At 40.4% G+C, this 117,977-nt stretch overlaps 11 protein-coding genes, 1 non-coding gene and 1 pseudogene across 23 annotated transcripts; 6 read left to right on the top strand and 7 right to left on the bottom strand.

The window, feature by feature from the left end:
• On the bottom strand, positions 8,045-9,026 carry LOC109726879 (peroxiredoxin-2E-2, chloroplastic). Its single transcript, XM_020256713.1, has one exon. It carries the CDS (start codon positions 8,806-8,808, stop codon positions 8,185-8,187), a length of 624 nt encoding a protein of 207 aa, XP_020112302.1. The 5' UTR covers positions 8,809-9,026; the 3' UTR covers positions 8,045-8,184.
• LOC109726877 lies at positions 12,511-22,594 on the bottom strand. 2 transcript variants are annotated; one of them, XM_020256710.1, is made up of 2 exons: positions 21,128-22,594; positions 12,511-15,863 (listed from the first exon to the last, which is right to left on the bottom strand). In XM_020256710.1, the coding sequence occupies exon 2, from the start codon at positions 15,846-15,848 to the stop codon at positions 13,296-13,298; it is 2,553 nt and encodes an 850-aa protein (XP_020112299.1). In that variant the 5' UTR covers positions 15,849-15,863; positions 21,128-22,594; the 3' UTR covers positions 12,511-13,295. The 2 variants fall into 2 exon arrangements, 1 of the variants encoding a protein (XP_020112299.1); XR_002220649.1 differs by lacking the exon at positions 12,511-15,863 and adding an exon at positions 20,530-21,026 and having other exon boundaries at positions 21,128-22,582.
• TRNAL-UAA lies at positions 16,326-16,408 on the bottom strand. Its single transcript has one exon. It is a non-coding gene; the product is annotated as a tRNA-Leu (tRNA).
• LOC109726878 lies at positions 16,644-18,171 on the bottom strand. Its single transcript, XM_020256712.1, has 2 exons — positions 17,261-18,171; positions 16,644-17,147 (listed from the first exon to the last, which is right to left on the bottom strand). The coding sequence occupies exons 1-2, from the start codon at positions 17,736-17,738 to the stop codon at positions 16,897-16,899; spliced, it is 729 nt and encodes a 242-aa protein (XP_020112301.1). The 5' UTR covers positions 17,739-18,171; the 3' UTR covers positions 16,644-16,896.
• LOC109726876 (arogenate dehydratase/prephenate dehydratase 6, chloroplastic-like) lies at positions 29,101-31,461 on the top strand. The gene has a single exon (XM_020256709.1). It carries the CDS (start codon positions 29,246-29,248, stop codon positions 30,665-30,667), a length of 1,422 nt encoding a protein of 473 aa, XP_020112298.1. The 5' UTR covers positions 29,101-29,245; the 3' UTR covers positions 30,668-31,461.
• Positions 34,658-35,870, top strand: LOC109726389 (putative phytosulfokines 6). 4 transcript variants are annotated; one of them, XM_020255945.1, is made up of 4 exons: positions 34,658-34,856; positions 34,997-35,133; positions 35,239-35,315; positions 35,483-35,870. In XM_020255945.1, exons 1-4 carry the CDS (start codon positions 34,774-34,776, stop codon positions 35,594-35,596), a joined length of 411 nt encoding a protein of 136 aa, XP_020111534.1. In that variant the 5' UTR covers positions 34,658-34,773; the 3' UTR covers positions 35,597-35,870. The 4 variants fall into 4 exon arrangements, with proteins under 4 accessions (XP_020111534.1, XP_020111536.1, XP_020111532.1 ...); XM_020255947.1 differs by having other exon boundaries at positions 34,665-34,843; XM_020255943.1 differs by having other exon boundaries at positions 34,672-34,843; positions 34,928-35,133.
• LOC109726387 (serine/threonine-protein kinase CTR1) lies at positions 41,677-50,463 on the bottom strand. 3 transcript variants are annotated; one of them, XM_020255941.1, is made up of 15 exons: positions 49,573-50,462; positions 48,991-49,259; positions 48,765-48,909; positions 48,284-48,387; positions 47,742-47,950; positions 46,788-47,186; positions 46,574-46,614; positions 45,445-45,513; positions 44,542-44,642; positions 43,537-43,621; positions 43,268-43,366; positions 42,910-42,978; positions 42,671-42,802; positions 42,149-42,243; positions 41,677-42,059 (listed from the first exon to the last, which is right to left on the bottom strand). In XM_020255941.1, exons 1-15 carry the CDS (start codon positions 50,092-50,094, stop codon positions 41,963-41,965), a joined length of 2,436 nt encoding a protein of 811 aa, XP_020111530.1. In that variant the 5' UTR covers positions 50,095-50,462; the 3' UTR covers positions 41,677-41,962. The 3 variants fall into 3 exon arrangements, with proteins under 3 accessions (XP_020111530.1, XP_020111529.1, XP_020111531.1); XM_020255940.1 differs by having other exon boundaries at positions 48,991-49,289; positions 49,573-50,461; XM_020255942.1 differs by lacking the exon at positions 46,788-47,186 and having other exon boundaries at positions 48,991-49,289; positions 49,573-50,463.
• On the top strand, positions 55,398-64,520 carry LOC109726865 (PAN domain-containing protein At5g03700). 5 transcript variants are annotated; one of them, XM_020256689.1, is made up of 5 exons: positions 55,398-58,323; positions 60,248-60,340; positions 61,382-61,532; positions 62,322-62,379; positions 64,155-64,520. In XM_020256689.1, exon 1 carries the CDS (start codon positions 56,053-56,055, stop codon positions 57,586-57,588), a length of 1,536 nt encoding a protein of 511 aa, XP_020112278.1. In that variant the 5' UTR covers positions 55,398-56,052; the 3' UTR covers positions 57,589-58,323; positions 60,248-60,340; positions 61,382-61,532; positions 62,322-62,379; positions 64,155-64,520. The 5 variants fall into 5 exon arrangements, with proteins under 5 accessions (XP_020112278.1, XP_020112279.1, XP_020112277.1 ...); XM_020256690.1 differs by having other exon boundaries at positions 60,124-60,340; positions 64,158-64,520; XM_020256688.1 differs by having other exon boundaries at positions 60,124-60,340.
• Positions 64,870-66,744, top strand: LOC109726239 (annotated as a pseudogene).
• On the top strand, positions 69,734-72,902 carry LOC109726198 (fructose-bisphosphate aldolase 1, cytoplasmic-like). The gene is made up of 2 exons (XM_020255683.1): positions 69,734-69,879; positions 71,584-72,902. The coding sequence occupies exons 1-2, from the start codon at positions 69,852-69,854 to the stop codon at positions 72,627-72,629; spliced, it is 1,074 nt and encodes a 357-aa protein (XP_020111272.1). The 5' UTR covers positions 69,734-69,851; the 3' UTR covers positions 72,630-72,902.
• On the top strand, positions 78,808-81,255 carry LOC109726681 (cytochrome P450 77A4-like). The gene is made up of 3 exons (XM_020256437.1): positions 78,808-79,125; positions 79,247-79,825; positions 79,927-81,255. Exons 1-3 carry the CDS (start codon positions 78,934-78,936, stop codon positions 80,749-80,751), a joined length of 1,596 nt encoding a protein of 531 aa, XP_020112026.1. The 5' UTR covers positions 78,808-78,933; the 3' UTR covers positions 80,752-81,255.
• LOC109726682 (E3 ubiquitin-protein ligase ATL6-like) lies at positions 82,997-85,317 on the bottom strand. The gene is made up of 2 exons (XM_020256438.1): positions 85,195-85,317; positions 82,997-83,732 (listed from the first exon to the last, which is right to left on the bottom strand). Exons 1-2 carry the CDS (start codon positions 85,290-85,292, stop codon positions 83,315-83,317), a joined length of 516 nt encoding a protein of 171 aa, XP_020112027.1. The 5' UTR covers positions 85,293-85,317; the 3' UTR covers positions 82,997-83,314.
• Positions 89,541-100,181, bottom strand: LOC109726680 (1,4-alpha-glucan-branching enzyme 1, chloroplastic/amyloplastic). Of its 2 annotated transcripts, none has more exons than XM_020256435.1 (22): positions 99,885-100,180; positions 98,982-99,133; positions 98,520-98,728; positions 97,825-97,923; positions 97,142-97,184; positions 96,865-96,924; positions 96,384-96,464; positions 96,095-96,211; positions 95,846-95,929; positions 94,953-95,074; positions 94,077-94,196; positions 93,850-93,979; positions 93,641-93,751; positions 93,156-93,284; positions 92,936-93,039; positions 92,457-92,601; positions 91,929-92,076; positions 91,694-91,794; positions 91,055-91,132; positions 90,684-90,839; positions 90,052-90,126; positions 89,541-89,950 (listed from the first exon to the last, which is right to left on the bottom strand). In XM_020256435.1, exons 1-22 carry the CDS (start codon positions 100,024-100,026, stop codon positions 89,864-89,866), a joined length of 2,493 nt encoding a protein of 830 aa, XP_020112024.1. In that variant the 5' UTR covers positions 100,027-100,180; the 3' UTR covers positions 89,541-89,863. The 2 variants fall into 2 exon arrangements, with proteins under 2 accessions (XP_020112024.1, XP_020112025.1); XM_020256436.1 differs by having other exon boundaries at positions 89,616-89,950; positions 98,520-98,719; positions 99,885-100,181.

The raw sequence follows: 117,977 nt of genomic DNA, 5'->3' as shown, positions 1-117,977 counted from the left end.
ACTTGTTATGAGATAGCAAAGAGATGCTGGGCATCTGCTCAAACAAAACCATTGTAAACCGAGGCAGCAAGAAAGCCATACAACTACAGATAACTAATTCCAAGACCTTACTCCAATTCCAAGAACACAAGCATAATGATTGCTACAAAGCGGCAGTGGCAATGAATAACACTACATAGACAAAAATTAAAAGGAATGTACGCACATCAAGAAGACCAATCCCAATCTCGAGTGCTGAAACAAAAAGAGCTAACAACTACAGCAGAACTAATATAAGGCTACAATTTCCCAGGCGCTATAATGATACAATGACGAGATGAAAAATACAACATCTCTTAATCCAAATCTCTGAAAACATCATGGCAAAAATACTCGGCCAATAATTAGAACAGATCATACAATAACACAGCCCATGACATGTTTCAATTTAATTCTCCGTAGCAAATGCCGACACATTGTTCCAGCGCTTGTAAGCCGCATAGAGAGCGAAAATAATCAGGAAGGCAGTAAGGATGCAAGTGATGATAGTAGTAATACTGATTTGAGTCGGGCCCTTCTTCTTTTTGCTTTGTGCCAGCAAGGCTTGTGGCTTGATTCTTGCCATTCGATGCACCTGTCTCGGTAACCGTCAAAAAGCGTAAAGGATCAGTTGTTACAAGGTAGAGGTAGTAGTATCAATGATATCTAGTAAAGCTAGAAGTTGTAACTTAGTTACCCTTTAACGCAAGACGAATCTTCTACGCAACATGCTCAAAATTTCATACACATTATGTTTAATAGTTTCTATTTCCACTATCCAAATGCATAATGTTTCGCCAATACAGTATAGGGATGGTAAGAAATACGTAGGTTTATCCCTCAAGTTGAGAGGCTTTTTTCATGAGCCAAATCTAGCAGAGGGTAGCAGAGGGCAAAACTTTACAGCCACACTAAGCAACAACATTACAGAAGTGTGCAACAAGAGGGTTCCATGGTGACTATCTATCCGCTTCTCTTGGACAACAATGCTTAATAGCAGTTTCAAAAAAGATCAGATGATTTAGTTCTAATCCTATAATGCTTTGGGAATATATCAAGTTTTTACATCAGTTTTTCTACATTTTCAATGAAAAGAAAGTCAAACAGTGGACTCGTCACTTGCAAATCCTTTCTAGTTCCATTAACTGTAAATCATGCACCAAGAAGCTCTCGGTTAAAGATAATTCATTGTTAACCCAGAGAACAAAGAGTACTATAATATTATATACAGAAGTAAGCATCCCTCTTTACTGCTCCAATTCTTTATCCACTAGAATGCAAGGCTCTCTATGGCAAATTCAATTTGATGTATTTCAAAAGCTTGAAAATTAACCCTCGGTGCATTACATAAAGAAAGAAATGGATGTGCGCATGCCAACATGATTATTTCTTAAGTTTAGGTTTGCTAACAAGTAATGGTTTCTTGATTGACTACATGATATGGATATAGCCTTCAGATTGTTCTTTGAAAACTAAACAATTAGAATCTTTTAGATCATACAAACTATGAAGAAAATTGTTAAGATATTCAGACAAAATGAAGTGCGCACCTAAGAAAAAACATAGACAATGACTATGCCAAGATTTACTTTCATGACTTCTGAAAACAGTACTTTGTATATCTAAATTTGGGCAAAAATTCTCATTTATATTGCTTAGCCAACCAATAATTTCGTACTTTTACCTATTATCTTTTGCTCGAGATCAAGCCCAAACGGCAAAAGTCAGGCTGCTAGCATTCACAAAAGTTTGCAAAAATCAATAGATTGAACTTAATTTGTAAAAGCTGAGAGCATGTAGACAAGAGAAGGCTTCTTGGAGAAACTTGAAACATAAAAACGAGGAATTAGCCCGAAGCAAATGCACAAATGGAAGCAGGAGCTATAGGTGGTACTTCAACATTTTCGTTAACTTTCATAAAAGCAATAGAATCAAAAAACTTCATCTGCTCATATAACATATCTGCAAGTATCCATACTGATAATCATCCGTGCTTTTGTGTAATAAACCCTCTCCTTTTCACCGGACCTTTCTTGATTTCATAGGTTAAATATTTCTCCAGGTCAATTTTCATCGCCAGGAAGTAGATGCTAAGTTACTATAATATCAAGGCATCTGTTGGGAACGCAAAGTGATTCTAGTACAAATGCGCCCAAAGGGGAGGAGAAAGGCCATGACTTATCGAAAACAATAAAAAGTATATGAAACTATTGGTCTGCAAATTTCTATGGAAGTTCCACTTTGGCCCCTAATGCAAAAAAGGAAAAAAAAAAAAAAGAAAAGGAAAAAAGGAAAAGGAAAAGGATATGAGGCATAATGAACTTGTTATATTAGGCCCCTTTAGTCATCTTTTGTTAGCAGGAAAAGTGGCTTGGTGATTGGATGCCAAGTATGATCTATTGGCTGGAGAATTGGCACCAGGAACTCTCTCCAGTTGCTGGAAAATGTCCCGTACTTGTGTACTTGGGACGCATGGCGGTCATTCAGTAACTTGACGCGCCCAAGAGATTGACCGTATGTATACACTTTGGAAGCATGAAGGTCATTTTTAGGCATCAACAAAAAATGCTCGGCAGTATCATCAATTATTGAATGATATTTCTCTTCATACGACATCATCTAATAAAAGAAACCTACAGTAATAACATGGGCAATCTTCAACTACAATAGGTGGTGATACTACATAGTAAAAGAGGCAGGTTCGCGAGTTTTCTATCGCCCAACAATCTAACACCAGTACAACCATCCAGATCTGGAACTACTGGGACCATAAAAAGGATAGTACGCATCGAATCAACCGATTTGCAAAAATTTTGGTTCGTGAGTAAGATAATAATAATAATAATAATGAAAAAATTGCTGATTAAATTGAAAATCAGGATTCAAAGGTGGCCTCGAGTTATTTGTTGCCTTCAATAATATGAGCGCGTTCTAACAAACGTTTACTTGTTATTGCTAAATCAAACTAGATCTAAAGGGTTAGAAACGAATCCTACGAGCTGGAGGGAAGGAAAAGATATATCATATATGCATGCAATTAAGCATCAGCTGACACCACACTCGGGTATTTCCGAGAATTAAGAACAATCGAAACAGCAAAATGAGTTGCGGAGTAGAAAGAGAGAGGGTCTTACGAGAAAGAAGAGGAAGGCCGGGGAAGATTGATGCTGGCGAGGGCGGTCACTTTGATTGACTCCTGACGATCAGATCCGCCGCCCCCTTTTGCCGAGAAGGAAGGGAAGAAGAGAGTAATATTTTAGAGTAAGGGAACAAAGGAAACTGATTTTTTGTTAAAAAAAAAAAAGAAAAAAAATCCCTATTATTATGTATATTATATTATATATATATGTTAAATACCTCTTCTTTGCTTAATGCTCGGGTCTCGTCGCGAAATGCTTGGCCCTTTTTGCAGCGTAGTCCATTAGGTCCCGTTTGGTTGGGGGAATAAGCGGGGATAACGAAAATTATCCCCACTATTCCGTCAAACGGGATGAAAATTGGCCGGAATATTTTATTCCGGTCAAATCTTGCTATTTCGGGTTATCCCGGGATAGCAAGGAATTTGTTATTCCACCATTTTGGTGGAATAGCACTATTCCAATGCTAAATTTCAAACTTAATTAAAATTATAAATTGAATTAAAACTAAACTATATAAATATAATATATTATATATTATAATACATTATTTTTATTATAAAATTATTAATTATACTATATTAATACATATTATTTATATTTAAATAATATAATAAAATTTATAATAAATTATATTTAAGTATTATAATAAATTCTTTTTATTAAATTTAAGTTTAAGTAGAANATTCCACTATTTTGATAGAATAGCACTATTCCAATGCTAAATTTCAAACTTAATTAAAATTATAAATTGAATTAAAACTAAACTATATAAATATAATATATTATATATTATAATACATTATTTTTATTATAAAATTATTAATTATACTATATTAATACATATTATTTATATTTAAATAATATAATAAAATTTATAATAAATTATATTTAAGTATTATAATAAATTCTTTTTATTAAATTTAAGTTTAAGTAGAATTTTTTAAAAAATCTATAAAATTATTATAATAAATTATTTTTATTAATTGTTCCCACCCTGATTCTTATTTTAAAAATTTAAAAATTAAAATTTTAAATTTTTAAATTTTATAATTTATAATCTCAAAATTAAAGTTTATAATTTTAAATTATAAATTATAAATTATAAATTTTAATTTTGATATTTTAATTTTGAAATTTAAAATTTGATATTTTATATTTATTAAATTTAAATTTGATCTTAAATTTAAAGTTTGAAATTTAAAAATTTAAATTTAAATATAATAAGAGGATAATATGATTATTTTTTATTTATAAAAATCTACTATTTTTTTTATTCTATCGTATCTAACCAAACGCTATTTTTTTTAATCCCAAGAATAAGCCAATTTTCATCCAAACGCAAATTGATCTAATCCCCGCGTATATCTCAATTTATACCTATCTCTGGAATAGGCACTTTTTGCTTATCCCCGAACCAAACGATACCTTAGTTTCTATTTTTTGCATTGTACCAAAAGTTAACTTACCAAAATACCCTCTTCTCTTGTTTTTTTTTATTTTTATTTCCTCCCCCCCTCAATGCTGCACCTCCCTCTGCTCGTCCTCCGTTACGGCCACGGGGAGAGAGAGAGAGAGAGAGTGAGAGAGATCAAATGTGAGAATTGGAATTAAGCAAATTAAAAAATTAAGTAGGTCTTATGTGCAAAAGGGGTTTCTTATTAATTTTTCGTATTGCGAGTTATTTATCTAAATTAAATTGAGATTCCAAAATACGGCACAGTATTCTCAGCTGAGAAGTGTTCAAAACAGCTAGATTCAACAAAATTATTACTTAATTTTTAATAAAATCTTTAGCCGCGGCCGAGCAGTGGCTGCAATCGATTACTACACCTAGTTGCCGATCGTGCATGACCGAAACTTTTTTTTAATGCCGATCTGATTATGGGATTATTTCTCTTCTCGTCGGCAGCAGAAACTGTTGCCCATCTCGAGTCGAATGCCTGCTTAATGCTTGGCCAGTTCGATCACACTTCTCACCCAACAGCAAGTGGATACTTGATGAAAGCTTTCCTTTCAGACGGCCTAAAAACATAAGCACCGATAATTTCAACTTCACAACAAAGAATCTTTTGTACAAAGATGAACTGATGAATTCCTTGTGCATTCAGTAAAGAGACACATCAAAGGGATGAGCTCTCAACAACTACAAAGGCGGTAGGTAGAGAGGCAACTGCAGAGACGAGCTCTCTCTGACTAACATGAGAAGATGAGGAGGAGAAGCATTTAGGTTTTCAACCTTCCTTCCTTAAAGTGACTCAACAGCAGAGAAACATCTAGTTTGCCTTTCCACAGGGCCAATCAGAAGAGTTAAACTAGACATGTTGTAAGTTTCTTCACTCCAACATATGAACTCCACATATTATACATTCCTTCGCTCTCAATATCTTATTTTTGGGCCAAAAAAAAAAGAAAAACATGAATTTATCCAAGCACACAAACTGAATACGAAAAATATAAATCAATGAACACACGTCTAGATATTCTATCCCAAAGAGAAGAAAAAAATCAAGGTTAACCAAGCAATGGAAAATCTGAAAACTGAATTTTGCAGCATCTATAACAGCATATTCGATAGCATATTCTCCATCTTATTCCGAGGGACACATTGGTGTGTGAAGAAATGGAGAAAACACCCATGAGCCCAACAAAAATCAGCCAAGATTGCTGTGATCACATCCAAATCAGCATTTCATCTTTAGGAAGAACTGAAGCTACCACTGCTTACTTTTATGGCATGTAATGCATGTTCCTGAGAAATGTCTTAGTCTAAGATCAACATAATACCATGGTTGTATATGCTAGCTCGAATCTGAACAAACCGGCAGTTATTCGGGAGCTGAACAAGAAAACTGAAGTAGAGGGGGCCACAAGAAAAGGACAACAGTTAAAGAATCTCCAACCCATTTTCCTTTTCTCCTCGGTCATCTCTTTTAGATTTCTATTATTAATATCACAATCAAAACGATGCTTCTATTTGGGCGGAATTTCCATCTTCCAAACGTAAAATGAGACAATTTATCTCAGTTTTTACGTTTGAGCAGTATTACCTCCTTTCAATATGCATTGTAAGCAAAACAATATTATCATCACATTAAAATTCGACAATGCCAACAGATAATATTTATGAAAATACCCCTTTCACAATGTCTGCCTAATTTTGCCTTTCAAAGCATCAGCTTCCACAATAAATATTCAGGGCCATAAGATTAACTAATCTCAAAACAATCTACTCATCACTTGTATTTATTTCTTCTGTATATTAATAGACCTTTCTCACAATAGACCTTTATCACTGCCTGATGCAGCAGAAAAAAACATTATTATGAATAATCCAAATAGTACATTTCCAAAACCTATTGCCTTCATTTACATCTCAATAACAGCCCATAAACTTCAAAAACAGACCTTCCTCTCTATTTTGTGTTCCTCTCTATTTTGTGTAGAAATTTGATGTGCATATATTATGCAATCAAAGAAAATTCCATTATGGAAAAAGACACTTTCAGATCCATCAACCAGTTCATCTACAACCTGTCGCGATCTGTCCACTGAAACAATTTTAATAATCTTAACGGTCAAGCTAGTAGGTCCGAATTCTTCAGTCTTCCACCTCCTTGTTCTCTTTGAAACCTTGCCAACTAAAACCATAATTCTGGATCCTAAATTTTATTTTTCCATTCATAATCTATTCCGGCAACTTACATTGAATCAAAATTTAGATCAACCTGCGAAATAGGAACAAAAGTTCTAGAAAATCATAAGCTCAGGTGGCATTATCATTTGTCATTCAAAATAAGCATGCTTAGTTAATTCCATTATCATATAAGGGCAACTCAGTGAGCGTTGCCCATTATCCAGTGCAACTTAACTATGTTCCAGAGAAACTAGTTTATCATAATTTGTTGCCTACCTAAATCAATTTCTCTTCCCCACTAACCAAATGTCCGATATTAAATGAAGAATTAGATTCCTTCTCTTCCTAACATTTGCAGTTTTGTGAAAGAAAATTGATTGTGTATCGACTTGCTTCAGTCACATCCCACTCAACCTCTGTGCCAACTTGATTTCGTATGTCGCATAAATTTGATTCAATGTCACATTTCCTCTCTTTATTAGTTAGGTTCCTGTTTCCAGAATCTATCTCATTTATCCATGCAATCCAAATAAATGTTTGAAAGTTTCTTTTCTTCCTTCTCTAGGTTCAAAATCCAACATCCTTTTTCCCTGTCTAACTCCCCCCATCTTATTTATCCAAACATCGAGAGTACCGTCTCTTTCATTCCTTTACAAAAGCCTATAAAAAAAAAATCCAAGTAGACTACTTTACCTTAATCTATCTAGTATTTGCAGCATCAAGTCTAACTCAAAGGCACATTGTCTGGTTCATGTCTAGAAAAATCTTTGCCTGCTACGATTCCCCGTCTCTTGATACCAGTATATCTAGTAATATTTCTATTCTACTATCTACGGTTGAAGAGAGTATGATTCCTTCAAGAGTCATTAATTTTCATGTGAATTAGTTCGACCATCAACTAAAGATAAAAACAATGTAAAGAAAGGATACCTTTCCTACAATTAATCCTCATAGAAAACAAAAACACATAGAGAAGAATTTGCCAATTCAGCCGGTCATGTCCGCAGCACCTATATATCTTCTGCTATATTCTGCCGGTCCTACATTGCAATTCTGCTGCAACTAATTAATAAGGGCCTCTAAATTCTTGTTTGGCATTTCAACAAACAGATGGTAAAATGAAGCAAAAAGGAGCTCTAATCCGCCACGAGAATGCCACCGTACTTGTCAATGATAAAAGCTCAGCTCAGATAAACTTTACCAAGACAGAAATGTAGTTCGAGTTCTACATTAGTTATCAAAAGCACCGGAATTATGAGAGAAAAAGAGCGAGTGATTTCCTGGAAAACATAAGCAAAAACACCACCACCAGCACCACCAACCTGAAGCAACGAAAAGGAGGAGGAGGAGGAGGACCAAAAAGGGTAAAGGGGAGCATCTATATATATAGGTCTAGAGGGCCTTGAGGATCTCCTCGGCGCTGCTGGTGGTGAAGGCGCCTCCGTCCTCGAGGTTGAGGACCTTGACGACGCCGTCGTCGACGAGCATGGCGTAGCGGCGGGAGCGGACGCCGAGGCCGACGGGCTTGTCGGTGAGGTCGAGCTCGACGCCGAGGGCGCGGGTGAAGTCGCCGTTGCCGTCGGAGAGGAGCAGGACCTGGTCGTCGGGGACGCTGAGGCTCTCCTTCCAGGCGCGCATGACGAAGGCGTCGTTGACGGAGACGCAGGCGATGGCGTCGACGCCGCGGGCGCGGAGCTCCGCGGCCTTCTCGACGAACCCGGGCAGGTGCTTCTGGGAGCAGGTCGGGGTGAAGGCGCCGGGCACGGCGAAGAGCACCGCCTTCTTGCCCTTCGTCAGCTCCCCCACGCTCACCGTCTGCAGCTCCCCGTCGGCGCCGAAGTAGGAGAGGGTCGCGTCAGGGAGCCGGTCGCCCACGGAGATCGTACGAAGCGGAGGGCGGGCGGAGGCGGAGACGGAGACGGAGAGGAGGCGAGCGGAGGGGGCGAGGGCGGAGGGGCGGAGGCGGAGGGACAGGGAGGCGGGGGAGAGGAGCTTCGCGGCGGCTGCGGCGGCCATGGTGAGTGCTCTTTCTCCGGATGCGGGGCGATTCACTCGCTCACTGGGTTACTATGGACTTAAGGGTCTAATGGAGGAGGAGGAAGAGAGAGGATTGGCCTGCCTAATACGTACGTTGTTGGCGATAACGGATGAAAGAAACTATGCCATATATTTTTGTGTGATATTTTAGCGGACGAGATACCCGGAAGGGGACGGAGACTCCGATGCGATTTTTTTCCCCTCTTTCTTTTTTTTACTTAAAAAAACTATTATATTATAGACGCAATGCAAATGCAACTCGGACAGGCAGATGGAGTAATAATTTGCCAGGTGGCGTTATACGGAGATATATGACAATTGCCTGCAGCAGGTGTATAAAGCTTTATTTATTACAGAGGCATTAATTAAATATAAAAAACCAAATTTTTTTGACTTAACGAGCAAAAAGCTATGAATCTGACGAAATATAAATTTGAGGAAGAGATTGAATATCCAATTGCTTTTAAGAGCCACGGGGGAAGTCTCGTATGGTGAGCCACTTAACCTGCCCAAACGCCTCTTGGTTTGTATCTACAGACAGGTCAACTACACACTTCTGGGTTATTTTATTATTCCAAAGTTTACTCTCCAAGCATCCTCCCATTGGATGGGGACTCTCCCTTCTTTTAATTATTATTTTTTTTTGAGAGAAGGGTAGCATGCTACCCGCTTCATTCAGTAAGAACATGAATTAAGCTACATGGGTGAGGCAACAAGGCCTCGAAAGGGGCGAGAGGGCAAAAAAAAAAAAAAAAAAAAAAAAAAAAAAAAAAAAAAAACTAAACTACAGTTGATTCAGTCCGGCGAAAGTTTCATCCACTGCTCCGACAACTGATTGATCTTGTAAATACCTACTGTAGGATCGTACTGAGCTGTCGTGAAGATCGCCCTGTTCCGTAGATCCCAGATGATCCACCAGGCTGCTATAAGTCTTATGAAACGACGTCCTGAGGTAGTTGAGTACCTATTTGTTTCGGCCCATCCGTCCCAAACGTCCCGCACATCATCTTCTAGGTCTCCCAGATGGAAGTTATCCTGTGTAACTGCTATAAGGTATCTTGAGATTAAACACTGAGAGAAAAGATGGTCGACGGTCTCTTCTTCCAGGCCACACAGCACACATTTCGTATTTCCAGACCAACCTCGCTTTACCAGGTTGTCAGTTGTGGGCAGCCTTTTTTTTAGGACGAGCCAGCAGAACACTTTCACTTTTAGGGGTATGCGTAATGACCAGATCTTACCCAAACGGGTGTCCCTCATGCCTCCATCACGCAGTGTTGAGTAGGTTGATTTCACGGTGAACCGTCCTTCAGAACTCCAACGCCACTGCACTCTGTCTTGCCCTTGGGTAGTAGTAGCATAGGATAGCCTGTCCTTGAGCCCTAAAACTTCCGGGTTCGCGCTGGGATTAACAGTCCTGTCGTCTCCCAGAATCATATCCCAGCGCCAGCCGCTACTACTCAGACATTCGGATATTCTCAAGTTTTTATGAGGAGAGAGGAAGAATAGCACAGGGAATGACGCGCGTAGCGTTGTTTCCCCACACCACCGATCCTCCCAAAAGTCGATAGTACTCCTGTTACCCGGCGTATAGAATGCTCCCCATTTATATATATCCTTGAGTCTAAGTACGTCCTTCCACCAGGAGGAAACTGGTCGGAAAGATCTTCCCTCCTTCAATGGCCTTCTTCGACGGTAAAACAGGTCGTGGAGAAGCTTGTTCCAATGCAACTGTGGTGCAGTCTGGAGCTTCCACCACCACTTAACCATTAGGGCCCAGTTCATCGTACGGATATCAAGAACACCTAGTCCGCCCTCCTTCTTGTTGCGGCAAACGCACTGCCAAGAAACTAGGCATCTAATTCCACGGCTATCTACTTCTCCGGTCCAGAAGAATCCTCTTCGTAACGTCTCAATACACTTGATTACCCATTTAGGAGCCATGAAGATTGAGAGGTAGTATATTGGAAGATTGGTTAGTACTGCATTAACAAGGATAAGTCTGCCCCCTCTCGAGAGCAGCTTTCCCTGCCACCCATCAATTCTACTTTGGATTTTACCGATAAGCACCCTCCAGTCGTCCTTGGAAGGAGGTCTAATTGACAAGGGCAAACCTAGATACTTGGTAGGTAAGCTACCCACTTTACATCCGAGTAAGTGCGCGATCCACCCTGCTCCATCCTCAGCTTGACCAGTGTAGTAAATTTCTGATTTCACTCTATTGATTCTCAGACCAGAAGCCCATTCGAAGAGTTTCAAAATAAATTTTAAATTTCTCAGACATCTCTTCTTGGCTTTACAGAAGAAAAAGGTATCATCGGCAAACTGTATAAGAGTGGTTCTGGATGCTTGTGTAGGGCCAATGCCAGATATAAGGTTATTAATGACAGCCTCATTAGTAAGTCTGGCAAGGCATTCTGCCACAAGTAAGAAAAGGTAGGGGGATAGCGGATCCCCCTGCCTAATACCTCTTCTCATCTTAATCCAGTCGGTAACTTCATCATTAACCAGAACAGCAATCTTGGCATTGCAAACGCATAGTTTGATCCAATTGCACCATTTATCGTCGAAGCCCCACCAGTGTAGACAGCGATAAAGGAAAGGCCAAAAAATTTTATCGTAAGCTTTTTCGAAATCCACCTTAACGCCGACTCCCTCGGCCCCCGACCTGCTTGCCCAAACTAGAGTCTCCCGGGCGCTTACGAAGGCATCAGTGATATTTCTCCCTTTCAGGAAGGCAGATTGTGAATGGGATACAAGATCGCTCATAACAGTCTCCAATCGGTTGGCTAAGACCTTAGATATGATCTTCTGGATCCCATTGAGAAGGCTTATGGGTCTAAATTCGCTCACACGTTTAGCTCCCTCCTTCTTAGGGATGAGACGGATGTAGGCGTAGTCAATAGGATCGGTGGATAACGTACCCTCAAACAAATCGTGGAAGAGGTTCAGTAAGTCGACGTGGATCGTGTCCCAAAAGGTTTGATAGAAACTCATTGGGAAACCGTCGGGCCCCGGTGCCTTATCTCTTCCCAATTGGAAGACAGCTATTTTAATTTCCTCAACACTGAACGTCCCCGATAAACGAGCTAGGGAGTTAGTGTCAATATGCCTTGATCTGAAAAGCTCGCTCCAGTCCCCAAAAGAGGTTGGGGCTAAAACTTCTGGCGTGAAAAGCTTCTTGAACATTCGGTGTAAGTGTCGCTTCTTGTCCTTTTCAGAGTGGTACGCTGTTTCTCCCTCTTCCAACGTATCAATCCTATTAGTTCTCCGTCTGCCATTCGCTATAGCGTGGAAGAATTTCGAATTGCTATCTCCTTCTTTAAGCCAGTGTTGTTTGGCTCTCGTTCTCCACAATTCTTCTTCATCTTTGAGCACCCCTAGTAGCGTAGCTTTCAGTTCTTCTCTACGCTCAAAAGCTTCCCTCGTTAAGTCGCCCTTCTCCTCCTCGTTATCAAACTCCAGTATTTCCTCCATAATCTTGGATTTATGGCCCTTGATACTATAAAACTCCTTTTTACACCACTCTTTAATTCTTATTCTACAATGCCTCAGTTTAGCTGTGAAGGTCAGTACTGCCGACTGTTTCTCCGCCCCCTCTCGCCACCAGGCAGGCACTTTGGTTAAAAAATCATCATGGAGTAGCCATGCAGCTTCGAACCTAAAAGTCTTCTTCACTCTGGGGCTGTCTCTGTCAATTGAGAGTAGAATGGGGCAGTGGTCCGAAGTCACTCTTGGGAGAGCGCTGACCTTCGACAGGGGAAAATCCTGGTCCCAATCTGTCGAGACAAGAAAGCGGTCCAGTTTAGCAAGCGACGGGCTTCGTTGCATATTGGACCAAGTAAAATTTTGGTTAGACATAGGGAGGTCAAGGAGTTCCAGGTCCCTAATTAGTGTGTTGAATAACTCAGTTGCTCGCGCACTCCATGTCTTCCCTTGTCGCTCTTCTTGGCCTCGCGTGCTATTAAAATCCCCACATAGCAGCCACTTCCCTTTACAACTACCTTTCAAGTGCAACAATTCCGAGTAAAATTCCTCCTTTCCATCCCAGGTGGCCGGTCCATAAACATTAGTCACGAAGAGTCTAGCACCGTTACTAAGCAGAGTTAAAAGGACAGTAATGGAATAGCGGCGAACAATAACTTCCTGGCAGGAGAAAATGCGGGAGCTCCAGCAAGTAATCAAACCCCCCGAGGCCCCGTTGGCTTCGATATAGACACGTTTGTCAAGAAAAGATCCGGCGAAGCTACGAAGGAAAGACCCAGAAACGTGGTTAACTTTCGATTCTTGGAGACACACAATAACATTACGAACCTTCGAAATTACATCCCTAACCACAAAACGTTTAGAAGGGTCATTAAGCCCTCTAACATTCCAACATAAAACCCTTAACATCACAAACAAGAGACACCAACCCCCAAAAAAGACCCAAAAGGTGTCCACTCCCTACACACCACGCGGCCCACTTAGGCACAATCTTTCATGAACTGGGCAAGGTGAGCTGCCTCAGTTCCATCCAAAATCACTCCGCACAGCCGACTTTTCTGAATTATCTTCCTAGGAGATAGCTCGTCCACGAAAATAGCGCCACCACCCCTCAGTCTTGCCTTCCTGGAAATAGCTTTGGAAAGAATGGACCCCTTCTCCCTTGTCGCGAGGCGTGCGCTGGTACGCGGGCCGTCCCCGATCCCACAATTGCTACCGATCCCTCTATCGAGTTTACCCGCCACCACAACATCACGCGACCATACCGGCGGATCCTCAACAGTGGCATCGTTGGGATAGGAAAGACTGTGCGTCGTACCATCCCTCTCCATCAACAGGGCATCCTCGAGATCTTCAGAAAACCTGTTGCTTACACCACTCATAGCTTCCTGAAATAAAACCCCACCCGCGTCAATTGTGTCGGACAGGCCTGTCCGCTGGGTTAATCGACTCCCAGTAGATCCCACCGTGGCTCGCAGCGACAGGCCACCAGAAAGGTGGAGAGAGGACACGACGCCCGCAACCGGCCCCAAAAGTGAAGCCCAGAATGGATTCGGTAGTTGGGCCCTGAAGGTCGGTCCAAAAAGAGCTACAGGGCTTCCCCCCAACTTGAGTAGCATCACGTGAGACCCTGACCACCAAAAGAAAAGCAATATGGGTTTGGTAATCCCCGAGAGTTGACCAAACCCAATAAATGCCTTGCCGCCATCCTGTCTCGACGCCATCATTGATTTTCTGCACGAGGCTCGAGGCGGGTCCGAGATCAATTGCGCAGGGAAGGAGATCTTGGGGAAGGGGACAAGGTGGCGCCGCGCCGCCTGCTCCAACAGCGGGGCAGCGACCTTCCCAGAGCGAGTCTTGGGTTTCGGAGCAACGGCCTCGCGAGTCTCGGGTTTCGGAGCAGCGGCCTCGCGCACTGTGCCGAGACGCTCCACCCAACGGACCGCTCCCCCTCCGTCCTCGGGCGTGCTCCGGTGAGATCTGCTCCGGTGAGATCCGTACGCCGTCCAAGGTAACGTGCTGCCCGATATTCGCGGAAGCGACGAAGCCGACAGGACCCTGTTAACAGAATTCACCGAACCGGCGTCGACGAGTTCCCCGGCCCCTTCTCCCATTTCCTCGTCCGCCCGAACTTGGCCGTTGTTACCCTGGGCGCGACCCCTCCTGTCACCAGGACCAGGGTCCTGGTTCCCCATCTCAGCCCCGTCTCTTGGAGGTGCCGGCGGTTCGCCTCCATTGCCAGCCGCGACCCGCTCCCAACTCTCCAGATGCACCATCACTGAGAAGATCTCCTCTCCCAGCACAATAGATAAATTCTGAGGGATTTCCCGGAGAGAATCAAGGTTGATCTGGCACCGAAACGCGCGGAGGTCGGTCATCGCCTTGGTTGTATCGTCAGCTTTGATGAACCGACCGAACCCTCCCACTAGAGCGGCGACACGAGCGACCGTCCAACACTCGAACGGTAAATTGATGAGCCGGATCCAAGCCTTAAAGCAGACTCTGTGTGGTCTCGCAGTCCGGTACTGTCCCCACTCATAGCATCTGATCCAGAACCCATCAAGGGTGAGGACCTCCCTTCGAGCCAGCACTTCCGCAGAAACCCATTCCGGAAGGAAGATAGCGTAGTCTCGATCACGATATCGAGCGACAGCGAAGTCCTGCGTGTATCCGCCGAAACGACGAGCCAAAGCGCTCGCAATGGTTTGTAGGGGGTCCGAACCCAAGTTGGCCGGTGGGATGACATCCGCAAGCACCGCGTTCCGGCGATACTCTCTCCTTCTTAGATACTCCTCCGTATACGGAACGTACACCTTCGGAACTCGCTCACGCTGGCGAAAGGCCCTATTCATACTGACCTTACTTCGAGAGTCTGGCTCCCTGCAGTCGAAAGCCCGATGGCCGGTTTTGCGACACCGAAGGCACTTAACCGGGTCGCGACACTCCCCGATGAGGTGGTCCGAAGCCAAGCACCTGAAACACCTTCTGGAGTTGCTGCTACGTTCGAAACGTTGCTTACTTCGCCGATCCCCGGAGAGCCAAGGGGTGGGTGGGGTCTTGGGTGGTAGAGTGCTGATGTCCCTGAGCAGAGCCTCCTTATAAGAGCGACCCACAGTAAATGCAGAGCTACCGCTGTCACCCGCAACCCTGCCTCTACCTTTCTTATCGAATCCCTGGAAAGATATGCCTATCTTCTCTCTCAAAGTCTTGACATTAACTTCTCTCCCCAGTTCTCGAACCCTGCCCTTCCCTACCCCAGTTGGTGTCAGCTCGGACTCCTCTTGGAACTCCCGGATCGATAATAAAGTTCCACCTACTTCATCCGCCCAAGCTACCCTTTTTACGACCCTCTTCCCCCGCCTGTCAATCTTTGGTTTGTCGATGCTAGGAGTACCGTTGTTAGCACCCAGTCTCGCAGCAGCCACGTCTTCAATGCACCCAAGCTTGTACCCATTCAGTTGTGGGGAGGAGCACGTTGAGGTCCATCTCCAGCTCCCTCTCCTTCTCCCTGACCATCTCCAGCTCCCTCTCATTCTAAAATAAAAACCCTGTTGAAGCAAATAATTAACCAGCAGATAAAGGGGAGATTCGTCGTGGTTCCCCTACAACTGTGGAACGACCTTTTCAAATTCACTGTGCATATATAACTTCTTTTAATTATTATTATTATTGAAGATTTGTTGATTGTCAAAATCACTTGAAATTCTTGCACGTACTAATCTCTTATGATTTTACAATTCAATAAAAATGAACCAATGGTCCAATGGAACCTACTAGTATGATAGAGAAAAATGACAACGACGGACGATTAAAAGTTTAAAAAAAAAAAATATTGAATGTCAAATTATTGGAATTTTCTTTTCAAAATATTTGATACACTTTTACATAATTGACTAACAAGTTTACAATCCATTCAAAATATGAACCAATGGAACCAACCAAAATGACAGACAAAAAAAGAAAGACAACGACAGTTTAAAAATTAAAAACAATTACATATCACACTTGTGTGCTGGCTATGGGGTTCGAACCCATGCGCACTTATGTGCAGAAGATCTTAAGTCTTCCCCCTTAACCTCTCGGGCAAACCAGCTGTTTGATCTCTCAGGCTCACAATTAATATAAATTTAATAAATCATAGGGGCATCTCCAATTTGTAGTTCACAACGCATAATTATAAAAGGAAACACGGATTAAACTACAATGCATAATTATTATAAAAGGAAACGCGGATTAATCAGTTATTTAATGAACATATACTCTAGCCATCTCACTGGCGTATTGAGAGATTCACAGTATCTGCACGAGGCAGGGAATAAGCTACTCCGTTATTTCGCAATCAGCTCAGAGCTTATTATTGATTCGACTCTAGTACACCCAACCGGCGAATATATATGTACAAAAGACGTTTATGCATAACACAGCGACAACTACAATCTAGCTACATCCTAACCAGACAATGATCCCTTCTGCGTGGTATGGAAGGCTCCATGTATACTTCGCGTCAAGACCTCGCAAATAAGTATGCCAAGTGCGATAGCTAATCATGTATAGAAGATACAAACAAGAAGATCAATTAGCCTACAATGAGAAATCTATGAACTTAAGCCAAGTCATGCCAATCTTAGAAGCCTTCTCTGAAGCTTCCCTTGAGCATGAAGAGGAAGAAGATGAAGATGACGACGAGGATGATAGCGATGAAGCGAAAGAAGATGAAGCAGAGGAGAAAGCGCCTGCAGCAGCAGCATCTGATGAAGCTGCAGGGGCGGAGTTGGGGCAGAGGAAGAAGTTCCTGGAGCCCAACTCTATCAATTTCTCCTTTGGATCCAAACCTAAAATATGCAGTACAAATTTAAGCTTAATTAGGAGAAAATAAATTAAAAGTATTATTTATTATATTGGGTCGGAATGTTAGCGACGTTAGAATTGAGGCTGCAGGGCATACGTTCCAGGCTAAACTGGGAGTAGTGGAGGCTGAAGGCAGAGGGCGCCGTCGTGGGCGGCGGCGGCTGCCTGCCTTCTTTAACGTAGAGCTGCATGGCCGCCGCCACTAAATCCGCAACGCTCCACTCCATCGACGCCATCACCTGCACCGGCCCGGGACTCCGCAGCACGGTCACGTTCACCAGCACCTTCGCCGGCACTCTCCTCATGGCCTCAGAATATATACTACCGTCGATGACTCTACCGCAGACCCCCTCCCCAGAAGATGCGCCCCTTCTCCGTCTCTCGAGCAGGTCCCGGTGGGTCTTGGGCTGTCGAACGTGGCCGCAGAGCTCCGTCCCCCGGCTGTGGAAGGACGCCGGCCTCTGTTGCTGGAATTTACTATTAGCCAAGCACTTCTCTTCTTGTCCTCGGCGGAGGCTTTTCATTTTCGACTGACTGGTGGTGGTAGTGGCCCTGGTGGAGTTCGCCGGAGCCATAATCGGCTCAGAATTTACTACTACCCAAGCAGCTCTGTGTGTGTGTGTGTGTGTGTGGCTCTGGCATAAACATAAGCAGCAAAGTGGAGTAGGCAAAGGAAGGTGTTTAGAAGCGAGAAGCCTCGTGGAGTGGGGACTTGGGCTGTGGGGAATGACTAAATAATATTATAGATCTGATTGAGATTGGACATTTGGGAGTGTATCCAATGCTATATCATATATGCATGGAGGAGTAGGAAAGTCGGGGGTTGGCGAAGAAAAGAATGCGACGCAACGCAAGACCCATAGACCGCTGATTAAACACTAGTTGGTTGCTCCGATCGGGTTCGGGTGACACGCCACGGCATCTTATAAGCCACACAGGGGTGGGTGTGGATTGTGGAAGGGAGGTGGCGCGAGAGGGCTTACAAATTCTAGAGTTTTTGGTATAACGCAGCCAATTTTGCTGAGCCAATTCTGCCGAGAGGCCCGAGACCCACCCACCTCTACCTCTGATCGAGGCATTCACAAGACTCACAGTCCGCCCGAATCACAGCACATCGGACCAAATCTTAATAAAAGCACGCCGTCCGAATCTCGAGGCATGATGAACGACGGATTCAAAGAGATTTTTAACAGCATCTAGCCATTGAGCGACGCGTTGCGAGGAGTTATCGTGCGAAGGACAACCACATGTGTGCCCAACAAGTAAGTTATTCCTCCTGAGAACCTGCGCTGTCCCTCTTTTAATCATCACTCTGCAATAATTTGCAGACCTTTTTCACCGTTACGAGCTTTGTTCCTTTTCTTTTTTCTTTCTTTTTTTTCTTTTAATTTTTTTAATTTTTTCCCCATGAAATGAGAGGGAGGATGCGCGCCCTTACTCAGAGGAATTCTACACTATCACACTTGCACCACGTGATCAGTAACAAGCCAATTATATTTCTTCTTTTCAAACAAAAGTACAATAAAAATACTTTTTTATAATCATGATGGAATATATATTTCTAAAAAAAAAATTTTCATTGATTTGTTACGCCGTATCACCAATATACCAGTTGCATTCTAGAATTTTTTCCTTACTCATCACATTTCGTAACGCGCAAGTAGTAACGTGGCCATCTGATCATCGGCTCCTTTAGGTGATGGATGGAGTGATTGCTTTGGGGGTATCCGAAGAGTGTGGTTTAGTCAAAGTTTCGACCCAGGCAGGAGACGGGGCACTTGGATTGAGTTGGCGCAAACAATGCAGGCAAATTTTGTTCGCATATATAACGCAGCTAACACGAGCAAGTTCCTTACTCCATGCGTTTAGAATGAATTAAAAAAAAACAAAATACAGCTCCATTCTTTTTTTTTATAAATAAATTTAGTTAAAAATGTAAAACAACTGAATTTTGAATTTTGAAATCTTATATGCCAACCAACCATCGGACTCTTTGTTGCGTATGATGGACGTGGAAAGCAGCGTAAGATATGAGGAAGGTTTGATGTGCATCAACGTCTACCCACCCTTCCTTTTCGACGGGCGCCATGTGGCCAAACTTAATGCAAGGAAAATGATAGTTAGACTAGTAACATACACTCTTTGAGAGGACTTGTCGTGTTGTCTATAACTTGGTGTTCTAGATTCTTCTGAATAAAACGTGAATTTGTCATCAATCAACAAGTTTAGGGACGCCCGGGATCTTTTTTGCTAGTGTCTTTTTTTTTTTTTTTTTTTTCGGCCCAGTTGGATCTGCTTGTAGCTCAGTTTATTCTCTTAATAAATGAAGCGGTAGCATGCTATCTTCTTTTCAAAAAAAAAAGAAAGAAAATTCAACAAGTTATACCTAAACTGCGCTAAGAGTCGACCAATCTAACGATTTGGATGCATCCCACAGAGTTTTGCCTTTTTGCACAGAAAATTTGTGCCCAATAAGCAGACGAAATCTCCGCTCTTAGGAATCATTGTCCGCAGAGATGAAGATGTAGAACAACAGAAACTTGAGCCCACAGATCTGGATTAAATCCTATCTCAACAAGGCCCACTATCGAAGAGAGGAGTTGGGTTGAGCCTTGTGTCGCTGTAGTTCCAGTCTCTCTTTTCTCCGCCGATAGCCTAAACAAAACAACATAAGCCCATGTCTAATTGGGCCAACAGACTTATGAAGCCCTGGGGCCCAGGGAAACTCCGAATTTGAGGCCTTCTTAAGATTCTAGCGAGCTTAGTCATCATGATTTCAGCTGGTATCGCAGATGACGTGCACGTGAAAGGAAGAGTGCATAGTTACCTAATTGTGCAGATTAGACAAGTTGTTCAACCCCTGGATGCTTGCTTTGTATTGGGTGAATTAACTAGAACCCAAGTAGTAAGCCCGAATTGTCTCATTCCATCCACAAGAGGGACAAATGATATCAAGAAGTCACTATTTATATGTTGAGAATCCAAGGTTTAGCCAAACTTCATGTCCCATCAACTAGATATTAGACTTGATACTATTATGCTTACGCATTCTGCTACCGTTAGCAAGCCACGAACAACACAGACCAGAAAAATGATACCTATACCCGAGACCAAGTAATCTCAATACGGTAGATTTTGATTAAGGACCCGTTTGGCCTAGCTTCTGAAAAAGTAATTTCTGCAAAAGTGATTTTAGTTTGGAAAAGTGATTTCTGTTAAAAGCTGTAGAGCGTTTGGCTGAGTCTAATAGAAAAGTGATTGTGCTGAAGTGATTTTAGAAAACCATTTGGTAAATTTTTTTGCTGAAGTGATTTTGTAATGCTATTTAACATTAATAGATGTTATTATTATATGCAAAAGAAGCTATTTGCTCTAAATATTCCTCTTTTCCATAAGCAGGATACATATATTACAAGTACTACAAAAATCCACCAAGTCACATTTGCTAATCCGACGTTAAATAATCAAAATTTATTAACCATATTTTACTCTTAATCATTTCCCTCATAAACCTCCAGGTGCTAAAATAATACAAGAGGCCGATTCTCTTCTTCAATCACTACACGCCAGAATTGTAACATCCCCTTACACATTTGGAGGGACAATCATCTCTACTTAAGTGCCCATAGTGTGATATTTTTCAATGCATAAGTAATTGGCTCTTTATGTCCTTAGGTAGTAATGGACTCCTTGTACACAGGGAACTCGAGAAGAGTTCATCTCTGCATCATTTCGACTAATTTCGGCGAAGCCGGAGCTCGTCGGCGCGGATCCGGCCAAGCCGGCGGGATCCGTCTTTGCCGGATCACGCCGGAGCTGATCTGGGGCCAGATCTGGTGCCGGGCGCGGATCTGGGGCCGGATCTAGTGCCGGGGGCGGATTAAAGAGAGAAATCAAGAGAGGGAGGGAGATAAATCTGTATGAAAAAAAAAAACATTCTCCTTGAAAAAAAAAAATGGAGTACCTTGGAGGTTCGTCGGAAAAAAATTCGTCGGAGACTCGCCGGAGAAAAAACTCGCTGGCAGAAAAAGACGTCGCCGGAGAGGATAAGGGGAGAGAGATGAAGAAGAGAGGAGAGAAAAGTGATTAGATGAAGAAGAGAGGAGAGGAGTGTTTTTTTTTTTTTTTTTTTTGAGAGTAGATGGCTGTGAGTAATGGGAAAGAGTAATGGGAGAGATAGTATTATAATTATAAAAGGACATGAAAGAATTGTGTTGATTGTTTAAGGATAATTCCGGTATTTTCATAAAAAAATTTAAGTGGGTTTCAGCTTGTACGAGAGTCTGTTTTGAAAAGCAGGTTTTTTTAGCTTTTGCTTTTGGGAGTTGAAGAATCAGTTTTCAACTTGTAGAAAGCAGAATCAGATTTTTAAAATACCTTTACCAAACACTCTATTGGACCTAAAAGTGATTTTCAGCTAAAAATCACTTTTAAATAGCTTGGCCAAACAGGGCCTAATAGTCGGGGCCCTTGTTATGATAAATATTACACTTCATTCACAGAGGCCATTGGGCCTAGGCCTACTATAGGAAGAGAATTCCAGGTGTGTAAAAAATATACATCGTATACTCCACACCTCTAAAAATGTGTGATAAAAGTTTTAAAATTGAAATCTAACTTATCAAATGTGTTCTATATAAAATCTAGAAGTGGACATGGGTTTCTTACAAAACAAATCAATAGATTTTCCTTAAAACTTCTGTATCCAATTTTATGATTGTTCTCTTATCTCCTAAAATAATCCTTTTCAAAACAACAATGGAGTGATAAAAGCTGACCACTTTTATGCTATTCCTAGAAAATCTAAAACTTGACCCCTAAACCTGAGCTGAACCCATGCAACACAGAGTATCAGCCGACAAATTGAAAAGCCGTAATCTGTGCCAAATAAGGTTTAAATTCGTACCATGAAATGCAGAGTCAACGGGGAAGAAGGTAGTAAGAGTACCAATTTTGGTCCATCACGGCGGCTGCACGCAGGAATTGTGCTCCACGACATGACACCATTCAAAGTGTTATTTACGATTGATCTCGGCAGGGCCGCTGATCTCCGTGGTTGGCGCACTGTTGAACCCGGACCCAGTACATTTTCAACGAATAGACCGTGATTTTGGTCTCAAAAAACACATAAAATGGAACATTAAGATACATAAGTAAAATAGTATCCTTTTGGGGAGAAGCAAATGCACACCTGAGAATTGAAGAAGCATAAAGGTGAAGTTTTGAAATTTAATAGATACTAACCAAGTTTATGGGCCTTTTCCAGAAAAAAAAGGTAATTGATTACTCTTGAAATTAAAATGTTCAGATACAGTATGTTTTTTAAAAAAAGATGTGCTAAATTTTGTCTCTGGAACCTCCCAATGTCTTCCTTTCTTCCCCTCTTCGGCCCCTTTTTCGGCAGCCACGGCGAGCGTAGAAAGGGACGTTCTACCTCCTCCTCTGTCCCTTTTGTTCTTTTACCACATCCTTTCTGTTAGCATTCGGTTAAATCGAATCGGGTGCGCCCATAATCGGGCTCGATTCGACGGTTATTATGTTATCTAATTAGATTAAAATTAATCTCGCTTTTAAATTAGAAAGCTATTTAGAGATAAAATCTAATCATATTGGGATAACAATTAATAACCGATTTGGCTTTTTTTCTTACGCTATTAGAATTTTGAAATCCCTTATAAATATATGGGCGATCCCACATATAATGATGAACGTAAAAAAAAGAAAATAAGAAAACAAAAGAGAAAAAGCACATCCTCCATTAACCTATTATTCTAAAAGGTTTTGAACGGTGGGTTTGCGATCGTGCTCGTTTGTAGTTCGATCCACCGCGGATTCGGAGCGTTAGAAGACCTTCAAAGACGATCCAATGACACGTGAATCAACCTCTACGATCCGGATTCATCGTGTTGTAGCGTGAATCGCTTCCGCAAAAAAGTACGAACGAATACTTCCGCTGCGTTCTACACTTTCTACTCTATTGCCGGCCTTTTTTGTCACGTATCGACCTTACGGAATCAGTGAACCGAGGTGAATTTGGTATGTCTATACCTTTTGTGCCATTTCTTATGGTGCTTTCCTTTCGATGAAGCTCCATGACCCCTGCTGACCTCTCTGCGCAGCTAGTGGCTCTTCCTTTCCGCAAGACCTCCCCTATAGTATTGTCATCGCAGTAGAGGTTAGCCACGAAGTTTGGAATGGATTGGTGTGATTCCTCTACGCATTGAACAACAACAAGGTCGACTCAATATGGATTTGGCATGAATTAAACATCATTTTTAATGTATGCGTTATAGTACAAATTGTCGGATCGTTGGCGCAAACCATTAATTTCAAAAACTCGAGCTGTTAGAAATATACAATTAATTCACTTAAAACATATAAATACAACGTTCACGAATCTTGATTGTGATTCGGCTTCTCCAGTCTTATACAATTTCGAACATAACTCGCCTCAATCCAACCTCGCGCCATTTCGAATCCAGCCTCGCGCCATTTCGAATGTGATTCGGCCCACTTAACGTCTAGTCACAGGGCAGGATGTTGACCCATTTAAGCCAATACAAATAAATACAAAATAATCTGTTAGTTTAAATGAACCAGTATCCTGCTCTGTGGCTGAAGGCCATGTGGGCCGAGTCATGTTCGAAATGGCGTGACGCTGGGTTGGACCGAGTCATGTTTGAAGTAGCGTGAAGCTGGTTGGACCGAATCATAATTGAAACCTGTAGATATTGTATCTGTATGCTTTAATTGAATTGGTTGCATATTTTTAACAGTAATAGCTATACTTACCAATACAAAAAATGAATCGTATTTCAATTTATTGAAATTATATGAAATTTTGAGAACATTGTTTGGGTTGTATTACATTAGCTCAAGGTATTGAACTAGTTTATTCCATTTGTTCATTCATGCCTATTCAAAAGCTTTATTATTTTTGGGATTCGGATCCATTATTCAACCATTTTATTTTACCAAATTCAAAGGTTAGTCAACATTGATATGTTTTGAAGCAGCTCTAGAATTGTTTGTAGTAGCATAATTCTCCTGTCAATTGGTCGGTTAGCTACTAGACTGTTGGCTTTCCTTCCTAAATATCTAGCTCAATTAATCGTGTTTTCATTAGTCTTGGCTGCGTATCTTTCTTAAATATCTAGTTCAATTGCTTTTTGTAAACAACTTACTTTCGTCTTTCTATACTTTTCTACTTTGTATCCCGACATACTGATAAATGAATAAAACTTTATAACGTTTCTCTCTTAGAATATTATATATATTGAGAGAGAGAGAGAGAGAGATCGACCGAAATATTTTTAATAGCATAAAGTACTTGATACTATTAAGGTTTTTATTATTAAGTCTATACTTTTGCTAATTTCACTGCTTAGATCATGTTATTCTATCAACCACCTATTAAAAAATTATAAATTTAATAGTAAAGTAATCTAAATACTATTAAAAAAATTCTAAGAGCAATTATATGTAGAGAGAGAGAGAGAGAGTTGGGTTAGAATACTATTGATACCAAAAGACCTTTTTTGCTATCAAATTTTTAGCTATTGAATTAATTACTTTCATCATTTCTAATCATTGGATTAAATATTATAACCCAGTGGGAACCACTCAACCCTAAGATGACCACTCAACCATAAAAAAACTATTATCATTCTAACCCTATAATTTTTCATCAAAGAGTTAAAAATTTGATAACAAAACAAACTTTTTACTATCAATAATATTCCAGCCCAACTCTCTCTCTCTATATATAGAATTCAACTATTATTCTTTTAGAAGGATGAATGTTTTTATTCTCTTAAATCATTTAAATGATAAAAATTTCGAATCGATGATCGAAATCATTAAAATAAATATAGAGTATTTAAAATATTTAGAAACTAAATTTTATAAATTTTAAAAATTATTTACATAGTGATCGAAAGATCACAAAATCGACAACTTTTTATAATCTATATGAGCCGTTTACTTGTTTAATAATATAAAACAATCCAAACTGCTTAAATTTTTGATAAATTTTTTTTTAATATATTTAAATAACGTTTGACAACTATAATCATAAATTGAAAAAATCTAACATCTATTTTCATAAGTTTATTCTTTTTTAACCGTTTGTTTTTTAACTCTTCAATGAATTTGATAACAAATTTTAAAATATATAAAATTTATTTTTTAGACATTATAAATATTTTAAATCAACTTAAACTGTTTCAATGATCAATTTCTGTAATCTAAAACAGCTTACAAGGAGAGAAAACTCTATCCTCCTAAAATAATAGCTGACTCTCTCTCTCTCTCTCTCTCTCTCTCTCTCTCTCTCTCTCTCTCTCTCTCTCTCTATATATATATATATATATAAAGTTGAACTAGAATACTCTCAAAAGCACCAAGAAGTTAGTCTTTTTGAGTTTTTAACCTTTGATGGAGAAATGTAAGGTTGGGATGATAGTGGTAGGTGGTAGCAGGTGGTGGTAAGTGAAATAGTGTTTGATCCAAGAGTTATTAGTAATCAATAAGTAGATTTAAGGACTAGAAATCTAGAAGTACCAAAGAGATGATACTTCTAAAAATATTCTAACTCAATTACAAGCACGGGGCCTCCCGTACTTTCAAAAGAATAGGAGCCTAGTTCGCTCTCTCTCTCTCTCTCTCTCTCTCTCTCTCTCTCTCTCTCTCTCTCTATATATATATATATATATATAGAGAGAGAGAGTCCAGCTGCTATACTATCGATAGCACGGGGCCTCCCGTGCTACCGAGTTGTTTTTGATGATGCGGCTTCCAAATCGACGATCGGCTCCGTTAGACTTGATCTGCACTATTAAAATTATTTAAAAACTAAATTTCAAAATTTTTCGATATCATTTACCTATCAAACAAATAGTCTAAAATTGAACGGCTGAAAATAAAAATCTCATTAAAAAAGATGATAAAAGATTTAAATTCAAGATCAGATATACTGATCTTACTCTAAATAGTGAAAAAAAATTTCTATAAATTTTCATCCGATTTGGATTGTTTTACACCGTTAAACTCACAAACACACCACATCGGCCATTAAAATTATCAATTTTGAAATCTTTTGATCACTAGTCAAATGATGTCGAAAAATTATGAAATTTAGGGCTTGTTTGGTTCAAGGGTGGAATTGGAATGTGATAATGGAATGGGAATGAATTGAAATGGTAATTGGATTGGCTCACTCCCCCCAAAACGTTTGGGTCATTTGTGGATTGAAAATTAGAATGAATTATTCACATTCCATTGTTTGGTTCGTATAAACTAAAAAATTATAGAATACCATAATACTAATTCTACTCTCAAATATAAATTCATATTATTTAAAATTTATGAAAAATATAATACTATTCTCTAATAAGTTTTTCAAAAAAAATATCAAATTTATTTTTAAAATTTTTTATTGATGTGTGTTAGGGATAAAGTTTTGAGAGAGGATAGGGGTTTTTTTTTTTGATGAGAGAGGGGTGAAGAGATTGTATACAGAAGAGGAGGGTGAGATGGTTGCATGGGCCTTGGTAGCTTAGTGGACTTCGGAAATAAAATCTTAATCCGGGCTAGAAGACCGAAATCAAGTTGAAGGCTAATGGGACATTCCCATTCCAGTTCGGAATAGGAATCCCAAACCGATTCCTGTGAACCAAACAAAATTAACCGGATTTGATTAAACCAATTCCCATTTCATATCCAAAATAGATGAACCAAACAAGCCCTTAATTTCCAAATACTTTTAATAGTATATATCAAGTCTAACGGAGCCGATCGTCGATTTGGAAGCCGCATCATCAAAAACAACTTGGTAGCTCGGGAGGTCCCGTGCTACCGACAGTATAGTAGCCGGACTCTATATATATATTAATTAATTACTATATATATATTAATTAGGGCTACTATAACTATCTATAGTACGGGAGCTCCCGTACTATAGTGTTGTTTTCGATCTTAAGGCATTCAAATCAACGATCTACACCATTAAATATGATCTAGGGTATATGAAGTTCTTATGAATAAAATTTTAGTTTTTTCAATACGTTTACTTAGTAAATAAATTATGTCAATGGACGGTGGGAATTGAATACTCTTTAAAATTTGAGTATAGAGACTTTTAAATTCAAGATCAAGAAATGTAACCTTAATCTATATTAGTTTAAAGAATTTTCTATCAAAATTTGAAGAAATTTAAATTCTTCTACACTGTTAAACTCCAAACTCGTCATAATAGCCGTTGAAAATTGACAATTTTGAAATATTTTGATCATAAAGTAAACCTATGTCGAAAAAAATTATAAATTTTATTTCTAAAAACTTTAATACCCTAGATCAGTTTTTAACGGTGTGGATCGTGATTTAAACGCCGAAGATCGGAAACAACACTATAGTACTGGAGCTCCCCGTACTAAGATAATATAGCATCCGGACTCTATTATATAGTAATATAATATATAGAGTTGATCTAGGATACTTTTACAAGTATCATCCCCATATTGCTATCACCTTTTTAGCCATATGGATCTACTTTTTGATTACAAATGCCTTGGATTAACATTATTCCAACCTACCACCACCTACCACCACTACCCCCATCATTCAACTCACATCTCTCTCCAAGGGCTAAAAACACACAAGTATCACTTGGGTGATACTTTAAAAGTTATTCTAGCCTACTCTTATATATATATATTATATATATATATATATTATTATATATATTATAATATATATATAATATGATGCGCAACATAAACTTACCATTCTCGGATCAAGTGTCGTATTGTGCACCAAAACACAGATCGGCGCGGATAGAAATGACACGTTGCATACTATGGTGAACGAAAGCGAGGCACAAGAGACGTGCCACGTTTCGACGTTATGACCACGGTCTCTAACCATTGTTCGTTCGGCCGCCCCAAAACAAGAGAAAGAAGGCGTCGATGTGAAAGAACTGACAACATTGCAACTCGCAGATTCCATCATGTGTTAGATAGTTGAATAAAATAATAGAAATTGCCTCAGCATGGAGGATTATATAAATTCTAATAAAGTTTGATCTGATTAAGTACATATCAGTGGAACTCTTGTTTCATGTGTAGGTGGAAATACGGTATATTTAAATGAAGCCTTAGTTTACTTTTCTCCTAATTAAAGTACTGATCTTCGAATACATAAAGATGGAAAGCTCGAACAGTCCAAAAAGGAAGCAGGAAGGGTAAAATGTATAGTAGCATAAAAATAAACAAAAATATACTGAAACTTCTTAACACAAGCCATTTTTTTAAAAAAAAAAAAAAAAACATTACTGCATGTACATTCAAAAATAGTGATAAATTTTACACTCTTTTCATTTAAAATTTTATTGTTTTACACTATTCTTATCATCTTTATTTTTTAATACTAAAGATTCAAAAAAAGTTATGTAAACTCTTAGATGAATTTAGTATAAAATTTACAGCAACTTTCTAGTGTGCAAATGACTTTATTTTTTTTTAAGTAGGCCATGAACTTTCTTTGTTTCTTATAGGTGGCTCATTAATTTGTAATTCTTCAGTTAGATCTTTGGCAGTTCTATTATTAGTTATTAATTACTGCATTCATATGTTTTAACCAAAAAAAAAAAAGATATACTGCAACTATTCAATTAATTATAACAATTAATGAATTTATTAAGAAAATTTTTAATTTTTTGTACTAAAATAAGACTAAAAAAATAGTTTAAAAGATAAAATTATTTATTAGAGAACGGTGTTTGGGATTGTGCGGGGAATTTTGCTGGAGAAGGATCATAGTGTGGATGGTGGAGCGCGTCGTCGCTGCAACTCGCAGGTGGTGGGTAGGTGGCGACTTATTTGACCACACCAAACACCAAACTCGCTTTTCACCCCTTTTACCCTTTTCCCCGTCCCTATCCCTCTCCCCTCCCCTTCCGAAGCTCTCTCTACTAATTCTGCCCCAAAGCTACCAACCAAACCAAACCAAACCAAAATCGGAGAAGAAGAAGAAAAAAAGGAAGTTTTGGTTGTACCACCGGATCGGATCGGAATCGGAGATCCCCATGGCGACGGCGACGGCGACGGCGAGCATCCAACCATCCCTCGGCCGTCACAAGCTGCTCTACGGAATCGCCCCCCGATCCGACCCTAATTTCCCACCCCGAGCTCTCCTCATCCGAGCCATCCACCGCCCCGACGCCTCCTCCGCCTCCGCGCACTTCCTCCACAGCAGCCGCGCCGAGTGGCAGAGCTCCTGCGCCATCCTCTCCAGCAAGGTCGCCGCGCTCTCCCCCACCAACGAAGACAAGCCCCCCTCCGCCTCCGCCTCCGCCGCGGGCGGGGGCGGGGGAGGGGGAGGGAGCGAGGAGACGAAGCTCGCGGTGAACGGGCACATTGGGTCGGGGTCGTCGGGGTCGTCGTACCTGGTGCCGGTGGAGAACCTGCCCCGGCCGCTGTCGATCGCGGACCTGTCGCCGGCGCCGATGCACGGGTCGCAGCTGCGCGTGGCGTACCAGGGGGTGCCGGGCGCGTACAGCGAGGCGGCGGCGGGGAAGGCGTACCCGAACTGCGAGGCGATCCCGTGCGACCAGTTCGAGGTGGCGTTCCAGGCGGTGGAGCTGTGGATCGCGGACCGCGCGGTGCTGCCGGTGGAGAACTCGCTGGGGGGCAGCATCCACCGCAACTACGACCTGCTGCTGCGGCACCGGCTGCACATCGTGGGGGAGGTGCAGCTGCCCGTGCACCACTGCCTGCTGGCCCTGCCCGGGGTGCGCAAGGAGTGCCTGACGCGCGTGATCAGCCACCCGCAGGCGCTGGCCCAGTGCGAGCTGACGCTGACGGCGCTGGGCCTGAACGTGGCCCGCGAGGCCTTCGACGACACGGCGGGGGCCGCCGAGTACGTGGCCGCCAACGGCCTGCGCGACACGGCGGCCATCGCGTCGGCCCGCGCCGCCGAGCTGTACGGGATGCAGGTGCTGGCCGACGGCATCCAGGACGACGCCGGCAACGTCACGCGCTTCGTGATGCTGGCGCGCGAGCCCATCATCCCCCGCACCGACCGCCCCTTCAAGACCAGCATCGTCTTCGCCCACGACCGCGAGGGCACCTCCGTCCTCTTCAAGGTGCTCTCCGCCTTCGCCTTCCGCAACATCAGCCTCACCAAGATCGAGAGCCGCCCCCACCGCCACCGCCCCATCCGCCTCGTCGACGACGCCAACGTCGGCACCGCCAAGCACTTCGAGTACATGTTCTACGTCGACTTCGAGGCCTCCATGGCCGAGCCCAGGGCCCAGAACGCCCTCGCCGAGATCCAGGAGTTCACCTCCTTCCTCCGCGTCCTCGGGAGCTACCCCATGGACATGACCCCCTGGAGCGGCGGAGGAGGAGGAGGCGCATCGCCCTCCTCTTCCTCCTCTTCCTCTTCGTCCTCCTCCTCTTCCTCTTCCTCTTCCTCTTCCTCCTCCCCGGCGGGCTCGTCGTCGTGAAAGCAACGCCACAACCTTCGCCCGTCCCCTCCGGCGTTGAATTGTTGAAGGCCTAATTACATTACCACTTCTTTTTATTAAAAAAAAAAGAAAAAAGAAAAAAGAAAAAGAATTTTCCTTTGTAATTTTGTTTCTATGATGATGATGATTATTATATTATTATCCTTAGTGGTAGTATTATTATTTTTCTTTCTTTGGGGTGGGTTTGGTGGGTATACCTTACCTATTTTTAAATCCCGATCCCGATTATTATTGTTATTGTTATTGATTGATTATTGATCTGTGGGTGGGCTCAGCAGCTGATGATCATCAGAACATGAAGTTGCGGGTCTGACTGGTGGGCCATCGTCTCCCACTAATAGCGAAAGAAGACGAACAGTCCCCAGTCGTCGGCAGCCCTTTGATAAGATGTGAGAGAGTTATTAGAGAGAATTATTATGGTAGATGATTACCCGAGCTACTTAATTATTATTTGGTTTATTTGTTAAATACTGGTCCTACGAAGCATCTCTCTTTCATTATTTTTATTTTTCTTTTTTCACATGTAAGCTCCTCAACACTTTTCATTTATACGTATTCTGGGGTAGGTTGCCGTCATTAACTTCAATATTAGTTGGGTAGTCGTTTATATTGACTTGTCTTCGGAAGTGGGCCTCAGAACTTTTGTTCCTACTTGCGGAGCACCTACAATAGGCGCTCTCGATCCAGAGAACCCTTGCTCAAGGGCTCCATCCCAAGGGTGTATTTATTTTACTCAAAGCAAAGAGGAATATAATACTTTTCAATTTTAAATATTCACTCTCGTCGTTTAGCGCACCATTACTTTATTTTCGGTCAAAATTTAAAATCTTTTAAAATATTATAATTGAATTAGGTTCATTCCGGACCCAAGTTAATTGCCAAAACAGTAGTAAAATATTTTAAAAAAATTTATATTACTCACTTATTATCAAATAAACAGTCGAATTAGAAGAAAAAAAAAAAAACTTCAATTCTGCAACTATAGAATCAAGTAGCCAAAAAAATATAATTTCAATCTAAATTCTAATTCATCCGAAATTTAGGTCGACTTGACTTCACCTTCTGTACAACTAACAGAACCCCAGCCGAGGGATTCGGACATTGGTCCAGTGGGACTAATAAAAGAACAAGCATTGCTTGGGACTGCAAAATGCAACGCTTGCCTGCAGCTGACAAAACTCAGCTTCAGGTTATAAAAGAAAATTAGCTTGTGCGAAGAATTCGAGTTCCCACAAAACGTTTAGTAACCTAATGCTGCTGCTGAGAGTTTAAGCAGGCCAGTTTCCAAAGCATGACACTGAAACATGATCCCCCTGTGATTTGATCCATCATGAAATACCCCGAGTGATGGGTTGCACTACGCGTACATGGGTAACATATAACCAGCTCTCTGAGATCTGAACTGATTTTAGTTGTAATTAATAATTAACTGTAATATCCATATCCACTTTCAAACTTTTATTATTGTGGAAAACTGTACCCTTTCCAGAACCATAAATACCTGGAGATAATCCATTCGACAAAGAGAAGTTCTCAGCTCCAAAGAAAATTAGTAAACCTATACATTAATCCAACTGATGTGTCTTAAAATTGCAAAGTGGCCTCCATTCCCGGCCTGGTCCTCTCTGACGAAAGCCCTTTCCTTTGGGCTCTGGCCCACACCAGGCTCTTCGGCAACCCAACAGAAATCCTTTCTGTTGGGGGGGGGGGGGATAAATTGCAGGCTTGATCCTCAAAATTTTATTTGTTGTGATTTTCAATTCGAACTTTTTAAATTGTTACAATCAGGTTCTATAACCTAATTTAATTGACCAACTATAAAGAGAGTGAAATTTTGGTTCTCAAATCTTAATTTATTATAATTTTTATTTTAAACTTTCAAAATTACTACAGTCAAATTCTATAACCCAAGTAATAGTGTTGTAATCGATGATGCATCAAAAATTAAGACAGCACATCTCTTTTACATTAATAATGCAACAATATTTAATTAATTATATTAGATTCTGAAACATAACATGAATAATTTTAAAATTTTAAGTTCAAAATTATAAGAAATTAGAGTTTGAAGGGACGTCACTCGACTCAGAGTTTGAGGACCATACGTGCAACTTACCCTTTTTTTTTTAATATATATATATATATATATATATAGTATGGGACCATAGTGAGACAAACAAAGGCAACTTAAAAGTCCGTGATAACCGTCCAATTACCTTGTTTTTTCCTTTAAATAAAAGCATTTACATTATCATTACGTTAGACAGATGCGAAGCAGACAATGTCGAGAGAATATTCCACCTATTAGCCAACCTTGTTTTTCCAATTAAATGGCCGACTTCAAAGTTGGATGCAACTGCTATGTATTTGATTTTATTGTAAGTTATATCTTAGGCTAATGTCCAGACGTATCTTCTATGCAACTACGGCCGTCCTTAGAGCAAGTGGCAAAAAGTTAATGTTAGCGATCCGAGGTCTCAGTTTGAATCTTAGTTGATTCATATTTTCAGCTTCATTTATTTAAAAAAAAAAAAACGAACACGAATAGCATGTCATCTCTCTCTCTCTCTCTCTCTCTCTCTCCTCTCTCTCTATATATATATATATATATATATATATATATATATAAAAGTTAAGATGAAAGCCTTACCCATGGCTAAGTGAATCGATCCTTCTTAGTGAATTTTGATACGCAGAATAAAATACTAAGCAGCATATCCCCTCGTACATATATGCTCAGCCCACTTGAGCATCAATTGTTCCTTCCTCCCCAGAGTACAACATATATAATTCTCTCATGATCTTACTTTAGAAGATTATCTTTATTACGCAATCCTCGTTATCCAAAACAAAAAAACGTAATACACATTTAAGACTGGTTGCCTACGCGTGGAAAAAAGATAAGATGAATATATTATCATGAGCTAGAGATCAAGCCGAATCACTAATGGCTTCTCGGTGAAGGAGAGGATAATCAATACCAATTGGAAGATTGATAAGGTAAAGGCTTAACGAAACAAAGCTGCTAATGATGGTGCTGAATATCTTTATAGGCATAATCGTCGCAGTCAGAAATCTTGCATGATCTGGTTAGATGCTTCTTTGATATATTACTTTCGTTAACGCAACAAAGACACGCGATAGTTAAAACAAAACCTGCAAAAAGATGTATACAGTCACGTCGACTCTACATAATTTTTCTAAGACGACTTTGAGATCTACAAGATTCTTTAGTAGGTAAAGATTAATCTCCTTCCAGTGTGATCAGGAAAAGATTTCTGTGGCTTTTTCTGTCTCCGGACGCATGCATCCTAAAATGTTTGGTGATGTAATTTCTTTCTTTTTTCTTCACCTATTTTTGTGAAGCGTGCGAACAAGTCATTAGCTGTTTAGGCAGCTGACATTACAGTCCGGCCGTTGACTTGCTAGCATTTATGTCCAAAACCCAAAAGAAAACAAAATCTCTTTCTCCGTTACCCTCCCCGGACCATCGCTCTATCATAGAGCTCAAAACGACAACCAAAACTCTGCCACCTAACATTATCATCACTTCCATCTGCCGGGACCTGGGACCCACACCAACTATAACCTATTGTCTACACCAGTGTATCCGTGCGCCCCCTACATTCACCCTTCTAAGTCCCTATATTTGAGACTAGCTAGGTGATCGATACCTGCGCGATAGATTTTTTAAAGCTTATGATTGTTTTACTCGGATACTTTAAATGTTGTAAATTATATTTATACAACTAAATTTTTATTTGAAAAATGACCGCGAATATGATGTGTGCCGCTTGAGACATACGGATACACCAGGTGCACGTAATAACTTCTGTACTGTTTGCCGTCCTATTCACACTGAATGTGAAACTCCTCCCTCTCTCTCTCTCTCTCCGCGGCATGGTTAATATATGTGTGTGTGTGTGTGTGCATGTTCATGTAGATCGTGTTCGCAATGGGGTTAATTTGGGTGTGGTGGGGTGGGGGTTAAGCTAGGAAACATATAAAGCTAGCTAGATGAGCATGCATGTGGGAAGGTTATTAGCAGTGAGTGGAAAGTGGTCCCCACAGTACAGAGCACACAGATGGAGCAGAGAAGGGGTGCAGGTAACCGCTTGTGCCGTGTGCAATGCTTTGGGCTTCTCATCATCTCATGTGAGCTCCTCAAGTGCGCATGCCTTTTATTTTTCTATATATATATATATATATATATTTCTAATATCTTCCCACCTTCTACAGCACTCATCTCCACTTAGTTTGCTCCCCCACCCCCTACCTTAATGCACGCTCCTCCTTTTCTCCCTGTAGCTGGAACGCAACCATGAAGCATCATAGTTCTGATCACTCGCTCTGGGTCCTTAGAACTCTTCTTCTCCTAGTAATTACCTTCCTCTTCCTCCGCACTTCAACGGCCTCTCGTCTCCTCCCACCAACGCCACCTGCAGGTGATAGTCTAAAAGTCCTTCTAAAACTACAACTTATCAGCTTCTGCATTATGCCCCACAAGCTTATTGCTAATCTAGCTCGCTTATGCTTTCTCTTGCTCTCAGGGAGAGACTCTGATAAAGTCGCCGGCTTCTTGCAAGCGAGTCAAGTCGGAGAGGAGGAAAGAGAGGATACTTGGGATGTAAGTAGGGATTCAAAAGATTTCTTCTGACTCATGTTACCAGCATATACTGTTGCACAACCGTATTATAAACTAGACTAGTTCATCTTTCTCCTCATTATTAAGCTTCCAAGGTCTTCAATGAAGTTTTTTTTTTTTTTTTTTTTCGTTCTCCTTTTTCTTCGTAGCAGCTGATGGGAATGGAGGTGTGCGAGGATGGAAATGAGGAATGCCTGAAGAGGAGGGTGATCTCGGAGGCCCATCTCGACTACATCTACACTCAACGCCACCACAAGCCGTAGGGAGAAAAACGATACCAATTAGGGGATCCAATCACCCTAAATGATCTTTATCAAGTGTATCTCACCTAACTATGTAATAGTTTAAGTCGCCAAACTCTGTAATAGTTTTAAGTAACTAAATAGCAGTAGCTATAGTTGTTGGGTGGCTAAGTGTGAACTGAGTAGTTTATGAGGGGTGGTGTTACGAAGCAGTGTCAGAAGATCGTCAGTAGCCAAGATGTAATTAAAGAAACACCATCAGAGTCATCATAGTATGGGAAGTATTATTTTCCTCCATGCATGTCCATATGTTTGCATCTAACTTTGAGCCGACATTTGAATCACTTGGCTCCACTATACATACTTTTTACCCACTGAGTGGCCCAAAAAGATGTGCACGAGGGAAAGTCAGGCAACCATTGTTGGCCATAGTACTTCACGTAGCACTAGCACCCTTTTACTACCTAAGAACATATAAGCAACCCAGTCACATATAAGCAACCCAGTCCCACCCCCCCCTCTAAAAACTAAATCTATCTAATAGAAAACAACTGGTTATATTCTTATCAACAAGCATAAAACAAAATCCGACTAATAGCGGTTTGAGGCGCTATGTAGAGATTTTTTCTAGAATGGAGGAACCAACCCACCAGAAAAGGAATGTTTGATAGTACAGAAGAATGTCTGTAGGAGCTTGAAAGAGGGAGGACTTGGCATCTTGGATGTAGCTACGATGAGCCAAGCTCTCCTAACCAAATGGCGGTGAAAATTCCATACCGTGCCCCAGCTCCAGTGGAACAAAATCATCCATGTCTTATATTATAGCAGAAGAAAACCTTTAAAGAAGGGATGATTCTTTAGACCTTCCTCATTTTGGTGGAAGGGAGTTTTAAGCCAAAACAAAATTTTCAAATGGGAAACTTACTATAAGCTGGGCAATGGGAGTACCATCGACTTCTAGTCAGATCGCTGGTGTGGGAAACCACACTGTAATCGTCATTTCCCCAGATGTTTCTTACAAAGATTCACAAAAATCTAAGAATCAACAATTGTCTGAAGAGCAACGATTGGAATTGGAGCAAGATATTACGTGGTGACAACAATCTTCGTTACGGATTGATTTCAAACTATCCAGCACTTTGGGCAAAGATCTTCAAACTTGAGCAAAGACGAGACAGTGGGTACTGGCGATAGAGGCCCAGCAGACGCTTTACAGTCAAATCGGCCTATTCAGCACTGAATGACGGGAGGACGAGGGACGCCCGAGCTAGCATAATTTGGAGACTTCGAATTCCCTTTAAAGTGAAAGTATTCTACTGGCTTCTCCTTAAGAAAAGGCATCTTACAGCAGATAACCTATTAAAGAGAGGTCGGACCGGCAAATGGCCTATGTATTGTGTGGGACCGAAGAGCAAACTATCGATCACATGTTCACTTAGTATGTTTTTTCGAGATTTGATAACATTGGAGAGTGTCCGATCTGAAGATTTGGGTGACGATGTGAACTTCATCTGGGATAGGTGGATAGCTAGAAATGGATCGCGGTCTATGAGTACTAAGCTAACCGGCCTAGTAGTCTGCTGGTGGGCCATGTGGGAGGTCAGAAACGTTGCAAATTTTAGGAATACCCACCCGGACCCACTCCTAGCAGTTTACAAGATTAAATAGTTGACGAACCTTTGGGAGCATTTTCTCTCAACAAATCAGCACAACTGTAATCAGTAGTGTAGGATTTTTTTTTTTTTTTTNTCTAATGAATGAAGCGGGTAACATGCTATCATTTCCTAAAAAAAAAAAAAAAAGAGCATAAAACAGGATTATTATATCTTTGGTCCTTGAAGGGCTCAATCCACACATTATTGTTCTAATTAGGGTCTGTTTGAATTTGCTGTAAGGTGTAGTATTATTTAATGCAGAATCGTTTAAGCAATATTATTAGTTTGTAAAAAAAGTATCTCTAATGGCTTTTTTCTGCCTTAGAATTACAAGTACCCAACTAAAACTTCTATTTTCGAGGCTCATAATCTGACAATTTTCACTTCTTATTATAACTGAAGCTTCAAACTTACTACCATTTCTAAATGCACTATTAGAAACAAGGACCGAAAGTATAAGCAGAAATAAAGCAAAACAACTCGTTAAATGAAATTTTTAAAAGAGGCCTATCGCCCCGAAAGGTTTACGCCATGACAACTATATATATGGGAAGTACGGAAGTAGGGTAGGCAGTTTCCACAGGTCAAAATTGGCCTTTTTACCAGCCTAGGAAGCCTCACTCGGCATGCATGTCTCACATCCAACTGACCTAAAGCTAAAGCTCATCCAACAAAAAAAGCCTATTTCATGATTTTCTCCTGGAGTCAAAGCTGCCAACTTCCTCCCACAATTACCTACCCCACATTAATTCATTCCGAGACCTCACGGGTAAACACTGATAACAGAAGCTACGAGAACTAACAATTAGAGATATGAAATATTAGCTCGTAACGATGATTAGACCAAGATTAACCTAACTCTCTAAGAATAGAAAGAGTAGCAAACCATCAATTTCTCTAGCTCTTCCTGGGAAAGAAATCTCGGAGAAATGAAAGAGAAGCAAACTAGGATTATTACGCTGAAGAAGAACAGAAGCTAATCACCACACGAAAGGCGACAAACAAAATGCACGGCCAATTCTTTATCATGAGACCCTGCTGTCTTAAGCTGTAGTCCAATTAATTCATTTTTCTAATGATACAGCTAGTAGAAGGTTTTCCTTCCAAAAATTCTCCCAAAAGAAAATAAAATAAAAGGAACAAACAAATATGCACGGCCCAAAGGCTCTTCCTCCTTCAAAGCGCCTTTAGATTCCAAATTTCCTATAACCATGTGCATGTTTACTTTTAACACTGCTGGAGCTACTGCACTCATAATGCTAAATTCCTAACTTAAAAGAGGATTCAAATGGGACCCAACCATTTGTAAGCCACTTGCGGTCGCTAGTGAGGCCAATAATTGTGCCATCTACTAGGACGATTGTGTTCTCTTTATACTACCAAAAGCATCTAAAAGTCAAAGGTACACATATGCAGTGACTCCCACAGTCCCACATGTGCGTACGGGTCAACGGGCTGTGCAGGGCCAGGCCAACCCAGGTTCCATCCCAACTGCAGCTGAGAACCTTATGCGCAAGCTCAGACTAGTCCGAACCAAGTTGCGCCAAACTAGACCCTGAACAAGCTCGAACCTGTATTTTAAGTTCAGGAGGGAGAATAGCGGGCAGAAAAAACAGGCACTTTACTAACTAGAACTAAATAAGAACAATTAAAATTCGAGGGATGATGAATGGCATAATTAACAAGTGTAGAAAAATGAAAAGGGCATGATCTGAAAAGCAGTCGCACAAATATGATAGGCAAAGATTGAAAAGGAAAGATACCAAACACATCTCAAAGCAAAAGCTTACCTCTCTAAGCATTGATGAAATGACAAATCTGGTGAAGCTCCAATTAGAAGTCATGCCCTTAGTTCCTGTTCTCTTTTATGGTAGAAGCTGTAGATTGTGCCAAAGCATTAAGAAAGCAAAATAGGTAAAAAGGCAAAATAGATAGTGGGTGTCACCAAGAATCGCCCACACCTGACACTGGGAACAGGGAAGAAATCATCATTAAAACTAAGAGCAGTGACACAAATCAGCAACAAGCTTTGCAATTTTTATTTCGAACACTTGTGATCAGGAATATGAATCCTCCGACGAATGATTGGTTCCTCCTGTTTTATGGACAAGAAAACTTCGTCTAAGGCATTGCATGTTGCATGATTCTGCAGCAAACCACAATCAATGATATCTGATTCAGAGAAGGCATCTGCCTTCTAAGACAGACTACAGCACTGTAAAAACCTAGCAAAAAGAATTTCCTTTTTTTAGTATCAACTAGTCATCTGATCATGCAAAACAAAAAAGACAAGCAAAGACGTTAAAACTGTTATTCTATTAGGTGCTTGCACAGGAATATTTAGAAAAGTATCAAGCTACTTACAAGCACTAATGACAAAGAATGTAACTATTTTAGAGTTGGATTTAAAAACTTGAACCACTAGAGTAGCTTCAAAATTCTATTTGTTAATTGTTAAATTAACAAAAAAAAAGGACTGATAAGGAAGTAAATCAACTCGCACTTTGCTGTGGTTCAGCTTTCACTTCTCCTTTTAATGCCAAAGTCATGTGTCTTACTCTTAAAGCAAACCAATTCACTGTACATGACAGCGTCCTAATTCTCAATTGTTCCTCTCCTGTTACACTTTGCGCGCGCTATTCGACTCACTTCGACAGCTCTGCTATATACACTCCCACCATCACCATCCCTATCCAGATGGTTCAGGCAAATAAAATACTTGAACAGGGTTTACCCCTGTAATCTCTTCACCTTTGTAAAATAGGGTTTACCCCTGTTTAATCAAAAAAAAAATACTTGAACAGGGTAGAGACTTGAGAAGAAACAAAATAGGAAGGATTAAAAAAGGCTGAGCTGAGCCTACCCTCTATTCCATGCAAACAAAGGAAAAGACAGATAGAGAATAAGCAGTAGTCAGATAGCAGATATTAGACATTTGTATGCAACACTTTTCATTTTTTAATGGGATATCTATATTCTACATGGAACACAATAATGCGGCATTCAGCAAGAATTAAAACATAAAAAAAAAAAAAACCCTCTAATTGCAGCACAATCATATTTATGCTACAGACATAACTGATTGCCATCATCATTGACATTCGTTCACTGGAAAATCAATAGAGATGGAAAACCATTAAGGCACAACATCCAAACTATGCAATTAAAATTCTATTCCAATAACATTCCGAACCATAGATCAAACTTAGGAACTCAAATTTAAAGTGGCAACTGCTTAACTAGCAACTAGAATAAAAGAATACAACATCACGTGCAACAATTATTTTATTCCCTTCCGCTTTGTTGTGGATCGTGAATCTCTTCACAAAACAACATCCTGAAGCACAATGGTCGAAATCAGATAAGAGGAAGATGAGTCACCTCACGTGGAGAAATGTCACCGTATACGGTGGTTGCGGCAATCGCATCGGCGAAGAACAGCGCATTATCGCCGGCGTTGATGGCGGGCATAGTGATGACGAGCTTCGAATTGAAAGCGAGCTCAGTAAACTACATTTTCATGGAGTCCTCGTCCTCAACGCTCGCCACCAATGGATCGATCGATGGTGGCGAAGTAAAAGAAGGTGATCGCTCGCTCGCTCGCTCTCTCTCTCTCTATTTCAAAATTAAGATACGATGAACGCTAGCGAAATTCGAACTCCCTTGAGGTCGAGGACGATGGAGGGAAGAGAAATTTGGGAACAAGGATTTGGGGCGGGAATGAAATAGCCGCAGCGCCTGGAGCAAACCGAGCAAGTCCAGGTGGATTAAGTGGGCCGGGCAAGTAATGAAATACGTAATTAGGCCTCGGGCCCAATTTTGGCTACCGCTCCTTGTTCGAAAGTCGAGCCTTTTCCGCATTATGTATCGGGTTCCGAAGCTGTAGCCTGTAGGATGGATGAGAGGGGGAGCAAAATGGTGGGGAAGATGTTTTTTGGACCAGGCTTGATTAGACTCTCAACCCTACGGTTTTTTGCTCACCCCTACTCCAATGCACAAAAGGCCCTGCATGCGACACGATGAGGACTGGCCATGCTGTGAAGTTTTACGTCTCTTTCATGGCTTACAGCATGCTTAGAACGAGAACCTACAGACACTTACAACCATTGATTTAGCATAAAACTGCTCTTCTTTCATTGATCAAGAACAATCTAAGTCGGTCCGCTCTTCTTTTCGCTGATGCAAACATCGTTCATGTATAGCACTTCACTACCCTATGGAACAGACCATTAAAGATTACTGACGACCTAGTGTTAAAATGCTACATCTTCCTCCGAATTAATCACAGCACAACCGTGCCTGTTACTGTAGCTTTACATCAGACGCTGAATGCTCTTTGACTTAATGTTCGGATGATGATTCCTTATGCAGCTTGCATCAGCATCCGCGTGTAAATCCCTGGATTCCCAACCAGCAGGAGGGGTATGAGTGCCAATAGACCCAATATAAAATGAAACGCACGCATTTTTGGATCAAAAGTAATATGTTAGTAACATCACTGTATGTACACGTGACATGCTATTTCCACTTCTTATGGTGATTCTCCAGGAAAATTTGTCACTGGACAGACAGACACTAACATAAAGTGAACTTTCTAGATTGGACTAGTCAACAATATAACCAGCCGTTATTCATTGCCATTTGTCATATAGGACTCCGGATGGCAAGAAGCCACCTTTGTAACCCTGCGCCTTCAAATTAGTTTGGCAAGAGGGAGCCAAATGAATAACTGCTAACTTTCTGCCTGAGCCGGGTAAGAGGTTGAAGTCTTGATTAGCGGCTTCAGCGATTTCATGATACTGGAAAAAGAAGGCCGTTTCCATGGCTCACTGGAGGATAAATTTTCGACCATAAGAAAACATGATAGAATAGACAGCACAAGAGAATTACAATAAGTAGCGAATTTTTTTGTACATACTTGGCCCAACAAGACTGAATTATTGCAGCCACCTGTGGATCTACATCGCTTGGAATATCAAGCCTTCTCCCCTTAAAACCAACAGCTGCTACCACCTGTACGAGGAAACATCATCAAGCTACATTAACAGGCGAGAAGGTTTAGTGTATGAGAATATTAATACATTCTTCCAGCTTCCTTTCAGTACTAAAATAAATCTTTTTAGTAACTCATATAAGAAACACCGTGTAATTTCCTCATTGAAGAAACACCTTGTACTTTAGCATCATGTAGTATGTAGAAGAGATTTCATACTAAACTAACCGCTATCCTGATTTCATCAGTTGCCCAACTGACGCAACAGATTTCAATCATTTCATGTAACTACTTTTGTTATACTACATGTGGTATCAAGATTTGTTTTTTAACATAAGGGCCCCATATTATTTGCATGATGAGGCAAGGCATGACATGAGCTTAGTTGAAGACTCATTGAAGAGAGAGAGAGAGAGAGAGAGAGAGAGAGAGAGAGAGAGTGCAAACCTGAGCAGGATTTAAATTACTCCAGGGCTGCTGTAAGGTCATAAGCTCCCACAGGATAACACTGAAGCTGTAGACATCAGACTTCTCGTTTGATGGTTCATCACGTAGAACTTCTGGTGCCATCCACTCGGGCTAGAAACGTTAGCAAGTCACAGCATGAAACCAAAGTATTATCGTTAATGTACTAAGTAACGAAGCAATAACACTTACAAAATGGACAACTAGAGTACAGTACTTACAGTCCCTGCTGCAGTCTTGGAAGATAAAAATGTGTTTGCCTTCAACCTGGAGAGGCCAAAGTCGCAAACCTAGCACAAAGCATTCTAGCTTAGATGCAAGTCACGAATGTAAAAGTGAAAAAGCCAGTCCAGTCATGTTGGAAACTGAATAAAGAAGGTCTAATAAAAAGATTTAGAAGGTTGGTAAGTATAAAGTAACTACCAATACACTAAAATTTAGTTGTCTAAACCATTGCCGATGCAAATGCATAGAAAAAAACTGGTGAAAATTGACGTAAATTTAGTAGCTGCTAAGAAAGTGGTGGCAACAGAGGCTAGTAATATAAACTGATATATCCAGACGATGGTAGTATCTTACTTTCACAGTATATTTTTTGTCGACCAACAAATTTGGAGATTTTAAGTCTCGATGAACAATTGGAGGATTTCGCTTATGAAGATAATTCATTCCCTTTGCCTGTATAAAACAAACATGGTCAGTCAGAAAATTGACGAGAATTTGTCACCCTTAAAGAACCCATTCAATATCAATTGAAACTACTAATTTTTGGCACGATCTCAGACCAACCTTTCCACACTATTAAAAGAACTATATTAGAGGGAGGAAAATATAGTTAAGAGGTATACCACATCAAAAGCCATACTTAAACGGCGCTTCTCATCTAGAGTTTCTTTTGCCCCAGGCCTATGTAGTAGCCTATATAAGCTTCCTCTGCAATTAAAACAGTAAAACAGTAAAGGGTTAACGGTAAACCTATGTTAGTTAATTCGCGAATTATTCGCGAATTTTTGAAAAAACGAATTAATCGGCCGAATTCGTACTTTTCCGAAAAATTCGGAAAAAAACGCGTATTTTTGGTTAAAAATACTTATTTGCGAATAATTCGCGAGTCGCGAATTATTCGGCGAAAAATTTGGCGCTTGCGGCTTGCGCGGTCCTCCCGCTCCCGCTTGCGGCTTGCGCTCCCTCGCGCTCCAGGCTCGCGGCTCCCTCGCGCTCCCTCGCGCTCGCGGCCTCATGCTCGAGCTAGCGGGCCTCGTGGGCCTCCTGGCGCACCCAAAACACAGAAAAAAAAAAAAAAAAAAAAAAAAAAAAAAAAAAAAAAAAAAAAAAAAAAAAAAAAAAAAAACCCTTTCGCCTTCCCAAAAAAAAAATTTCACTCAATCAAAAAATTTAATCAATTATTAAGTATTTTAATCTCTTATTTACTTAATTATTTATTTATTTTGAGGTATAATATAATTTGTTATTTTTTTTACTTAATTAGCTTAATTTTGTAACTCTTTATTCTTATATTCTTAAAGAATATAAGTATTTATACCAATAGCGTAAATCTTGAGAGAAAAAAAAACTTAATTTAATAGCCGAATTTTTTATTCCGAATTTTAAATTGATGAACGTATAATATCCGTATAAATCACGTATCCGAATAATTGGTGAATCCGTTTTTTAGCCGTATTTTTCAACGAATCTAAAAATTAAAAGACGAATTTTATCCGAATTATACCCGTACCGAATTTTTGCTGAATCCGAATTAACTAACTATGCGGTAAACATCATCTAGATGATATACACAAAGAATAGTAAAAATAGGAAAAAAAAGAAAAAAAAAAAAGGAAAAAGGAAACTACCTGGATAAATATTCTGTAACAATGGAAAGGTTAGGAGGTTGAGTAACAGCACCCATCAGAAGAACAATATTTGGATGTCGCAAACTCTTCATTATTGCAACCTACCAAGGGCAGACAACACTTGACCAACTATAAAATCAATAAGAAAACACAAGAATCCAGTAAATGGTATGAAATATAAAACCATGGGACAAAACTACGTTGCAAAAAATTCACTAGTGTGCACTGTACGAAATTGACTAACTGGATCAATTATATAAAGGTAATAAAGGTATAAATAACCACCCTAACTATGTGCTACCACAGAAAGGGCGGGGCTGGCATAAGACATTCCCACAATGATTTTGGCATTGGAGGCAGAAGATAGCAGTGACAAAAGACAGATAATTCAATTTTAATTCTAAATATATGATGGCAGAAACAAAAAGACATAATTATATTAAAAGAATTAATCCTATGCGTCTACTATTGAAAAAAAGAAAAGACGAAAGAACTTATCTATAATGTTCACAGATTTTATCAATTAAAATGTGGCATTAATAGTAACAGTCCCATACCCCTCCCTAGTATGTAAAAGGTTATGGCGCAAGGCCACCTCCAAAAGGCATACTACATGATTAAAAAAAAATTCCAGTATCTATATAATATTTTAACATTCTTAACAATATAAGCCCATCAAGCAATTCCAAGAGGTTGATGACTGTTCTTCAATAACACGGAATCATGCATCAATAGGCTATTTAGAGAGCTCAGCCAAAAGATTAAATCAACTTATCATGTTGGCATGATGCCTGAGCACGGGTTTCTTTAAGGTTGTTAACACTAAATAGTATGAATTGGAAGATGATAATAAATTAATAATAGACAGCTAAACTTCTTTGAAGAAAGATTTGTCTGTCATACCTCTCTTAGAAACTCATTCAGGCGCTCTGGGTGGAAGTCTTGCTCCATGAGAATTTTGACAGCTACATCCTGATAGTCATGAATTGGCATTAAAAACAAAAAAAGAAACTCGTTCAAGTTTCACGCAATCTCAAATAAAGGTCGGCAATTTTGAAAGTTGTTCAACGAAAGAAGAAAATGTGGAAATTTCAAGGTTCATACAAGCACTTCAAGTGATTTTCAGGATCCAACTGGACACAGCTTGTGTTATTATAGTTTTCGGCAACACTAACCAAGAAATCGATAGTCCAAAAGTGATAGTCCAAAATTGATTCGCAACAAAGTATGAGGCAAGAAAAAGGAATGAGAAATTCAAGAAACTAATTTTGTCAAGAGTGTATTGGTCAGAATATTTTACAGCTGAACAACTGGTGGGAATTTTGACTACATAGTTTAGGATCATGTTCAAGTGAAAAAGGAACTCCGTTTTTAAAAGCTCATCTGGTTGTTTTATTTTTGTTTTTCTTGCATTGTTTTGACATAGAAATCCAGTTAGCTCTAATTGAACACGTTCCCCAAGTGACACTAAGGGCAAGTTTAGTTCACCTATTTTAGACTAAGGAATCGAAATGGAATTCATCGATTCCATTAGTTGTTGTTTGTTTTACAGGAATTGGATTCCGATTCCTATTCCGCTCTCGAATGAGAATGGTCAAATCCATTTATTGCTCAATCCAGCTTTGAATCCTGAATTGGCCCATTCCAAAGAAAGCTACTCAAAATCCTCTCTCACAAATACCTCCCCCTCCTCCCCCTTCATTACTCTCCTCTCTTAATCAAAACCCTTGCTCAAAATCCTAGATTCTCATTCCGATTTCCATTCCAATAATGAACCAATCATTTTTGGATGATTCACCATTCCATTTTCCATTCCTATTCCAATCATGAACCAAACATGCCCTCATAGTAGTATGAAAACACATGCGATTACTTTCAAATAGTAGCTATGAACCTAATATGTAAATAACCACAATAATCCTGATCATTCCAAGTTAAAAAGTGTGAGTCCATTTCAACTATCACATATCTGGGACAACTAAAATATTGTGAGCGGATGGAATAAAAGAGCAAGCATTAACATAAGACATACCGAGCCATTCCAATCAGCACGATGGACAGTTCCAAAGGAACCTGAAAGTTTCTTGGTTAGTACTTTGCACAGATATTTAATTTGAAAAGAAGTATCAAAAAGTATTCAGTATCATGCATGAGACATGAGTAACTTCTGATAGCTTCAAAAGCCTTGTTTGCTAAATGATAGGCAGAAACATTCAAAACATAACTAGATTTATGTAGACAGATACCTGCACCAATTTTTTCCTTTAAAACAAGTTCACTCCAGGGAATCATTAAATCATCCACAGCAAGAGATATATCATTAAGGGCACTGCACTGGCCGAAATGATTCTCCTCACGGACATCAAAATTGGTATTCTTATCAGCCTTGATATCCTTAAATGGCAGAATTGGTGAAACATTCATAACATCTGCATGGGGCTGATCCTGTGCTATCTGTTCTGAGCTAACAATATTCTGAGAAGAATTACACAATTTCTTGGGCTGCAAATCCCCATGTTGTCCATGGGGCTGAGCAATCCTCTGATTACGAGGATGAGTTGCTTCACTATCACTGTTGGTTGCATGTAGAAATGAGTTTGGATCAAGAAACGAGCACATAGTGTCTTCCTGATCAACAACTGCTGCTGCAATCATTAGATATGCAGTTCATGTTAATTTTAAGACACAGCTTTCATCATTCAGGTTGATTAGTCTCCCCAAAAAGAAAGTTGGTATAACAATCGACGGCTTGTATGTTAATGGCAATACTACCCGATAAATTAAGTTTCCCAAAATAGGAGGAAATATTTGCTGCAAGTCTTCTGAAAATAATATAATAGTGCTTATTAAAGCTAACAGAAACTACCTCACACAGACTTAAGGGAACATTAGAATACTTGTGCAAACATTGTCCCAAACAATTCAGCTAGCCCTACAAAAATAAAGATGAGCACTTATTAAAGTTGATTTTGGTGGGTGGCTAGAACAAAAAGACTAAATCCAAACTTGAACCAGATCAGCCAAGAAAAGTATAACCCATGCTTGCACACCCTTACCCCTCCTCCTCCCAAAAAAAATAAAAAAGTTTATAACATATCCATGTCAATTTCCATGTTCGTTATATCGAGAACATAAATTACACACTGAACTGTAAAAACATAATCAGATACCGAAGAGAATGAGATAGAAACAGAATTCACCTGCTGATGCATCACTAAACATAGCATTAAGTGATTGACAATCCAGGAAATATTGTGCGGCCAAAGATCTAAAGTTATCAGTAATGCCAACTGCTTTGTGTTTTGGAGGACGAAGAGGTGAAGAAATCAGAATGGAAGAGAGACCATTAAAGAGGGAGTCAGGTTCACACACGGATCCAGGATTCCCAATCAAATCAATCAAGTACTCCCTGAAAAAAAAATTTAGAAAAAAGTAAGGTATGTTTCTTGCTTTCCTTTATGGTAAATATCTATTATGTGCTTCAACATTCATGATCATGACATGGAAGCCTGGTTTCATTTTCTTGGTTTGATGAAGGGAACCCAAAGCTCTTATGCTGAAAGAGAAATGTCATTCAGTTAAGAATTAATAAAACACCATTTCATAGGTCAATTAGTTACTTTATAGAAAAGTGGGAGCATATCGCACATAAAGGTTCTAATTCTTTCTCAGTTGTTTGGGCTGCATTATTTACAATTATATACTATATATAGCAAATGCTCAATTCGTCCAAAAGACAAACCTTTCAAGGCCAAAGCGCACCAGACAAGAGGCGGCATCATCACTTTTGCAGTATCTGCAGCCCCTTGCGACTCGACATGGTAGATTTATCGAGTCTGCTAGAGTCTAAAATTAAATAAAGAAGAAAAAAAAAAAAGCCATGTAAACAATCTTGTAAATGTAAAGGTCATGTTTTCCATGAAAAGTATAATAGTTTATACAAGATTTGTAAGTAATTAAATTAAAAATTACCCTAATATTCATTGATGAAATCGAAAGGAAATTAAAAAGTTGTAAAATATACATGTATGACAAGTAACTCTTCCGAAACTTAAGATAGACAGAGGGGTACTTATGAAATCATGTAGGACTGTTTTAAATCTGTCTATTTAGTTATCTGTTAAAGCTAACTAACAACGGGCATTAAGTGCATTCTCTCACTACACTGTGCTTAGCATATGAAAACAAGTTAAGTACTTTCTACAAGAGCAGCATAAACTCACCTTGAATAGCAAGGCTCGGTGCCTACATAGACCGACAGATAACTTTCCAATAGGAAGCACAACAGAAGCTGAACTAGCCTTGAGAATCTCATTGGACTCTTTCCAGAGAGGGAGCAATTCGTGTTCTTCGCTAGAAGCTACACCCCTTTGTAATAAGCGGGATCAGTTACTGAAAGCAAAGGAGTTATTTTTATACAGTAAGTCATGAATATCTCAGGTAACTCACCCCAAGCGAGTGCATACAAGGCTGGCAAGCAGATCAACGTCGTCCTTTGACAAGGGCCGAGTAGACGAAATGTCAACTGCCATTTTTTGTAGCAGCTTCAAATCAAAGTCGCCCATTTTGTCAATCACAACCACTTCAATAGACGTGTCACCGGGCCGAATAGCTTTTAGCGACTCAATCGAAGGAATTCGATTCCCATCTTGCACGTCGTTGCATAAGGTCCATACAAATGGATCTATTCCTTGAATCAGGTAAAATCCATCCGGAACCTTATCATAGTACGACAAGCAGCCATTTACCTAGTAGAAACAACAAGGACAAAAATATATAATATACATATATACATATATATGCATACTAGTTTCAACCTATTTGTAAGAATTCCCCACCGAACAAGTACAACAATTTTTTAGGTTTCTCAGATACAGATATGCAGCAGTTTTTTACTAATGTAAGATCTCAGCACTACGCATCAAATTTGAAATAGAACAAGTGATACTAGAGCAAGTACAGTGATGTCCAAAATGGTAGAGTCATAATGATGGACAAATTTGAAAGCGAAGAAGAAGCGTCTAACCGTACCCAGAAGCGATGCGAGAGGGATTCAGCGGGAGCAAGCGGCTGCAACCCTACGATCTGATCGCCGGCGTCCAAGAAATTGGGATCCGTCGCGCAAGCCGCCTCCGAGCAGAGGCGGAGGGCCAGCGCGAGCTGGAGCTGGTACGTCTCCTCCGCCTGCTGCGCCCAGCTCTTGGGCGCCGCCGCCGCCGACGCCGCGGGCGCCGCCGCCGCCTCCCCCTCCTTCCCAGCTCGCTCGTCGCCGGCGACGACGGAGGATAGGGTGGGAGCGGGGTAGCAGTCGCCGGAGACGGAGCTCTCCTCGAAGCTGCTCCCGCTGGACTGCGGCTGGAGCCAGTCGATCGTGGAGCCGGCGGAGGGCGGCGGCGGCGGCGGAGGAAGCGGCGGAGGAGGAGGAAGAGGCGGCGGCGGCGCCGCCATCACCGCCCCCTTGGATCGGGTCCGCTCGAGAGGAGGCGGCGGCGGGGGGTCGTCGGGGAACTGGGAGAGGAGGGTGTAGCCCGATCGCCTCCCCGCCATTTCCATTGGCGAGGATTAGGGCGGGGCGGGAGAAAGAGGAAACAGAACACCGAAAAAGAGGTATTCCCCGTGAGGAAGCTCGGCCACGTGAGTGTGTGTGTGTTGTTGGGGGTTGGGTTGTGGAGAGCGAAGGAAGAAGCCGCTTCTGGAGGTCAACTGCTTCACCTTACAAGTACCCTCCTCCTCCTCCCCGACTCCCGAGTCTTTTGTTTTGGTTCTGTTAATTCCTAAATAAATAAATAAATAAATAAATAAATAATAGAGAGGTGTAGGTAAAAGAACTGATGCTTGCTTTGGGGTGGGCCGGTGGTGTGACTGGTGAGGAGTGGGAGAACAAACTGATCACGAGAGTCCGAGAAAAAGTGCGCGGCGATGAGAATCGAGTCGAAGTGCGCGTTTTTGTTTTTGTTTTTGTTTTTGTTTTTTTTTTTTGTTTTCTTTCGTCGGTGATTGGTGCGCCTTATCACAGGAAGGTGTGCTGCTTATTTATTATATATATTATATTTATTTTAAAAAAACTCCCAAAATAGTATTTTTATTATGTAGAAGTAATTTGTAATAATAATAATATTAAATAAATTTTAATTAATTTTATTCATAAATAGTTTGACAAAACGCAACCCCCCTTCAGAGATTAGAAGCACTCTTGAGTCTTGATAGATGTGGTGTGCCTTCTTAAATTGCCTGGGCGACTTGAAGGGCCTCTTTTCACCCAGATTCGACCTGCTTTTCAAAGTTAATTGGCCCGTCTCCTTTCAGTTGAGGGTCATACCAATCCTCCATTTGCGGCCCAACTTGGAGAAGAATATATAGGCCCACACCATCAAACTCTGCTTCTACTCTATTAGCTCGTTAATTTACAACTTGATGCCCCTTTAAGATCCAGGAGAACTTTGCTTAGGATTTGTTATGTTGGTTTGATAAGGGGATCTTAAGTCAAGGACTCTATCAGTCATATCACAAGTAATAATTTGACGACCATATATGTCCACAAAACTAATGCAACCCTTCATGTTGAGATAATAAAATAGCACATCTTTACATTATATGAAAATCCCTAGCTAGTTTAAGCAAACTATTGTTCTTATGATATTCCGATATATGCTACACGATTAATCTGTACGTAATAAATTAGCAGGTCAGCATATCATGAATAGCTTGTAGAAAGCAGCATCTTGGAATATTCATATATAGCAACACACTCGGCATTATTATAATTAATCACACTTATTAAAAAATAATCACAACTATCCCATCAGTACACTCTCATCTCTACATTTAAAAAAAAAAAATTTAATTACAGCTGGCTAATTGAGTTGTGGAGGCCACACACAATTCATTAGGGGGTCGAGCACGGCCATCGCCTTTTACCCTATAATTAAAGTTCCACTTCTCATTGTATAATTTTATTCATATACAAGTTCGAAGTAGTATATTATATTGAAAATAAACCGAGTCAACGGTGCCCTTTCGAAATCTTTGCCACGTCCAAGGGCCATTAATCCTCCCACGTACAGTTGACATACAGTTCGTGTTAATTGCGCTAATTAACTAATAGCTACAAAAAATAAATGTGTCTTTTACTCTTCGTTTTAGAGCTTTAATTAGCATAGCTCAACTCCGCGAGATCAACGCCTCAGAGTTGCACATGATTTTGACTTTATAACGATACAATTTATATAGAAACAACTAAAGTTTCCGATTCCGTATTGCATGCACATGTTGGGCACAATTACGTACCAAGGGGTCTTTAATGCAAGCCCATCACATCCCACCACCCTATTCTGCGTTTTCACCGAAAAATTCTAGAATGCAACGGGTATATTAGTGACGTGGCGTAACAAACCAATCAAATTAATCATGTTAAGAATATATGTCCCATCATGATTGTAAAAAAGTATTTTTATTGTACTTTTGTTTAAAAAGAAGGAATGTGATTGACTTGTTATTAATGACGTGGTGCAAGTGTGACAGTGTAGAATTCCTCGTTTTCACCTGTTTTCTTTTGCCATTGACTTTTCTTCCTTGCATTATTTATTTATTTATTTTTTTTATTTTCCATTAGATTTGGATCAAGTCAACTCGATCCAAATGGTGGATATATTTCTATGGATTAATTGCCCCGGTGAGCTTGGTCGCTCCTTCTAGATTGGATGGCGACAAAATAACTCCCCGAGAAAATCAAACTCGCCCGATTCGATCATTTGAAAACTAAATTAATACGTCGGTATCATCCGCTTGAGTTTTCACTTTAGCGACGGTAATTTTAAATTTCTTTATTAAACTATCATTTCATATACTTTGCTGAAGATAGCTTTCTGGATGACGACCAATTTAATTACTAAATGAGATAGCAAAACAAATTTAACGAGATTTAAGAAATCTTATTTATTTCAATAAACAATAATTTATTGATGAAAGACTTTCAGATTTTATACTGAATAAATACAATCAACGATCCAATTCATTCATACTAATTAAAAAGTTGGCTGCACTACATATTCTCTAATGAAGGATTCTTGGTAGGCGGAAGGTTTTCATTATTGCTTTATCAAAAATAAGATCCATTACTTAGAATCCAACTAGAACTTATAAAAGTGTCTTTTTCATAATAATTCCCCTCTTTTAAATATAAAGCTCTTTTTTGTGTGCGCATTTTCTTTAGTAAACTCAACTGAAAATAAAAAATAATTAGTGTTTGTATTTAGGATCTCGATTATTAACTATCGGTCTTTTGCCAAGTAGGTTAATTACAGATGAAATTATTAATTTATGGCTCCATCTTCTCGATGATTTTTATTATTTTCGTATTTTTATTGGATCATTATTGTTATTCAATAGAATAAGCTAGCAAAACTAATTAGGAAGAACCAAATAATCAAATAATAAAATATTCGAGTAAAATGTGAGGACTCTATGGCCTCCTCTAGAAGATTTGCTCGATCTTTTAAATGTTTTTATTTTTTATTTTTAAAAAGCAAAAGAGAGAGAGAGAGAGAGAGAGAGAGAGAGAGAGAGTGAGTGAAAAAGTCAAATGCGGCGGTCCCTCTCCTTCTCGCCGAACCCCACAACAAACTTTTGGCACTGTATTAGTGCAATATTATAAAATCAATATTTTTCAATAATTTAAAATACCATATATTATCATTAATTTGCTAGAAAAAAAAATTAAAAAAATCTTAATATTAATTCTTCTCAAGCGCATGTAATATATCTATATCAAGATAAAACTCGAGATCTTTCAAACTAAACAAAATTTCGATGTGACTCTAATATTATATTTTATCCAAATAACATATAATTAATTACTCATAGCACCTCCAAATTTTAAATGGCCTAGTGGGTTTGGCACGAGCTGCAACGCTCTAGTAAGTTAATTAATACGATGACAACCACGATGACGTATTAACCTAAAAATTTATATATATAATAATAATTTAATGGCTAGTCAAATTTCATTCATTGGTCCATCCTTAGCTTTCCTTTTCATGCGCAGTTGCGCAAAACAGTATGAGACATTCCCCCTTTCTCCGCATTTTGTATTGGACTCGTGCCGTAATTAATCAGACAACGTAGCTAATTAATTAGCATCTGTTTTTTAATTTTAATTATCATATATCCATCTAGTCGCTTTAGGATAATGTACATTTTCTCCCTTTCTTTTGATGAATAAAGAGCTAACAACACTAGATATACATAACTGGATAACTGTGGAAGAATAAATCAAAATTAATTGTGAACAAATACTTTCAATTAACCCTCTTGTGGTTTAGCTCGTATTAACTTTACGTGATTCAAAAAATTAAACTTAACTAATTTGTGACTTAGCTTATTTTCACTTTGCTATTATTTGGTTCAAAAATATAGATAAATTATAGAATAATTAAGTGTAATTTTTTAATTAAAAAGTGAAAAAGTAAAAATGGGATAATTAAATCACTGATTTTTTTTTTGTTTATCCAAAAAATCAAGTAGATAAGCCAAGCAATTTTCCAGATAATCAAGGTAGAATTTTTTATAGAATATATTTTTTTTTGAGAAAAAGATAGCGTGCTACTTATTTAATTTATTGAAAATATAAATTAGGTTACAGAGATAAAGCATTCAGGGCCTCCAACTGTGTGGTGGCAAAAAAAAAAAATATTGCAGCTCATGAAAGTGCTGATTAGTTAAAAATAATTATTCTTAATAATTCGATATTTGTTTAACCTTGCAAACTGTTATCCGGGGTCCAGCTGGAACATGTTATATATTTCTTTGAAGTAATAATTAGCAGGATACTGAAATGCAGGGAGTCCACTTGCTTTTTATTTTTTTGTCCTTTGGAGAAAGGGGTCCCCTTGGCCCTTGAATCTTCTTTTAGCATGCTAGCTTTGACTATGTAATGCGATTATTATATGCCTCTGCCCCACCTGTGATCAATGTCACCCGTGGTGGATTGATTGACATGAATTGAATTATTTTATCTAGTAGTGACATCTAAGATTGGAACTTAAAAAAAAAAAAAGAAAAAAAGATATGAACAATTATATTACTGATGTAGTAATATCTGAAACAAATATAACAATTTATATTATTATAAAAAATTATTTATTTTATTAATTTTTTATTATATAATATTTTTTAAAATATGATTAGCTAAATATAGATAATGTAATGTATTTTTTATACAGTAGACTTTCTCTGTTAGAATAGAGCAATTTATTGTTCAAAAAAGTTGATTTCATCTGAGGCTAGCAACATATTGACCATATATATTACTGTCTAGTATTTTTTTTAATCTTTACAAACTATTTAATATTAAATTATTATAATATTATTTATTTGATCTTTCTTAATAAGAAGTCCCGCATTATAATCAGCTTGTTACATGCATACACAAGAGACTCTTATATCAAAATTAATATTAAACTATTCCGGTAAGTTTAAGCTACACCAACTTAACTACTATTGGATCAAAACTTTGTGGTGACTTACTTACAGTGGGACAGCATTATCCTACTATTATAATCCTGCTATTGTAATCGATCCTATTGTTTAATAAAACTCGATCGTGTACTAATTCCCCGCGTCAACCAATTTTGAACGTTTTAGTGAAGTTAGGTTGACACGTGGGTCCCACATGGTGGGTTCTACATATCTCGGCACCGTAGAAGCGTGTGAAATATCTGTACTTTCATTGGCTTTTCCCGTGTAATTATTATTTATAGACAGCAAAATAAGATAACAAATTATGTAAGAAGATGATCTACGTACAGACCCCCGCACTGATCTGGGCCCACTTTCCTTTTCAGAAAAAATAAGAGGAAGTACAAAAAAGAAATACCACGTATACAACAAAAAAAAGTAGAAAAGAATGTACTGCTACATCAAATCAATCACAAAATTAAAGATAAATTTTTTAATATGAAAAAAAGAGGAATATCAGGAGACTGATGAAAGACAAAAGAAAAAAAAATTATAGACGGTGAGAGCGTAAAATTCACAGCTAGTGTTCCACCTGCCATGTCCGTCCGTGGAGGAGTGGACCACGATAATCTCAACAGCTACAAAGTTGAAGTTAACATATATATTTGGTAGAGTGGAGAGAGAGAGAGATGCGTTAGGGATCATGCTCGTATATCAAAATATTCTCTATACTGACCCCCATTTCTCTATTCCCGAACGACCAGTAGTCAATACATTCATTCATCTTTCGGCGCGGTACCTCCTATAATTATCTCCCATCCACACAACCTGATAATAATTTTATTATTATTATTATTATGTATCTTCCAATCCAAATCCAAATCCAAATGTGTTATGTATGTATATATGCCTCTCCCTAGCTCTATTAAGTCTGTCTATCAATAATATGATCTGAGGTAGCTCTAGATCTCTTATTCGATACTAGGCACTAGCTAGAGGAATCATCATCATCATCATCGATCATCATCATCAGTTCGATCGGTGTGGGTCGATATCATGACAAGCACGAAGGAGGCTATCTTGGGCGGCGTATTCATGTTATCAGCAGCTGTGGTAATTGGGGTGGGGAGCGGGGACTCGACGGTGGCGCAGGAGATGGAGAGAGGGTTCGCGGCGACCCACTCCCCGACGGACGCGCCGTTCCAGCCGATCCTGTCGGATGCGAGCGGCACCTTCTACCTGGGCTTCCTCCGCGTGGGCTCGTCCCTGCTCGACCTGGCGGTGATCCACCTGCCCTCGTCGTTCCCCGTCTGGCGCGCCACGCCGGCCCGGCCCGCCCTCTGGTCCTCCCCCGTCTCCCTCTCCTTCAACGGCTCCCTCCTGCTCGCCCACCCCCAGTCCGGCCGCCTCCTCTGGTCCTCCTCCTCCTCGGCCGTCGGCGGCGACCGCGTCGTCATCCTCGCTTCCTCCGACCTCCAAATCCGGAAGGACGGCGGCGGCGGCGACGTCGCCTGGCAGAGCTTCCGCTTTCCGGCCGACACCGTCGTGCAGAGCCAGAACTTCACGTCCGGCATGAGCCTGTTCTCGCCGGGCCGGCGGTTCACCATGCACCTGGGGACCAACTACTTCGGGCTGTACTTCGTCGGCGGCGCGACCACGATGTACTGGCGGCACACGGCGCTGGAGGCCAAGGCGCAGGTGCAGCCCGGGGGCGCGCCGCTGTACATGCGGGTGGACCCGGACGGGTTCTTGGGCATGTACCAGAACGGCTCCGACCCCGTGGACGTGATCGCGTTCAACACCTTCAGCCGCAACATGACGGGGCAGTTCCGGCGCCTGACGCTGGAGGACGACGCCAACCTGCACGCCTACTACTGGAGCGGGACGGGGTGGGTGGGCGAGTACACGGCCATCGCCGACGCCTGCGAGATCCCCACCACGTGCGGCGCCTACAGCGTGTGCAGGCCCGGGGCCGGGGCCGGGGCCCACCAGTGCACGTGCCTCGCGAACGGGACGGACGGGTGCCTGGCGACGCCCACGGGGGACTTCTGCGGGAGCGGCGGGGGAGGAACGGAGTTCACGGTGCTGAGGCGGAGCCGGGTGGACCTGGGGAACAAGGAGGTGATGAGCCCGCGCGCGGCGGCGTCGGTGGACGAGTGCGAGGGCTCCTGCGCGCGCAACTGCAGCTGCTGGGGCGCCATCTACAGCAACGCCACCAACACCTGCTACCAGGTGGACTACCCCGTGCAGCTGCTCCTGCAAGGGGACCAGTGGCACGTGGGCTACTTCAAGGTGAGGTCCAACGGCCGAGGCGGAGGGAGCAATGGGGATGAGGGTAGTAAGGAGGAGGAGGAGGAGGAGGAGGCGAGGAGGACGAGGGCGAAGGTCGCGCTTTTGGTGGTGGGGACCCTCATATTGGTGGCCGCGGCGGGCTTCGGCGCGTACAAGGTGTGGGGGAGGAGGAGGGCGATCGCAGTCGACCGGGAGGGGCTCGCGCCGGGGCCCTACAAGGATCTGGGCAAGGCCTCCTTCAAGTCCATCGAGATCGAGCTCGCCTCCTCCTCCTCCTCCTCCTCCCCCCCACATTCTTAAGAGTTACGATCTACGATCTACGAACAACACAGCAACAGCTACAACTCCGACTCCCCATTGGAGCCGCACTGGAGACGAACGAACGGGGCGAGCGAATCCTCTTTCCTTCTACTCTCTCTCTCTCTCTCTCTCTCTCTCTTGTTTTGGCGTGCGGAGCTGATGCGGTGGGGGTAATGTTACTGGAGCGGTGACCATACGCATCCTAGCTGGGTGACGTGGGCCTCATGGGTTGTCTTTTTTGATGGGGGCCCCAAGAAAACAGGCCTTGGACTGGGCTGCTACCGTGTTATACACGAGCTGTTCCTTTTGTAAAGATATATATGAGATAAAAACAAAATTTGATGATTGATATACTTTTATCTTCGTGTTTTTTATTGCACCTTTCTTTTATTTGAATTATTAATTCTCTTTCACTCTTCGTGAATTGTTCTATTCTAAGTGGGGTTTTTGTTTTCGTTTTTTTTTTTTTGGGGGCTTCGACCTTGTAATTGGACTTAATTTTGGTGGCCCACTCATCTGCGTCTTCGATGGGCCCTGGGGAGAAACGGATCGGTGGCGTAGATTCATTTGTTACGGTAACAATGCACGGTTGCAGAGATTAATAATCCGAGACCCTTTTATTTAAAAAAAATTTCTGAGGAGGGGGGAGTACGGTTTTTAAGTTAAGGTTCTATGATCTATCTATTCGCCCAACGTCGGGAACCACTTCGGGTGGAGAAAAACCCTGATTCGAAGGTGTATGATTTGCTTCTTTTTTTTTTTTTTTTTTTAAATACAATTAATGTTCTTGTTAGATTTAGGGGAGTAAGAGTACATTGAGCATAGGTGGTCGAAGTACAACAACCGGAGCATTTACATCACAGTGACCATTTATAACTTTTGTGCATTTTCAACTTCGGAATTTCTAAACCCAACATAAATTTAGTTTCATCTCGGGCTTGTTTCTTTTAATTTGTGATGTTGTACGAGTGTTTTAGGTAAAGCTGGGAAATTGACATTTTTAACAGAGCTCTTTTGCTATTCACAGAGCAGATATTGCTACGTAGATATCAGTTCATCTCTCATAGTTTATTGAGATTCATATGAAGTGCATTATCAATTTATCATAATGAAGTGCTCAATTAGATCTGCAGTGAAGATTAGTTCTATACTTGTATTTATTGAATCTATAGTCTATAGATGAACTTTTCGGTACTTAGCGCGCACTTCAATTGCCTATTCTGATACCGCATGATGGATTCTAATACTCTATGAAGAGTATGCATGCGTGCTCCGTTGCGAATTGGAGACCTATTTCCTATGCATGTGCACTTACGAGTACATGCTACATGCTACATATCACAAGAATTTTGCAATGGTTAAATAGTTGGTTGCAAAATGGAGTCGGAAAAGATTTCCTCATTTTTAGAGGATTGGAAAGAAGCAAGGGTGCTTGTCGGATGGCGGAAAATGCTGAAATTAGTTGTAATTTCATTTTTATTGCCATCTGTAATTTCGCTTGATATAGCAATGCACAGAGAATAATCGTGTTCTGAGTTTGTAATCTAATGAGATTGGAGAAGTGCCCGTTCTGTTCTCTAATTGTCTATTAAGGATTGGTATTCTATTCGTCCAAAATGATGCTAAGATGGTGTAAATTTCCTCGTGCTGTATTTGCTATTTTTTAACAACCTGCAGGTGTGCCACTTTAGATGTGGAACTGAGAATCAAGTTCTGATTTCACTGCATTCATGTGAAATTTCATATAAGGTCCATTAGGTTCCTTTTAGACAAGTCAATTTTGCATATTCATGTTGTTTTTACCAATTTTGCTTATGCATCATTGTTATAGCATAATGTAAAATGGTTTCCCTACACCCACGCTGCATCATCTTTATATCTTGTGGGTTGAGTGACTTGGACTTCAGCCTACCAACTAAATGTTGTTCTCAAATTATATGCAAATCATGTAAGTAGCTGCATAGATAGTCTTTAAGCCAAAGTCGCAATAAAAATTAAGTTGGGTAAGTGCACTTTCTTCTTGTTTATCATGTGTTTGTTTTCACTACGGTAAGTAGCATAAGTTTAATAGTTAGTCCCTATACTTTCGCGGGGCTACTAATATGGTCTTTATCATCAAGTCACACTAATTCTAGCATTTTACAACATCCATTCCTTCAGCTAAAACGAAAACTCTTTCCACGTTTTTGGTCTGTAAAGTAAATATATAAGAGGGGGCTAGCTAATGATTGATCTCTACGACATTACAATGTAATAGTTTTCAATTATTTCCCCTATTTATGACTTGCTGCTGTAGTTCTATACAATAGCTTTTAGTAGTAAAACATATCGTGTGGAGGAAAGGACCTAGTTTACTTGGGAGTTAGATACGGCAACAACAATGAAAGGAAAAGTTCTCCAGTGATTGCTTCAGCCGTGTGAATCATTTTTTCAGTTCCTCATAAGGGATGTGACTAGGCAAACAAGTTGCAATGGGTGCAAAACTACAAATACCCCTGTATGACTAATTATAGCGGCTTTTCCTCAACCGTTTAGGCTTCTTTGGACTGAAGACTAGGGGATCCTGTTCTAGTACTCCAACTCACAATTTCAAGATATGAATCAAGAACAAATGAATTTCCAACTACTAGATGAACAGTCTTACTCCTTGGTGATGCAGTTTATGTGTCATGCTTCAAGGTTTCACAGTGATAATCCTTGTTGGCACACCGAGCGATGCCTGCAAGACATACACCGCATAGTGTGGGAGATGGTAAGAACCTGAATAATGTGAGGTTTTCTTCTTACATATTCTTCTTACATTTTTGGCTAAATTGTGTCATTCAAAAATGTAATTCTGTAAATATCTTTCTTGGAGTACATAATTTTTGTACTAGTGCAGCATTGTCACTTGCTTGACAGGTGGTTGACTGACCAAACCCAGCATATCCAGCCTTGTTGGATCGTGTTTCAATTTTATCATTTAAAAAAAAAGCTCGATTAATGGGTTGTTTTGATTGATAGGCTATCCACTACTTTTTATGTCTGATGACATTTCTGCGACGTACATGTACAATTTTTATGTGATACATGCATGCAAAATTTGAGCATGACAGATGTATATTCAATTCGCTTTGTTCGCTTTGTTCTCTGCTATATAGTTTATCTCCACTAAGAGTGTATGTTTGGACCTTTTTTTTATTTATCCATCAAAAGATAGCTTCAGAAAACCAATCTACCTGGATTGAAGTGCGTGATGAAAATTGCAAAATTGTTTTTGCAGCTTAAATCCTAATTTACTTGACCCGTGCTACCCAAGCAGGCTATAGCCCTGTGGGAAAAAAACTTCTTTGATCAAGACGAGACATGTACTTTGGCAAGTTGAAATAATTCAAGAGTTGTCAACTTTTCATGGGCCTGTGATAGTGGTTACGCGGTTTAACTTTCTCCTACCAAAATGAGTTGCTTCAAACTCAAGTTACATGTCAAAATTCTCTAGTTAGATGGACCATAACTCAACTCTGGCCTCCTAGCCTATTTCAGGTTGGTTTGTGTAGGTTCACTTTATTGATACCTTATTTCCTTAGTAAGTAGGAACTAACAAAATGTGGTTCCTTGCTTATTGCTTATTGAGATGTTTACCAACCTTCAGAGACCTTGCATTGGCTTTCAGCCTGCTTTGGTCTTCACATAATTAATTGCTCAAGTTTGCTGGAGAAAAATGCAGTTAATTCTCTGCTTTTAAGTATTTATCTTCTCTCACTTTAGTAGCTTTGGCAGTTAATCATATACTTTGTCTGTTCTGTCTTACTAGGAGGAATTCAAGGTTATAGTTCTTCTGGTTGCTTGTCATTTTCTGAAAGTAGACTTGAAAACCGCATCACAATCATTCGCTAGGCATCAGATCGAGGAGAATAACGTGTCGCACAGCAAATGGCGCTCTCTCCTTTGGATTGCTTTAGCAGGTAGAACAAATTGACTATTGACTATAGCTTTTTTTAAGTTGTGGGTGTGGAATTGGTTGCAAGTAAATTATTGTTGTTTCTTTATTTAATCAGTTAAATTAGCGGGCCATGCTGGGAGTTAAATATATGATACTGCTCTTGAGCCTGTATAGTTTTCTCTTGAGGTCGTGATGGGTTGCACATGCATTTGGTTGTTGCAATGTAACTGATTAAGCTTTCTTAAATCAAAGATCTGGAATGAAGAATTATGGAAAGTGATGTCTGGTTGATCAGAAATTTAGCTATTGACACAACATCCAACCGTAAAACTATTCCTAGGCTGCTTCCTGTAAGTGGACCGTTTTGGTAATGTGGTATTAGAGCTAGTCCTAACTACTATGTTCCCTCAGTATGGTTCAATTTCTACATCCACATTTATGATGTAAATTCCTGCCAGTTGTCTCTTTGTAACCTTTTCTGAGAGTGCAGTGGCATGATTCATCCAATCTCCTTCATGCACCTGGGTGCAGCTTTTAAGGCTATTTCTTTACAATTTCCGATTCGATTGATCTTTTGAGCCACACTAGGATATCAGAAGGGGATCAACGTGGTTTGTTTGCTAGGATATGACTAGCTAGTAGCCAAATTTATTAGATTTTTCTTGTTACTCAATCGCTTTGGTGGAAGAAGAAGGAACAGATAAATGGGAGCAAGTGCAGTGTTAAATGTGTATCCTAGAAATACAAATATTGATTAAAAAAAAAAAGAATTGGCTTTGGCAACATCTAACTCTACCTAATTCTAGTGCAGGTTTGGGCTTTGGAAGGAGGAGAAAGAGAAAAAGTAGGAGCAGAGTGTAGGGCTTAAGGTACATATTGCTATTATAAAAGTCAAGCATTAGCTTGGCAACATTTAGCACAACATAATTCTAAGCATTAGCTTGGCAACATTTAGCACAACATAATTCTAGTACAGCTTTTCCCAATTATAAACTACTTAATTCATTTGGGAATTTCTATTTGAATACTAAATCAAAGGGTATGAACTGTGGTGTTAGGGTGCGGCACGTGAAGAGAAAGTTAAGCCTTTGAAAAATGAATTCTTGTGACACTAAAGAACTTATATTAGTAGAGTTTTTGCAACAAGGAGGCTATGAACATCATAACAAAAGAGATACATGTTACGTGAGAGTTCTTTAATCCTAACTAACCTCCTACAGTCCTACCATTAAATAAAGTTGATGCCTCCTCCTTGCCTTCATTTATTCTGAAAAAAAACTTTGGGAGTTAGCTCTTGAGATCAGATATATTAGGGTTTTTATTTTATATTCTGGTTGTGTTGAAGAAAATAGTGCTGCTCAACACGTTGAAAACAGTAAGTTGGTGTTGAATGACACATTCTTTTTGGTTTAAACCTTAAAAATCTTACTCACACTTTATGTTTCTAGTGTATGCTATGGTTTTTCACACTTTTCATTTTCTTCATGCTTTCAAAGAATTACTCGGAAATTTCACTTTTCTGTCTGACTGCTATTATATACATATTTATAATAACCGTTTAACAATCACGCATGATGATAGTCGGTGAAATCTCAGCAATTTGAACCATTTGATCCCTTGTAGGATTCAGAGTATGAAATCTTCAGATGCTACTAGTGCCTTTTGTTTTCCCTAATAACTTGTATAGAGGAAGAACTTCTATATGGAAAGAAGTTTTTATGTAGAGATACACTACCCGTACATCCAAAAAGTGGGTGTACATCTTACGCCCTCAATCAAAAGGTTTAAACAATCCTTTTGGACTCGTAATACTAAAAAAAGAGATTGATAAGACAAGTCTAAAATATTGGTTTAGATGAAAGGCTATAAGACTTACGCCCACTTTTTGGGTCCACAAGTTGCATCGCTCTGTTATGTGACAATAGAAAAGCAAAAAATGACAGTAAGAATGATCTCCTTTTCTGATGTTATTTTACAAAATGTGCCTATTAGTTAGTCAAAAGCTTGTTATGCTCGATGCTTCTGGGATCAAGTGCTTTATTTTTTAAGTTCCCTTTTTAAGTTTTGTGATTCCTTTTCCCGCACATTGTAACCTTTTTGTCTATAAATTATATACTTCTGTGTACGAACTCAGATGAGTAGGCTGCTTCATCTCCTGTGAGGAACTAAAAAATTTCTATACCATGTGGTAGCGGACGGGTCCCAACCCTACTGCTCAAAGTAGATGAGATTAAAATTTAAATTTGAATGATCATTTTTTGGGCGGTGTGCAGGGCCTAGCACTTTGTAATTTGTGCATTTATTTTTGATAATATAGCATTCAAATTTTATTTCTACCTACTCCAGAGAGTGGATATTTCATTAATCTGTACAATAACGGCCCCAGTAAGGACAGCGTAACCCCGGCCAATGGGCTGTGTTTCAATTACTCTGCATGTCGCATCTCTCAATAATTGCCCTGGCCTCGAAAACCATGTTGCCATCTTAAACGTCCCATTTAGGATTTCACTGTAGAGCTACAAAGACCAATGCACTTGGAAATTATATATTTCTTTTGGGTTGTTACGAAAAGTTTATTTCACCGAGCGGGGAAAAGTTTATTTAACAACAGAGAATCTCACTGTGCATTATTTGGGCTCTTAAGGAGAATGTGTTGAATATCCTTGCAATGCGGAGATGCAACGGTTGCAGCTTTTGAACTGGAAGAAGCTATATACCTCCAAATGCAGCCAAAGAATCTTCTGAGTGAACTACTTCTGTCATTAGTAAGAGAAACAACTGTATTTATGTGGAGCAGAGACTGAGCTGGTACCACTGCGAGTAATGTGACCCACACACTTTATTAGAAAGGTTCGTTATGGCATCTCTAGTCCTCTGAGTATGTCAAATTGTGCAAGTATCTATGCAAAATTTGTATTTATGTGTGGACTTTTGAAAAACTTTGTTTATTTGCATGTAATGGCCTGCCTCTAGGGCCAGTTTGGATGATTGAATAAGTTATCGTGTGATATGACTCGTGCTATTGTGCCTGAGATTTGTTTGTATTTTTATTTATTCTATTGTTGCGACGTATGAGTTTTGTTTCAGCTTGTCGAATCGTAATTTTCAAAATCATGATGCATTCTGCCGCCTTTGAGATAATAATGGTTGCATATACATATATACTAGACAAGAAGACATTCATGCATCAAAAACAAAAAAAAAAAAAAAAGAAAAGAAAGAAAAGCCATTAGTTGCTGCATAAATGCATCTAGTATGGCGTGCGCACACACGTACGCGCGCAAAAATAAGTAAGGATCGGAGTTGTTCTTGCAAATACCAAGTTTTTGGTGAGAGGGATATTATAATTTCTATTTTTGCAGTGCAGGGGATGTGTGGACAAAAGAAGCCTTTATTAAGCAGTGGAGATGGAGGTTCCGAAAAGCTTTCACATAATTCGTCTGCCCTTGTGCGTTGGGTTGTTGGGTGGGAGTTGGTGGGTCTGCTCCCGGTTTTTAATCTGTGGGGGCCCACCGACCCTCCCTCCCTCTCCCTCTCCCGATCCCCATCCCGCAGTACACTTCATTCACCCTCATCAGCTGACCAGCACTTAATTAGCTGCTCCTCCCTCCCAACTCCTCTTCTTCTTCTTCTCTTCTTCTTCTCCCTGCGCCCACAGCCCACTACACCTCCTAATAATAAATAATTAATTACTTATTGTGTGCAATTATTTTAGTACCCGACTCGCGTGCCTGCTTGTAAACAACGCATAACGCTTCCTCTTCTTTTTTTTCTTTTTTTTTTTTGTTCTTTTTTCTTTTTTTGGTCCAAAGAAGCCATTGGAGTAGTCAATAGTTACCTCTCTCGACTCTTCTTAATAAGGAGGTAGCGAGCGAGCGAGAGAGTGTTTCTGGGCTGGATAGTGGATACCACCAATTAATTAAGGGCGGCCTCTTCTTTAGGTGCCAACAGAGTTGGCGTTGAAGAGGGGAATGAAGAGAGGAGCGAGGCAACCGATCATCCCCAGCTAAGACAATTAATTATGTGTGCGGGTGTTGGGGTGGGGTAACTGGTAATTGTTGATAATGATGATGACGAGAGCAGGCAAAATGGTGGTGAGCAAGAAGAAGCAGCAGCAGCAGCAGCAGCATCTGTCCACCACCAGCGGCCGGCACCTGCTCGTGGCGGCGTCGTCGTCGATGAAGGACTTGGCGTCGTGCTTCGGCGAGCACGCGGTGCGCGTCTCCGACGTGTCGTGCTCCGGCAGCAGCGGCGGCAGCGTCAGCGTCAGCGTCAGCGCCTCCTCCCCTCTCCTCGGCGCGCCGCCCGTGCCCGACTCCCGCGCCGCTCCGAGCGCCGTCACCGCTCTCTACCGCGCGCGCCTCGTCTCCTCCCCCGCCCCGCGGGAGCTGCTCATCCGCGTGTCCTGGTCCAGGAGCCACGTGGGCCCCGCCCTCTCCGTCGGCGTCGACGACTCCCCCTCCCCCTCCTCCTCCCCCATGACGTGCCACCTCCTCCGCAAGAAGAAGGGCTCTCGCTCCTTCACCACCTCCCGAGCCGCCTCCGTCTCCCTCTCCTGGGACGTCTCCTCCGCCAAGTACGCGTCCGGGCCCGAGCCAGTCGCCAACTTCTACCTCTCCGTCTCCGTCGACGGCGAGCCCGCCCTCTCGCTCGGCGACGCCGCCCCCGCCGCCTCCGGCGCCGCCGAATTCTCCTTGCTGAGCCGGAAAGAGCAGGTGCTGCTGGCGCAGGCCTTCTACTCCACGAGGGCGCAGTTCCGCCAGGGCGGGCGGGAGCACGAGATCACAATCCGGTGCGGCGGAGATGATGGCGGTGTGCGTGGACCGGAAGCGGGTGGTGCACGTGCGTCGGCTGCGGTGGAACTTCCGGGGGAACCAGACGATCTTCGTGGACGGGTCGCCGGTGGACATGATGTGGGACGTCCACGACTGGTGGTTCAGCAGCCCCGCCGGGTACGCCGTCTTCATGTTCCGCACGCGCACCGCCCTCGAGAGCCGCCTCTGGCTCGAGGAGGAGATGGTCGCCGACGACCACCGGGCTCCCGCCGCTTTCTCTCTGCTCATCCAAGCATTCAAGAACCCTACTTGAAGCTTTCTCATTTTCTATTTTTCTTTTCTTCTTCTTCTTCTGTCTCTCACTCTCTTCGTCTTTTTTTTCTTTCAAAACCTTTCTTATTACAGTATGGAGGGAGGGAATTCTTTTCAGATGGTTGGTTAGTTCGTAGAATTACAATAATTACATAGAGAAAGAGAGGAGAACAGAGAGGATGCTGGTAGATCTCAGCTGCAGAATTGTGAATGGTAGGATGAATAAGATTTTTTTTTTTTTTTCTTTTCTTTTCTTTCATCCCTTTCTTTCATTTTTCTTTTTTTTTCCCACTTCTTTTGTTTATATGCCTTTTCTACTTGAGCTAAAAAGATAGTTGGCACATGGTTTCATAGTTTCTAATAAATTGGCCAATTTCAATGAGAAAGGAAGCTCAGGATCCGCAATCATGTTTTCTTCCTCTTTTGATCTATCTTTTGGTGTTTTCTCGATTGTTGCTAGTTATTTGTGAGAGCTTTGCTCTTATTTTTCCCTTCTCTGGGCTTTTTTCTGGCTATTAGTCATAAATTAAACTTCTTCTGCTGGTCGAAGCTCTTTGAGCTTTATGTCCTAGGCTTCTTGTATCTTGCATTCCTCAATGGTTCTCTGTAATTTTCTTAGTGGTGTCCCAAATTTTATTGGGGATCTTGATCTCACATGAACACTTTCATTTTTCTTATTTCGTTTAGTTTGGTTGACTATTATATTAGCTAATTACAGAGACACAACAATGATCGACTGTTTTATTCACCGTATTTTTTTGAAAGATCTTCTGTTTTTGTCCTTGCCTGAAAGTTGCTTCAGCTAGTTAAACTGAAACGAGGTAGTAATTTCATAAACTTTCTCAACACTATACATTTCTCTTAGAGAGGTGGGTGTTCGAGAACATAGACTGGTTCAAACATCTTCATTGATCATTGATACTATTTTTGAAAAAAAAAGGTTTGGTTGATACTGATACCTCCTGCAGTATAACGCTGTCACATTTATTATTAGCATTTGTGGACTCTTCATGGATTGATCCATAATAGATGCTTATTTTGACTGATTCCTAACCTTAACGATATAATTATGATCTTCTCATTTCTTATGGTTGCAGCAGGACAATACAGGAGCCAGCAAAACTTTTGAGTAGGAATGATAAAAGTCTAAACTGCCCAAAAATAAGCATGCGATTTGGAAGTAAACCAGATCAAGCAAAGAACGATAAAAGTTTAAACAAAGTCGCAAGATAATGCAGTAGTTCATTAGATTCTCTATCCACATTAATTTTCTATATATCAACGCAGTTGTATAAGATCGTAAAAACGTGTTAGTTGGTGACTCGGTATAGTAATACTCAAAAAAACAAAAGTGACCTCTCAGCTGCAACGCTATTATGCATCGCTATTAATAATTAATTGATTCTTTGCTACAAGTTTGGCCTTTATTAGTTAACAACCGAGTGACTGCTTGAATGACACCCGCCATATTCAGTGCTTCTAGCGAGTTCTGGTCTCGTCAGATCCACCGAATTAACACATGTCACTTCATGCTTTGCAGACTAGTAATAATATGCATCACATGGGACTAATGTAAGTTGAGAATAGAATTTTGACGGCCGTAATTGTGTCGTTAAAACAAACCTAAAAAAACTGCGAGATGATCGATTAAGCCCACACAATATCCTAAGACGAACTGAACCACTTCGGAGTTTGAGCTAAAGCAGCAATGTCAGGTGAGCTGATTCCGATTAGCACGAAAGGTTTCTTTTTTTTTTAAAAAAAAAAAAGAAAAATGTTGCTTTCTTAACTGAAGGACTAAATGGACAATGAAGGATGCGTGTATCATCGTTGCGCCGGCCACGACCAAGAATCGTTCGGCAAAACGCAAGAGTCCACCTCTGTACTTGTTGGTGACGCGTATATTTTGATTCGAATGAGGCGGCTGCTTATAATTAGTAGGATGCGGCATTTTTTTCTTAAACTCTCCACAACAGCGTAACCCGCTTGTGTGAGATTAAAGCATACGTTTTCGCTTCTCCGTTTTATTTTCTGAGAGCGAGCGAAGTACAACACGTGTAATGGGCCAAATCTTTCAGTAAAGCATCGCTTTCACAAAATTTTAAATTTCCACGCAGAAACCGTCCACTTTTCTCATCGAGCAGTCACGTTAGAGTAGGAAATAAATCTTCCATCAAAATACAATTTTTGATGTCACAAAAAGTATGTTCGAGTCGGTCCTAATATATGTGCGTGTACGTGACAGAGATTCATTCTATTATCATCATAGTTTACAAAGAGTGTCAACCTCATGGGCGCGGTGAGTCATAATATATAAAAAATAAATATATTACTATTGTTGAATTGGCCAATGGAGGAATGATTTGTAGGGCTATGGGTGGTGAAGGCCCATGATGCTGGAATGGGTATCTGACTCGACAGCATCAACGAAGTGGGCCTCAGCCCACCAGCAAGGTGAAGAAGAGCCCACTTTCAGAGCTCTGTCAAAATTTGATGGTTCTCTGCGTTTGGGATTACGCGCAGAATATTATTCTATTTTTTTTTAATACACCTTGTGTATTGTGTTATGCTTTGGCTCAACAAACTTCGTTTGGGATTACAAGAAGATTGCGTTACGTGCGGTGAGAAACTATGATGAAAAAATATTTTGTTTGTTTTCATACGTAATATTACGTTTCACATATTATGATGAATCAGTTATAATATATTTTTTGCATTCCCACCAGAAAACACAAAAGCATATTCCTATGTGCTTTTTTTTTAATTCTATTTTATCTAACAGCATCAAATAGATCTCAATACCAAACTAAGCCTAAAAGTCTCAACGTCAACGTCATTGGGCACCGTTTGGATTCACTTTTGAGGTTGCGTGAACTTATTATTATTATTATTATTATTATTATTATTATAAAACTCGCTTTAGGTTAACGTGGAGACGAGAGAGCACAACAATTCATGAGATACGTGGCCGCGAAGTCCCAAATTTTCGCACGTAATCGTTTTCAGCCCATTTGGCCCCTTTATAAATGTGACGAAAAGAGGCGGTTCGTTTACAGGCCCAGCCCACGAGGAGGAAAAAAGGGTGCCAAATGTCGGTTTTTCCCGAAGTTTCTTTCGTCTTTTCCAAGCCCAACACTGTCCCGCTATAAAATATAAATTAAGCAACATCCGTTCACTTCTCAAGCCTCGTCCTCCTCTGCTTAGGTAGGAAACCAATTAAGCAGAAGAGCAGCAGCGAAGAAGCTGAATTTACTATGTCGGCCTACTGCGGAAAATATCACGGTAATTCAATTCCCCGCTTCTTCTTACATTTTTATGGAATCGTTGCTTATCTTATCTAGATGATGATGAACAAAAAGCGCTTATTGGAACCGCGTAATATTGATCTTGTTTGATCCTTCCCTGTATACTCTCCTTTTCTCCATGCTGATTGCTTTAGCATGTTGATTTGAGCTTCGACAACATTTTAGTTGTTCTTTTTATTATGCTGCGGCCTTGCTTGAATGAAATGAGATTGTCGAGGTGGTCGTGTGATCTCTTGTGCTCCCCTATCTCTTGGGTTTGAGTTTAGTGGTTATTACGAGTATCGACTTATTGTTATGATTGCGAATAATGAATTTAAATATTTGCTGATGTCGTACATGACCTTATACTCAGATATCACGAATGAGTATGAATCCAATAATAGTAACTTTTTTTATGTGCTTACTTTATTTTTCTATAATTTGTGAAGGCAGTTGGTGCAATATGCTTGATTCTGGGCACGCTTACGCCATATTTCCTTGAAACAGTTTATAGTTACATCTGTAAACTGATTCACCTTTAGCATCCCTTGTTATGCCATTTTCGATTCATTAGATATTATTATGTATATTGTTGTTGTTCACGGCTAATACAACTGAAGGAAAGTATGTTATGTGATAAGGTTTGTGCTAAAGCATGGCTTTTGCAGAAACAATTGTTTCTCGCAAGTCGGAATGAAATGTGCCGTTATCTATCTATATTATATTCAAAGGGCCATTATTCAAAACTGCATCACTAATGCAATGATGTAGAATAATAATGGGGTCAATTCTGTGCCAACAAAGATACTCGTTGATGTAAACATACGCTACGCATCAAATCAGGATAATCCGTTCCCTGCTTGAGACTTTGATTGGAGTTCATTTAGATCTTTTGTATGAAATATTTGATTTACCTCTGCAAATTTGAAGAGTCTAGAAACTTGGTCAAGCCAACCACCTCCTGCAAGTAATGTAGTCGTGTAGAGACCGGTTAGATTCTATGACAGTGAATTCTTTTTAATTTCTTTTTTTTTTTTTTCGTTTCCCTCTTTCTCACTAGATGCCTATTATAGGTAATTTGAGTCTTTCCCTCTTTTCAATAGCATCGAATCTTACATAACTAGTGATGCTTAGCCTTCTCTCCACTGTTTCCAAAGCATCTGTTTTTGGCCGGTTCAAGTTTTTTCTGGTAGAAACATGTCGAAGTTCGCCTGTGTGTTCAAACTTCGCTTATATAAAATATGGGCCTCCAGCAGCTTTCAACTTGCAAAGTAAGAGACCTTGAATTTGATGATTCATGTGGCTAAGCTTCATGGTGCGATGAGGTTGTTTATGCGTCAACAAACTCGGACTCCTTTAAGAAATTCATTGTGTCCGCTCAGTTCGAAGTTCAACTAGGATTGGTTATTTACTGCCTATGTTCTTTTATGTTGAGCAGTTCCCTTTGGAATTTCAGCATTTCTGGAATTTTCTCAATGCGCTGTATGCAGCACAGCCCTTGCCTTGGCACTTTATTTTGAAGTGCCCTGTTGGTGAGGGCAAAAATTCTCGCCGTTTGCTCCTTCTGCAATATCATATAACTGTGTTGTTAATCTCTTTAAGTATCAAATTGCTCTGAAAACTCATGTCCGTACAGCGTTTGCTTTGCAATTTAATGTGGAAGTTGTAAGATCATTCCCTCACTCTCTTTCTCATTTTGCAGATGAACTCATTGCCAATGCTGCTTACCTTGCCACCCCTGGTAAGGGAATCCTGGCGGCTGACGAGTCCACTGGGACAATAGGCAAACGCCTTGCCGGCATCAATGTAGAGAACATCGAGGAGAACCGACGGGCCCTCCGCGAACTCCTCTTCTGCACGCGCGGCGCTCTTCAGTACCTAAGCGGTGTCATCTTCTTTGAGGAGACCCTCTACCAGAAGACTGCTGATGGAAAGCCATTTGTCCTAGTCCTGAAGGAGGGTGGGGTCCTTCCTGGCATCAAGGTCGACAAGGGTACTGTCGAGTTGGCGGGGACCAACGGTGAGACCACCACCCAAGGCCACGACGACCTCGGCAAGCGCTGCGCCAAGTTCTACGAGGTTGGGGCCCGTTTTGCCAAGTGGCGAGCCGTGCTGAAGATCGGCCCTACCGAGCCATCCCAGCTGGCGATCAATGAGAACGCTAATGGCCTGGCCCGGTACGCAATCATCTGCCAGGAGAATGGGCTGGTTCCGATTGTGGAGCCTGAGATCCTTATCGATGGGCCGCATGACATTAACCGGTGTGCCGAAGTATCCGAACGGGTATTCGCGGCATGTTACAAGGCGCTCAACGATCACCACGTTCTTCTAGAGGGGTCTCTGTTGAAGCCCAACATGGTTACTCCCGGATCGGATGCAAAGAAGGTCGCACCGGAGGTGGTGGGTGAATACACGGTGCGCACTCTTTTGAGGATGGTCCCGCCGGCAGTTCCGGGCGTTGTTTTCCTCTCCGGCGGTCAGAGCGAGGAGGAAGCAACTTTGAACTTGAATGCCATGAACAAGCTGAAGGGCAAGAAGCCGTGGACGCTCTCTTTCTCATTTGGCCGCGCATTGCAGCGGAGTGCACTCAACATTTGGGCGGGGAAGAAGGAGAACGTGGAGAAGGCGAGGGCCGCTTTTCTTTCCAGGTGCAAGGCGAATTCGGAGGCGACCCTCGGGGCACACAAGGGAGACGCCGCTACAGAAGGTGCATCTGAGAGTCTTCACGTAAAGGGTTACAACTATTAGTTTTCTTTTTAAAGCTCTGTTTAAGTTATATTTTCATATTAGTTGTTAGTATAGGAGGAAATGAAAGAATAAAGGCCGAATCGCGCTCTTAGCTATGCTTTAGGGGGGGGGTGCTTCGTTCTTCAGAAAGTTATCTCAGGACTAATAATAAGTGGAGGCATAGCAGTTTTTTGGGGATCCACTGAAGTTGTTTTGTCTCTCTGTTTTCTGATTGAGGAGTTTTCCCAGTTTGTGTTGGAACGTCAATTGTATATGACGGTATAGCTCCTGGTATCTGCTTGTATCTGTTCAACTTTTAGCTGTTGTTGTGATGCTGTGGGTCAGTAATGGTCCTTTAATGCCTGGTACGGTAATAGTTTCAGATATTAAGGCCCATAATGGTCCTCTGTAATGTAACGAGCCTACAATTTAAACGGTCCCCTCCGAAGATAAGCACTGCGTTAATTATCGGGGCCGCAACCAGGGGCACATACAACGTGGGTGTGTAATTGTAATGGGGCACGTACAACGTGGGTGTGTAATTGTAATAGTGATATGCCTAAAAGCGTAACGCCACAGCGTTGAACAAAGCTTGATTGTATGATTAATCTCCTCCCGAAACGAAAACTTTCGATTTCGGGTTAAAAACTGAGACATGCCAAAAATAGACTTGTCCGACAAGAAGGACGGGCTCTGAGAATACCCGTTTATTGGCCCATTCGGCCTTGATTGAGTCCCCTGGCCAATTTCTTATTGGGCCAAGCGGCTTTTTCACTTTTCTTTTTCTTTTTCCTTTAATTTTTGGAAAGTCAAATGATATTGTTTATTAGTGGGGGCTGCCGCTCAAAATACCAATTCGCAATATCACATAAATTCCTTAAAAAAACTATTTAACTTGATATATAAAAATTATATCGTAATCGAAATCGAAATGAGAAAACCGCATGCTAAAAATTTCAATGAGCGTCATAAGGTTCATGGATACCCACTTTCATTCTTTCGGGTAAATGAGTACTAAATCATCCATAATAAGTACATCATCGAGGCGCCAAGTAAAATTTTACTAACCTGAGCTTAAAAGTCAAACGCATCGTAAAGTAAACTACTAAATTATTCACGTCGGCAGGGCCGTCATTGCGCGCCGTTGGTTGAAAAATATAGAAGAATGTAGGTAAGTGATCATGATTATCTTAAATAATATTGAATTAGCGGACACTAAATGAGTTAACGTCTTTCACTAGTAACACATTAAAACGGGAAAGAGTACTCAGTACTCCGTTCATAAGAACACATAAGTTCTTCACACGCTCCTAACTCAAGTTGCGCGACAGTACATGAGTTAATTACCGTTCTAAATATACGTACCAAGTGCAAAAAATTTCTAGAACATTTACAAACCGGTGAAACAGACGGCGCTACCACAGATTCAGAAGACTGGCCAGACAGCTGTTGAAGACTCGGCTGACAGATGACTAGGAGGCGATGGAACCTGCGAACTTTCCATTCCGTTCACCTGCTGCTGTCAGAGAGGGGAAAAAAAAAAAAAAAAAAAAGGTAGGTGGTGCCTGCTCTCCTACGGCTCTCTCGGAATTTATAGTAAGTAAATTTAATTCTCACACCCACATCCATCTAACCTCTTCAATGATGATGACGCATAATGTAAGAGAGATCCCAGTTAATTAATTCTACTATTATGGTTATTGCTTGAGCAACACAAGCCCTACGTGGCCTCGACAACTCGACCAGTAAGTTGCCGTAATGGCTTTAACTACGCTGGGCCTCGCCTTATGGCATGGGGCATAGGTGACGGGAAATGAATCCATTAAAAGACCTATTTTTACTGTGCACAAATCACTTCAAGAGGATACACTTGATTCAATGTATGTATTTATCATCATTAGCAATATGAGAAGTGTTAATACTTCTTTTTCCCATGTACTAGTTTATTAAATATGACTAGATATAATTAGAGTGGAGTGAGAATGTTATTTATAGCAAAAGAATAGTGCTAACGTTTACTATCTGCCTTTTAGCTCTTGATTGACTAGGGTTCAGTAATGATAGATAGAATAGTATTAATTTAAAGGGTTGGAAAGTAGATAGCAAATATTATTTATTTATTATTATTGATAGAAATCCGGATGGATATGTAATATAAATAATCTGATATGCCCATATTTAAGATTACTATGGTAATATAACTTTACTTTGTCAAATCATCAGTATCAAACTGTTGTGGTGTTGGATTTGACTACTCAGATAAGAGGTTTAAATGGATGTAGAAGAGAGGACAACGATTCTAAGCAGATTTTTTTAAAATAAAAATAAAAATAAAAATAAAAATCTCTCACATAAATGTCAAAACTTCCAAGAGATGTGTGTGGTTAGGTATCTATGAGTATTATCTAATCAACATAATGCGAATCAGCAAAAATGTTGCGGATATGACATTGCTCTTTACCTACTACAGTAACTAGCTAGTACGTATCCTCCTCCTTGGGACTTCACTCTCATTAATTAGTGTATGGTACATGATGATGATGTGCACCTCCTCTGAAAATAAAGGAAAAGAAGCAACAGGTACTGGTTTACATATAATTTGCTAAGGGTAATTGATTTAATGGATGAATGGGGCCAACAATTTGTGTCTTTTACTTCAATATGGTCATGTGGGGGTGGTGCAATTAGAAGCGCAATTTAAGGTCTCATTAATTTATTCCATCCGCACTATTCCGTTTTATATATCTTCTTAATAGAACACCATTAAACGTGGCTAAAATATTCAGCTACAACATATTTTTCCTGTTTGCATTTAAGGGATACTTCATTTGGTAATTGGTTTCCGTAAAAAATTACTTTGATGGAGACCCTCATTAATTTTTTTCATTCAATCATCATTATTTCGACGTAGAGATCTTCTACTTCTGTCCACATGTAGCCGCTAGCTGAGTGCGGATTAAGTCAACCAAGCTTAAAATGATACGTCCAAAAGTGAGGAGTTTATGTAGCCAATAAAAGGCAATGTGATTGACATTAAAAAAAAAAAAAATTGTTTAACTAGGGGTGTACTTTAAAATGCTATATAGTCGAGGGGTCTCCACACAGTTTTACCATTAAATAAAGGGTTAATTGCATACACGTTTTTGTAAACATGGTGAATTACAGATATATTCCTGCAAAACTCAACTTTTATAATATATCCCTGCAAAAGTCCTAATGTATTCAGATATGTACCTTTGGTTAGGATCCGTTAAAGAGCTGTTTATTTTTTAACAGTAAATTCGTGAAATGACATTTTACCCTCACAAATATGTCCCTTCAAACGCTTTAGCTAGTATTTTGCAGAAATGCCCTCACAAATATATTCTTTTTCCTCTTTCTCTTCCTTCACAGGCTGTCGGAGCGGGCGGCGGCGGCAGTGGCGATGTCGCGGAGCCTGTCAGAGATGCGGCCGATAAGGACGAGGGTGAGGCCCGTTGCAGCGAGGCGGAAGGCGAAGGTGCGGCCGATGCTGGCAAGGATGCGGGAGTCGGCGACGACAAGGCGGCCTTGGTGCGGGCGACGACGATCCAGCGCTTGGAGCGGAAGGAGGCGTAGTGATCGGAACCACGTGGGGCCGGACGGGCGGGACGATGCTCCTCCGTCCTCTATGACGCCTTCAACTTCCTCGAGGACCCCCGCGGTGGCGGCAGTGGAGGGGGAGGGGGAGGGGGAGGGGGTTGCGCCCTCGTCCACTGCGTCCGGGGCCTATTGCGCTCTGCGGCCATCGTCGTTGTCTACCTCACGTGGCGCCACACGATCCCCTTCGACGCAGCGCTCCGCCGCGTCAAGGCAGCGCGCTCCGCCGCCGACCCCAACCTCGGCTTTGCTGCGTAGATGCTGCGGCGCCAGCCCCGCGCCGCCGCCGCCGCCAACTCCTCTGGCCCCGCACGCCGTGTCCTCCGCCTCGCGCCACACTCGCCCTGCGCCCCGCTCCACCTCGTCCTCAAAACCGCGCTCCCCTCCTCCTCCTTCTCCCCCGGCGCCTCTGCGGCGGAGCTCCTCGACTCCCGGCGTCTTCCTTCTCCACTGCGATCGCCCGCCGCGCCTCCTTCCTCGCCGGCGACAACGATGACGGCCATTTCAACAAGCAGAAGAGGAAGATGAAGAGGGCGAAAGATAAACCTGTCAATTCACGTTAGTAATTAACTATGGTTAAATATTTTAACTGTGATTAACGAAATTTCTCTAACGGAATCTAACGGCAGGGATATATCTGAATACATTAGGATTTTTGTAGGAATAACTTATGAAAGTTGAGCTTTGTAGGAGTATATCTATAGTTCACTATATTTATAGGGACGTGTATGCAATTAAACCCTTTAATAAATGAATGGCTGGAACAGCGGCTACTAATCAAGGTAAGGATGCTCTCGTAGGACATAACACCAGCTGCAGCGCCGTAGAACTACCTGAGACTGGACTGGGAATGATAAGAAATCTAGTATTTAGCATTTCGTTATCGGGCACGCACTTTAAAGTTTACACAGTAATGGTTACTCTAAGAGCACGTACGCACTTTGTACTATTAATTTTGTACACAAAATTTTTCTGCATGCGATACTGTCCGACTATTCATCAGATGGCAAAGCGTATTTCACCTGTTAGATCAGATAGCAAATAGATGGCCAAATGCGTTCTGCTATTCCGCTGTAAAATGGATGGCAAATGTGATCATTCCATACAGAGAAAAAAAATCTTAATGCATGCATGTGCAACCCAACTCGATCTTTTATTAGAGAATCAATTAGTAGGAAAATAAAAAAAAAAAGAAGAGAAAAAGGCTTAGTCTCTAGAGTGTAGTTATTAAATCGTGGTTGAGGAATTAGGACGCATCCTTGAGCAGATTATTATTCCGTGCAAGCTGGAGCCTGGAGGTGTTCGTTCATCCTTTCTAGAAGAACGTTGGGTCTATTAAATTCTCGAACTAAAAAGGACTACTACGCCATAAATGCTTTGGGCCACTATTAATATTTTCTTAGCAATGATATTTGCACATCTATAGCATACAAGTATAAATCCTACATTCAAGTTTTTAAGGCTGTTTTCGGTTGAAGGGTATCCAAATAGAAAAAAAAAAAAAGAAGAAGGGGAATTTGTTGTTTTGGGCTTAATGGATTGTTTCAGGAACAATCCGTTCGCCTTCCAACATAAACATAAACACCTATTTTCAATATAAACATTAAAACACTATCAAAAATATTCTCTATAAATAAATAAATAATATTTAAATGCAATTTATAACTTGTTATAACTTATATCGGAATATTTCTTATTGTCAAGAACAAAAAAAATTATTTTTCAAAATTTAGTTCTCAAACCAAATACAGCCTAATTAAGAGATTTAGACCATTGTTTTTTCAAATACTAAAATATCCAAACGGTTTTATAAACTTTTGAATCAAATAAGTGTAAAATGTACGTTTTTTTTTAGAGAAAGGCAGCATGCTGCCCGCTTCGTTTATTTTATTTAAAAATAAATTTAGTTGGAAATATGAATCAACTAGAATTTAATCTTGGATCTCGGATACCAACCATCAAATCTTTTTGTCAGTTGCGCTCGAGACGGTCGGTAGTGTAAAATATACGTTCCTATTTATTTATTTAGTTTTTGTATCTCACTCCTTTCCTGACGTCATCTGCCGATTGTATTTCTTTCCTGCTCAATTACACTCGGCCCAACGCCTCTCTCTCTCTCTCTCTCTCTCTCTCTCTCTCTTAGAAAGAATTAGTGAATTTATTATAATTCATTGACAAAATAAATAATATAGTAGAAATTGAGGAAAAGTTAAGAAGAGGTAGGCCACAGATCTAGCAGTAGCCACTTGTAGTTAGCACGCAATAAGTGGAGCCATAATAATTTTTCGTTTTAAGTACTGCTGTGGGTTCTCTAAAATGTACTCTTAATTTTTCCTTAAATTTCTTTGAAGTAGCTGTCGAGCCGGTCTCTGTATCCGTTTGTGTTGGTCATTCAGTATTTTACTGTTTACTGTTTACTCTTTACTGTTTACTGTTGATAAAATTTTACATTAATCGCCGCCCCCCACCTTCACCCTCGGACTGTCGGAGGCCGGTGGCTAGCAGCTGGCGACCCCGAATTTAATCCTCCCCACTCCCAACCGTTTTTTCCAGCCCCGCTTTCTTATTTATTTGTCACACCCACACACACACATCATGTTCATGCATGCACTACTCCCCCCTCCCCCTTCACTGCTACTAACTAACTACAAGTCTACAATTCTCTTTCTTTCTTTCTCTCTCTCCACCGCTGCCGCCACGCAACACCATGGCTAATTCCCTCCTCTCCATTACCGCCGCCGCCGCCGTGAGTTCCCCCATCCAACTTATTTTCACGCTCCTCCTAGCGACATTGGTATCCCTCTTGACCATATGGATCGTCCGATACAACCGCCGCTACAAGGGCCTCAACCTCCCTCCTGGCCCCCCAGGTTGGCCCATCGTGGGCAACCTCTTTCAGGTTAATAAATTGGATATTCTTATTCTTATATGTATAAGTTATTGGTTTTGGTCTGTCTCCGGTCTGTCTGCATATTTGCATATGTATGTATGTATATATACACGTATGTGTACGTATGTAGGTGGCGTTTTCTGGGAAGCTGTTCATACACTACATACGAGACCTGCGGCGCACGTACGGGCCGATCCTGACGCTGCGCATGGGGGTGCGCACGCTGATCGTGGTGAGCAGCGGCGAGCTGGTGCACGAGGCGCTGGTGGTGAAGGGGACCCAGTTCGCGAGCCGGCCGGCGGAGAACACGACCCGCAACATCTTCAGCTCGAACAAGTTCACGGTGAACTCGGCGGTGTACGGGGCGGAGTGGCGGTCCCTGCGGCGCAACATGGTGTCGGGGATGCTGTCGACGACGCGGCTGCGCGAGTTCCGGCCCACGCGGAACCGGGCCATGGACCGCTTCGTGGAGCGCATGCGCGCGGAGGCGGCGGCGTCGGCGGACGGGGCGTCGGTGTGGGTGCTCCGGAACGCGCGCTTCGCGGTGTTCTGCATCCTGCTGGCCATGACCTTCGGCCTGCTGGACCTGGACGAGGACCACGTCCTGCGCGTCGACGCCGTCATGAAGCGCGTCCTCCTCTCCGTCGGCGCCCGCATGGACGACTACCTCCCCTTCCTCCGCCCCTTGTACGCCCGCCAGCAGGCCAAGGTACTACCGTACATGTGCCGTGCCGTGCCGTTCCGTTCCCTACCTATCACAATTGTTATAATAATTAGTTATACCAATCGAATCGGATCGATGAGCTGCAGGTGCTGGCGGTGCGGCGGGAGCAGGTGGCGACGCTGCGGCCGCTGATCGAGCGGCGGCGGGCGGCGCTCCGGGAGAGGGCGGCGACGGGCAGGTGCTCTGACGCGGGGGCGGGGGCGGCGGCGTTCTCGTACCTGGACTCGCTGCTGGAGCTGCGGGTGGAGGGGCGCGAGGGCCCGCCGACGGAGGAGGAGCTGGTGACGCTGTGCTCGGAGTTCATCAACGGGGGCACGGACACGACGGCGACGGCCATCGAGTGGGCGGCGGCGCGCATCATCGACAACCCGAGCATCCAGGCGCGGCTGCAGGCGGAGATCGCGGAGCGCGTGGGCGGGCAGCGGCCCGTGGACGAGCGCGACACGGAGGGCATGCCCTACCTGCAGGCCTTCGTGAAGGAGCTGCTCCGCAAGCACCCCCCGACCTACTTCTCCCTCACCCACGCCGCCGTCCAGCTCGCCCAGCTCGGCGGCTACGACGTGCCCCCCGACGCCAACCTCGAGATCTTCCTCCCCTCCATATCCGAGGACCCCAAGCTCTGGGACCGCCCCACCGACTTCGACCCCGACCGCTTCCTCACCGGCGGCGAGACCGGCGACATGACCGGCTCCTCGGGCATCCGGATGATCCCCTTCGGCGCCGGCCGCAGGATCTGCCCCGGCCTCGGCATGGGCACCACGCACATCGCCCTCATGATCGCCCGCATGGTCCAGGCCTTCGAGTGGCGCGCCCACCCCTCGCAGCCCCCCATCGACTTCAAGGACAAGGTCGAGTTCACCGTCGTCATGAACCAGCCCCTTCTCGCCATGGTCCACCCCAGGAACTACTAGCTACCTACCTACCTACCTATTAGTACCTGCACCATATATATTTCCTTCCTTCCTTCCTTCGTTCCTCTTCCTTCCTCTTATTAAAATCAATTAATTAAAAGAGTGTGTTAGAAGGAAAAAAAATAATAATAATTATATATATATATATATGATATTAGGGGCCGGGTGCGCAGGTCGACGATGGAGGAGCTGTGCTAGATGTGCTAGTAAAGCCGACGACGATATATAGTATAGGTGGATCGAAGAACGGATCGGCCGGTGTGCGTGATTAATTAATTGTTTGTTGCTTTCCAATTTGTGATTGCTTCTGTGCGCGTCTGTCTGTGTGTTTTTAAGTCGACAACTCTGATGTCCAAAGCAGTTCCCAATGAAATGCTGCTTCTTTTTTTTTTTTTTTTTTCTTTTTTTCTTTTTTTGTTAAGAAAAAGAAAACCTCTCTATATATGCTCTATGTGTTTTAATTTTGAAATTAATTAACTGCTGAAGTGATTTCACTGCTTTGAATTTTTCTCCAGTCGATCAATGTTGCATTTGCATTGCAAAGGGCCGTGTGCGGCTCCATTTTCGAATGCGGAATTGCGGAGCAGCGTCAACAATCCGTTGACGCTCCCCCTGCATCTATCTGCATGCATGCAACAATGGAACTCTCTTCTGAGAATTTTTCTGCTTAAGCTGACTCCTCTGAGTCTCCTCTCTTTAATTTCCACTCTACTTCTTTATCTAATATAATATGTATATATATATATATATATTTATATTATTATATTATATATATAAAAGTTTGTTAAAAAAAAAGCAGGTACTGTGGGACCGACACGTGTCCTATAGCAGTGGGTCGCCTTACACATTGGGTCAAATGGTTGTATCAATCTCAACCGTTCGATCGATTCCCTTTTTACGGCCGCGATGGCGATTATTGAATCGCCGCTATTAACGGAGATGGAAATGTTATGACACCACGGGAATACCGTATGTGCCCCTCAATTTCTCTTTCATCTTATCTGTGCCTGCAGCAACATCGGAATATGCAATGGTGACATCCACGACAAATCCAAAGTTATTGCTGTCGATAATTTTTGGCTATTAATGCTGTAGCCTCTAGGTATGATAACCTTTTCGCTCAAGGGTTTATACACTTCTGGAACAAAATTAACCTTAAACGGACAGTTCCCGCTGGTGTGACAATGATAGTTAACTATCAACATTGGCAATTATTTATGAATTGACTATGATGTGTCACAAGGAAGTTTTCTGGATAATGATATAGCATGATGAAATTTAGAGAATTTGGACCACAAATAATGAACCATCACGAGACAAAAAGAAAAGAGAAATTTTTTTTTTTTTTTCATACAGCAGGTTCTATCCAGTGTAGCCAACAAATATACTATTTGAATTATTTGAGCTTACATAGGTATTACCTTCCCAAGTTTAGTGAGTTTACTTGGCACCTGCAGGGGGATAAATCTGGCTTTTGAACAGTTGTTTCAGTATTGAATACCCAGTTAGCATCCTATGATTTCTTAGCTCTCTGAACAAATTGGCCCCAGAAAATGCCTACAATATCAACCCCATCATTTAAACATTTATCAACAGAAAGTAGGTTCCTTAATATCACCTTTCGATAGAACATATGCAATAGTAACGTAACTTCAATTCTAACTTGAGCACTACAGAAAAAAAAAAAAAGGAAAAACAAAAGAAAAGAAAACTGAAACACTAGAGGAAACGGTAATCATAGAGGGGGTTCCATAATTGTTAGGTATTGGTGATTACCAATAGGAGGACAAGGGCAGCTAACTGGAAACATAAGCACATGATGCCCATCAATGATGCACCAAACGAAAGGCCCACTTACAGAGAAAAATAAAGGACGGTACTTATCAACTACTTAGAAAGCATGGTCAGCTCATGCAATTAAGTCGGCGACAATTCACAACTCATCATTCTGTAGAGAGCATTAACAATAACACTTTAGAAGATATTGAGTATGCAACACACAGGGCATTAGTACGAGGGTGAGACCTCCATTGCCAATAATAACCTAAACAAGCTGGGATTAAGAAAAGTACCAGTTGAAGCTATTTGGAATATTGTTGTAAATTCTCTGTGACTGGGATGGTTTGCATACCGAATTTCAGCAAGACAATATGAGTGTCACCGTTTGACCGGCAAATTAATAAACAAGCTCCTGTCCCCACCCTAAAATCAAAAAAAATATTTCCAATTACAAAAATCAACTCAATGGTCCGGAGCATAGGCATTTCAAATAAGATTTACCTACGGCATTTAGATTTCTCAACTACATGCTTGCCAATAAGCCACAAGAAATTGACACTTTCAATAACTCAAAAAGTAATTTAACTTGAAAGGAAAAACTCAAAACAATTTTTAATATGTACATCTAATCCCACAAGAAAACAAACAAACATTAATCTCATTCTTGTCCCGACAGTAGAATTTGTAAAATCAGTGTTAGCTTCTAAAAATTTCTGTTCTTCTTCTGACCACACAAAGCAATCTGCAGCAGCCAATTTCTACTTCATTGAATGCTGAATAGCTGCTAAGAATATGATGGGCTCTCCACGTGCTTTGCCTCTATATCATGACCAAATGCAGTTTTACTAGAGCAGTTAACCTCCCCCAAAGTAGAAGCATGTTCCCCAGCTATATCAGTGGCTGTATCGGTCTCTAAAGTGGCCTCAATTCTATTAATATCCACTGAACGGCCCGGCCCAGCAATTTGAAATGAGCTGGGCACAAATGAAGTGGGGGAGTAGGAGGATCTGATGGCTGCGCTATGGAGAGGACGCATCGATCGCTTCCTATCGGGTGAGTCCCGCAAGGAAACTCTGCATACGGGACAGGTAGAGTGTTGCTTTAACCATATATCTATGCAGTTCGCGTGGAATGTATGCCCACAATAGGGAAGCAATCGAAGAACATCTTTCTCTTGATATTCTGAGAGACAGACTGTGCATCTGCCAAGGAGAATTTCATTCGTTAGGCTTGTGGATTATATTTACTAACGGCCACAATGTTAAGCAATTTATAAGTAGGAGAGGGCTAGAAAAGATGGTGAATAACAAGAGGAAACAGAAGGGAATAAGAAAGAAGAAATCATAAAAAGTCTACTATTGGCATATAATTGCATCAAACTGAAGACGAATTGCAGGCAATTGAAGAGCATAGTTAAAATCTAAAATGAAAGCGACTAAGAATGACATGCTATTACAGGAGAGACTCCTGTGGACAATATGCGCGTAACGAAACCAAAAGTTGCCACCCTACATATTTAGTTGTTTCAAAAAGAAACAAACAATCACAAGAATTCAGGATACAATAATTCTTCTTAGCAACAGCACCATGCGATAAGCTATCCCAACACTACTGGATATACAATCCTATAATAATTTTTACTGCCTCTAGGTTAACTTACAAGACAGATTCATGTACATCATTTTAGAAGCATATGATACGGTCACATATAATTGTTCATTAACCTGTTCTTGCATACACCACCCTTCAAAATGTCAATACTGATTATATAGAAAAATTAACCAGGCCAACAATTCACTGCAATCCAGAGTAAATAACAATACAGCACAGACTGAGTATTTCACCAACAGACAATGACCACGTGATAAAGCAGTTACTCAAACTACAGGCCACATTAGCAGCCACAACTGAATTACTGGATAAATCATAAACCTGATACAAATAGAAGTCTTGTTGTAGACTGAATATAACAAAAGCATGGAATGAAAACAATGAAATCACTACCTGTTTTTCGATCAAGAAAAAATCAAAACAAAACATGGGATAAATAATTGTTAATAATACAGAATAAGCGAAGGATTTTGATAATAAAAATAGAAGGGAGTGGAAAACGAAGATAGATAATAAATACGTGAAAACCATTTTGTCTTCAAAAACGATCCAACTAAAGTCCAATCTGATACTCGCGTTATCCAAGGACAAAAAATTTTACTCGTAAAATTTGCCCTATGCAGACAAAAAGGGAAGAATGTATGTGATCAGTTAACATCTCGCACTGAAGTAGGTAGAGCCTGTTTTGAGGCGATTATATTAAATAGATTATTGAAAAACACTTCCCTTACATATTCCTGACAGGAACTTGATGGATCCTTTTGATCAAAATTCAGACCTAAATTACTTTTGAGAGAAGTATCCTAAATGTTGCATAAAACTTAATGTTACAAGATTACCAGGTTACCACTGAAGTTGACTATAGAATTTGTCTCAACCTACCGAAAATGAGCTACAGCATGGTATAAGCCTCTATTCAATATAATTAGAATGAAAAGGCATACGCGTGAAAGTAAAAGGAAGAAAATTGATAGATTGTATAGGAAGCATCCATGGTTCTGAGATGTTTGCTAACCGAGCAGTGAAGATATGAAATTAAGAAAATGAACTTACTGTGTATCTTGCTCAGATTGAGAATATTCATCACCAAACTTCTTAGTTGGAAAGCTAGCTACTACTACAGGTTCCAGACCATGGATCCCACGCTCCATCTGATTCACAAGACATAGTTCATCATAATTAAGCACAACCTCAAACCAACATTCAAGCAAAATTAAAGGGCAAAAATGTACCGCCAACTATCATTCATTTTAAAATGGCTCCCTCAACTTCAATATATATATATATATATATATATACATAGAGAGAGAGAGAGAGAGAGAGAGAGTAGGTCTCCGGTGCTTTCGAAAGTACGGAGGCTTCCGTGCTTGTAAGTTGTTTTCGATAATAGGACATCCGATTCGACGATCGGCTCTGTTAGGCATAATCTATACTATTGGAACTATCTAGAAACCAAATTTATAATTTTTCGACATCATTTACCAAGCGATCAAAGGGTCTCAAAAATGACTATTTTAACGGCCGATGTGGCACGTTTTTAAGTTCAACGGTGTAGAAGTATCCAAATTATATGAAATTTTAATAGAAAATTCTACTTAACATCAAGAGAAAGAATAATATTTCCGATTTGAAATTTGAGTCTTTTATTACTGTTTTTTATAAGATTTTTATTTTCAGCCGTTCATTTTGAGACTACTCGTTCACTAGGCAAACGAAGTCAAAAAATTATGAAATTTGGTTTCTAGATAGTTTTAATAGCATAGATCATGTCTAACGGAACCGATCGCTGAATCGGATATCCCATAATCGAAAACAACTTACAAGCACAGAGTCTTCCGTACTTTCGAAAGCATAGGAGCCTAACTCTCTCTCTCTCTCTCTCTCTCTCTCTCTCTCTCTCTNAACATCGAAAACAACTTGGAAGCACGGAGGGCTCCGTGCTTCCAAAAGCATACCAGCTCACTCTCTCTCTCTCTCTCTCTCTCTCTCTCTCTCTCTCTCTCTCTCTCTATATATATATATATATATATATATATATATATATATTGCTGACATTACCTTAATTTTTTTTTTATTTGTATGATATAGTCAAATAAATTGGGGACTTCATAAAATTTGCCAGTGATTCTATCAAACTAATAGCTTTAATCACTTTTTAGCAAATAAAATTGGAATAATAATTACTAATAGATGATAGAGCCATAAATTTACCAAAATTTTCAACTTAACTAACTAGGACTATTTCAAAACGGTCTATAGTTGAAGAGGTCTCAATTCAAAAAAACAGAATTTTGAAGCAGCAGCAGCAACAGAAGAACAGGTAATGCTTATGCTAACCCTAGTCTCCAGTATTAGAATGACAAGCTTTTAGAACAAGCTAGTACGATCAGATATATACAGTAAAATAGTGAGATTGCTTCATAGATCAACAGAAACCCTTCCGCAACCCAACCGAAAGGAATCAAAATAAGCTTAAATATTTACAGAAGAGAGGGAGAGAGAGAGAGAGAGAGGGGGGGAACTGACGATGCTTCGCCTCCACCTCCTCATCTTCATCGTCGTCCTCTCCCCTTTCGTCGTCGTCGCCTCACTCCTCCTCCTCCTCCTCCTCCTCCTCGTCAAAGCAACCCAAAAAGGAGCAACAAAACCCTCCGAAGCTCACCTCCGAAGTCGCCCATGGCCTCCGGTTCCTTGCTGAAGAAACGAAACCCTAATTTAGCGCTATAGACGATCGGAATGGGCGAGAATTAAGGGGGGCATTCACAGCGCCATTTGATTCAAAACCGGAAGGTCCCGATCCCAATTCCCCAACAGTGGAGAGAGAGAGAGAGAGAGAGAGAGAGAGAGAGAGAGAGAGCGCATGGGGGTGGGGGTTGGGATGAATGGGTGATGGAGGGGGAAAAAAATATAGAATTCAATATTTATATTGCTGATGTGATATTTTTTGTTAATAAAATTGTTCCGTCATTTTATCAGAATTAATAAAAAAAAAATTATTATATGTTTTTAATAAAAAATAATATAATTAATTTATTTTGACTCTATACACTTTGTCAATAAAGAGAGACTTAGCTTCTGAATTCTCACCGACGTTTTATTTTTTTTCTGTGATGTAATGAGTATTTTAAGGTGATCTTTTATTAATGCGCTCCTTTTCTTATCACCTTTGATTAATCCTTTTTTAAAAACCTTTTAAATTTTGTTTCTATATTTTCTCGCTGGCAAGGCAAGTAAAGGGGTTAAAGTGATTCCGAGATGGATGGATTGATTTTCCTTTTCAGGAAATTCTGTGTGGGTGGGGGTCGCAGGAGGAGACGAAGATGAAGAGTTTTATTAAGATTCGAACCGCTTTCATAGTGGGCGGAGTCATGCTTACAAGTGGGGGAACTGAAGATAAAGATATTACGCACAGTTCGGGATACTTTTTTTTTTTTAATTACTGTTTAGATTTGTCTCTTCTTCTAGTGGTGATGAACAGTATATTAGATTATCCTAATTTTGCAGGTATTTGTTTTGTATTTGTTTTTTCTTTTTCTTTTTTTTTTTAAGAATGGAGAGACTCGGTGATTTTAGATGTTTGTGTGAGTTCTGAATTTGGAATCAGAACTGATGATTAGGAATGTGATTGATATCAATTAATAGATTCATTTTCTTTAGATTCGAAGGTTATATTAATAGATTCTCTTCTTTTTTTTTTGTAGATGCAGACCAAATTTATTAATTAATAAATAAAAATCAAATTCAATGAATTTGTGTATTAATATCACAATTAGCCCAATTGATAACATCACTATTTGGGTTAGAAGTAATGTCGGTGACTTGAATGCTGGAAAAAATCTTATTTGACTCTATTATTTCTAACAAAATATCCGATAGAATAAATAACAAATTTGTCTTCTATTTTATTTTTTAAAAAAATGCTACCTCTTCACTCTTTATAGAGAGTATATATCATACCCCCTTAATCCAAGATTAAATAAACTCCTTCAGAATTTTAGTTAAAAAGGAAAAAAAAAAAGAAAAAAAAAAGGAAAAATGGCAGGATGAGTGAGCTAGGCAGAACCATAAGAAAGCTATGGTGTAGCATTTACATCCCAGTTATAGGATGGACATGTGACCTTGCGCTCTTTATTAAATACTACTACATCAAGATAATATTGAAGAAATGACAAGGACGCTTCTAAATTTAAATAGAATAACTAAACTTCAAATAATGGCACTTTCTCATTTTATTATTATGTAATTTAAAGTACATCAATTTGGTACTTTATGATTTTATTATTATTATTATTTTCTTTATTAAATTTTTTTTTATTAAATTACTAACAAAGTTAGAACTGAAGGGTACCAAAGTGAATATCCGATAAACCTAAATGACGTATCTGAAATTTTCTGTACATGATTTAACGAAATATTAATGGAGTTGACGAAAAGAAAAAAAATGAAATCACAAGATACTAAATTGATGCACTTTAAATCATAAAGTAATAAAGTAAGAAAGTGCAAAATTAGAGAAGTGGTATTTGAAGTTTATCAGAAAAAAAAAAAAAAAAAAGAGAAAAGCAAATATTCCATCTACCGGAAGCTGAAGGTTCCATTCCTCAAGATCCCAACAGTCGCGCACCAACGGCGAAACGTTATTTGTCTAAACCCAAGTGTAAGGGCATGGGTATCGTTACCTGCCGTAGCGACCATTGCCACCCAAATAATTAATTAGTGGTGGTGATTATTGTTGCGAGTAATTTTGATGAAGAAACTTAGGCGGAACATTATTACCAGCCACGAGCAATTTACAACGGCTGGATCATTGATAAATTTCAAATTCTATTCCTCTTCATCTTATTTAGATGAGGTATCCGAAGAGGCGCTTCGCAGTGATGATATCTTTCATACATGCAACCAATTCCATCTCATATAATAATATTAGGCTAGGAGTTGTGAGAAAATTGCAAACATGACCGCGGGGTTTAAAAATTCCCCCTAATTAGATGTATATAGATTTTCGTTTTTCTGCAACTGCAGAGACCCGTCAAAGACATTTTATCACTGTTTATTTATACCATGATTTGCCTTGGAAACCAATCCTCCTCTCTTTCAGGAAAGATGCGGTGTTTCAGTACAGAATTAGCTCCCACAACAGAATTAAACATAGGCAGCTATGAAAACAAATCTATGAAAACAACTCCCTCATAAAGAACAGACACTTTTTAAGTACACACATCTAAGTAAGCCACGTGAATGATCATGCATAATAAAATTATCATACTCGATCATTGTTGCGAAACTCTGATGCTGGGAATGATAATCTGAGAATAAGCAGCTATAGGTTAGTTAACTTCTGGTGCCTGTTAACGTATAGCATTTTGTTACGGTGGAGAGAAATACCGTGACCGCAGATCTTTAATAATGGTTCAGCATAGGTTATATAAAAAATACTACAACTAAAACAAAAAATATGAACAGGGGGGAAAAACTTCATAACTGAAAAGCATTGGAAATATCTATCAGCTGCTGAACGAGCTAATTTTTATTACAGTACCTTCGATTAGAGCTTAAAGATTTTAATCTGTACACGGATTATGTCTCGCCGGAAAGAGCCGAGTACTCGATGGTGCTGTACCTTACATTGTAGAAATACCTCAAATGGATCACCCAAGGTGTGAACTCTGTCGAACCCACAGGCACTTTGAGATAAACCATATGATTACCTTGTGTTCTTAATTCAATCCTCTGAAAGAGCATACACTACAGCAGTTCTACTGGGAGCGTACACCGAGAATGACCGAGGCCTGTTGTCATATGTTCCTTCCTGTGAAGCGTCGAAAGATCATAAGTTATTTCTTTTGCTTGTATGAAGTAAAATTCATAGTGCACAAAAAGGAATGGTCGGCTATGTTATCAGAGCCTTACACTGCTGAAGTAATCAGCATTGTGATCAATGCGACCGAATCCACCAAATAACTTATCATCAGAGTCGAGAACCACCTTAAATAAGAAAAGAAAATAGTGCATTAAGTTATGCTAACATTGAGTAGAAAGTTTACTAACATACGGAGAATAGAGGTTTAACGTAAAAACATAGCACCACGTTTCCAGATTCGATTAGCCTTGTAGTACAAACAGGAAAGGATCATGTTAATGGGGTGAGTATGGAGGAGTTAACGTTGCTCTAATCCTAACAATCGGTACTTCAATAATGGGATTTGGTTAGTACTAAATAGTAATACATCCAATACTAGATTATTTGCAGTTTTACTCTTTACCTAAAAGAATAACAGAAACAGTCAGACTTATTCCACGAAAATGTTAACGCTACTCAAACTCTATATCCCCAACTCAAATGAAAATTGTAAGAAAACTAAACACTGGTGGAACATGCAAGTAAATTATTGACATAAATCATGTTAAACATGTAAATTTCATATTATAATTATGAGTTTGCTACTGCGATAAGGCAATACAAAAGTTACAGATGCAAGACCTTTCTATTCATTAGAAAATCAAACTTGACTTGCAAAAAAAAACTGGAGAAAAATGCATACCTTATATTTTCCAGGCTTTAAGCAACCAACTCGGTAGTCAAAATAACTATTGCTCCAATGGAAATTGAAAACAAAGACCAAATCTCCCCGCTCAAAGATAATGATCCTATCGCCTTCATCTTTCCGCGATATATACTGGTGCTCCGAAGTCATGAACTGCAATTACATGGTCCTTTTCAACACTTAGCATCCACATTGCATATCCAGACCAGATAACTTAGGGCAACATTAAAAAGCACTTAAAATTTGCAGCAGATCATTCAAGAAAAAAGAAAAATTGCAGCAGTGCAAATGAACAAATTCCCTAGTAAGTAAAAGATCAAGATCTAGCATCCATAGGTAACATATGTACAATAAAAAGCAATACATACTCCATATTTTTCCTCAAGATGTTGCATTGCCCGATCAAATTCTTGCATTCCACGATATCTAAGATAATCTGCATCACCCTGCATAGTTAATTAAAATTAAAAATGGGATATAACTGCTTTTTGTTTGGATAAGAAGCACATGCTCAAAGGTAAAACTTCCATCCACTGAAAAAGCCACTAAGCAAGAAAATTATTTTCACAAGGAGAATTGTTAAAGAAAAAGACAGCTAAGAAAAACTAAAACGAACCCAACTAATCATCTTCTACCCTAGTCAAAAGAAGACACAGTAACCTTTAGTTCAAATTTTATACCTTACGAAGGAACATAAAAATCTAGCCCTCTATAACTTTCTTTGAGGATTTCATAGTAAGGTGTTTCTTTTTCTTTTGGTCAGCGTGTGTGTGTTGCACAAAAACTAGGGTAAACTTGGACAAGTGATTTTCACAAAGATTTTACAACCGGTGATACTAACGTGGCCGGTGCTATGAAGTTGTAGAGAACATCAGATGACACTAACATTCCATTCAATAATACTGTGTTTCATCTTTGTGCTCTAATGTTACTTGTCGCTATTATAGTGAGAAAAGTAGGTTGCAGTTCAAGTTTTTTTTAAAAGGAGTTGCAAATTCAAACTTTACAAGATCAAATCGACGACGGCATTTATCAAAACTATAATTGTTCCCCGGTATCACTTTGCCACTGGGAAGATGCTGTACGCCTCTAGGAAAGTCTATCCATTCTGTCAGACAGAAAAACAACGACAGAGAATTAAGTAAATCAATAAATTTCTTTAATTTGTAAGATGCTTATTGAAGATAATCACACGATTGATATACAGTTCACATATCCGATGAATAAAATAAATTTACTAACCTGGATGCCCAAACTCATTTCCCATAAAATTCAGATATCCTTCTCCACCCAAACCCATAGTTATTAGTCTAATCATTTTATGTAAAGCAATTCCACGATCAATACGTGGAGTTGACGGTCTATCCAGAGCCATGAAATCATACATGTCCTGGAAGAGTAACAAAAGCTTTAATAAATGAGACAACCTGCTTTAATCACCAAATTTCAAAGAAAAAGAACTACATCAAGAAAGAAGTAGGAAACATAATAGTATGATTTCAAAAATAAAAAGTAAAAGAAAGCTACTCAAACCTCTTAGAGGCAGTTAGAAGGAAGGAAAGAGAAGTTTCTTAAAAACAAACAATTATGATTAACCTGAATAGTAAGTGACTCTAAAGTCCTAAATGAAACTATAGGTTGTCAGCAGTCAGTTATGTAGCATTTCATAAAGAAGCAACAAGAGTCCCCGTCTAGGTACCTGCAATTTGCACATCATATATTGCTGTAGAAGATTAAATTTTTGAAAATATAAAACAGAAATTTAAACACCTTGTCCATAAGCCAGAATGCAATTGTCTTATCGCCAACTAGAGCTTGATCATGACTTTCAGCATAAGCAACACATTTCTCTGACCACCGCCTGTTTATAAGTGTGTGGACAATGTCGCCCATCTTCCAATCTTCGTCCTTCAATCTGTGCCAAACATTAAGAGAAAGAGCTTTGAATATCACTTATAAGCCTTCCTGAATAAAGAAATTTTTAACACGCTGACTGTACAAAAGAATTTTTCATAGCTAACCATTTCAGGGAGAAAGCATTTTGGTAAGAATAAATATGATTCTTTCTTTTCTATGGAACACCATGATGATCTTTTAAGTCCCTATGATAAGCTTTTCAATAAAAAAAAGAATAAATAGATATTATAGGCATGTGCGTTTCCATTCTTATATATTTCTCCATCAAAGGCAACAAAAGTGAACAATAGCAAAGCTCTGAACCAGTAAGGTTAGATATTTCAAGTACTTACTGAAGAAGTTCAATCCACTTGTCAGGTACAGCCATGTGAAGGCGGTAGTCAAAACCTACACCACCATCTTGAACAGGAAGGCAAAATGTTGGCATTCCACTAACCTGTAAAAATGGTAGCACAATGTAACAATTACAAGGGCAAGTTCATGCAATAGCAAAGATTTGATACATGATAAAGATAGAGGTGTAATAATCACTCCAATTTTTTGGGCACTTACATCTTCACCAATAATCACAGCCTCAGGAAAAAGTCCATGAATAAGATCATTCACCAGCATCAAATAGACAACTGCATCTACATCGGTGGCAAAACCAAAGTATTCATTGTAGTTCCCAGTGAACGACACCTGGAAGAAAGCAGATAAGGGGAATAAATTAGCTCATTCTAAACGTCCAACACAGGCATCTGTCTTGTGTTACTGTGTACATGTTTGGTGGTGGCAACTGCCAACAGCCAAATCTGTGTAATTAAATCCTTTTTGCAGCATGATAGGGCCATTCCATTTGGCCTACCAGAATGCTTAAACTATATATTGTGTGATCAGAAAACCTAGTAATTGTATAGCATGTATAGTTTTACTTAGGGAAGTACAATCCTACTGGTGGCTAGTTCTCTTAATAAAGCATATATAGACATACTGTAATTATCACCACCAAACCAAGAAGGGCTCAAAAGAATCAAGCATTAGAGGCTCTCCCTTACTTGTAAGCCATGGTGAGTATACATCATTGATGTCACACCATCGAAACGGAAGCCATCAAACTTGTACTCCTCAAGCCACCATCTTGCATTTGAAAGTAAAAATCTTACTACCTATACAAAGGAAGGAATAGATTAGCAGATACACAACAGAAAAAATGACCAAAATGAATTGAGATACCGAGCCAAGAAAATGTAAATTTGTTCATTACCTCCCAACTACCGTAGTTAAAAAGGCGAGAATCCCACATCCAATGATAACCGCGTGAACCCGCATGGAAGTAATGTGTATCTGTTCCATCAAACTGATTTAGGCCATCTAGGACATTGTTTGATGCATGACTGTATGCAGAGAACAGAAGGCCAAAGGTGAGATTCAATGCTATCATTAGTGTATATGCATGGAAATGATTCAGCTTCAAGAATCTTAATTTTCAACCTGTGGACAATATCCATGAGAACAAGTAGACCCAGCTCATGAGCTTTGTCGATCAAGGACTTGAGATCATCTGGAGTTCCAAATCGACTACTTGGTGCAAAAAAATTAGTAACATGATACCTGCAAATATAAATCAAATTGTAGACATCTTTAGGAAAAATGAAGAAAGAATCAAATATAGGGTATGCCAAAAGTGAAAAGAAATTTTGAGACTAACAATCCAACATTTACATCATTCAGGAAAGACAAAAATATTGCCAAGGAGAGAAACACTACAAAATTCAGTTTCATTCATTTAAAGTTAATCTGGGTGATGAAGTACATCTGAATGGGCTGTTTTCTGCTTTGCTATACAGTCTAAAACAACTATTCATTGCCCGAGTTATAATGCGGAAATATTACAAAAGGACAGAAATTTTACCAATTTAGAGTTAGACAATCAAATAGCTGTCCTATCTTACGCCACTGAAATAGGTCAACAAGACATTTAATGGAATTTTATTAGCATATGATTCCCATGTCTGACAACCAGACAAAACATAAGCTGATTCTCCAGTATCTATAGCAATTAATCAACAAGAAGTATAAGGCCGATATTTTATCCAGGGCAAACTAGCTAAATATTTGCCAAAAACTAAGTGCCTCTATCCAGGGTAATCAAACTGAAAGAGGATCCAGGGAGAAAAGTAAAAAGGAAGATGATCGAGTTCCGCCCCTAGATAAGACATTACATGCATCAGCTAGGCATGAAATTGCAGTTATAGACCAACGTAAACATGAGAAGATGTGATAATTACTGTCTTCTGCATTTAAGCACCAATCCAAAAGCCAAAGAAACAACACAACAACAAAAGAAAGATGGAGAACTGAAATTACCCAAAGCTCGCATAGTATGAATGCTCTTGAATTGCCATTATCTGTACAGCATTGTATCCAAGCTTTTTAATTCGAGGTAGTACATCATCCCTAAAGCTAGCATATGTGTTGATCTTGGGCTCCTGCAATTTAGACTGTAGATTAGATAACTAGCAGTAAACACATAACGAGCAGTAAAGACAACTCCTGAAATCTAGACATGTAATCATGTTATAGGAAAATAGTATTAGGAAAAAACAAGGAATTTGCACAATAATGAGATTTGTTTAGCTAACTTTGGCAACATTTGCATCAAGGATTCAAGTGCCCATTGCCACGGGCCATGCCATCGTGCCGTACCATGTCAGCAAGATATCGACACAATATAGTCCCTATGCAGATGGCATAGCAAAAAACCCTCTTTTTTTAAAAAAGTTAGCAAGTTGTTATCTCAATAAATTGCAAAAGATTTGATAAAGATATATAAATAAGCAATTAGAATATATTGATGCCAAAGAAAATAAATATTTCATGCCATTGTGTCGGCACACGTGTATTTTCTGTGACCGGCATGCATCGGCACAATACGACATGCACCATGTCATACCGTGTCAGCAAGTTTTCCGCACGATGACGTCCTACAGTAGTTAAATCCTTGGTTTGTATTTTATTTGTGCAAAAGAATAGATAGAGGAGAAAAAAGTTTGAATGAACAAAATTTTCTCAAGTTAGCACTATTAGAAGACATAGTAAAATAACACAGGTAGAACTTTATGATTCATTTATGTAGCCTTTCAAACAGTGTAAAGAAGCGCAGAAGGACTAAAACAAGTAAAATCATCACAGTTCTCAACAAAAGAAGGAAATGATTTCTGCAAATTATCATTGAGAATCGAAAGGAAAGACTGCAATACCGGACTACTCATTCCAACGTGAGATTCATAAATTCGCAATGACTTTGGAGCCTTGGGTTGAGGGTGTTGAAATACATACTTTTCCTGCAGAATCAACCAAAACACCTTAGCACAAGTTTACATTTGGAAGAGAGATGTAATGTAGCAGAAAATGAGTATGTATTAACCTATAGTAGCAATACTAATGCGCAATCACATCAACAATTTTTTTCTCCTTAAAAAATTGCAGGAAAGATATAGTAAGATTACCTCCTCAGGAGGATCATAATAAATCCCATTATACGGTATTTCACCTGGAGCCTGTACAGAAAACTTTATCCATGCAGGAATTGAATCTTTGACACCAGATGGAGTATCCATGTGTATCTAAGTGAGAGTTATACATGGGTTAGAATATCTGCAATATATGCCAACAAATAAAAACACATTTTTTATGGTTTCAATATATAAAGTACACGTGATTGCCAACACAACTGTGTGTGCATCATGATATTTGCTAATCACTGCAAATACATTTAAATTCCATGAGAGAAAGTACCTTTACACGTGAGCCATGAGGAATAGGTGGCGAGCCATCAGCATTGTTAGGCAGAAAAATCTCCCACACACCAAACTCATTCTGAAAATAATAATTATTAGGTATTTGAAGATGCTGATGCTGATGAGATGCAAGTTAGTCAGCAATGCGAGTTACATTAAAGACGAAAAATACTTTATTTTTAGAGAATGACATCCAATTATGAAGGTAGTAAGTAACTCTCAATGCTCCAGATGAGAAAATAAGCACCTTCAGAGCTTTTTGAAGGTTTATATTTGCACATTTTACAGTTTCTGAAGGTCGTCTTAGAAATTTATTTTCTCAGCCTATTCAATATACAGAAAAATGCAGTGGCTCAGCCATATAAGCAAGAACTGAAAACCTATTTACTATGGATAAGTTCAGTAAAACAAGTAATAGATTAATCTACAGCTGACATAAAGAAAGCATAGACAAATACATCCAAGCTAGAACGACATACTCGGGTCATAACGTCTGCATTTGGATTCCAGTTGTTAAAATCTCCTATTAATGCTGCAGCCTGAAAACAGAATAAAATGGTTAGTCCAAGCAGCTGGCTTATGTAGGAAATCTAAGGCAACATATAGCTCATTGTAACATAAACATCATGAGGCATGAAAAGATATAGAGCTAAAACAACCTATTCAAACTACAATAAGAAAGTAAACTGCGGAAATGAGAGGTCATGTATAAGTCATCCAACCAATCTTTATCAGTGAATTATGAAAAGAACACACCTTTGCTCCAGGAGCCCATTCTCGATACACAATACCATCCGCACTGGCGAAAAAATAAATAAGTAAAATAAGTGGAGTTACATGCTTCTTACAAGCATCAAACAACTACTAAACATTTTATATGGTGTATACCAAGAATTCACTGTTACTAATAATAAATGAAATCATCATGCCCGATGGCTCAAATCTAATTAAAAAAGAAACATGATTAGATAACGTATATTAATGAATTAGCAACAAAAAACCAATATCATGCAATTCAGTACAACACATTCAGGCAAGAAAATTTGGATGTTAAAAAATTAGCTAATGCTTCTTCATAGTTTCCTTGCAAGAAACTCTTATCTGTTTTATCTATGATCAATTATAGAATAAAATTGACAAATTAAAAAGTAACATGGACGTGTAAGGTCAGGATATGCAAGAAAGCATGCATATTATTTTCTGTAAAGGATCAGTTCTTCATAAGACTGAATGACAGGTGCTGAATCTAAGAGATTTTCAGCATGTCCGCCAAATATTTCTATTGATAGAGTTAAAGAAGGCTTCAAACTGTCTTTCGACAATAGATTCTACTACTATTAGTGATGAGAACCTAAGAACAGGTTCATGGATTACAGCAACTTATTCAAAAGGAAGATTAAATGACATGTCGCAATGCAGAGAAAGAAAAGAAAGCTAACCTGCGGTGAAAACCAAAATTTTCATAACCACGAGAAAAAAGTTCCAAGCCACCTTCATTTTGATCAATGAGCGCACGCATTTTCCTGTATTGACTGTATCTGTTTGTAACCAGTAAACATACAATTGACATCAAATTTTCTTAACAATGTAAAATGTGCTAATGAAAGAGAAGAGTATTAATTGGGGAAGTAGAAAACAAGTTAGTCTGCACTTTATATGTTTTAGCAAATTTATCTCTTCATACAACACAAATTGGGGAACATACAATTTTATGGCCTTAAACTATATTACTCATACTTACCTCTATACATTATACAATCACTCGGCTACATTACATCAAGTAATATACTGCACGATTCATACAACTAATTTCATCCTAAGAACTATATTATTTACAAAGAACGATCTCTTACATTTTTGTGCTTACAAGTGTCTATCTCCAATTTTTTTAATTTTTAAACTTCGACTTTCCTAGTTAGTTTGCGGCCTTGCTTACTTTGATGAACTTATGTACTTTGGTACATGGGAGCAGGAGTCCCAATATTACTTTAGTTGGTTCTTATTTTGCACTCATCAAGCAGTACCTTTAGCTCTCTTTACTTCAATCAATTTATCCACATAGTTTGAGAATAATCTCTTTATCATGCAGAAATAGGCTGTTGTATCGAAAACATTCGAGCAACAAGCAACCTACCGATAATCGAGATGTGCATGGTGACCTCGCAATAATGGATCGATATCATAGATTCTTTGTCCGTTACCGGGTGGTGGAATAGATCTTGGCTTCTCCTCTACTACCTCAACACTGTTCTTGGCTTGAGAAGTAACACTCTCTTTGCCTCCTTCCTTCATGCTTCCCTCATACATGACTTCCACAGTGTCAACAGGTTCCTCCTGTAATACCTAAGCAACAAATATAAGCCAGTCATGGGAAAGGATATCGTAAAACAAAAACACACTTGCTTGAGAGTACACAAATTTCTTGACAGTTAAAAGCCTCTGAGAAGCTATATGAGGAAAGGATATATGTATAGTACTTTGGAGTGATATCTGAAAAAGAAGAACAGAGTCGCCTGTACGCTAGTTAACTAGGCAAGACCTGCCCTTCATAAAATCAGAAATCCAAAACAAATATAGTTACATTGCTAGCTTGTACCTGCAAATCATCAGATGCTTGTTCATCTGCAACTGAATCTGCAGAAGATGATAAGCCGTCACTTTGGCCGCCTGGAATCAGCACCTTTCCAGATGCAGCAACAGTCACAGATGAAGAAAGGCAATCAATAGAACTTCCACCAAAAATGCTCCCTAAAGAAAGGACAAACAAGCAGTAAACAATTGGAAACTTTACGCTCATACCGATGAAAATCGAGATAGGAATATATGCAAACAGAATTATGTAAGTGCATCTACAAACGAATTAATTGAGATATGGGTGTTCTCAAAAGGAACATGGTTAGTCTATATTTGGATTCACTCTCCAGCTAAAGGAAAAATGACCACATTTCTGCAATAGCATTTTAATTCCACAGCATAACTGTAGCATTATGGCTTTGTGGAGGCAACTCAGCTCAATCAAGCCTCGACAGTAAGGAGTTCTCAAGCAGTTAAATTCACCACTGCACGACCTCTTATCTTCACAACAACAAAGCGTCCCTGTGTTCAAAATTTCAAATTGCCAACACAGTAAACAGATCGAGGGAAGCAAAACCTGAAGAAACAAAACACATCCAAATCCACCGCCACAATTCTCTTCATCTTCTTCAACCACTTTCCACTCTGTACTGTCATATCGACATCTCGCACTACAAAATCTAAGCACAACAAGCTGCGTTCAGAGAGCAAAGCAACACCCCTACCGAGATCACCATAATCATAAATCAGGACCTACAGAGAGAGGAAGAGCGCGACGAATAGCAAAATCACGACCAACAACAAAACTCTCGCTTAGAGGATCGTTGCTAAGATAAAGCATTCGCCTCCCGATCCTTTAGAAGAGAACGGAGAGGAGAAACCACAGCGCGCTATCACGAAGGAGGCACGGATTGAGAGAGCTTACGCGGTTTAAAAGTCTCCTTCCTCAGCAGCATCAGCGAGAGATCGACCCCGCTCCTCCGATCGCCATTGGCCCCGGATCGAGCTGCGAGCCCCGTGCCTCGCACGGCGGCGGGGAAGCGGATCCCGGAGAGCGCAAACGACATCTATGGAGATCGCGGCGACCTCCGCCTCGTCCGATCCCTAGGGTTTTGGACGGAGGAGAGGAGAGGAGACGAGTGCGATATCGACGAGGTTCGTTCTCGTTCTCGATCTAACAGAGAGAGTGTGCGCGCGCCAGCGTATTCGAGTTATTAGAGAGAGAGAGAGAGAGAGGGGTCACACAATGCGCGAGGAGTGTGATCGTTGAGGGGTCGGGGGGTGACACGTGTGGGGCGAGAGGTGCATGGAGATAGCGATTGGGGCCCACCCACGGTGTCGTGTTGCACCAGAGAGGGAGAGCAGAAACAGAATGGTGGGCGAGGAGGGGAGGGAGATTAGCGTGAGAAGCAGATTCGAATGATATTTTGCACTGGGCTCTTAAAAAAAGAGTCTTACTTTCCCCATTAATCACGAATATGCCATCGCCCTCTTCCCTAGCTGCCAAGAACTTGCCTGAACCGGGTGTATCCATACATCTCGTACACCATGCTCAATTTTTCGTGATTAATGTTTTAAAAAAATTAAAGCGTTCAGACGATAAATATAAATAATCATATTCAAAAGACCTATATATAAAAAAAAATATTAAAAAATATTATTAAGCAGGTATCAAATCAAATAAATTATAAAAGCCAACAATATATTTTATTTAATTCAAAAGAAATAAATATCGTAGTTTATAATTTTTAATATATAAAATTTTACTATTCAATAGAATGATATATAATGAATTAAATTTTAATTTTAGATTGATACATTTGAGATTGAGGACCAGGCTCGGATTATATATTCAATTGTACTTACTCTTATACTTTCAAATCTAAATATGAATACTTTTTTTGGTGGCAGTTATAACTATGATTATTATTTTAAATATTAATAAATATGTAACGCTCTAGCTTAAAAACTTTATGGACCAGGTGCACAAAATAATATCTCGAGCAAACAAGTAGCTCCGGAGCACAGGGACTCACGGTTAAGATCATACGTTGAAGAACGGACGGTGATAAGACCGTAACACGTGCTGCGTCGCGTGAAACTCTCATCTTCTGTTTTGGCGGTGCCACGTAAGCTCCGCCATTCCGTAATTAATATTATAATAAAATTATAAAATAATAAAAATAATAATAATTACGATTAGTTAGATAATAATGTTAATTAATTTGTAGCAGTATTATAAGGATGTGTATAGGTTCCGAATAAAAGATAATAAAGTATTGTACTAATAAGAGTTTAGATCTCAGTGTTGACTTCAAAGCTGAATCGTTAACATCTGGAATCTACCTTAAATTCTAATATATCTCATTATTAAAGTTAGTTGCAAATGCTCCCAAAGTACATAAGTAATTTGTGTTTCTATTTTAATTTTAAGGAATCGATACTATTAAATATTAAATATAATATTATATACTAATATACTAATGTCCTATATATATATATATACAAGTGAATAGGTAAATTATGATTGGTTTTGAGATAATTAATGATCAATACTTTTTAACAGAATTTATGAGCATTAACTATACAAAACTATTAATTCCCGTGGCTTCTATCCGACGTGGCAGAATTCTGTTGAATTTGGGCCTACCTAACTACCAGCGTTATTATCACTTCCTCCATCCTTTCTATTGAATATTAGGTCCACTTCTACTAGATACTTCCTCTCATATATCCGATTTATCTCCCAATGTCGTCTCTTCATCTTCCCATTTACTTTCTCATTTAATAGACTAATCTTTTCATCTTCCATTTTCATTTTCATTTAATCTAATAATCTCCTCACCTTTCCATTTAAATAGAGTAATGGCATTTATCTTTCCATTTAATAGAATAATCTCCTCACTTTTTTATTTAATAGAGTAATAGTGGGGAAAACGAGAATGCCATGCCTTTTCATAAGGCATCCTTCCAATTCACCTTCTTCTTTCCCAAAGTTTAAAACGTGTACTATTTGCTTTCCGAATGCCATAAGCATAATCGATGATGCCCTTTGACCCCCCTCCATTACATCATACACGTTGTTGATAAGGCCGGCGATGGCATCGGTGTTGTCGACTTCCACCCCTCTCCAAATCTCTCTCTCTCTATTTAGAGGAATATATATATATATATATATATATATATATATATATAATCCGGCTACTATACTATCGATAGTACAAACCCTTTATACTATTGAGTTTTTCTACCCGTTAGATCTACCCTTTGATTATTTCTACCCATTAGATTATACAATTAAACCAACCACCGTCACTCAACCGCTAGTGGGACCACTATCATTTAATCCGTGGACTACTATCATCCCTACCACGCATTATTCATCCACGCCGAAAACTCATAGTATCAAAGGCTTGTAGCTATTGATAGTAAGTATCAAATTCTATATATATATATATATATATATATATATATATATATATATATATATACATACATATCTATCTATACCAATACATGATTTCTCATGGTGAAATCCAACGTGGATGCACCACCTTAATTTGAGGACGGTGGGACCCACTATTTATTTTAAATTTTTCTCTATTCTTTTTTATCTGAGTAAAATCCTTCATCCCCTTTATATCCACATCATTTAACTTTCTTTCTCTCTCTCTCTTTTTTTTTTTCTCATATCTCTTACTTTTTTTTATTTCCCAAATTCTTACTTTTTTTTATTTTCCAAACCGATAGTGGCATCCCTCTTTTCCCTCATCTCATCTACAGAGCGGTTTGGATTGAAGGTTTTATATCTCTCCCCCCATGATTTTGGAATTTCTTTTTCTCTCCTCCTTTTCCTCTTGCTTGCTACTCGGAGCCCTTCGGCCCTCATCCGTTGTTCCTCATGCATCCTCAAAAAGGATGGCGTATGCTGCCATCGCTGTCTGTCCCATTCTTAACAATCATGAAATATTTATATTTCTATATTTTTATTTCTTCTATAATTTTTTTATTATTATTTACTCGTTGCATCGCGCGGGTTATTTCACTAGTATATATATAAAAGTACAATAAAAGTTGTTGTTTATTATGTTCTTCATGTGCGAATCTTTTTAGTGAGATAATTATAAAAATGCTTTGAACAATTGTGGCTATGATGTTTACTCCACATATTGTATCTTCCTCTTTTTTTTCCTTAGTTTACTTTCTTGGCATTCATTGCTTTTTTCTATTTATTGTCTATTTAAATCATGTATATTAAAATTATTTTAAAGTATAATTCTCTATATTATTATTACTTTTTTTTTTTTTTTANTCCAAATTAAACACAGCGTAAGCCCCATTATCATGCTAGCTCTACTATCATGCATAGATAAGATTAGGCAAAACCTTCATTAATTTTTGAGTCAATACCCCTCAATTTGACTAAATTAGATGCCAAAATTTCAATATTTCGTGTGCCCAACATTGGAAAATTTGGAAAAATATTTCAACCTACTAGCCTTGTATTAATTATTCTAAACTAAACTATTACAAGCAAATTCCTAAAATTAACATCTAATTTTTGTGTTTTTACTACAAGTACGAGATACTAATTAGGACCCGTTTCCAGTAATAATCTCCGTGTTACATCAGATAGTTTTTTTTTTTTTTTTGAGAAAGAGGTAGACTAGCTACCTGTTTCATTCATTGATAAGTGAACTAGGCGAACAATATGGAAGCAGCCAGGGCTTCCGGGGCAAAAGAAAAGCAAGAACAGAAACAAAACAAGAAAAAAAAGAAAACAGTAAAAAGACGAAAAGAAAAGAAAAAAAAGGAAAAAAATGAGAAAGGATTAAAAAAGGTGGTGCGCGGAGGGTAACATCGGAGAATCAGACCACAAATTTGTAAGAAGAGAAGCCCGCTCCAGAGCTGGGGTGGCATTAGGAGTCTTTGTTCTGAAAATGAGGTTGTTTCTTTCCATCCAGACAACCCACCAAGTAGCCGCCAGGAAAGTTAAGGCCTTGGTTCTTTGAGCAGTGCCGGTAATTGCTGTTGTAGAGGTCCAAAGGGCCCGGACACAGTCAGTATCGTCGGCAAGTACCCCCGCCTCAAAGAGTAAGAATCGCGTGACGATGCAGTTGGTGAAGAGATGATCGCAGCTTTCCAAGGCAAAAGCACAGTAAATGCAGTGATCGTCGATCTGCATCCCACGACTAAGCAGTCTGTCAGCAGTGGGTAGTCTCTTACGGAGTAAGATCATATTGATTTGATGATATTTTGTTCTTTATTAATATTTTTTTAATTATATTGATATTTTATTATTTATTAATTTTAATTTTAGTAGTATTTATCCGCCGCAAAGCGCGGGTCACTTCACTAGTATTATATGATTACATTTCTATTAAAGTGGACACCCTACCCAAATTATATAACGGAGAGCCATTAATTTGCATAAAATTTAATTAGTTTGAACGTTAGATAATTAAATCAAAATCCTCAAAAGTTTTTTTTTTGAGAAAAAGTTAGCACGTTATCCGCTTCATTCATTAGGAATATGAACTAGGCTATAGGGATGAGGCAGCTAAGGCCTCTGGGGGGCGAAAAAAAAAAAAAAAAAAAAAAACTACAGATTAAACGATCCGCCTTACTGGGATAAGGAGGCCCCAATCCTTCAACAGCTGCTTAACTTTGCGAGTTATGTTCGAAGGGTTCAGTTGAACACCTCTAAAAATCGTATCATTCCTTGCCAACCAGATGGACCACCAGCATCCTACTAATACGGAGAGGGTGCTTCTCGTCTTGGGTCCACCTTTCCTTAACCTCCACATTTCCCAAACCCGAATTACATCATTATCCAGGTCTGTCACCTGTATACCGGTCACTTCCATCACAATAATGAACTTAGTAAATACACACCTCGTGAACAGGTGATCGACGGATTCGTCTTCCACTCCGCAAAGTACACAAACGGTATTTCCGACCCAGCCACGCTTCGCCAGTAAGTCGGTTGTGGGGAGCCTCTTCTTAAGAGCGAGCCAACAGAATACTTTGACTTTAAGAGGAATATGGAGTCCCCAGATCTCGTTAAGACCCGGATCCCTTGTTCCCCCGTCGGTTAGCGCTAGATAAGTCGATTTCACCGAGAATAGCCTATTTGAACTCCACCGCCAAAATATCTGGTCCGGACTTTGGCCAAGATAAAAATGTGATAACCTATCCTTCAGCTCTGCAATGTCGTCTTCGAGCCCTATTAAAATTTCAGGGTCAGTGCCGAAAATCCCATTCCAGTTCCAACCGTCACTTGTTAAGACCTCGCTGACCTTCAGATATCTTCTGTTAGATATCTGGTAGATCTTCGGGAACGCGCTGCCTAGTGTGGTTTTCCCACACCAGCGGTCAAGCCAAAAGTCGATAGAGTTTCCATTGCCTAGTTTGTAGGTGGATCCCTATTTGAAAATGGCTTTGAGGCTAAGTACTCCCTTCCACCAATGGGACTGGGGCCTAAATGACCTGCCTTCCATCAAAGGTTTTCTCCTTATGTAGTAGAGATCTTGGATTATCTTATTCCACTGTAGATGTGGTGCCTCTTGAAACTTCCACCACCATTTGGTCAGAAGGGCACAGTTCATGGCCCCTACATCCAGAATGCCTAGACCACCTTCTCGCTTGCTTTTACAGACATTTTTAGGGTTTACAGACATAAAAGTTGATAGTCATTTCGAAATAGACCACAAGCGCAAGGCTAGTTCTTCCATAGCTTTACGAAATACATGTTATTAAATTAAAAGACGAACTTCAAATACCATCCCACTGATTTTATATTTTCTTACTCTAGCATTTTATAATTTAAAGTGTATCAATTTAGTATTCTGTGATTTTATTTTTATTTTTTCGTTATCTCCTTTGTTAACATTTCGTTAAATTATATATAAAAAAACTTTAGATACCCCACTTAGGTTTATCAAATATTCATTTTAGTACCTTTTAATTCTAACCTTGTGACTGATTTAATAAAAAAAATTAATGAATAAAATAATAAAAATAAAAAATAAAATCACAGGTACTAAATTTATACACTTTAAATCATAAGGTGCTAAAATAAAATGCGAAATCACTGGTATTTGAAACTTTTCCTAAATTAAATGATTCTTGATGATTGTTAATCCACTAACCACTCACACCCCAAATGAGTAGCAAAAAAGGGAATATAATAAAATTAAATTAAATTAAAAAACCAAACATGGTCCAAAGCATTCAAAGGCAAAAGCGAAGCCCGAGTACGGCGTGGTAAATTGAGGCCCAAGCCTATTAGCTAATAAACGAAACATAGGTCCAAGCCCATGTATATGTGCTCCAACTAGTGTTCTCCTGTGCCAAATTCTAAAATCAACACTCCAAGTTAAGCTCGACATTTCCGTTATTTTTTTTTTTTTTTTCGTTTGAGTGAAAAATAGTATGCTATTCGCTTTATTTAATTTTTTTTTAAAAAATAAATTTAGCTAAAAATATAAAGCAACTAAGTTTGAAAATTAGAACCTTAGGTACTAACAAGCAAGCTCTTTGTTACTTGCGCTATAGACGATCAGTACCCAAGGCCTTGATACTACGTATACAGTATTTTATACAAATGGGAGCTTCTAAGATCCAACCGAGTTCTGTTTCAGCTAACAATTGTACACAGCTCCAATTATCCCTATACAAGTGGCAAAATGGTTAATGATTGATACTTAAGATTTCAAATTCGAATTCTCATTGATTCAAATTTTGCAAATAAATTTATTTTTTAAGCTTTAAAAAAAAAAAAAAACATTTGTGCCCAGCAGGTGAAGCATCTCATCCACATTTCACAATCACACGAGTTCCCCGTGCGGTGTTGTCACAATCCAGCGAAAAGAGATTAAAAAGCGAAACACAACCAATAGCCTCCACACGTAGTTTTAGATCCAAAAAGAGTTTAAAAAAAAAAAAGGAAAAAAAAAAAAAGTGTCACTTGCTACTTCTCGATGCTTCTCGAAAGTAATACAGTAGTTGAAATTTGATAGGGCGTCAACTGAACACGTCGCATTTGTTGGAAATAAAATAAGATAAGATCAGAGGATTTTTTTTTTTTTTTTTTTTTTTTTTNCTATAGTGAATAGGAGAAGAAATAAACAACCAAGCCATCTTTTTTAGACAATCTTGTGAGTGCCATTTACATGATCTTTTAGGTTAGCAATGGTTGGGCAATAATAAGACATCCAACTGCTTTTATGTACTCAAAAAGGAAAAAGAAACAGTGTATTTAGTAGGGGCTAGGGCACAGGGGGCTAAGCCCTCACAAGAGTGACAGGGAAACACTTTATTTCAGATGAGTTATATGAGTCACACTAACCAACTATGCATTTAATTATGGGCCATATATAGGTACAAAAAACAGTGGCCTATGGGATCAGAAAATAATTGGCATTAGATAACCTAATTATCCTTCTAAGGGTATCACCTGGAGTAGAATATTGCAGAGTCAACAGAGAAACAAAAGTAGTTCAAAAAAAAAAATGAAAAAAAAAAATCAAAAACTATGGAAGCAAGACACCTGTGAAAGGAAGAAGTGCAAGGATAGGTAAAACTAAGATAATGAGACCAATAATGCGGAAGAGTAGCAGCAATTAATTTGTTTTATCAAATCCGTAGGTCATCATCAGCTCGCAGGTGTGCCTCCTAATTTGGTTTTTCTCTCTATCAGGTAATCAATTCTCAAAACATGAGATACAGTTTAAATCTCTAGCGAAAGTAGGGATGCAAATGGATCCAGGTTGGTGGAGCTTCCACCCCGATCCGTCCCAAATGAGACGATAAATGAGAACAAAAAATATAAAAAAATATATAACCTGCTCCGTATCCGCCCTGATCCTCCAAGTAAGTGGAGCGGGAGACGAAAGACTCTTTTCTTCCTTCAATGCAATTTAAATCAAACAAACCAAACACTATATAATTCTATCTGTATTCTATCTGTATGCAGTTAAAATTGTAGTACAGTTATCGCTATATATTCGAGCCCTTAAGTCAATGTTCTATTTGATTATTTTTATTTCTGAACAAGTAAAAATTATCCAAACAAAAACTTCAACTTTAGGTATCATTTTTCGACATTTTTTGCTTAGAAGTAGTGTAAAGAACTATATGTCAAAGAGTGGGCGTAAATCTTGCGCCATATCTATCTAACTATATGTCAAAGAGTTAATATTTCTTTTTTACTAGTCTTATCAATTCTTTTCTTTAAATACCAGAATCAACAAAAAATAAAATAAAATCCTTAGATAGATGAGTACAAGATTTACACTATAGTCGTGACATCACCCATACTTGGAATTACCATTCCAAGAATGAAGGAATTAGTATTTTCTCATCTGAACCTTACACAGAAGTGGTTGGTAGCCACACCAAATGCCAGTACCTCCCCAGAATATGCAATCGATCGTTGTGCATGGTAGAACCCTAAATAATGGCACTCGTGCCTTGTAGGTAAAGCTCATCTACATTGTATTTCAAATTAACTTACGGTTCCATATATTTTCTAAATGCGATTTAATTTTTCTAAAATGTAAAGATATCATATTATATGCTTCATTCATTTTTAAAAATAAACTAAACTATTAATGTGAAGTAACTAGATTTCAAACTTGGGACTTCAGTAGTTACAACTATATTTGGTTGACCGAAGTTGAGTGGACCAAAACTATATATTTTTGTTTGTTTCAATATAGTTGGAAAATGCACTTACAAATTTTATTATTTTATATAAGAACTAATGTTCCTGAATAAACCCCCGTTAAATATAAAAATGTTTAAACACCCTTCTGTGACAGCTTAAGCTTTTAGAGTACAACGGCTGTTTCACGTGGTATCAAAACAGGAGGTCCTGAGTTCGAGTCACACCAGACAACTAGCATATTAATTTCCTCCCATTTAATTCAAGCCCACATCATAGACCGACTAAAAAGTGAGCCCAGACGTGAGGAGGAGTGTTAAATATAAAAATATTTAAATATCGTTCTCTAACAGGTTAAGTTTTTAAAGTACAACGGTTGTTTCACAGCCCCTTTGAACCATATTCCTAGCAGCGGATTGCTCTATTAGAAATACCGGATCTGAGAGTGTCTTCAATAGGATATACCCCCTTATATTAGAGAGGCGAGTACCCCCTTATGTACCTTCCTATCTCTCTATCTCATGTAACAATTAATGCTCACTCTTTCACTCCCCTCCCCCTGTCTCTTACATTACATGAATTGGGACTGCATGCGTTTGATTTGTTTGTGACTGTGGTACGTAGTTAGACATTTTGCTTATTGTTTCAACTACAACAATTGGACGTTGGTGTAGTAACTCAAAATAATCATAAATTCAAACGTACAAACAACTGATTAAATCTACATCGCAACAATAAGTTCGAGTAGTAAATTCAAATGTACATACAACCAAAACTGTACGTGTGGCTAAATATATAGCTCTTCAATGACAGAAGCTTAATTACGACCACGTGGCTAAAACACAAAACCCAATTTGCGTGGCAAAAAAGTGCGCGAGTCCTCGTACACCTCTTTCATTTCTTCAAGTAAATCCCATCCCCAGCAAACTCACCTAGGCTAGACACGTAAACAAATGATGCATACATGTTTCTCTTTACTTAATTCATAACAATTGGTCCTTCTCAACAGTGACGTTTTAAAAAAATAGCCCAAAAGGAACCAGGCATTTGGAGTAGGATTATTGATTCATGAGGAGGTGGTGACAGGAAGGGTTAGTGAAGAAACTAGATCGAATGTTCTCTTCTCAAATGAATAATTAATTTATAAGCTTATTTATTTACCAAAACCCAATAAAAGTTTGTAGGAGCTTACTCGTATCTATTAGCTCAAAATTACATTAAGATCCAACACCCACCATCATTGTGAAAGCTCTAATTAGCATTTGGAATAAATTGGTTTTTTAAGACTTTTTTTTGTTTTTTTTAATGTAAAACTTAAGGTGATTTTTTATACAATTTATTGATGGAAAGAGAAAAGAAAAGTACACAGTCATAACTCGTATACCTACACAAGCAATATCTAAAAGGTTAATGGTCTACTTAGGCTAAGCAAAAGAAAAAAAATCTTGTAAATAAATATACATAAGAGTCCAGTTATAGTGCTTTGTAAAAGCACCAAACACTTGGTGCTTATAAAACTTTTGGCGGTCAAAGCTACCCTTTTGACCATTTCTATCTGTTAGATCATACTATTCAACCAACCACCCACTCAACTCTAGGCGATCACTATCATCATAAATGCACATCCCTTAATCCAAGGGCTGAAAACTTATAAGCACCAATAATTTAATATTTTTAAAAGTATAAAAGCTCAATTCCATATATATAGACAGAGAATTTGAGTGTTGAATCGTTAACACTACTCATTAATGTCAAAAGCTCGAGTTGTTAGAAAGATACGATCAATTAACTTAAAACGTACAAACATAGCGCCTACAAGAGTCGATTGTGGCTAACACTAATCATTAATTCTAAAAACCCGAACCATTAAAAAAATACAACCAATTCATTTAAATTGTCCAGACAAAACATCCACGAGACATGCTCCGCCATCCACGAGACATGCTCCGCTATGTGACTCGACCCAACCAGTCCGACGCCATTTCGAATATGACTCGATCCAATCCGACCTCCGGCCATTTTAAACATAGCTGGGTCCAACCTGGCTGCCCACCACATGGTAGAAATACTAACCCGTTTAAGCCAACAAACTGTAGAGCAAAAGACATGCTCCGCCACCACAAAATGTATTGCGAACTCTTTCATTAATTTCTTTATATATCTGTATTTGCTTGTTCTTAACTTGCTAAGAATCTTTGGAGAGCCGGCCTAGATATAAAATTTAAATTAAACCCTATTACATAAATTTGTCTGCCACATATAAATATATTTTTCTCTCCCCATGCATGTTGGTTCTGATTACATGAACCGACAAGAACACACAAATTAGAGAAAAGGAGAATAGAATCATCCTCAGAAACTAGATATGAAGAGATTTGAGGATATCTTTGGGTACAGGAAATGGCATGCACTTAGTCATACCATGCATACTAGATGTAGACAATTCTTATAGGCTTTTCATAGGTTTTTCATTAATTATTGTAACCCAAAGGAAGGATCATAAAAAGGGACAAAGAAACAAGGTTAGTACGTTAACGGCGAAGGATTAAAAACAAGAACATGGTTGGTTGACCAAGCACTTAAAATGGAGTTTAAAATATTCTGCACCACTAATTCCTATCCAAACGTGGCGCCCTTTCTATCCTGCTTTATTAATTCTCATATAGTGTTACTATCTTAAACAAAGAGAATGGCGGTGCTGGAGAAGCTGTGGGACCGCGTGGTGGCGGGGCCTCTGACGGACAAAGGCCTCGGCAAGCTCCGCATACTCTCCAACAAGTCTTTGGCTGTTAAAGGAAAAGAGAGGGCTGGTGAGGATGATGGTGGTGATCGGAAAAAGGAAAAGACTGGCGAGGATGAGGAAAAAGGCAAAGCGCGAGTTTTTGATCGGACTGCTGGTAAGGAAGAGGAAAAAGGCAAAACGCTAGTTATAGATCGGATTACGGATGAGAAGACGGATTTCAAGAAGATAGGAGGACAGGCCTGTTCTACTCAATGGCGGACGGTGACGGGTACTCGCGGGAGACCTACCTCTTCGTCGTCGTCGGCTATCCCTTCAGCTAGAGCGGCGACTGTTCATTCCTATGGCAGGACTGAGAGATCGAAGGCAATAGTTAAGAAGCCTTGGGTTAATGAGGGCACCTACCCTGGATTACATAGGTCTGAAGGAGGATCCGCATTTAACAAGAGGGTGATATGGGCTGACGAAGTAGGGCTTGCATTAACTCACAACGCTCTCGGTTTTCCTGACGACCCCACTCCCATACCACAACCAACTGACGCGTCGTCGATTAACAATAGAAGGTGCCCTGACACAGGATTCGGGAAGAACTTATCCTCCTTACCTACAGGTTTTAACAAGACGTACAAGGAAGCTCTTCTTACACCCATACACACACCTCTGCGAGCCACTCGCCGTAGTCAGGGTGCCAACTTCACTCCCCTCTCCAAGATCCCGCCCAAATCTTTCTTCAAGGGGAAGTGTTTTAGGTGCCTGGGCACTAATCATCGGGCGGCTAGTTGTCGAGGGCCACTCCGGTGTGTGCGCTGCTTCAAGACGGGCCACGTCGCAAGATCCTGCATGGACCGTTTACCAATGGCGGTTTACAGGGAGATGAGGGCCCGACCGTCCTACCTAAGTGCGTTTGTTCCTCAGACAGAAGACTTCTACACCAGGCAGAATCGATGCCGCAACGCGATTCTGGTCGACGTACTCCCCCCCAAGAACCTTGGTCACTTCCCCCAAGAGACGATTGCCAACAGGTTGGCGAGTCGTTTTGGTGGCTTCCCGACCGATTTTCACGTCGCCAAGTTCAGTCAGCGGGACTTTCTGATCTTCCTCCCGGAGTGGGTGCCGGCAGATCAACTGATCCGAAGAGAGAGCCTATCGCCGGACAACCTGAGACTGCACTGCTTCCCCTGGAATCCCTATCATGGGCTACGAAGGGCCTCGCTCACGTACAACGTTTGGATCCGGCTTGTATGTTTGCCATATGAATGTTGGTCCTCTCGTACGGTGGCGGGGTTGGTCGACGGTTTCGGTCGCTTCATACGGGCGGACGACTTCTCGACACGCATGGTGGACCTCACGGGATACCGATGTCTCATCTCTGTCAATTTCCTCTCCGACATCCCGAAAAACTTGGAAATCACAGTAGGGGATTACTCGCTCTCGGTGCTCATCCAGCTTGAGAGATGGGGCCGCCGCGACGTCATCGATCCTGGCAATCCTCCGAACGAATGGACCGATCGTCACGACCCCTCGCAGAGCCGTCCAGAAGCTCATCGCCACTCAGCCGGATCGATTAGAGGGCGACGATCGTCGGCTGGCGGATCTTCTAGCACGGACGCATCTTGGAACTCGTCAGAAATTCGAGACAGGAGGAGAGATGTTATTGCTCCAGACGCTTTGCTGCGTGGGAAATCTGCTCCCACTCCGGCCGACTCTCGACGGCTGGGTCTGGAGAAAACAACCTGGATGGGCCCGGCGATCGTCGGAACGAGAGGGCCAACGGTCGGGATTTCGAATTCGCCTAATGTTGATGTTGCAGTTAATGTGATATCTGACGTGGCGGCGGGCGGCGATTTTCCGAAGGCGAAAGGATTTGCTTTTGTCAAAGCTTCGAATTCGGAGCCTAAGGGAAGCGTAAAGATGAACCAAGGCATTTATTACTATATCTGGGGAAAGCGAGCTAGCATGATGCATGGGATCTTCTCTTCCACCTCGAGATCCGGGCAGGGGTGGGTGTCGGCTGTTGTGCGAAGCGGGCCCTCTTGACCCCGAAACCTCTTGGCATCGGGCTCGGCCTTGTTCCGCGGCCTACTCACTTCTGTGAGGGGAGGAGCAAGCTGAGGGCCCACTCGGTCCCGGAACCGCATGGGCTCGGGCTTCGGAAGGGGCTCGAGATCGGACTTGCTCCGCGGGCCACGCAAGTCTCGGAAGGGTGGGGTCGACTTGGCCCGCAAGGAGCTTGGGATTTCGGGCCCGACCCGGATTCGCAGGCCCCACACTTTATTGAGGGGAGGTGCTTGCAGAGAGCCAGCTTGGTCCCAGAAGCAGATGGGCTCAGTTTTGGAGATGGGCTCGGTTCTGGTCTCTTTCTGCGGGCCACGCCAGGCGCGCAGGGAAGAGGCCGACTTGGCTTGCACGGAGCTGGGGCCATTTTTCGATTTTCGTGGGGGCCTACGGACAGTTCTGTCGCCGGAACAGGAGGGATGTTGCGTTTCTCTTTGGCTGTAGCGCCTCAGCACTCGGGCCCCCTTGCCACGGTCTGTCGCCCGAGCCCCCCTTGCCCCCCTTTTCTACTGGGCCCGTCGGCTGGAGGTGCAGGAGGTGCAGGAGGGGAGCCCGTCTTGTGCGGCGACGTTGCCGCCGGGCCGGCAGGTGGACTGGAGATCGGCCCCGCTCGCCCCCCTTCTCTCCTGAGCCCGTCGGCTGGAGGTGCAGGAGGTGCAGGAGGGGAGCCCGTCTTCTGCGGCGACGTTGCCGCCGGGCCGACAGGTGGACTGGAGATCGGCCCCGCACGCCCCCCTTCTCCCCTGGGCCCGTCGGCTGGAGGTACAGGAGGTGCAAGTGGTACAGGAGGGGAGCCCGTCTTGTGCGACGACATTCCCGCCGGGTCGGCAGGTGGACTGGAGATCGACCCGAAGGTGGAGGCTGCCTGCCTTGGGTCGGCAAGACGGGAACGCGCACCGGGGAACACCCCCACCCACTGTGCTGACAGATGCGTTCCCCACTTGCCCGCTGCGAAGGAGATCCATGCCCACTGTGCTGAAAGCTTCGTTCCCCACTTGCCCGCTGCGAAGGAGATCCACGGATCAATGGTTGGGGAGTTTTTTTTGAAGCCAGACAACTTGGTCGTCTGTTCGTCGACGGGGAACGTATCGGGGGTTAATACCTTGGCCCCCAATATTGTACCCCTGACCGGTGAGGCGACCGGGGCGGATGGGATTCCCCAGTGCGTGCGTCGTGGATTGGCGGTCGACCAGTGCGTGCGTCGTGGGTCGATCAGAGCTTGTGAGAGGCTGAAGTCTGTAGGTAACGTTCCGGCGCTTGATCGGGCGATAATGAGGAAGGCTTTACTGCTGGAAGGGGAGACCTCTGGGCCGATGTCCGCGGCAGGCTCACGGAGCATTAGAAAGGTCTTGAAGAAAAGTGCGCTATGCGGGGTCAAGCTTACGGGGGTGGAAGCCGAAGAGCTCCACAAGTTTATGATGCGGAGTTGACCTGTAGTGGGTGGGTCTTTATCTGCGGTTGGGCTGCTTTTTGGGTGTGTGTCGCTTTTCCTATGTTTAATATTATTACGTGGAATGTTCGCGGTCTGAACGACCCTTGTAAGCGTCGGAGTGTTAGATCTATTCTCTCTAAACACTATTGCTCGGTGGTTTGTATCCAAGAATCTAAAGTGGATTCGGTGTCTCGTTCCTTTCTTCGGTCTTGCTGCGGCTCGAGTTTCGACAGATGTCACTTTATTCCCGCAATGGGAGCATCGGGCGGTCTATTCACATGTTGGAACTCCAAATTTTTCGATTGTACGGAGGCGTTGGTGCGCGAACACTCGCTCACCCTCAACTTGAAACATATTAACAGTAATACGAGCTTTTACCTTTCGAATGTATATGGACCGCCATCTTGGGATGGGAAAGAAGAGTTCTGTGCTGAGCTCCTCGCCCTCGGCGCAGTTTGTTCCAACTGTAAATGGGTTATTTGTGGGGATTTCAACTTTACTAGAAACCAGGCCGAACACACCGGGAACCAGTGGAGCTTTAAAGCGATGTCAATGTTCTCTGACCTCATTTCAAATCTCGAAGTCATCGACCTGCCTATTTCCAATCAAAATTTTACTTGGTCTAACATGCAACGCTCACCAACTCTGGCCAAACTGGATAGATTCCTTGTCTCGACGGAATGGGATCAAGTTTTCCCGTTTAGCAGGGTATCCGCGCTACCTAGAATTACCTCCGATCACACCCCTTTATTACTCGAGACTGGAAACTCTCACACTCAGCGGAGGTTTCGTTTCGAGAGGGTATGGCTTACTAGGGCGGACTTCACAAATTACGTACCGATCTGGTGGAATGAAGTACCCGGTCAAAGGTCAGCCATCCTCACGCTAACGGCGAAGTTGAGACATTGCAGAAACAGGATGAAGGAATGGTGCAAAACGAAATTTCATAGTATATCCAACGCGATAAGATCATTACAGGAAGAAATTCGGTGCATCGATCTTTTGGAGGAACGGAACATCTTGACTCAGGAAGAACGGGATAAACGTGTAGACCTTAAAGTGCAGCTCCAACTCATACTGAAGGAGGAAGAAATCCTGTGGAAAACGAGAGCTAAACAGCACTGGCTAAAGGAAGGAGACAGCAATACAAAGTTTTTCCATGCAGTGGCCAATGGGCAGAAGCGTTGCAACAAGATTCAGTTTATTGAAGACAAGGAGGGAACACAAATCAGCAACGAAGCGCATATGAAATCATGTTTCTTTCAATCCTTTAAATGTCTCTTTGGGAACGTGGAAGATGACCCGCCTTCTTTCGGTGATTGGGCCGACTTGTACCGTGCGGATGCCTTACCTGACTCTGACTCTCTCACGAGCCCCTTCACTATAGATGAAATTAAAAAAGCTACCTTTCAACTAGGGAGTGACAAGGCGCCTGGTCCCGACGGCTTCCCGCTAATCTTTTTCCAACATTTCTGGGAGACAGTTAAGGACAACATTCTTGATATCTTCAGAGACCTGCAGACCATGGACCTCTTTACGGCACCGGTTGACTACACTTATGTATGTTTAATCCCCAAAAAGGAAGGAGCATGCCTGGTTAATGATTTCAGACCGATTTGCCTCTTGAACGGAATTCAAAAGATTATCTCTAAAGTTCTTGCGAACAGACTCGCGGGGGTCTTACCATCTATAATCTCCCCCGCACAATCGGCTTTCCTGAAAGATCGTTTATTAGCCAATTCCTTCGTCACGGCGTCTGAACTTCTCAACTGGTGTGCAAAAACCAATAGGGAGTGCATCAGTGTTAAGGTGGATTTCGAGAAAGCTTATGACAAAGTCAGCTGGAGGTTCTTGCAAAGTATTTTAAGGTGGCTTGGGTTCAATGACAAATGGTGGAACTGGATCGAACAATGTATTTGTAACGCTAAAATAGCCATTTTAGTAAACGGCTCACCGACTAACTGGATGAAAACAAGGAGGGGACTGAGACAGGGGCACCCGCTATCCCCCTACTTATTCATTCTAGTGGCCGACTGTCTGGCTAGGGTCACGGAAGCAGCAAGGGCTAATAATTTACTTCAGGGAATAGGACCCTCAGACGAGAGCCAGACAGTGATTCTGCAGTATGCGGATGATACATTATTCTTCTCAAAACCCACGAAGTCCGCTATGCGTAACCTACTTTTCATTTGGAAGATGTTCGAATGGGCATCTGGCCTTAAGATAAATATGAACAAGACGGAACTCTACCACCTGGGAATCACCGCAAACAGAGCGAAACGATATGCGGATATTTTGGGGTGCAGAGTAGGTAGCCTACCGTTCCGCTACTTGGGCCTTCCGCTACATATCAACCCCCTTCGTAAGGAAGAGTGGACGCCGATCATCAACCGCATTGAGACGCGTATTGAAGGATGGAAAGCAAAACTCCTCTCTCAAGGGGGGAGACTCATCTTGGTCAACTCGGTACTCTCGAATCTTCCGTTATTCTACTTTGCAATCTTCAAAGCACCGCAATGGGTGTTGAAGCGCATTGAAGCGCTTAGAAGATCCTTCTTTTGGAAAGGATGTTCAAAAATTGCGGGAGGTTCATGCCTCGTCGGTTGGAAAACGATTTGTAGGAGCAAAAAAGAAGGAGGCCTAGGGGTAAAGGATATGGAAGCAATGAATAAGGCGCTTTTAGCAAAATGGTGGTGGCGTTTCTTCAATGAGAAATCGCTGTTATGGGGGAGGCTGATCACTGCATTATATTACACCAGAAGAAGGCCGTTACGTGAAGGTAAATCCTTCAGACCCTACTCCCAGTGGTGGAGAAGCGTGATGAGTAGTCAAGACGTGTTCAAAAGCGGGGTTTCGTATGTTCTCGGCAATGGGAAAAACATCAGGTGGTGGTCGGATATTTGGATCGAAGAAACACCCCTTAGTACCCGATTTCCACGAATCTTCAGCAGAATCGCAAACCAGGAAGCTACGGTTTCTCAATGTTGGAACGAAAGAGGATGGAGATGGCGCTTTATAACCAGAGGCTTTGCTATTCGTAACAATGGTCAGAACAGCCAACAGACTGCGATGCTCAAAAACCTACTCTCCCACTATACCCCTTCGGATTCACATGACAAACTAA

Source organism: Ananas comosus, linkage group 21 (genome assembly GCF_001540865.1).
Source record: "Ananas comosus cultivar F153 linkage group 21, ASM154086v1, whole genome shotgun sequence".
In the NCBI taxonomy this organism is placed as follows: Eukaryota; Viridiplantae; Streptophyta; class Magnoliopsida; order Poales; family Bromeliaceae; genus Ananas; species Ananas comosus.
Note: the sequence above shows the minus strand (reverse complement) of the source record. Positions and strands in the feature narration are given on the sequence as shown.

Bases quoted from the DNA above. Each gene is read 5' to 3' on its own strand.
- LOC109726879 (XM_020256713.1), bottom strand. From the start codon at position 8,808: ATGGCCGCCGCAGCCGCCGCGAAGCTCCTCTCCCCCGCCTCCCTGTCC.
- LOC109726877 (XM_020256710.1), bottom strand. From the start codon at position 15,848: ATGAGAGGGAGCTGGAGATGGTCAGGGAGAAGGAGAGGGAGCTGGAGA.
- LOC109726878 (XM_020256712.1), bottom strand. From the start codon at position 17,738: ATGGCTCCGGCGAACTCCACCAGGGCCACTACCACCACCAGTCAGTCG. The intron at 17,148-17,260 runs GTATGCCCTGCA...TGCATATTTTAG, and splicing joins CTCCCAGTTTAGCCTGGAAC to GTTTGGATCCAAAGGAGAAA.
- LOC109726876 (XM_020256709.1), top strand. From the start codon at position 29,246: ATGGCGACGGCGACGGCGACGGCGAGCATCCAACCATCCCTCGGCCGT.
- LOC109726389 (XM_020255943.1), top strand. From the start codon at position 34,818: ATGCTTTGGGCTTCTCATCATCTCAT. The intron at 34,844-34,927 runs GTGAGCTCCTCA...CACCTTCTACAG, and splicing joins TGGGCTTCTCATCATCTCAT to CACTCATCTCCACTTAGTTT. The intron at 35,134-35,238 runs GTGATAGTCTAA...TCTTGCTCTCAG, and splicing joins CCCACCAACGCCACCTGCAG to GGAGAGACTCTGATAAAGTC.
- LOC109726387 (XM_020255940.1), bottom strand. From the start codon at position 50,094: ATGGAAATGGCGGGGAGGCGATCGGGCTACACCCTCCTCTCCCAGTTC. The intron at 48,388-48,764 runs GTGAGTTTATGC...ATTTAATTTTAG, and splicing joins ACCGAGCCTTGCTATTCAAG to ACTCTAGCAGACTCGATAAA. The intron at 42,803-42,909 runs GTAAGTACTGTA...TAACGTTTCTAG, and splicing joins CCAAGACTGCAGCAGGGACT to CCCGAGTGGATGGCACCAGA.
- LOC109726865 (XM_020256691.1), top strand. From the start codon at position 56,053: ATGACAAGCACGAAGGAGGCTATCTTGGGCGGCGTATTCATGTTATCA.
- LOC109726198 (XM_020255683.1), top strand. From the start codon at position 69,852: ATGTCGGCCTACTGCGGAAAATATCACG. The intron at 69,880-71,583 runs GTAATTCAATTC...CTCATTTTGCAG, and splicing joins CTACTGCGGAAAATATCACG to ATGAACTCATTGCCAATGCT.
- LOC109726681 (XM_020256437.1), top strand. From the start codon at position 78,934: ATGGCTAATTCCCTCCTCTCCATTACCGCCGCCGCCGCCGTGAGTTCC. The intron at 79,126-79,246 runs GTTAATAAATTG...GTACGTATGTAG, and splicing joins TCGTGGGCAACCTCTTTCAG to GTGGCGTTTTCTGGGAAGCT. The intron at 79,826-79,926 runs GTACTACCGTAC...GATGAGCTGCAG, and splicing joins ACGCCCGCCAGCAGGCCAAG to GTGCTGGCGGTGCGGCGGGA.
- LOC109726682 (XM_020256438.1), bottom strand. From the start codon at position 85,292: ATGGAGCGTGGGATCCATGGTCTGGAACCTGTAGTAGTAGCTAGCTTT. The intron at 83,733-85,194 runs GTAAGTTCATTT...TCTCCTTGGCAG, and splicing joins CAATCTGAGCAAGATACACA to ATGCACAGTCTGTCTCTCAG.
- LOC109726680 (XM_020256435.1), bottom strand. From the start codon at position 100,026: ATGTCGTTTGCGCTCTCCGGGATCCGCTTCCCCGCCGCCGTGCGAGGC. The intron at 94,197-94,952 runs GTAATTTCAGTT...TTATATTTGCAG, and splicing joins TCATACTATGCGAGCTTTGG to GTATCATGTTACTAATTTTT. The intron at 91,133-91,693 runs GTAAAGTTTGAA...TTAACTATGCAG, and splicing joins GCCGTCGTCGATTTGATCTT to GGTGATGCAGATTATCTTAG.